At 39.3% G+C, this 140,132-nt stretch overlaps 10 protein-coding genes and 1 non-coding gene across 13 annotated transcripts; 6 read left to right on the top strand and 5 right to left on the bottom strand.

Annotated features, from left to right (window-relative positions):
• Positions 1-47,615: 47,615 nt before the first annotated feature.
• Positions 47,616-47,701, bottom strand: Trnay-gua. Its single transcript is given in 2 exon segments — positions 47,616-47,651; positions 47,665-47,701. It is a non-coding gene; the product is annotated as a tRNA-Tyr (tRNA).
• A 72-nt stretch (positions 47,702-47,773) lies between these two features.
• Positions 47,774-51,668, top strand: LOC112564904. 2 transcript variants are annotated; one of them, XM_025240012.1, is made up of 5 exons: positions 47,774-47,984; positions 48,683-49,010; positions 49,311-49,511; positions 49,884-50,281; positions 50,625-51,668. In XM_025240012.1, the coding sequence occupies exons 1-5, from the start codon at positions 47,890-47,892 to the stop codon at positions 50,821-50,823; spliced, it is 1,221 nt and encodes a 406-aa protein (XP_025095797.1). In that variant the 5' UTR covers positions 47,774-47,889; the 3' UTR covers positions 50,824-51,668. The 2 variants fall into 2 exon arrangements, with proteins under 2 accessions (XP_025095797.1, XP_025095796.1); XM_025240011.1 differs by having other exon boundaries at positions 50,622-51,668.
• Positions 51,366-58,118, bottom strand: LOC112564903 (WD repeat-containing protein 34-like). Its single transcript, XM_025240010.1, has 12 exons — positions 57,941-58,118; positions 57,673-57,757; positions 57,041-57,179; positions 56,713-56,792; positions 56,360-56,412; positions 55,842-56,023; positions 55,125-55,261; positions 54,763-54,842; positions 54,195-54,376; positions 53,820-53,977; positions 52,207-52,415; positions 51,366-51,976 (listed from the first exon to the last, which is right to left on the bottom strand). The coding sequence occupies exons 1-12, from the start codon at positions 57,997-57,999 to the stop codon at positions 51,847-51,849; spliced, it is 1,494 nt and encodes a 497-aa protein (XP_025095795.1). The 5' UTR covers positions 58,000-58,118; the 3' UTR covers positions 51,366-51,846.
• Positions 58,119-58,218: 100 nt separating this feature from the next.
• On the top strand, positions 58,219-61,615 carry LOC112564907 (protein FAM136A-like). Its single transcript, XM_025240014.1, has 3 exons — positions 58,219-58,317; positions 59,556-59,696; positions 60,454-61,615. Exons 1-3 carry the CDS (start codon positions 58,222-58,224, stop codon positions 60,649-60,651), a joined length of 435 nt encoding a protein of 144 aa, XP_025095799.1. The 5' UTR covers positions 58,219-58,221; the 3' UTR covers positions 60,652-61,615.
• Positions 61,616-62,222: 607 nt separating this feature from the next.
• On the bottom strand, positions 62,223-92,645 carry LOC112564900 (integrin alpha-PS1-like). The gene is made up of 24 exons (XM_025240008.1): positions 92,419-92,645; positions 87,182-87,309; positions 85,562-85,647; positions 85,148-85,318; positions 84,506-84,551; positions 84,111-84,248; positions 83,565-83,778; positions 83,173-83,260; positions 81,751-81,889; positions 80,884-80,972; positions 80,418-80,713; positions 79,966-80,143; positions 79,537-79,707; positions 77,844-78,077; positions 76,772-76,950; positions 75,704-75,787; positions 75,161-75,266; positions 73,151-73,273; positions 72,206-72,271; positions 70,632-70,766; positions 69,743-69,865; positions 69,406-69,507; positions 68,655-68,780; positions 62,223-68,290 (listed from the first exon to the last, which is right to left on the bottom strand). Exons 1-24 carry the CDS (start codon positions 92,604-92,606, stop codon positions 68,186-68,188), a joined length of 3,315 nt encoding a protein of 1,104 aa, XP_025095793.1. The 5' UTR covers positions 92,607-92,645; the 3' UTR covers positions 62,223-68,185.
• Positions 92,646-92,745: 100 nt separating this feature from the next.
• Positions 92,746-99,136, top strand: LOC112564908 (biogenesis of lysosome-related organelles complex 1 subunit 1-like). Of its 2 annotated transcripts, none has more exons than XM_025240015.1 (5): positions 92,746-92,884; positions 97,057-97,129; positions 97,745-97,877; positions 98,305-98,392; positions 98,562-99,136. In XM_025240015.1, the coding sequence occupies exons 1-5, from the start codon at positions 92,824-92,826 to the stop codon at positions 98,567-98,569; spliced, it is 363 nt and encodes a 120-aa protein (XP_025095800.1). In that variant the 5' UTR covers positions 92,746-92,823; the 3' UTR covers positions 98,570-99,136. The 2 variants fall into 2 exon arrangements, with proteins under 2 accessions (XP_025095800.1, XP_025095802.1); XM_025240017.1 differs by having other exon boundaries at positions 98,305-98,396.
• A 1,279-nt stretch (positions 99,137-100,415) lies between these two features.
• Positions 100,416-105,006, bottom strand: LOC112564906 (partner of Y14 and mago-like). Its single transcript, XM_025240013.1, has 3 exons — positions 104,414-105,006; positions 103,913-104,009; positions 100,416-101,742 (listed from the first exon to the last, which is right to left on the bottom strand). The coding sequence occupies exons 1-3, from the start codon at positions 104,460-104,462 to the stop codon at positions 101,283-101,285; spliced, it is 606 nt and encodes a 201-aa protein (XP_025095798.1). The 5' UTR covers positions 104,463-105,006; the 3' UTR covers positions 100,416-101,282.
• A 1,732-nt stretch (positions 105,007-106,738) lies between these two features.
• On the bottom strand, positions 106,739-108,461 carry LOC112564909 (10 kDa heat shock protein, mitochondrial-like). The gene is made up of 4 exons (XM_025240018.1): positions 108,339-108,461; positions 107,663-107,824; positions 107,395-107,484; positions 106,739-106,963 (listed from the first exon to the last, which is right to left on the bottom strand). Exons 1-4 carry the CDS (start codon positions 108,339-108,341, stop codon positions 106,910-106,912), a joined length of 309 nt encoding a protein of 102 aa, XP_025095803.1. The 5' UTR covers positions 108,342-108,461; the 3' UTR covers positions 106,739-106,909.
• Positions 108,462-108,616: 155 nt separating this feature from the next.
• Positions 108,617-119,549, top strand: LOC112564902 (60 kDa heat shock protein, mitochondrial-like). The gene is given in 14 exon segments (XM_025240009.1): positions 108,617-108,709; positions 110,011-110,191; positions 110,618-110,870; positions 111,316-111,398; positions 111,656-111,751; positions 112,325-112,418; positions 113,692-113,860; positions 116,246-116,345; positions 117,212-117,319; positions 117,771-117,908; positions 118,349-118,523; positions 118,787-118,884; positions 118,886-118,999; positions 119,121-119,549. Coding segments are annotated over 13 exon segments (1,758 nt in total). The 5' UTR covers positions 108,617-108,709; positions 110,011-110,023; the 3' UTR covers positions 119,283-119,549.
• A 4,461-nt stretch (positions 119,550-124,010) lies between these two features.
• Positions 124,011-130,566, top strand: LOC112564581 (lanC-like protein 1). Its single transcript, XM_025239501.1, has 10 exons — positions 124,011-124,080; positions 124,829-124,974; positions 125,356-125,485; positions 125,610-125,838; positions 126,603-126,747; positions 127,250-127,390; positions 127,695-127,880; positions 128,091-128,267; positions 128,485-128,557; positions 129,059-130,566. Exons 1-10 carry the CDS (start codon positions 124,026-124,028, stop codon positions 129,133-129,135), a joined length of 1,359 nt encoding a protein of 452 aa, XP_025095286.1. The 5' UTR covers positions 124,011-124,025; the 3' UTR covers positions 129,136-130,566.
• Positions 130,567-131,232: 666 nt separating this feature from the next.
• Positions 131,233-138,078, top strand: LOC112564580 (lanC-like protein 1). Its single transcript, XM_025239500.1, has 9 exons — positions 131,233-131,588; positions 131,813-131,933; positions 133,190-133,409; positions 133,680-133,824; positions 134,769-134,909; positions 135,209-135,391; positions 136,482-136,658; positions 137,007-137,079; positions 137,639-138,078. The coding sequence occupies exons 1-9, from the start codon at positions 131,319-131,321 to the stop codon at positions 137,713-137,715; spliced, it is 1,407 nt and encodes a 468-aa protein (XP_025095285.1). The 5' UTR covers positions 131,233-131,318; the 3' UTR covers positions 137,716-138,078.
• The last annotated feature ends 2,054 nt before the right edge of the window (positions 138,079-140,132 follow it).

Here is a 140,132-nt window from a genome sequence, read left to right as displayed (position 1 = left end):
CGACAGTGTCTGTGGTGTGATACAAAGTGGGTGTTGGGGGGATCCGAGCTCAAAAATAAATAAATACTCTACATATATAGCTTCAGAGTCCACAGACTCATTTGTGAATTATTATATATAATTGATTATGTGCAGATTGCGCTTGAGAACGGGAAGGGTGGCTTTTACATGGAGTTAAATGACTGCAGTATTGGGAATTATTTTCATGAGGTCACATTCCGAGTTTCGTGTTCCTGATGAAGTAGGCAGTTAGGTGTGTGTTGCATAAATATGAGTGCAGCATTTTCAGTTCGGCTTAAGTGATAAATGAAGGGTTTCTTTAGTTTGCTAGGTATGGTGGGGTGGGGATATCTAGGACTGGTAAATCACTCCACAAAGACCATACCGCTGATCACGCACCCTGCGATACATCACATCAGGATGATGAACGTCGCTGTAATTATCAAGAGCTGCTGCGATCTGTCTATGCCTGCTCTTTAGAAAGAAACCCATCTGTCACGACTGTCTGGCCAACCTGTCATTTCAAGTAATTTATCTTGGATGGCGTCTGCACCCACCTACCAGATACAGTCTCTCTCTTTCTCCCTCCTTCGTCTGTGTGTGTGTTGTGCACCCTCTCTCCTTCATTTTGCCTATGACATTTCTTCACTCTCTCTCTCTTCCCCCCACTATCAATCTGTCTCGCTCCTCCCATTCGCTGGGTATGAGTGAGTACCCGTCTTTCACTAGCTCGTCTTCCCCGAAAACATCAGGTAAAAATGGAGACGAAGGAGGAGACCGAGTCATGTATGCGCCATCTTCATGACTCATTCTCTAAGTGTTTACATCTCTCCGCCATGTTCGTGGTGTTTACGCCATTTTCTTCCATGAACTTTTCTTGTGTTTCCCATGCTTAGCTCCTAAAGACATTCTAAATAAGACACACATTATCGTCTTGGGTATCTTAGGATCGTGTAAAAGAAACTTTGTCAACATGTCCGGTTAATAAAAGAAACGCATTGCAAGGTTTCCTAGGTAAATTGTTTTTTCGTTCTTGTTGTTACCGAAAATGCAAAGTAAAAAGCAGAACTACACAATTTTTATCTCTAATAATTAGCACTGGGTACAAGCAATTCAGAGATATGGCTGTGACAAGAAAAACTTGTGTTAAATGATTATGTGACTATACTACTAGTCATCTGTGACGTTGGTGTCCAAGCTTTGATATTCAGCTACCTACCTTCCTTGTCTTCCTTTGTGCTTCTGTAATATTATCAAGTAATATGATACAGTGATGCTATAACTTTTAGTGAATAACATTTATTTCTTTACGTTATGTGTTACAAAAATTGACACCGTTGTGGTCATAACAAGTGTTTTCATCCTTTTAAAACACGGAAAATTTGAGAGACAAACCGAGTTGGGAAGTACTATTAATTGAGAAATTCCATCGACAAAGGTGGATTTCCGATGTGAGGCGAGACCACACTTTCATCCGCGCATATGAACGCACACTGACACGCCTGAGCGTTCACTTTCTCTCTGGAAGAGAGGTTGTCCGGCCCAACCGGATCCGGAAGCTGGTCCTGACGCCATCTTCAGACGGGCAACCACGCAACAATGGTTGTCAGCATCAATTATTCATCGTGATGGCGAGACGGCGGCAGTATTGATGGTCCAAGCTGTCTCTGATCACCTGGGCATTGCAGTACAGCTCTGGCACGTGAGGTACATCACGTGATTAGCGCGCAGGCGCACACCGAGCGCACGCCATCTCGCTCTTCCGTTGCTGGCAGTCTAGAACTGCTCATCTTTGATCCTGGGTTTCAAGCGGAGTTTAAAAGGGAGACGATGCAGGCTCCTTGGCGCCGATTGTCTGCGCATCTCTTATTGGGTCGTGTGCACAAGAAAAAAAAGACATGAAAAAAGCGAACCGTGGCGCCATCGAGCATGACGTATAGTGAAGGGTGGGGGCGTGGAGGGCGGGACAACTCTCTCCGTCTCTGCTGCTGCTGAAGCTGAACGATCTGTGTAAAAGGCAATCTAATCAAACAGACATGAAATCTTGTAATGCAAGACCTCGCCTGAGACAACGAAATTAGTCAATCCGATTGTAAGGGCGCCGCTTTTCATCTGCAGGGTGCTGCAGGGGCCGTGTTGATCGCCCACTGAAACATGGGGAGGGTTGACAGACAAGACAGGGATTCCAGAGTTATAATTATTTTGTATGATGCTTTGATAAAACGAAGAATTTATCTGGGGATGGTGTGTGTGTCAAATAATTCGTTTGAGAACGACAGGAACGATGAAGAGGTAGAAGAGGTGTGACTAGTGTTTGTTGACGAGAAGCAGGTGTGATACTTCAATATTTTCAATGTACATCGTATGCTGCTGCTGCTGTAGACACATGCGCGAGAAGAGGAAGACAGTTTGAAAGGCAAAGTGAGAGAGGGTGGGGGCGCTTGCTGACGTCACTCTTGTCATTTATTTGAGAGAGAGGGCACGGCACAGATTTCCAAACCCTCGTCATACAAATTGCACATCGACTGCAGCCATGTCTCCCGCTACAGTAATTAATTAAAACAGCAAAGACCGCTGCGCCTACTTTGTCTGGCCCTCTCTGTAGTTTTTTAACATCTATATGCCATGTGTTCATGTCATCTACTGTAACACAGTCATTCCTCTTTTTTTTTCTTCTACTCATTCACTGTTTCCTCTCTCCTGAATGCTTGGTCTGTTTGTCCGCCTTTCTCTCTCCGCTTTTCTGTCAGTCTCACTTTCCTCAGGTGTCTGTATTACTGTCGTCCCCTTTCTGTCTGCTCGCCTCCGCTTCCTTGTCTTTATGTCTGTCCGTCCGTCCATCATTCCTGTCTCCATTTCCTGTCTGTACTTGCTTTTTTGTCTGTCTGTACCTGTTTCAACATTCTCCTCTCTCTCTTGCCTGTCGTTGACACCTGGAAACGAGCTTACCTTCTATGTGCGTTGCATCAACGATGGTCTCAAGGAACCGAACGAGTCACCAGCTGCTTGCTTTCTCGTTCCCATAATGCTTTGTCGTCTGACGGAGAAATTTATTACAGCGTCAGATGGAGAAGTTATAGGAGGCCTTGTCTAGCTACATGGCGACTTGCGCATAATTATACCGTAATTCATTCACTACAAGGAACGTTTGTTCCATGCATCTGTTCAACTAAGCAAGTATAACTTTGTTTGCACACTTTGGTAAGAATGTATTTCTGCATCAGGCATGTGTAACTAAACGAACTTACACGTTACCTTTGCTCTGCAATCGCGGGATGTGTTTAGGAGCAGTTCCTCTGCAGCATCTGATAATCTCTCTAAGTGCTCATCTTTCGCCACATCGTTGAGCGCGGGGTTCCCCCACCAACACATCCCTCCCCTCCCCTGCCCTTCACTTTTGCTTCCCCGCTGTTTAGCTTCGCCAGGCACAATGTTATCTTTCTCCATTGTCTTCCTGACGTCGAGGGCATCTCTCGTCTTTGTGATGCTCTTTTACGACCAGTTATTGCGCGCAGCTCGCCCAAGTCTCGTCAGTCTTTAGTTTCTAGCACTTATCAGCGGCTCGTCAGGGAGACAATACCCGCAGACAAGCGATACTCCCCGGGATTAGTGTCATGGCGGAGCAGGACCCAAGCGCCGCCTGCACTTCATGTCATCGACGTCATTTCCGCGCTTAAGGGAGATTAGCGTGTAGTCTGAATCCTACGTCCGCAGGAAACAGAGCCTCTAGACAAGGGGACACAATGGTGTCCAATGTTTCACTTTGCGTGCTTGTGTATCTGTCTGCGTGCCTGGCTGTCTCTCCGTTGGGCAATTAGTCATTCATTGTTCGTATGCCATCTTCTGATTTTAATCCCACTCACCCAAACATTCATGTAATGCATGCATGTGCATGCAGCATCTCTCTCTCTCTCTGTTGTTTGTTTGTGTGTGAAAACAGAGATTAGCCTGAATCAGAATGATCAATAAATATAATAAAATACAAATTTCCCTAAATAACGAACATGATTAATTTATATCCTCTACTAATTAGATTGCATAGCTTGATGGAAACATTTCATTTTCCATAAGCTGTACGACCTCATAGCGCTTTAATAATTAAAAAAAAATTAATCGGTCGTCCAATTAATCAACCAACAAATTCTCGGCGACAAACTCGTGTTCAAGACTCGGTAGCTCGTACGTCTAATTGTGTCCGAGTGAAAGCGGCTGTAAGTGATCAAGGGGAACAACTCTCTGATCTTGTCATACAAAACAGTTCAATCACCTCTCGCAGCAGACGGCACGGTGTCTGGAATAATATTGACCTGATTGTGTAAACACTGGCGACTGTCCGCATTGATAAGCCGGCTCGATGATAGAGTACTCACAGACCGGGGTAGCCCCGCTTGTTTCCTAAACACCCGACTACCCCCGCACGGTCAGGCTGGGGAGGAGAGTGGAGGTGAAGGTGGAGGTAGCACTCCCCCCCACAACCTCACAACCATCAGTGGAGACGTGCACAGTGTGCTAACATCAGTAAATTCTTGCATTCACCATGATGTGGGCAAAGAAAGATGTTGCTTGTTTACGTGTGACTGGTTGTCTCATTATGATTACTGTAGGACAGGGGTGGGCAAATTAATTTTCTCAAGGGGCCGCATGAGAAATTGGGATGGTTTTAGAGCGCCGGACTGATATAGTTACCTCAGTTTTACCCAATACTGTCTATATAGTATATATACTGGCGGGCGGGGATGCGGCCCGCGGGCCGCCCCTTCCCCAGGTCTGCTCTAGGAAGATGCCACACTATGTCGTCAGAAATATTTACAGTACACATAATGAGCATGCGGTCCCAGCTCCCTTATTTACTGTTGCTTTGTACATTGGTAAGTTAGTTTGGCGATTTTATAATTTCATACACAGCGTCTGGAATTTTCGAAACTTCTCTCTCTCTTTCTCTTTCTCTCTCACACACACACTTCCCCCGGTATGTCTGTCGTGTGTCTGATCGCTGGGAACATTAATACTTCGTGAAGCTGGCAGTAGTTGACACTGGAGAACTCTCAGCATGTAGCACTGCGAGCTCTCATAAATACACACATGGCGTAAGCACTCATTATTAGTTCCAAGTCAAGCATTCCGCTCATCCATTACCTGACAACCAAACCTTTCTGCGGATGGTGGAGGGCAGCTCTCCACACCCACCCCCTTTCAACCCCTATCCCCTTTTCACCTTGAGTGCCTCGGCTGCTGTGTGTATGCGTAATTACAGTGGTCACAGGGGACTTTGCTTGATGGAAACCGCGTATCATTTCCACAACTCACAGACATCTGCCCAGCCGTGGCGCCATCGCGGAGTCCAAACCCGTTGCGCAGGGACGGGACGAAATTAACTTCGCAATTCCCTTGTCGTAACTTGTTCCTCCCATGACCTATCCCTCTACTGCAGACTCCGACGTAGCAGGGGCAATCCGCACACCCCATCCCCCTCCCAGATCTCCCCTACACCCCTCACCCCTTCTCCTCCCCCACATTTTTTTCAAACTCCCTGGCACCCACCTCCGGCGCTTTGCCGACTGCTTGTCTACTGTCGGACTTAGTTTCTGCGGCCTGGCCCGTTGCTTATACGCTCCACTGGCACCGTCAGGAGTCACTTTTCTGGTCACGTGACACCGGCTGCCGGTGTCGCTGACACGCGGCCTGAAGATAATACGTTTAATGCAGGCGGGCGACGGCAACTACCAACATCAAAATCCACTTGTCACACAAGCCAAGAAGAGTAGATTGACGGAACGGTTTGTTCGTTAGAGTTTCAAGTATGAGCTCTGTGTGTGTGTGTGTGTTTGAGTGCGTGTGTTCGTGAGCTCAGCTCAGTCAGAACGAATACCGTAGTCATTCTCGTACACAGAGTCCATGGTCATTTGTTTAGGGATGACGGTTTGGATGCTACCTTTTATCATATCTTGACATAAATGAGTAACTAAGGTTTCCTGCAGCTGAAATGGGGGTTAAATACTTATTCCTTATTGAGACAGGAATAATCCACTCCCCAACCCTGTCACCGTCTTTTTTTTTTCTCTCCATCCCTGCGACTTGATCTTCTGAACACCGTCGCTGTGAAGAAGTGGCAAGGACTTGAAATTTGTATGTTGTTGCTGTTATTATTTATCTGAATGTGTTAATGTTTGGCAGAGCACTGTCTGTCAAGTCAAATGTTCCGTCATCAAATTAACTGACACGAAATTTGAAAAAAATTCTAAACTTCATTGTAGAATTAAAATAGTTTCTAGCCGTTTACCCAACTAAAAATTCTAGGTAAGATTAATTTAAAATGTTGTCTTCACGATGATTACAAAGACAAGAAATTCGTCCTCTCGTCACTAAAATGCTCTTCGAGATGAAGACACCTAGGAAATCTGAACTGTCGAGAAATGAAATAAATTGGTTTAAAAACCTTTCACTTTCCTTTCTATCATTTTTTTCTCCATCTTTTATCTTCTCAGATGTTGCTGGCTTAAGTAAGCAAGCGGTAGAAGATATTAAAACGCTTTTAAGTGCATTTAAGCAATATTCCCTTGCACTTTATCGATGAAAAATATTTTGGATGCTTTCAGTTTAAAAGACGGGATGTCGTATGGACTAACCGCAGTCTTGAATATCGTACATGTAGTTGGCACATTGAGTTCTTTCTCATCATTCCGAAAAGCATATTCTGACCCACTTTGCGGGTTCACGTGAAGCAGATGTCGCCAGGCGTCCATTTTTTTTTTATTGGAGTTCACGCCCAATATGCAGAGTTTTGATTGGCTGGGCTGCTCAAGCGACATTACTCTGGGGACTTTTCAACGCTACTCTTATCCCTTTCATTTCCACAATACCGATAACAGACGAAAGCGAAGCAACTGTTGGTGACAGTCAAACCCTGATCAGCTGTTTCGGCGCTAGTCATCTGGAACAGAGTCAGGCGGTAGGTTGTTTTGTTTTTTTTTTTTAAATTCCAGCCGTGGTTGCAAGAGTGAATATCTTTTTGAGTTCATCAAAGACTCGTGAGACCTTCACACTTTTTTGAAGCATGTTTTAAACATTTACAATAAAGAGAAGCAAAGGAGCCGTTAAAAACAGCAAATAAATAAGTAAATAAACCAGTATGGGGAACAGCACGCTTTCTTCTTCCTCCGCAAGGTGTTCCACAAGCACAAAGAGCGATAAGGGAGCAGCCCATGGGGAGTAGCTCGGCCCGCTTTTGATGGCCAAAGGAGGCGAGTGCAGGCGGCCCGCAGGCTCTCCCCCCGCTTGGCGCCGGCCGTCGTCTGCTCCGTGAGTCGTGGAAGGGAGGGCCGCTGCTATAAAAGACTGCGCCCATAAAACAGACAATACTCGCTGCCTGCCTGCTGCAAGCCCCTGCCGGTACCGCGCCGCCACGCGCTGCCTCCTGGACGACTTGGCCCTTCCTGCCCTGCTTCCTTCCCACCCGACTCTCCCTCACACCAAGTTTTACTGAAGACGATGAGAGAAGAACTGATGACTCTCTCTCACTTGGTGTATGTGTGTAGGTGCGTGCTCTTTCCTTTGACTGTCCTTACTTTGTTGTTGTTGTTGTTGTTGTTGTTGTTAGCGACTGTCTTAGAGCAGAGTCTGACAGAATTCCTGCGTAGAGATGTTACCGTTTCATCCCACCCCCAGCTTCTAGTGGGAGGCTTGAGCGAGGATGCTCAGTGTGCGGGATGCAGGATGCAGAAACAGGGCGGCACCGCTACCGGAGCCGTCTGCCCGCCTGTCAGAACAGACGCTCGCTGAGCCTCAGACTTTGCCAGCCTCCGCCTCGGCAGTGAGTGCGGATACAGAAGCGAAAGTTTCAGACAAACACCTAGTGAAAAGTGCACCTAACTGTTTTGTTTTCTTTTCGTTTTTTTTAAATCTCTTTCCTTCATTCGGTCTGAACTTACAATCATCTTGCTTTGTATGAATGGATAGATGACGCCACTGGTTGCTACAGCCGGTGGTGGCGGTAGTGTAGGGGCGTGGTGTGGTGGAGAAAGAAAGGGAGTAATAAATGAAATGTGAAGGTGGAATTAAAACTAGAATGTAATGAAAGCCTAATTAAAATATTGCTTTTTTCCCTTCTTTTTTGAACTTTAGTCTGGAAGACCGACGCTTAGTTATCGACACTTTTATCTGTCGTGAGGAGACAACCACCACCACCTCAACCTGAGAAACTTTCTGCTGTAACAATAGCGACCTGTCTAGTGTGTAAATGTGTGTGTGTGAGAGAGGGTGACTGTGTGTTTGTGTGAGAGTGAGACAGAAGAAGAGAAGGAGAGAGTTTGAGAGAGAGTCAATAAGGGTTGAAAGCAAGGAATCAACGCTTAATATGAGTTCACGTGGGACCAGTTTAGTAAAGACAATTTTCTCCTAAGTTGTTACATCACTTACAAAATTCTAATAATCCTTCACAAATTATTTGTTAACTAAATAATGAGCGTGGTGTAAGGAATGATATATATATTAAATCTTTCTCATTTCTTCTTTTCCTCCTTTCACTCGTTTATAGTTGCTCAGCGAACCCGACTAGAACTCTAACTTGTAATTTCTGTAGGTGTTTGTGTGGGGCTACTTACTCAGATTATTGGCTGGATACCTTAATCTGGAGACTACCTGCGAACTTCTTCATCTACCCTTCCTTCACTTCAACATCTCTTCTCTTCGCGGCGCCCAGGGTGCAGCGCGCGGCGCCATTGCTGGTGTCCTCCCAGTCAGCTGCAGGCCAGTGGCACCACCCGAGAATGCCATGTGTTGCCCCCAGTTTTACTGAGTTATGTTGGATTCCAGACTACATCGTCAACGTGTGTTACGGCAGATTAACATTTTCAACATCTGACAACAGCTTTGTACGGGTTTCGAGTTTGCTTTTTATCGTTTGGGAAAAGATTGTTTTCAACATAATTCGTTCCGTCTCCTTGAAATGTCTTTCTTGTATTTTTAAGTCAGTCGTTTTGTCACGGTAGATGTTGTCTAGCTTTAAAAAATAAATGAACAAAATCTCTTGAAAGCAGCGGGATCCAGTTTCGCGAACTTGTGAAGATTGTGCGCCAGATTATCGCCCTTCTGGTAGTGAGGTACAGCACGCCGATGTCTCTGGGTCCACACAGAATAAACAATACAACTTGACACAGAATAAACAATGCAACTGTTTCCTTTTGACTGCACAAGTCAGATGTAGCTGAAGAAGGTTTGTTAATTGTCTGCTAAGTGGTGCTGCGAAGTTCTGTATGTAAAAGCAAAGGTTAAAGGTCCCATACGTGACAGTGTAAGTGGTTCCCTGTGTCTAGGGCAAGGCATGCAGAAGACGGAGGCCAACGTTTCCTTCTCTATTTACTTCCCTTGATAAATCAGGTACCCATTCATATAAAGCTGCTGGTGCTTGGGCAGGGGTGGAGGGTTAACCAGAACGGATCCCAGTTGGTCTCGAAGCACACAAAGATAACTAAGAGGCGGGGGGAGGGTATTATCGTGCTTGATTTTAATTTAGTTCTGGATTGGCTTGCTTTTCTTTTATTGTGTTTTATTTAGCTGTTTTAGCTTTTGTTTTGCTTTTGACTCGGTTTTCTTTTACTTTGATTCGATGTTGTTTAATTTGTTTGTTTGTTTGTTTGTTTGTTTGTTTGTTTGTTTGTTTGTTTGTTTGTTTTGAGGCTTTAGCATTCCAGTGTTCGTCTACTTCAGCTGATTCATTTCTCAGCCCCACAACACCTCATCCATCCTCCTCCCGGTGGACAAGCTTATATACCTACTAAAAATAAAAACTCGTTGTCAGATTTCTTGCCATTTCTGTTTTGCTAGTAATTTCTGTCGAGTCTATAAGGCTGCACTTCCTCTTAGGTGGTGTGCTGGGACTTTTTTCCTTTAAAATTAATTCGATTATATTTCTTCATTCTTGTTCTTTCAGGGTATAGGGGAGGGATGGTGCTATGTGAAAACTCAAAAATAAAACTTGGATAGTTTTGACAAATAAGAAACATTTATCGATCATTTTTAACTAGAATCGTCTGTTTTGTGTACCCGCTTCCCACAGATGTCAACGCAAAATGAAGCCAAACATCTGTTTCTCGAAGAGGATATCATCTCACACTGGCTGCCATTCTTTGAAGGAAAACTAGGTCTGTTTGATTCCAGACCCCCAATGGACACGTTATCGGTAACAAAGAGGGTAAAAAAGTTGCAGTCTAACAAGATCAAGCATCGACGAAAATCAGTTAGAAATGAAAGGCTGCCGTTCTCACTTTTCCAGCCGCCGACATCGACACGGAGAAGCAACCCTGGCAGAGCTCCATTCTCTTTGTTATAAGACTTTTATATCGCCGAGATGGCAAGAGGTCGCACGCACATTCTAATCTTTTTTTCGTTTTTTGCCCGCTCACCCAAGGGCGGTGTCCTTGTATCAGCGCACTCCGCAGGTTACCTTTCCTTGCCGCATCGCGCTTATCTCCCTTTGAGATGAAGCCGTCAGAGCGAAGGCGAGGCCCTTCATCATCTGAAAAGCTACTGTTGGTGTAATGTTCCTCCGGCCTTCAAATCTCTGGGATTATTCCAGATAGCCTTCTGTGTTTCTCCCCTGTAGTTTCCAAACTTTTTTTTCAGTACTGTGATACAGAAGAATGAGACCAGGAGTTTCATTAAATTTAAAAAAAATATTCTGGGATGGATTTTAAGTATCTGTGATGATGTTTATCCTGTTGGGATAATCGGATGTGGCCTTCGTGAATGATGTAGACAAACACGCCCAGTCACGTGACTTCTTTTTCGGTTTGTTTCTTGAGAATAGAATCCGCGTCGGCCGTGTGCGACACAAAACAGTTACTCTAAGTAGGACTCCCTTCCTCTTACTCTCCTCTCTCGCATTCTCTCTTCTTCGCTCTCTCCTTTGTTCATCTCTTTTCTATCATTGTCCCTTTCTACCTCTCCACACTCTTCTTTTTTTCCTGTAATCGCGTTTGCGGTGCTTCTGTCCATCTATCTGCCTGTGTGTACGCAGGATAATAAAACGGTTTGAACATAACTCCGCTAAACGAATTTCTACTCCGTTCTTCTCTTACTGCTTTGCCCACATTTGTCTGGCTTTAATATGAAATGAGTTATCTGCCTTGGGAAACGTGCAGACAGCAGCAAGCTGAATCAGGTGGCCGGGATGCGCACGCAACACGATGATAGATATGTTCTGTCCTTTCCACCCAGAGTAGGTTATGCTTCTTACAAGACAGACCTGCAAGTCGCTCTGTCTCTGGTCGACCGTTGTTGCTGGCTATAGAATATACAGACCATCCTGTTTAATGAGATTCAGGATGGATTTTAAGAAGATAAAACGTATTATTACGAATCTCATACAGGTAAGAGTATGTGTTATCGTCTCTTTTGTAGTTTGGGAGAGAGGGACGGGAGGGGGAGAAAGAGAGAGGGGAAAGTTAGAGGGAGAGAAGAGGGCAAGACAGCTTGCAAGGTTTTGACTGGATGGATTCTTGACATCAACATCATCTATCAATTTCCCTGTGGGAAAGCTTAACAGTTTAATGTTCTGTTATCTTGTTGGATTAACAGTTGTTTTTGACATTTTGAAATCCATTGGCACAATAGCCTTAAACAGGGGACCGTCAGGTTTCCCTATCAATCCGGTGGAGGACAACACACACTGCTCGGTTTTCAACAGATTTACAGGCTGCAACACAATTTAGAACTCAGGAACAGTACAAGAATGGTATTATGTGTTCTCTGTATACTGCCATAACACTTTTGTACTCTTGGTGTCTGTAGAACTCGGTGCCAGAACACGTGAACGAAATTCTTTGTTGTTTTTAAGTGTTCTAAACTGTTAACGAAACTGCAGAAAGCGAACTTGAAGAAATAGAATCTAACAAAAAGAAATAAAACAGATAAAAGAAAAAGCGAACGCTAGAAAATTTTAATCAGTGAGCGTTGGGCTACTTGTCCAGAACCGTAGGAGCAGTCTGCAAGAGAAGCCTCACGTCTCATTCGTCTATCTATTAAATATCTACCATATATACTATGTCTACGTACCAACTACCGACCAACCTTTCACGAACAAAATAACGCATTTTGTGAAATTTATTAGACAAAGTTCGGATGAACAAAATCCTAGGAGGGAGGGCAAATGATAACTCAAAAAAAGTTCGTGGTAGTGTGGGTGGTGAGATGGGAAACATCAGTTGCTCTAGCACGTGCAGGCAGAACAGCAGGAAGGGACACCGCACCTGGAGGTCAGGCTGACCAGGTTCAAAGGTCACAGCCAGCTGCCATCTCTGGGCTCCGATCTCTTGTCGGCGACACAGGGCGCTCGTAGAGATACTAAACTCTAACTTGTTCTTGTTGGAACCACGGGCAGTCCAGATCGCACCTGCAGATAACCTGTCTCTGTGAAAATCTCCTCACCCCACCAACCCCCCACCACACACACACCCCCACACCCCACCTCTCACACACTCAAGACGGTCCTTACAGACGGCGGGGGTTTTCAGGTTTGAAATAAATGAATAAATATATCCCTTCGGAGGATGAATGAGTATTGCGAACTGCGATAGTGAAAGTCGGCTGTAAGAAGTTCTGATGAGACTGGCGATAACCCTCATACCCTACCCTTTTGCTCCTCTGTGGACGCATCATTTCCTGGAAAGGTGAGGAGTCGGAAAGTACTTCAAACGAAATATTTATTGTTGTTCAGTGTATGTATGATAGTCACAATGCTTTGCCCCACAGAAAGGTATGTCGAATATCGAAATATTATCAGATCTTCAAAAGAGTCATACAGCATGCACACAGGATAATTCTATGGGGTGGGAAGTAGGTGGGCGAAGAACGGAGGTCACCTACCTTAACAGCCACCACCACCCACCACCACCACCACCACCACCACCACCACACACCACCACCACCACCACCACCACCACCACCTCCTTTCCTATTCCCAACTCCTGTGATTAAAACTTATTTCAGCCTGCACCGGTGTCTGGTTCTGGTCGGCGAACCTCCTCGCCTCAAAAGCTGTCATCAATATCCGTCATCCGCAACAAGACCAAGCGAAGAGCACAGCGCGAGCCCAAACCACGAGAGTGATAATTATCGAGAGATCTTAAGTTTTTCGCAGGGGACACGACGCCGACGACTTGATAACAGTCTCTGCTCGCCAAGACAAGACGAGAAAAGCGAGTGAACACGATCTGCCTGAGGGGCTCCACCTCGTGGCCACGTCGCCGAGTTAATCCCTGTGGAGGGGAAAGCACAAAGGGCAGGGAGGAGAGGTACACAGAGATAAGATCTGGAGACTTGCCGCCTCACAGGCTGCCCGCTCGCATGAGCAAGGGTGAGCACGATTTGACAAGCATAAGCTTTTCTGCTTCTTAAAGTACTTTGGTAGTTTTATGGGGGTTTTTCGGGAGTAATTATTGTAGTGCACGAAGTCAGATGTAGGTGTACAGTCAGTCAACTCAGTATCACATATCTTGTGTGTGTGGGTTGAGGGGGAGGCGCCCGCCATCAACCCCGCAAAAAATATGGAAAAAATTCTTTGTGGATTATTAAGGTCGATCCCTGGTGATTTAATGCGTGGTTACACCAAGTATGTTTTCTGTTGCCTTGAAGATGTCTGTGGTCGCTACAAGTCCCATGATGCCCGAGTGGAGGACAATTTGCTCAAAGAAGCGCAGCTGTTGCTTACATTGCTGTTGTGAGCGGCGTCTGCGACCAGACGACTGGAGGGCCTGTGACGCAAGCAGCACCGCTGCCAGCCTGGGTGTCTGAGGATGGTGGGTACCTGCTGGTAGGCAGTGCAGCCGTCTTCTCATGGCCCGCTAATAACTACCTGTGCAGCCTCCCAACCAGCCCCCCACGAGCTAACAACAGGCTCATGACAGGTGGGTGGGGTTCAGTCGCGGTGCGCTAAGCCTGTCGGGCTCTACCGTCTGTCATCGAGTGTCCTTCCCCCCACTTCTCCCCACTTCACCACCACCACCATCCCCGCCTCCATATATACATACACTTCGCCGCTACAGAAGTCGCCTCAGAAGATACGGAGGGGGACTTAGAGAGAGAGAGGGAGCAAGATTGTAAGGGGAGTGACAAGATAATAGAAGATGAAAAAGAGACGGTAGTTCTTGCCGGCCGCTTTAAAAACAGTGACTCCAGTTAATTAGCATCTCTGCTTCAGCCAAGTCATTCTCTCTCTCACACACACAAGGGTCTGGGAAGGGTGGGACGTGGGTGTATGGCGAAAGACAACGACCACACACACATATACACAATCTAACCCAGGGTGAGCCACGTCCGGCCAGCGGGTCCTATCATTTGATCCGGCTCGCCAAGGCAACTACAGATTTCAGTAACTCTATAAACTTTTTCACATCAACATAAATGTATATTAAATCAATACTAATAACATAAAATGTGAAGGACAAGCAAGGATTTCTTCATGGGATATACATAAGAGTACATGGCGGGCTATACACGTATACTTCTCTTCTGCTGACCGTTGCACGATTTTGAAGATTAATGCATGTTTGTGACCTTTACCCCTATCCGAGGGTAGACGTCTTCCGGTTTGATGTTAGCTGTTATACAAACTCAAACTTAGGCCATGTCGGCTAATACAGAAAAAAGTAATTCATGTTTCCAAATGTCTAAAATTATCCTTTCCTGTATTTCCAAAGGATGAGCAAATGAAAAAGCTTTGTCTGGTAAAATTTCTTTTGGGTTTTTGAGTTAATTATAGCATGTGTGTGTGTGAAGCATGTCCTTTATTGCACGACACACACACACAAACAAACAAACCGTTTAACTAACAATTACATAATGTGACAAGACGGCATTACTGATTAATTCCGAAAAATAATCGAAACTTATCTGAAATTGTCAAGAGAGAGAGAGAAGGGGGGAGAGGGAGAAAGAGGGAAAATGAATAATTTTTGGCGTTTCTAACAATGCCCGATGTGATCCTGTGGCTCAGTCGCTAAGCTCTCGCCGTGAAACACAAGCCAGGAGACACTACAGAGGGCGCTGCTCTCTCTGGCACGGAAAGGACGCCACGTCCGCACCCGTATAATTTCAGCGCTAATGTACGCATATATGCAACGCAATCTTCGCAACCCAAAGACAGTCATTTTTCTACGAGTGGCCCACCCACAAAGGCCCGACAACTAAGGGGAGATAAAAACTCAAACATGAGAAAACAAAAAATTATGGGTTTCCCTCCAAGCCCCCGCCCACATTCGCGACGAGTGTCTTTTAAAGTTGCTCTCTCGATCCTTCAGCCCCCATGAGATAATATTTTACCAAGATCCGAAAATGATGCGTTGTCTAGAAGTTTCGCGTGATTTTCCCGTTGAGAAAGAATTATGATGTATTTGCTGAAAATGTAGGCCGTGAGAAGACACGACTTTTCAACGTGACGTGCAGTCCTCCTCATTGCAAGTGAAGGGAATGGACGAGCGCCACACTAATAGCCGAGCGCGAGTAGTCGAGTGCGCATGTGTGCGTGAGTGCGTGCGCTCCTGCATTCCTCCATTTACATGTGTGTGTATTTTTTTGTTTTGTTTTTGTTTTTGTTTTTTGTTTTTGTTTTTTTTTTTGCTTATGTCTGTCTGTGAATTTGTGTTTCAGGCTAAACTTTCTTAAACACATCCATATGCATTGCTTGCTGATGTATGAACATGACCTGCTGCTTGCAGTGATGGACTGACCCTATTGAAACCTGACGACAGTTACGATGAGAAAATACTTACCTGCCCTACCTGACTGTCCTTGTTTGTTGTTAAAAATTTATTTTCCTATACAGAGAAAGCAATCATCCTTCTTGTTTTAGCATGACAGCATCACGGCACAAAACAGAGACAACACCTGTATATACATACACTCGGCAACAATTTTGATTGTGCTGTGAGCAGATTATCACCTGTACATGCAACACCAGGTTAGCAAAATGAAAGCAAATCTTGCTGGCACCTAACAAGTCCTAGAAAACGCAACGAGGTTTGTGTGAATTGGCTAATGGTGAAAACACTTTTAAAAAAATCAGCACCAGGAGTTATCAAGCTGGAAAGTTACATTGTTTTTTTTAAAAAATAATTTCATAACTCATTTTTGTAGATTACAGATTATATTTTGATAATATCCAAGATAATACCATCGAAAATCCTAAAACGCCAGCCATCCGGTCACACATAAAGATTGTACTTGACGACCTAAAAGAGAGAAATGCTATTTATTGGTTGAAAGAATAAACACGATTAATTCTAATTTTCTCAGAGCGACTCACAAGTGTATATCTGATGTCAATACAGTAGTACAAAAATTCTCAGAGAGCATAAATAAAACAAACGAAAATACTTGGTGATGCAGTTTATTCTTTTTTTATGTTTTTAAATTATGGGATTTTCAGATTTCATGTTCTGAAGACCTGTTGCCAAATAAGCAGCTACTGCACGCAGTTTGTGTTATAATGGACGATTAGCAAAAATATAATACAACTATCATCTTCTAAGATATAAAAACTATTTTTCAGCAAATAGAAGAAAACCATAGCCAGCAAAAGGTGCACCCTCTGAGCAAGCTGAGCGGTTTTCAGTCTGCAAAACCATCTTAAGCCGTTTGTATCAGTAATTTGTGTGCGGGTTCCACAATATGTCTGCCCAGGATAAGTAAAGTTTGATCAGTATTGTCAGAATATGTTCTAAGGTAATTAATTGGTGTCAAGCAGAAAGTCACTGACATTATTTTTAGCTTAAACAATGTTGCAATTCTTCTTTAATTAGCATTAGTAGCTCCAGACACTGTATATTTAATTGAGAATGTTAAACACTATGTTGCTGGTCAATAAATAATTAATTTTATAATAAATAATTATTATTTTAAAATAGTTTGCCCCAATATTTCCTGGCAGAACGACAAACATTTCTAAACTTTGTGTTTCACTTAAACACACGAAAGGATATATATATATCTCTTCACAAACAGATTTACAGCAACAGAAACTAATTTCCGTCTTAAGGTTTTAATATGGTTCACCTGAGACCCCCCATCCTAAAGCCCACGAAATACAGTGTCAACATAGCATTAAAATCAACATTTTCTTACTTTTTTCAAATGCCTGAGTACCTTTGACTTTTTTGTTTATGCCCTCACACTAGCATATCAGTGTTTAACTCGTATTTAAGTCTGACTCTCTTGCGCCCTAAAGACAAGCTGCTATGACCAAGACGAAGTAAGCGATCGTCATGCAAGCTCGTCATGAGAGCGAAGGAGAAAAGTGGATTTCTTTTCTCGGTCCGGCAGAAGAGGAGGACTGTACATCAGCAGCGCGGGTCAGCAGGGTCAGCAGGGTCAGCAGGGTCACCGCAATCAAGCCGCCAGAGACGTGGGCAGCGCAGAAGACAATGAGTAGAGTCGGCGACGCGGTCGTCTGTCACAGTCTCAAGTGCCTCCCACTGTCTCCACGAGGACTGTCTAGCTGGCGGCAAGTGCTCTTCTCTTGGTGAGGAGGATCACACGTCTAGGAGGACTTCCATATCGGCTGTGCCAAGGCCCTTGTTGAGATGCAAGCAGAAGGCAAGTCGTCTGCAAGACGTCTTGGAGTTCCCCTACCCACTCCACCCACCCTTATTGTACACAGTGCTTTTTGTTTTGATGTAAATAATGTCAGTGCAGTTGTTCTCCCCGAATATTTGTCCCCACCAGTTTACTGTTCGTATCACCTCTAGAGTATGAAACATTTTACCTTTAATTTGAACTTTCACAATGAAGAAGTCGCCATGCAGCTGTTGCCGGTCACACAAACTTACAACAACATTCTTGATTGTATTTTCTTCTATTTTTTTGCAACTAAAACTATACAAGTTTGTGTTTAGACATATTCATTAAATTTATACATATATCTCTCTCGTTCTCACATATCTATTTCAAAACAATATTAGACGATCAACCGTAACCATCTCTGGCAACCACATCCAGCCAACCATCCAGTCAGCCGCCTCAGAATCCAGATCGTGTGAGGGAAGTGAATCTTCTTAGTGAGAATATAGCCTACGTTTCTTGGCTTGTGACAAGAATAATCTTGACTTTGTCTGTGGCTGTATATTATAGCTGGAGGAATCAAAGGTCAAAGCCAGAAGCACAGTAGGGGGACAGGCTACGCGTGCCGACATGCGCCCAGCGAGCCCGGAGAGGGCCGAGTGGCAGGCCGTGAGTTATGAGCACGAGTCGTAGTGGCGTCGCCTGGACCCAACTGCCGGCAAGGCCTGTCGCCCTCGAGGGTTTTCGTGGGTCGTGGCGGGGTGGGAGGGGCAAGGGGACGGGTGCAGGAGATATATGGTTGTCCCTTGGTCGTCTTGGACGCAACAACATCTTCACCAGGGATGAACACAAAGTTGTTATGTTCCGAACACACACAAAGGAATATGCCTACAGATGGCAGTGGCTCATATCAACACAAAATCATTTAGAGAAAAGTGCGAACTAGCTTTTCCTACTGGACTTACTCTTTCTTTTGTCTCTTTTCTATCCTTTATTCCTCTTGATCGTTTTTTTTTCCTGTATGAGTGTAGCGGGATGGGAGAAAGAAAGAGAGTGCGAGTGAGAGAGATTTGGGGAAAATCTATTTCTAGAAAACTTTTCGCAGACACTAAGTCTGTTTTATCAAAAGCATGACTTCTACAAGCAGTTTCCTCTCAGATGCAGACTTTCTGAGCCCTTATTTTTTCCCCTCTTCCAACTTCAAAGAAACCCCGTAAACTGACTGCATGGCCACCCACTGCCTCCCCGAGAAATCTCTCCCCACAAGCCTTGCCTCGCCCGTACCTTTCCCTGGAGGTTGGAGGAGGTGAAATTCCTGGCTTTCCGGCCCCTCCTATGCACCACGTCCCACCCACCCGATCCTCCCGTTCCCTCATTTCATTGCCGTGGAAGTTCCTGTCAACGCGACTGCTGAAGTACTACTCGGAAACGGAAAAGGCCTGTTGAAATTTCGCCGCAGATGAATTAAGTCGCTTCCTTGTCTTGACAGTCAGTAGAAGAGGGAGGCAGGACAGGTCTGTCAAGAAAAGCAAGATACAGAAAAGTGCCAGGGATGGCAGGTTTATCTTCACCGATTACTGCGAGAAGCAGGGAGGCGATCTAAACGCCCTGGTGGAAGGTCGACTGGTCGATGGATGTCCACCAGACTCCACCTTTCAGGAACCTCTGCTATCTTGGCAAATCTGGGCTGGCTATCTGCACCCTGGTGTAGTATAGTACTTATCCTTTAACCCGGTCTGCCATTTCTGGAGAGCATGACAAAGCGAATAAGAGCGAGGAAATGGCAAAGCTGAAGAGTCAGAACTGGAGGCGACAAGGCGAAGAAGACTAACTGGGAAGTTGTAGCCATCTTAAGGATTTTTGGCACCAAGGATGCAGTCTACATGCTGCTTTGGATAAACTGCAGTATAGACGCAATGCAGAGAGATTAGCACCTTGAGGAAGTGGGAATGGGTGGGAGAGGAGGGTGTCGGAGGATCCATCTTACCGACGTACACCCGGAATAAGGTTCTGAGGCAGGTGGGGGGAAGGAGTAAAGCAGGCAGTCTACAACGACGATTGTAGGAAAAGGAGAAGCAGATAAATGAGCATGGCAAACGAGCGATGACCGTGGTCACTTAGCTGGTGGGGATGGGAGTGGAGGGACAGGGTGGCAGGTCCCATGGTATCTTAGAGACGTGCACGTGAAGCAGGTGGCAAGTGATATGGAGGGTAGCGGGCGGAAGGAAGTGGGCGGACAAACTCACATCGGTTGACGGCGGATAGTGCCTGACGTAGACTGCAACCTTGGAATGCTGAAGCTCGCTCTACTTTCTTGTCTGTGGATACTGATGACTCATTTAGACGAGCACTGGAATGTCACAGCTGGCTGATGGAGTCATGGCGATGACACGGACAGGACTGTCACTGCTGGTATCAGACATTCCTACGCCTCTTGAACCTGAGATTTCCTCTCCTTCCTGGAAAATACCATGATGTTTATCAAAACATTGTCTTCACCGCCAACGAAGGTGGGCTCAAGGCGTTTTTCGTTCACGCGTGAAGACGCACGTGCACACACCGCCAAAAGATATCATATATCTATATATCTTGCAAAGTCATCCTGACCTCTCGACCTTTTCGTGAGAGTGAGACAGCTGATGACTTGTCGCTATCAGCCATGGTGCTCAGGTAGGGCCAGTAACTGACCATCTGTTACGATCCACGCAGGTACTGCAATACTAAAATTATACCAAGGTAATACAATACTAATATTGTACTTCTGCTGTTAATTAAAATCTGTACAGTGGAACCTCGGTTAGCGAACGCCTCGGATAGCGAATATTTCGGTTAACGAACAAAAATTTCGTTGAAAGTTTGTCTCGGATAACGAACAAAATTTCGGATAACGAACAGCCACGTGAACCCCACGTGACCGACCAGCAGGTCATCATTCGCGCTCGAGACACAGTTACGATCAGTCGTTCCTTATCTATGCGCATCCTTCTTATTTAGTGATTGTTGTGCTTTATTTTAATAAGATAATCCTCAATCATGGCTCCAAAGAAGATTAAGAGCAATTAACAGTAGTTAGGTAATGACAAGGAAGCGGCCAACAAATGAATTGAAAAAGGAAATGATTTCAAAGTATGAAGGTGGCATGCGTCTGTCGGATATGTGATGTCGTATTACCCAAGAGTTTTACAAAAAAAAGACAGAAGGAACAGACACTGGACAAGTTTTGTCCTTTAACCTCAAAGCTACAGAAAAAGGAAGTTACCCCCGATTTTATAATGTCACGTGTTCATGGAGGGGGAATCAAAGCAGTAATTCCACCCCTTCCTCCCCACACCCGCTTCCAACCACGCTGTCAAAACGGCAAGTTTTCTGATGTTTAAATGCTTTCGTTAATGTTTTTATGTTTTATTTAACTCCATTTATATTGTATTATAACTGTTCTCATTAAAACAAATACTATATAGCCTAACTTTCAAATATTAGCAAGTCAACAGGGGCTGGGAACCATTTCTTTATTTCTTATGGAAAAAAAATGTTTCGGATAACGAACATTTCGGATAACGAACAACTCTCCAGAACGGATTAAGTTCGTTAACCGAGGTTCCACTGTATTAACGAAAACCTGAGATGAAATGAAAACCTTTGCTGAAAAGAGCTCAACAAGCTGACTCCATCGATATTTCTAATTAAAACCCGAGTGACATCCCTTTAAAACTTTTTTTTGTTGTTTTTTGTTTGTTTCGTTTTTGTTTTTGTTTCGTTTTGTTTGCGTTTGCGTTTGCGTAGACAAGTGTTGATTCAGAGCTGTGGCATTTGCAATTTTGAAGTGATACTGTGAATGTTTTTCAGCACCTGTCTGCCAAAAAAAGATTCAAGCAGTTCACTGTTATGTAGTGTTGTCAGATAATGGTTATTTTGACTGTTTAGTGCTTAACTGTTGGTGTTCTCGGCTTTAAAATCAGCATTTTATTAATTTTAGTTTCGCACATAAAATTACCCATGACAGTTAGGGTTAGGGATAGCTTGAAAACGATAGCTATAGAAAAAGGCACCAATATAAACTTAGGATTTAAAAAAATCTATTTGTCTAATATATTATTTAAAAAATCAGCTCGGAGAATCTAATGTTAAATTTTTCTTCTTATATGCTAACAAAGATTTACAGACTAGGGAGAGACTAAGCAAGACAATAAACTGAGTGAGAGAGAGAGTACAAAGCTAAAGGTCGTCCCCTAACTTTTTTTGTCACTGGGGAGTGAGGTGTTAGAGACCTCACTTTCTGAAGGCCAGTTTTTTGTTTTCTTTTGTTAGGGCGGTGCATATTTTATTTCACTTACCTTCCCCAACACTTTATAGAGTCAAGTACACAAGTATCTCGACAGATGGGAAATTGGGGTATCACCCGGGTATCGAACCCAAAGCCACCGAATTCGTACGCCAGTGCTCCAATCGCTCGGAAGTGGGGTGGGTGGGAGGGTCGGAAAAAATATGACCACGGTCAGGTAAATATGGATAAACAGGACACAAGTGAACATAAAGCAGGAAGAAAGACAGATAATAGCAGAGATGTCAAATCCAGTCTAAGTAAAGTTGGCACGGGAATGTGGCTGAGCGATGCAGTTTTATAAAAAAACAAACACTGGTCTAAACAAAAATGGCGTCAGACGTTGCCATGCCGTCAGCCACCTCCCTCCAAAGAAGTAATCCTCCCACAGCTCCAGCCTGACCCCTCCCACCAAACTCCCACCCACACCCCCCTGGTTCGAGCAAAAGCCAAGATGAAAAAAACACCGCAAAACGACTTTTATCAACGGTATCCCCCTCGCATTCACAAAATCTTGTTTGGCGTAACCGTCGCTTGTGTCGGACGGAGGAGTGCACCAGCTTGGAGCCCTGCCGCCATAGATTTCGCTGCGCATGCGTTAAAGGATTTTCCAAATTAAAGGCATAAGGGGAAGCACTCCAAGTCACCGTCGTGTAATTTCGGGAACAAGGAGGATGTGGTGCCGCGATAAGGGGCAGACAAGCTGCGTTCCTCCTTATGACGAGATAAGATTGCAAGATTGATGTACGTAAGTAAGGAGAGAGAAAAAAACGGGGAGTGGATAGAGAGAATGTTGAAATCAATACGCATGTAGATGGTGATATGATTTTAAAAGCGTTCAGCCGGGAGTTGTTGTCGACCTATATTTACTGTAGCAGTTTTTTTGTTTGTTTGTTTTTTTGTTTTGTTTTTGCTTTTCTAAAGTCTTTACATCCCTTCTCGTTCTTCTTGATGTAAGTCTTTTATTGTTCATACACTTGAATTCCTTCTTTGTTTCAAAAGAGAAATAAACGATTGATACTGCTATTTTCTGTAAACAAATAACTAAATCTGTTTACTTGTCACTAATGTGCTTAAGGTTGTCCTAAATCATTTATCGCATTATCGTTGTTTACATATAGTATTGTCTATCTTTATTTGTAGGAATCATTCAAATTTTACTCGTGTAACACATCTCTGGTTGCAGAAGCAGTCAAGTGAATCCTGGCAGATTTTGAATTTTAAACCTGACTTCATTGTTCCTGAATTCGCAAATGTTGTTACTGAACTTTAACCCTGGATTTGTTGCTAATATTATTACGGGTAATTTCATTACTTATTATATACATGCAGGTAGGCAATGACGTAGAGTAAAAGATAATGTTAGGAATCAAATAGATGTCAGAAAGGTTACCGCGATTCTCAAAGGAAGAAAAGGTCTTTTTCGAAATTTAATAAGTAGATACCATGACTAACACTGAAAGAATTTCAGAATTATTGCGGCGGTGTTCAAGGGTAGGGATGTAAGTCACCTGTGAATTTTGTGATAGCACTCACAGTTAGGAGTGTGACAGCTGTCACGTGGGCTGCTCTGTTGCAATATAAAGTCGGAATAGTCTAGTGAACAAGACAAAAAAGAGAAGGAAAGACAGATGGAAGGGACCGTGACTCCAGTTAGTTGCTACAAATAAATAAATTGTTATATTCCATTCCTATTACTATTGTTGCTACCTTGTTGAGAGAATGAATTTGGAAAATTGGAATTACGACTTGACTTTCTGCTACCGTAAACCGTAAATTCAGATTTGTTGCGCTTGGAGATGGTGGAAAAAAAATAGTTTGTGAAAACATCGTAATAGTGGAGAAAAACAAGCAAGCTTTTTTTAAAAAAAAAATCTGTAATATTTGTGGAAACTCTGTAATGTTACACTTTGCACAGACCTTGTGAGATTGAACTGTTTGACAAAAACATCAACTTTCAGGCATCACATGTAAGGACGATGTCCATGCATCCTTTAATCCTGTTCATTTCCTTCTGGACAGTTCCGTGGTGAGATCACATTTCTCTTGTAAGTTTAATCTGGAAGACATTTTTTCTTAGGCATCAAAGAGGTCCAGATTCATTTGCTCACCTGGCTCCAGGTGAACTTGTCAGTGCTGCAGTGTGAGCAGAAAACCACTTAGTGGTTTGTCTTTGTCCGTCCGTCCGTCCGTCCGTCCGTCTGTCTATATCGTCATCCTTTGTGCTACAATTACGGGTGTATAGTCACAAGCATCGCGCATACACAAGTACTTACATACTTATAGGAAGAGACGAGTGTGTGAACACACTATCTCAAAGATCGGTAAAAATAACAAACAAACAAATGTCTAACTGCCCTGCATCCAAGGCTGACCTGCAATTTGCACGCAACATGCAGGCAGTCTTCGCAGACGAGGTCGGAGGCTGGAGCTGTATTCTCGTTTCGCGAGGCAGAATCGCCGGGCGATGATGGCTGAAGCTAGACGAAGGATGACTGTGCGATAAGACACTTAATGGTTGGCGTCTAGGGAGAGACGGAGGAATCCCTGCAAATGATTTGCTTAATGTGCACCGCAGGGTCTCCCCATCTCCTTAACCAGGGCCAAAGCTATCTCTCCCTAGAAGATGGGGTGGGAGGTAGGACCTCGGCTGGAGGGTTGGTGGATGAAGGGAGGAGAAGGTGGGAAGGGGGTGAATTCCGTTCTCGGATACCTGCGTATATTTTTGTCCCTGAGCTTCACTTTTATCGGGAAGATAGATAGGCTCTACGTGAGGATTTTTTTTATTATTTATTTAGTTTGCGAGTCGAAAATGTTTCCTTTTGATGATTCTAGTCTATGGTAGTGGCAAACGCGAGCTTGCAGATATGGTCGCAAGAGAATGATTTAAATATCGTTTTAAATTTCTTAAGAACTCTGGCTGCTCGCCCCCTCCCCCGTTTTCCCTTCCACCATATCTCTCATGAATTTCCAACCCCTCCAATTCTTACTTCTCTGCCTTTTTTTCCTTTCTTCTTCCTTCTTTCCTTTCTTTATTTCTTTCTTTTCTATCTATTATCTCTGACACCATATCATTCTCCAACTTTTGTGATGACATTTCTGCAACGTTTTGTTTGTTTGTAAGCGCAGACAAAGTGTAAAAAATAAAGTACTGACAGTTTATTACTCCCATACCTCATTGCTGTTAAATGTCATCAGTGATAGCTGCAGACCTCAGCCGGCAACAAACGCTGAACCTCGAGAAACACACAGGGCAGTGTTTGTGTTGTGCAGTTGTCGTTTGAGTGTTCTAGCCAGACACAGGGTTGTTTATCTATCACTGCACGTGCCTTCTGCCCACCTTACTTTTGACGAGACACAGACTTTATTTTCAAGGTCTTCGTATTTGTTTGTCTCACTCACTCACTCACTCACTCACTCACTCACTCACTCACTCACTCACTCACTCACTCACTCACTCACTCAGTTATCGCAACATTAGACTAAAACCAATTTATCTCATAAAATTTTAGTCTTTAAAAAAACTAGTCCACAAGGAAGAACAAAAGCCTGTAAACAATTTTTTTAAATTGTCAATTGACTCCAAGTGAGCAAGCCGAGAGTAACGATCGTGCTCAGTTGATAATTGATTTCCAGTCTTAATGACAGCAATCAAAATGAGCGGTAACGGTCCTCGTTCTTGCCTTCAATCCGTTGTGAAGACACGAAATGATCAGAAGCATTGGCAGTGTTCTATACCTTGATGATCACCATAGATACGGTTCTTGGAGATGCATCCGGGACATCAAGGAATTCATTAGGGACCCGAACCTGGCGGAGCACTTCAGGCATGATGATGATGATGATGAGGAGGAGGAGAGGAGATGATGATGAGTCTCGCTACCGGACAAAATAAGCATCACAGTAGGTTGGAGAAAGGCTACCACCAGGCGGGTGGCCACCTAGGTAGGTGTCAGTGCGCTATGGATAATTAGCAAGCACGTAGCCGACTTGTTTAAATTTGTGAAACGCCAGTCTGTCTGGGTTGAAGTGCGCGGGGCTGTGACGGGAGTGCGTGCAGAATTAAACCGCCTGCAGCTGAGAGTGGAGCGCCATCTTGCCAAGGGCCGCTTGGTGTGGTGACTCGGGATCGCACGCACGCGCACCACACGATGCCGACAGCTCGGCTCTGCCTGTTACCAGGACCAGACCGCTTGTCTGTCCGTCTGTCTATTTTTCTTCCTTCTTTACTTCCGTTTTCCTTTCCTTTCTTCTTCCTTTCGACCTCTTTCTTCTCTTCTTTTTCCCTGGATCGTGGGTTTCAGTTCGTGTCCCATGTCTAGGTGGGGCTCGGATCTGTTTGATGGATCTGAAGCAACGACTCACTTCCTGTTTACCCTCACCCACAGCTCTTTGTCTCTGTCTCTCTCTTTCTCCTTGAACTCGTTGTCAACTACTTATGACTTCCTGAAAAGGACAGCAAAACTCAACCTGCTCCTACCTTGTCTTTTATCTGATTACCTTAAAGTCATTAGCTGTAAAGGACCAGAGGAGACCTGTTCGTCAGAGTCATCAATTCAGTTTGCAGATGATAGCATTTGGGTCCAACAGCATCATCGGTGTTTTATCATGTCAAAGATGGTCTTCAAACTTCGTTAAAAATGGAATATAAATGTGTGTGCTTTTGGGTGAGGGTGTGTGTTGATGGCGGGTATACAAGTGTCGACATGGAAACTGAAAATCTCTGAGGATACTATTCACATTTAATCTGCTGAAATTTGTAGCTGACGTGCGTTGGAAATCAAAGTGAAACACGAGAACCAACTGACAAAATAGTCAGGTGCTCATACTCGTGAAGCAGGGTAAACCAGCCTGCTACCCTACTCCAAACGGGTATATCTGCTAGCTGCGAAAATCCCGTATTCATATATTCAAGGTAGACCTAAAAATCATTTTACCACCCGAAGTTGCTAGGTAAAAATGATGGAGATCGTAATTAATTTAGTTCAACAGAAACGAACACAGAATTTTTCTTGACCGAACGGACATACTGGTACAAAACTGTTTGGAACATCTTGTTGTTATTGACGCCATCAAGAAACCTAGCTGAATTTCGCAATCGGCATGGTATTATTTACATTGATGGTCATTGTGTTTCAAAACTAAAAAAGTTTATTCGTTGTCTAAGAAAGAAGTAAAGAAAGAAAGGAAAGAAATAATCTCAGGACAATCAGTAAACTGTCAGGTGTAAATAAAAACGTCAAACACAAACCCCATTGGATGCAAGCATGCAGTCTGTCAACAACATATTTATTCAACTATAAAGTGTTGACCAAAAAAATTATGCAAGAAGAGCGGGTTAGTTTGTACCGAACCGCACTCTGAGAGATCGCTCTCGAGACGATGACACTGTGGCCAGCAGTAAATCCTCCAGCTCCTCGAGGGCTGTTGTGTCGTCTTTAATGGAGAAGTACTCGTGTCCATCGCCGTGTAGAGCCCTAGTCGTGACAGTTGTCTCCCTTGACAGAGCTCCAAGTGGCTGCACTGTATTATTAGTCAATGAGTAAGGTGCACGGGAGATGGGCTTTCCAGTAATAAGGGAATCAGCTCTCCACTCGCCGTGACCATAGAAACAAAACAGGATATACAAGCAGTTTCTTAACAGCTTCCGTTAGACATATTTCTGAAATCCCTGGCAGTTCAAGAGCTTAGAAATCTCATTTTGGCATCTTTATTTCATCTTTGAGATCAGTATTGCACATTTATGTCAAACGATTGGTAACGATACTACGATGCTGTCCGTTGAGGTATCTGTGCTACAATTGAAAAGGTAAATGATGATAGCTGCAGAACTAATAATGAATGAGGTGGCTTGATAGTCCTGCAGCAAAAGGTAGAGAGAGAAGTAGTCATCGTGGGTCATGGACAGTGCATGATGTACAGACCAGATTTGAGCAAGGAGATAAAAAAAAGTCCTATTCCGTAGCTGCTGTGACAAGTTCACGCACTGACATTATATGAAAAAAAAAATCCAGGCCAAGAAAGTTTACCAGCGGTCCAAAAGGTGCTTCCATACCTGCTTTAATAATTTAGCTTAGGAACGAGAGAGAGAGAGCTTACTGGCAAGATGGCGTTGATTAATGTCAAACCAAGAATAAGCGCTATAAATGTCGAGCGCTCAGGACTACGGTGTGTAGGTGGGGGGGCCCAAGATAAACCTGTTTACACCAAAGGAAGAATTTAAAAAAAAAATAATAAAAAAACCGCTTCACACAGACATCTATCAAATATTCAGAATGTATTGACGTGTCGAAGGACATGCGCGCATTAATACATAAGTCGTAAAGTAGTGCACGGCGCCGCACAGCAAGCCGGCGCACAAAGGGAGATCACTATCAATGCATTAGATCTTGCCATCATCTCGTAAAAGCCTGAAAAACGAGAACTGACGACAAACACGGCTTTGGGATCGTCTAACCGAGCTCACCTTGAGTGGTATCAGGCAAGACCAAAAAAAAAAAAAAAAAAAAAAAAGAACAAGAAAGAAAAAAAGGAAAAGAAAAAGGTCCCCCGCCCACCCTAGAAGATCCTATGACATGCGATTCTGAAGAATGACATACAACCTCTACTGCCGTCCTCAGAATCCTTCAATTGCAAAGATAGCGCCTCTTCAAACTCCCATCGACTGCACAATAAATAACACAAAAGGGCTCTCAGGGTTTCGATACGGCCGCGAGATGGCTCCACTGTACGTCGTGGGTCAGCATGGTGACCCGCCTCGTTCCCGCTTGTCAACGTGCAGCGCCGTATTTATCGCGTCGTCCGATCTTGTTCACACGCACGCACGCACGCACGCACGCACACAGGCACACGCACACACGACTGTCCTTTGAGCGTTAAGTACTAGTGACCCGGGGTGGGGGTGAAATGAGGGGTGTGCAGGCCGAGTTGTCTGGACATGGTTCATCTGACAAAATGCACATACTAAGTATTTACTGTAGGCGATACGGCGGTAAATAACAGCAAAGCGAAACCAGTAGACAGGTTGGTTGGTTGTTCGTTGACAACAGCCCACAGAGGTGCAGCTACACATCCAGACCGGTCTGTTAGAAAAAGGGAGGGGTGTGTGTGTGCGTGTGTGTGCGTGTGTGTGTGTGAGAGAGAGAGAGCATGGTCGAGCCGATGCCACATTAAATCTGGCGCCACTCACAGACCTCAGCTGGAAGCACGAGTCGCCGCCTGGACCGTGGCCCTGTAAACAGGTTTTACTCCGAATGCAATTGGCGCTTAAATAATAGCCGATGTCAGGTTAACGAGATTAGCTTCCAGAGAGTTATTGTTCCTGATGGAGGTTTTAATCAAAATGGAGGGCACTGAGTGAACGACGATTTTTCCCTTACTTAAAATTTGTTTTCGTTTATTTATTTATTGTTGGAAAAACCATTCTAGGAAAAGTGTTTTGCTAGCACATAAAGCAAATGTCAAATTTCGTGTTGCTGTTTTACAGATATTTTACAGTTAGAGAGAGAGAGAAATTAGGAGAGGAGAGTAAGAGAAATAAGCAAAATAGAAAAATGCTCAGGGACAAATGGATGGACAGACAAAAATATAGAAGCTTTGCGCTTTCTCTAAAGCTTTCTTTCAGTCTCTCCCCCTCCCTCCCGCCACTACCCTTCCTCCTGCTGTGCTAGCCAGGTTTTTTGTGAAATTCAATTAAGAAGGAAGTTGCCGCTGAGCAGACTTCTGGAGCCAGCTTTCAAGAGTATCGCTGCAGACAAAGGACTGCTCTTCGATGTGCAGCCCGGAATGTCACGTGAAGCAGGTGCCTGTCAGGTAATAGAATACACCTGAAAGGCTCCAGGTAAAATGAACCTCTCGACCAGCTGTGACTGCGCAGGACAGACACCTTGTCTCCTCCAATATCGACCGTCCTTTGTTTTCCTCCATTTCATATGCGCCGGTGTAAAGGGAACTTGGGCACCCACATCTAAGCTCACACCTGTGAAGGTGCCTGCCTGTGTGTGTGAGTGTGAGCCTGGTCAAGCTGCTTCTTAAGCTGGTGCCAGTGATGGGACCACTGTTTTAATTTTATTAAAGCTTAAAAATGTTACGAACTCTTTTGTCGATGACTCCGAGGGAAAAAAATGGACATAAAAACGAGGAGAGAACGGGATTAGTGCGCTCGCGCGTTCGTGTTTGTGCTTTGCATGCGGATTTCCACTGTTACCAAGTTTTCGGATAGCAAAGTTTCCTCTTTCGAATCTCTAAAGTGGTGTGTAAACCGAAAAATCCCTTTCGATTTGAACTTGGTTCAGGCAATCAAAGTATAGTTCTTTGGATTTGATTAGCAGGGTTTTGGCCAGACCTATGGATGATGCATCGAAGAATGCTCCTTCCAGGTGATGCAAATAATTTTTCTATGAATTTAAACCAAGCTTTATTTCTGTTTTAGCGGTTAAAGGAGTGGCAGTGTAAATCCTCACTGTCGATCGTCCGTCCGTAGGTCTGAGCATTGGACTTTCCATATGCTCGTTCATGGCTACTTAATGTACTTACAAAGTAGTCTATTACTCTGTGTAATCTGTCAGATACTTACGACTGACAATATTTCAACAAATATGTTTATTTTGTTACATACATACGATGACATTAATGTTTTTTTACACTCGTGAAGCACACCTGCACGTCCAGGTAATGTTACTATTATTTAACACACTTTCGATACGAGAGATCAGTCAGTCAGTTGCGAAGATCGACTTGCAGACGAAAGGTTTCCATGGAAACTTGTGGAAACACTTTTTTCCACCCTAAACATTGTTGGCGATCCGAGTTCAAACCGTAGATAGCTGAAATTCAGGCTGGGAAAGGCGGTTCGGTTAAAGACACGGATTAACTGCCGGTCATCGGTTTGTACTGTTTGAACATACATTTGCATTAAATGTATTCAAAAATCTTCTCTTCTAAAATCTGAAACTTGGGGCAAAACCAGTTCATTTTCCCGTGACACCGCCACCCAAGGCTGACAAACAATTGCAGTGGCAAACATCCACTGCTGCGGATCTAATTGGCATATCCAGTCCCACACTGCGGACCCTCCACCACTATTAGCACCATCACTTCCACCTTCATACCTCCCTCCCCTCGTGCCCCATTCCCTACCCGACCCCGACCCCTCACTCGCCTTGGCTAAGTATTACCTGCTTCCATGCCACCTTTAAGGTACCCAAACCTTCCCATATCTCCCTCCTCCTACCCACCTCCATACTTCAAGCCTGCATCGATGGTCTTCGACGATGACGATGTTTTTAAGGAGGAAAAAAGTCGTTGGGGTCTACAGTCCTCGTACACGTGACGTTAATACCAGTAATTAGTCCCAAGACCCGGTAATCAGCATTAAGGCAATAGGGCTGGCGCCGCTCTTTTCTTCCTTCTTGCAACCTCTACCTCATTACATGTGTTCTTTCTTTCTGTTCGTCTGTCTGTCTGTCTGGAAGGCTTCCTGTTTGTTACCTACCTGTCTCCGTCTGTCGATTAGTCAGGTGACTTTTCTTCTATCCATCTATTGTTATGTGTGAATCACTAAACTTTAATGGAATCGATCACACTCGTTGTATTTTTACATAGAATTCGCGAGGGCGATCTATTATAATATATGATATATGTTACTGCCACTGTGGCTGTAGTTAGTACTGCAGAGAGAGGGAGAGAGAGAAGAAAAAGAAAAGAGAAAGACAGAGCGAGACATTAAGTCTGCGAAGGAACTGTTTCATGTGTGCTCCACCTTTTCCAGCATGATTTTGCTGCCAATAAGCTCTTTCATTTTTCTGCATTCGCGACTCCTACACTCTTTAGCCTCCTCCCATGGGGTGCCAATCACAGCATTGCTGGCGCTCTCATTTTTTCTCCAGCGGGTAATAGGCAGGGGAGAGGTAGGGGTAGAAAAAAGGTATGAGTGGGGGCAGCCTCTCCAGACAAACACATTGCAGACAGATTTCGAAGGAAAATGAGGAATAATTGACTGTATATGTAAATATCAGGTCTATCTCCTCTCATCGGCCTGAGCGTTTGGAGATGAAGTGATTAACAGGCGACCGAGTGACGCCAAGCTCTCGCGGCGCTGGCGAGAGTCTCGCAGATAGGCCCAACAGGAAATGCGAGTGGAGTCGAAAGACAAACTCGGTTGTTGTATTTGCTGTAAACAAGGGAACGGCATCCGACAACGAAAGCCTGTTTGGTCTTCAAAAGCAAGTGCTCTGTGCTCTCGAACAGGGCGCCTGTTGAGGCTGTGAGCATTCCTTGTGTCGTAACTGCTCGCGAGGTAGGACGGCAACGGGTTATGAACACTTTCTAAAGACCCTTGAATAATCCCAGCAGAGCTGAAGATTTATCTTTCAGATATTGAAAAAGAGGGAGGAGGGACCAGAAAAAGTGTCGAACATGTCGAGATTAGCCAGGTTTGAAATTTGCAGATGTGGCTTCACAGCATCTGCGATGAATTAGAGGTTACAAGTAATATAAGTTGATTCTCAGTGGACAACAACGCTGTCTCCATGTAGGATCTGGGATAATAAATCACAGGCCCCTTCGTGAGTCAGCAAATGCCAGTCGTATAGCTACTTCCCATTACTAACATGCGATTGTGGCTTCCATGGCTAGTGAAGTCGACATAAATGTAGTCTCGTAGTTTACTAACGGGAACTCAGTCTGCGTGGTGGCGTGACAGCCCTCACCCAGCGTTCACATGGTACTCAGTCACGAGGCCGGACTGTGGTCCCGACTGAGCTTCGAAAACACACACAGACACGACTTCTTTGGTTTATTCATTCGTCCCTTTCTCTTATGCATAGTGACCAGATCTTGATAATAGTCTCTCCCTTTCTTTCACCCCTTCTTTCCCTCCCTTTCCTACCCTACCCCACCTCCTACTTCTACAAGCGTTTGGGGCCCACCTCGTTAATCTCGTCATTTTTTCGGAGGTCCACGTAGTGGTCATCTGAAAGGCACAAATATCAGACGGAGACACTAAATGCGTGAAAGCCGTTTCCTTCTCATGCCAGCCCTCGCATTCTAGACAAGCCGCTGTCATGGAAGAGACATCTTTGTCCAGATTCGGATCAGTGGTCTCGAGGATAGTGAGAGCGTGACCTTTGAACACCCGGACTGACATCAATTGTCAGTTACCTGCTCCTGTCTGAGCGGTCAAGCGTTGTTGGCCGTAAAGTCTGAGCTTTATCCTATCTTGTAGCTAAAAACGATGCAAACTTACTAACCCCCCCTTCCCCCCCAAAGCTTTACTTTTGACCTTTGCATTTACTGGGGATGGGTTGGTTGATCGGATGCTTTGTTGGCTGGTTGACTGGTTCATGGTATGTAATAGAGGTGCAACTGTACGCACCTAACCCTAACCAGTTCCTACTCGAGAGTTAGGTCTGACCATAAATTTTCTTCGCGCATGCGTCAGGTGAGCAGCACGATCCGTCACTGCCTCATCAAAGAGCACGATGACACAGTAGCTGCCCCTGGCCGTGGGTGACAGGCTTCTTTAAGTCGCGCAACACGCTGGAGGGCCAGATCCCTTCTGGGGCCGAGTCCTGGCAGGTCGCTCCATCAAGGTCGCGCCACGAGAAATCACTCCGCCCTCCCTGCGGGACTACTTTGATCGTCTGCCACCTTGATCTGGCTTGCCACTTGCGTTTACCCGTTGGTGAACCGCAGTGGTTTGTGGGAATGAGGCGCGAAGAGGGGGTGGAAGAGGATGTTGCTTGACTTCTAGAGCGAGAACATCACTAAATCCCACACCCACACCCGCACCCGCCAAAACCAAAAAGTAATAAAGTTGTGTCACGTGGTAGAACTGACTTACTGTGGATTCTCTCGATTGAACGGACTTCGTACATTTTTTGTTTTCATCTTGAAAGCAAAATATTTCGTTTCTCATTTTTTTAATGCCCCTTCCTGACTGCAGACTTACATCACGGCTTTCCCAGAAGCGGGTGTAATGACAACATGCTACTGCTAAATACAAAATTTGTAAAGATCATACTCCTAAGGATCATGCATGCTCTTAGCGCCTAAGAACAAGAACGAAACATGGACATCATTCAAGGGACAGGAAACAAATAAATAACAAATGAACTATGAAAGAATAAACAACAGTACTAGTAATGAATAAAACAAATAAAGAAAACGCAAAGATGAACCAAATAACAAGAACTGAAATTATCATGATACTACAAAAGTAAGACGAGCTGGGAAGGGTGTGAAAAAGGACTAGCATGGTGGGAAAGGGTGTATGGAAGAGGTGGGTTTTCAGTGAACGTTTAAAGGATTCAGTAGTGGGTAGGTGGCGGGTATGGAAAGGGAAACAGTTCCATTGTTTCGATGCACAATAACTAAAATCCTGTGGCCACGTGTTGTTGTTCCGTGCGATATCACCAAATCTTTACAGAAATAAAGAACATTTTTTCTCCCCGAAACTACACACGTGGGTACCTCCAGTACGGATGAAGCAAATGGTGATGAGACCTCCCTCCATGCGAGCGACAGCGTGCTGCTGCGAACATGCACGTGCATGGGGCGGGTTCTGTGTTCAAGGATGGGTGGGCGAGAGAGAAAGAGGTCTTCACGGCGCCACCAGCAGCTGAAATTTGGAAATAGCTGTCCCGTTATGAATCATTAAAACCGCAACAAGGCGCAGGCTGGCGTGTCCCGCCGAATGGTCTCCCCTGCTCTCCCACCAGGTGGCACCGGCTTGGTGGCGCGTGTTTGACAACAGCTGACGGGGCGAGCTCGTCCTGAGCATCCAAACAAATGGCGGTCGCATCTCGAGGCACAAGAAGACAAAATGTCATTTCAGGGTGCAGTGCGACCTTGCGACCTCTTGCAGTCACGTGTCTTTACCTGTCGTGCTGACGTCTGCTTCTTCCAAAGGGTTCTAGAAGTTCTGCCGCCTACCTCCTGTGGCAAGCATTTCCCAGGCAAACCAGGCAGACACCCACAGCAAGCAGCTACGACAAATATAAGTGTCCTTGTTTGTTCAGTTAAAATAAAAACTCACCCGAGAACCTTCCGCCATTCATGTCATTCTTATATTGAAAGACAGAGTTAATCGTCTTAACGGCCATTGTACACTCGGTACGATATATCAGTTACAAAACACAGTTCATGCTCCTACATACAATGAGACCTTTTATGATCGGTAAGAAAAAGAAAATACGAGGGAAATTATCTCTTATTAGGACGGAGGCTACAAGGAAGAAGACAAGAAAGAAAGAACAAGAATACTCTCTAAGTAACAGAATTTATATCAATAAACCGATTTTCTCATAGAGGCATACACCCGGAGGAAATGCGCCATTTTATTTTCAGAGACTTTTTTGATTTTCTCTTTCGTCGCATGGAAACAGTTTAAAAGTGGAAGTAAAATATTTACAGCAGTAAATACGAAAAAGCCAGCGGCGATGTTCATGGGAGAGCACTAAGCTGTGCGGAAAGCGAGGCCGACATAGTCACCTCATTACGGAGCCAGTCTCTGAGTGCACAAGACTCACATTATTAAGGCCAAGCATTAAAACATCATCCCCTTTAATGTTCGCTGTTTTGACATAATTTATTCACATTCATTGCGGAAACTCCCTAGTTGGCGCCATGCGCCGTCTGCCTTCTCAACGCACACGAGGGCCAGGGAGGGAAGGCGTGGCCAATTACCCGCCACTCAAAGATTGACTGGCAGGATGGGCGTGGCAACCGAGAACTAACATTTTTTTAAATGAAGGAAATCTTGTGTTTGTGTGTGAGAGAGAGAGAACCACTGAATATAGAATAGAACCGTTTCAGAAGAAAGGGAGGGGGAATCAAGTATGTTTAAAAGTTATGCCGGGACATTATTTACATCAGTATCAGTATATTTGTTTGTCTGAAGCAAAACAAAATAATCAGAGGCAAGTTGTGTGTGTGTGACAGAGACAGAAAATTCTTGGTTTCAGCAATCGACCAGAATTACACTCAACTAATTACAATGCAGGAATAAAAGCAATTATATTTTCATGGTGAACGTCGAACAACTTTGCCCCACGAACATCCAAGGAATCTGTAGTTACCTATGTGAGCATCACTGTTGTGACATCTTAGTCACTCCTAGTGTCTTTGTGTTCTAGACTGTGTGACAAGTAGTCTGTCGCGCTGACTGAGACACAAGAAATGTGTATGTGCGTGCGCAGGTCAGTCGAGTGTGTCAGGGGCCCAGCTGGCGTGTGATTGTCGTGCATGTGCTCAGCAACGGTGACCGAACTGCACCCTGCACTCACACTTGCCTGCCACTGCCAGGTGTCACAATCACCAGGTGTCACCGAAGCACAGAGCATGGCGACTGTTCTGCTTCAGTGACTGCATGCAACTATAGTCGAGTCCCCGCCACTAACCTCTGTGTGTGTGTCCGTTAGTCAGCCCTGGGTTTGGTCGAATATTCTCGATAAAAAAAAATTTCCATGAGAAATTTTGCTGCTATTTCTGTTGTTTATATATATAGAGAGAGGGAGGGAAGTAGAGTAGTGTTGTGTGGCTGTGTTACCTGTTTGTATAGCTTTGTTGCATGCGCTTCTGCTATTATACGAATGTAAACAAAGGGACGAGATGGCAGGAAGTGTGACTCTAAGACTAAATTCACTAGGTAGCATTGTTTAGACTTCCAAATGAAGCGAAGTCACATCTTTCTTGTCAAAATCCACGCCAGCCTTGAAGTCTACAAAATTCTCCCGAAGGCAGTGAACTGCGTCTGTTTGTACTAAAAAGGTGAAAACTTTTGTGATCTTGACAGCCATCATTATCCACCAACCCCTACTGACACAAAACAAAGCAAAAATATCAAATATATGTGAGGTTGGGGACAGAACAGTACCAGCCACTTTCGCTGCTGTCCGAGTGAGTGGCTGGGATCACTGGTGTGTGGCTGGGATCACTCTGAGTGGCTGGGATCGCTGTGAGTGGCTGGGATCACTGTGAGTGGCTGGGATCACTGTGAGTGGCTGGGATCACTGGTGAGTGGCTGGGATCACTCTGAGTGGCTGGGATCGCTGTGAGTGGCTGGGATCACTGTGAGTGGCTGGGATCACTGGTGTGTGGCTGGGATCACTGGTGAGTGGCTGGGATCACTGTGAATGTGGGGGTTGCATGCCTTTCTCCCTGCAACCGGCGCTCTCTTGAGAGTGGCTGAAAACACTGGACGAGGATTGTTGATGAGTGGGCTACACTTGATTGGTGGGGTGGTTACATTTCCCTTGATTGAAGCTCCTTTTCGGCACAGGTTTCTCCCGTTTGTACTTTTTAAGGGGATACATTCAGTTCGCCTCTCGGTAAATCACAAAGCACACGTATTGAAAACAAGACCACTTTCATTTCCATGACAATTTTGCAATTTGACTATTCTTTCTCTTTCTCTTTCTCTTTCTCTTTCTCTTTCTCTTTCTCTTTCTCTTTCTCTCTCTCTCTCTCACACACACACACACCTGCCTACACTTCATATGCACGCGAACTTCAAACGAGGGTTTCATTCTCCGCGCGTAATCCCAGCACTGACCGCGTCTCCTGCTCGAGTCCTCCTCCTCCTCCTGCTGTCTGGGTTCTGGCTCCGTCTTTAGAAACACAGACGTGTTTATGAGTGGGATAAGAGGATTTCTTCTTTAAGCTTACAGACGAGAAGACTGTGGGTCCCGCCTGACTGGAAACACTTAATGTCGCCTTCTATGAGTCAGTATGAAGGCACTTGAATTTTTTTTGTAAGCCTTCAGTTCCCTTCCAGCGTTGCTGTTTGCAAGTCGCCCACTTTAATGATGGAATTTTCTGGAAAAAAAGAGATCGGCGTTTATTTTGGTTTTGACGTTTGTGCTGGAGCACATGGTCTGACAGATAGGCAGGGAGAGTGGAGGTGGAGTAGGAGTCTGGTTAAAAGAAGGGAAGAGGGATGCAAGAGGAAGGTTTAGCTGAATTTTTGACAGTTTCATTTCTCATTAAGCTGAAACGGGTGGCGGTGTCTTGATAGTCTTGATTTATTTTTTACAAGTATTACAAATCATAACTACCGAAATCTGCCTGCCTCTGTTTGCCTGTCTGTCTGCGTGTCTATGGTTTTTTGGTGTTTATGACTTAACTAACTCCGAAAAATATTTGTCAAAAAAAGAAGACGATGCTATCATGATTCGGCTACTTCAGTTGATGAGAAATATTCCCCTAGCCTTTCCCAGTCATTTGAAATAGCTGCGCCATGAAATGGAAATGACTTGTCCAAAATTATTCCTATTTGCAAAGTCAGAAGCAGCGCTCATCGACGTTGACGTTAACTGTGAATGTCATTAGATAATATCAGTATATTGAGCCTCATATTGAGACTTCTCCCCAAAGCAAGTTCAAACACACACACACAGACAGAACAAAAACAGTCGAGCAGGTAGAGAGCGTCGGACGCCAGGGAACAGCGGTGGTGCACGGTGATGGTGTGGTACCAAACATTAAAACACCGTTAAGAATATTCTACATCGTTTTTGACTCACCGGCAGATAGGAGCAACAAGGCCCCGGTGTTCATTTTCTTGTTGGCCCAGGAGCCGGCAATGCCCACGGCCGCTTCGGAAGCCTGGCAACGCAAGCCCGATAGAGTGCTCATACCTGAGTATCATTGACACGGCCCCTTCCCATCAGCCCCCTAGAGTAGCCCCTCTGTAGCAGCTTTCTCCTCCCCCCGACCCCCGTGGGGTTAAGAGTCAGTTTAGAACGGGAAAATATCATTTTAAAATCATATTGACATTCGTGGGTTTCTAGGCTGAACCACCGAGTTGCAACTTCGCAAGTTCTCGGCTGAAAGGGGCAGATACTTTATTACAGACGAAGCTGGGTTTGGTCACGTGGGGACCAGATTTAATGGCCTTGTTTCCTCTCTTTCTTTGGAATGTTGCTGCTACCAGCGCATCTCTTCGAATGAGGACGCCTTAACATATGTTCTATAACTGCTGACACAAGAATTCAGTTGGCTTGTTTCTTTAAACATTATCTCACGAATACCTCTTTGCCGAGAAACATATAGAAAGACCGCAGGGCTGTCAGGCTCGACCTCATGTGAACCATGCGATGTCAGTGTCAAAATGCTGTGAACCTCCGTAATGTTAGTGACATGATCCTGATGACACTAGTACCACAGACCTCGGTACATGACCCTGATTAATATGAGATGACAACGGAAACCAAAAGCCTGGATATGTTTTGGTGTAAATATATTCCCTCGCATTGAACAGATTGAAAAGAAAGGAATGTGTCACGGGACTTAAGCTGGATTGCTGATGAAGTGTGTGTTGGGGGGGGAGAGGGAAAGAAAAATCTCACGCAAACTATTTCTGAAAGTTGTTAGTGCTGCTTTTGTTACTGTTTTGTTATTGGTGTGCATGTGAGTGTGTGGATGGGGTGTGGGCAGAGAGCATAGATATATCTATACTCTATGGTGGGATGCTTAAGAATGAGAGAAAGATAGTGTGTGTGTGTGAGTGAGAGAGAGTGAGTTTGGTTCATCTCTTCCTCATTCCTTTTCTCTTCCTTCTCCTCGTATCGTTTTGTGAATAACGGCCTCAGCGTACGCCCATGTGTATAGTCTGGTGTACACATGAAGAATATATAGAGTGAGTAATGATAATAATATATCTGTGTTAAGAATATATGCAAACCTACAATCGTCTAGCTAGAGAAAGGCGGTAGACAGGTCGACAAACAGGTCTGGCATTTTCGATCTCGACTTACAGCCTGAGCTCACGACAACTGATCTTCTCCTGAGGAAACGAACCGCCTCGCCCCGAAAACTGTAAACTGAAGCTGAATCATTTAAAGCGACAGCTCCCCGATTACAAGAACAGAAGGTCTCACGTCTGCGGACGAGCGCGGGGCTGTTCTGTGCGCGCTTAAAGTGAATTTAGCGTCGGGAGGATTTTCCAGACACGTCGCATGGTTCTCACATGGTGCAATTCTCACTTGGCATCATTCATCGTTTGCGTCGCGTGCAGTTAACGTCCCCACGGACAAGCTCTGGCGAGCTAATGATTTCAGGCTGTCACGTGAGAGGTCCTAAATCAAATCACCGTTACAGGAAATTCCAGCAAATGTTCGAAACAATTTAGTGGCTAGATTTTTCATTGTCTTAGTTTCTTTCTCTGTTTCTCTCTTTCTTAAACTCTAACCTTAACGTTAAACTGCAAACCTAACCCCAAAACTAACGATCAGAGATGTCGAGTTAATGTGTTAAGCATGCTTGCAGTCAAAATTTCTCCAAGAATGAAAGTGCATACGAAATATAAATAAGAGATACATTGAAAACAAAAACCTGCAGCATATCCACTGGAAACCATTACTGTAACGAAAACAGTCTCCAGTTAAGCTACTGAAAGTACTGAACTGGTTGAAAGGTCAATTAACAGGAAGGTGCATCAACCTAAAGGTGATTTCACCTTACTACCTTGAAAAAAGATTTCATGGTCAGAACTGCGAACAGGTGCCCTGAAACGAGATCTGAACCCAGTTCTCACTACACTGGCTGTTCGAGCCACAACGTTATCCGGTTCCCCGATCTCTAACAGTTCTGCATTTTCATTGGACACCATAAAAAGACGAGGCAGAAGTCAGTACTGAAAACATCAACCCCCAAAACAGTCGTGTTGTGACAGAACCCAGAACCTCAAAATCCTTGGTTCGAAACTTTGACCACGGTTCAGCAATGTAGATACGAGACGAGTGTCTCGAAGACAGGTCTTGCTGTGTGTGACGTGGATTCGTCTGCCGGCTGTTTGAAGGGGTGGGGTGGGGGACACAGAGGTCTAAACCGTGTGTCACATACCTCGTCACCCGGCAAGCCGACCGTGTATGATGGATGGATGAACAAGAGTGGTTTCGCCCATTATTTGGGAACGCTTTTATAGAAAGGGAACATTGTGAGAACATCATTCTGATCGCACGGATTGACTCAAGGTGGTGGGTGGTTGGGGAGTGTCGTCAGGTGTGAGAGAGAGAGAAAGGGAAAAACTTATATTCAGTCCTTTTCCTCTTTTTCTTCTCTCTTTCTTCTTTTTTTAAAAAATAAAATACACACACTGACACACACACGCACGCGCACGTGCAGCTAACAGCCTCTGTACGTTTGATGTACCGACCGACTGTAGTCAAGAGCTGCAGCACACGTAGCAACCGTTATCAGGGCTCCATCGCAGCCTGCAGACGCCGCCCCCGCCATCAGACGGCAGATACTGCAGGAACTGCAGGCGACAACGCAAACCTGCGTGGGGCAGACGCATCACCACCGACAACGGACTGCATTGTCAGCGAGCAGACGTCTCCCATGCCAAGGGCGGGCTATCGGCAGCGGCATCATGAGGCAGTCGCCAGAGTGATGGTTCCTGAGAGACCGTCTTCGAGTGCGAGTGGGTTTATCGTTGCACAGCCAGCGTACAAAAATAAATACATAAATCAAAATAAAACGGTTAAAACGAGTTGAAACGAAAATTAAGCACTTGGAGACCCTTTTCCTCGCATCCTCAAAAAATATTCTGTGGATAACAGAATAAAGTTGTGGGGATAACAGCTCGTTGTTCTTTCCTTGCGTGCGTGCATACATGCATGTGAGTGGGGAGTACACTCACTTAGGGAAGCACACACACAGAGTAGTGAGTACCTGTTCTTGTTTACACAGGGCATCTTATACCTGAATGTGGTAGTGCTCTGTGTAGATATGGAAACGCTGCGTGCAAGACGAAATTCAGTATGGAGATTACAAGCACTTATATGCCCTACATTTGGGATAGATGGTCGGATGCTGTCTGTACATTCAGATATTCACTTAAACGGGAAATTAAAAGACACTGTAGTAAGGTGCCACCAGATACCAAACACTTTCCTTCGCCTGAAATATCCCCATATCGTAGGGGTTTTTTTTTCCTCCTCTCACCCACAGGTCTTTAGGCTTTGCTGCATGCGCTGCAACTGGCGATGAGATAAGGTGGTGGTGGCGGCGGCGGCGACGGAGGCGAGACACCCTCTCTGTTGTCGTCGTCGTGGCAGAGAGCGACTCGCTTTGCCGTCGGCCGTAAACATGTTGCAGACGACGGCATCAACAGCCTGCAGGCGTTATCTCCCTTGACGGTGGTCTGATGGCGGGGGTCCAGTTTTTCATAATGCCAGCTTTTGTGTCGGAGCTGGTGTTGCGTCCTTCGTCGTCGGGAGTCCGTCTCGCTAATTCGGCGAAGGGGAGGTGGAAGGGGAGGCAGGCGGGCCTTATCTAATGGCTCAAGCCTTGCCGGCAGACTCGCTGGCTCGGTCCGGGCGTCGCCGGCCCCAGCAAGGGCACTCTGGCAGACGACGGCATAATGCAGGGCAGATAAACTCCCAGCAGCAAATGAATAAATCCGACGTTGATTCAGCGCCGTAGACCTCATCTATCACTCGTATTCGCTGTGAATAATGAAAGGAAACAAACCTTCAAAAAACTTTCCTTGCGCCTTGCTTCTTCTGACGGGTCTCGGGTCGCTCTATCGTGGTTTTTGAGATACTATGTTCTGTGTGTGTGTGTTAGTGAGAGAGAGAGTGGGTGAACGAGAACTGTTCGCAGCCTCGTCGAGCTCTTTACTAAGGAAACTACTTGATTTGTTTCAAGAGGGTTCAAAGAATACACCAAAAGTGTATAGTTATTAACAAGACAAATAATAAAAACGTAAAATTCCACATGAACAGTTTAGACCATCAGGACTAGCTATCATATATTACACGTGTATTATTTAGTTGTATCTTACAGGTAAACTATTTTTATCGTTCTCCTAGAGTTGTGTGTAAATACACTCATGACACCATCAATGCCGCACTCGTCTTGTGAGAAGCTGAGAGGAAACAGAGATGTCACGGAGGGGTCTCGCACTTTTCTCGCAGGTTCAGCCATAGTATAATTAATGTCCCTGATCCTTCATCCTTATCTGCTGTGCTGACTTCAGCTTTTCGCTGGTGATAGGTGAAGATTCAATGTGAGGTTCGTAAGTGTTAAGGCATCTGGTGTACAGATGTAACGACGTTCGACTGAAGCCCAAACATCAAGCAGTTTCTAGCAAGGGACTTTTGGCATCCTTATCTTTTTTAGAATTTGCTTGTTGCACTCACTCACAGAGAGAGAGAGACAGAGGGGATGAGAAACAAGGAGAAACACTCATCCGACTGGGGCATCTTACACTGAACATATATGCGCGAGCTCTGTACAAGCAACACTAGTGAAAATCTAACACTACTCCTCCACCACCACCGATCTTCACAACTAAAATTTAAAAAAAATTGTATAAGCACATGATCTGCAACAACCTAGATTGTGTTCATGTTCACGCGTGAACAAAAATCTCCTCTGATTTTTTAAAATTATTTTTAACACTGCAAACACACCACTAAAACAAAGACAAGAAGCAAAAGCGGGAGAAATATTTGACGAGGCCTGGACCGACTGAAAATAACCCTGGGATAAACACCGGCGGACTATGGGGTCGACTGACGGCAAATCTGAGATACACATTTGCCAAGCCAGAGGTCGAGCGCTAGTATACACAACCAGAAAGCACCTACAAGTTGCAGCAGTTTAGGAGTCGGCCCATCATGATAAAGACAGGGGGTGCTGTGTCTGTCGAGACACTCCTCCCGCCCCCTCCCCTTCCTTGCCGTACGCAGTATATAGTCTTGAATACATATGTGGCACGAATGCTACAAGTGTTAACGGATGTTTACGAATTTATTTCCCTGCAGAAGCAATGAACGGGAATTTTTTTTTTTTTTCGAAAGAAAGATTGCACGCAGCAAACCAATTGTTTACTCGTGCGCAAACTGCCTATTGAAACTACTTACCGTATGAACGAAGGATTTCGATATTTCCCATTCGATATTAACCATTCAACATTAAACTCTTTTTCTGGGGAAGGGGAGAGGTAGGGGGTAAGCATTTACTTGGAGAGGGAATAATACTGCTCATCCTGGTAGTTCTTCAATCCTGCAACACCTCTTTTTTTAAAGGTAAGGTTCCTGCCATTTCCACAAACCATTTTCACTATCCATTGTTTTCATTTCACCGCTCAAGAAATATTACATATGCTTCTTTTTCTTCTTTTCTTTTCCATTTTCTTTATCATTAATGGCAACATCAAGCCCTCTCCACGACATTTTCTACCTTTTACATTTTGCAGCGCGAACACCAGACGAATAAACTTACTTTCTTTTTCGCTAAGGAAGTTTGGCACCATGTCGGCCCGACCGGCTAACCCGATGCCGATAGCGTCGTCCCCCCCGGGTGCTATCTGCGCGCCTGCTTTTGAGGTCCATAAACTGCAGGGAAATTTTGTTCTATCTTCGCTTGTTGACAGCGCGTTTCGTTGTGATGGACGGCTTGAATATTAAGTTTAACTGATGTGGAAATGCCGAGAAAACTCCCGCTTTTTGCAGATTTTTTTTTTTTTTTTTTTTAAACGTCGAGTTTTATTTTATATTCCCGAGTACATGCTAGAGCCATGAGTGTTCCAGCCCTGGTGCGCCAGTGTATTTTGTGTTGGAAAACTGGGACTAAAAGGTGGGAGATGGGGTGGAAGAGGAATGCCTCCCTCTCCACTGACCTTCTGAACTTCTGGGAAAATCAGGTTTGGCCTCAGCACGAATTTATTCAGTTTGGTGTTTCCAGTAGCTCTGTATTTTTAAGTACAACGGAAAAATGGTCCTTACTTTAACGGTTTAGGTTTCCGGGCTCTCATTTCCCCCATCCCTCACCAGCCGTCACATCGTGGCAAAAAAAAAAAAAAAAAAAAAGAAAGAAAAAAAAAAAGAAAAAAGAAAGTGCAACCATATACTTGGTGGCATTGGTGATTTTATCCTTTACATGAATGATCTGATCTCTTAGGCGAAACCTGGGAAACAAAAACCTGTTGCACCTCATGTTACCTGACAAATCCTAAAAAAGCGTAATTTTATACCGAGAAAGCCAACATCTGGTAAAGAAAAAGAAAAAGGAATCAAATAAACAAAAACAAGTTTATGAAACTGCAAAGACATGTGCCACATACAAAATGTTCATCAGTGAAGTGCAGCTGTGACGAAGGAAAACCGAGAAGGAAGAGCAATAATAATAGCACTGCACACACAAAAAGAACAAGATCAACAACAACAACAACAAAAGACGATGTACGGAATAATACTTTGATCACCCCGTGTTTGCAGTCTTTGTTCTGTCCAATGTTCCTCTAACTAGTTAACTGACCCCCTATCAAGAGGTGAAAGGGAAAGTATACGGGCAATCGGAGGACAAAGGCCAGTTTGAACCTTCCATTGTCCAGACGGCCCGGGGGACTCCAGCGTGTGGTTAAGATGAATACCAAGGTATCACAGCACCTACAGACGTAGCCTTGTGTTGTCTGACATTTTATAAATTGCCTCTCTTTTTGCCTTCCTCCTCCGCAGTTAGAGAGCGCTATCTGGCCACTTAGGCTGAAGCTTATTGGACACGATGTTCCACGATGCCTGTGTCTGCTTTCCAGAAGCTCTCCAGTCTCTGTTGCACCTTGCTCTTTCATTACAAATTTAAAAAAAAAATCGTCCGGACAGTACGTCTTGCGGAAATAAGCTTTGGGGAAAATGCTGCATCCTTCACAAGAGTCGAGCTTATTCGCCGAGGTTTCTAACACTGCGGCAGAGTATAATGCGAAGACGAAAGCCTGAGAATTTTTGTGGATTTGGTGCTCGCCTTCCTTCCAACGGCGACGGCACTGGCTTCACTTTTCTTATCAAATGTAATTCCAGACAACAGCATCCGTCTTTAACGTAACGTCCGCGCTTTTAGAGGAGGCCACAGAAAGTGTTCGTTAAATTTCAGGATCGGGGAAGATTTATTCAAACAATATTAGTCATCTGTTCGAGCCACATAGGTTGGACTTCGATGCTAAATTTATTTCCAGTGATATTTCTTAACAATGCTCTTTCTTTCTTTCTTTCTTTCTTTCTTTTTTTCTTTCTTTCTTTCTTTTAGTAAATAAAGATATCCGTATGACTGTGCAGAGGTCTTACGAGAGTGCACAAGTGAAGTCCGCAGAGTAGTCTGTGCCTTGTAAAGGCGAATGCCAAAGAGTTGTCTGCCTTTGAGGCTGACTCCCATGGGTCGCCGTTCCTGGCTAGCGCGGCGCCCCAACGATAACGAAAGGTCTGCAAGTCTTCAAGAACTTAGAACGGCCCAGGAACAATGAAGTTCGTCTTCAGTTCTAATTTCCAAGCTGCAGCTGTGACCAGTCTTCTTTCTACGGTAGCTTCAAACTGTAATGCGCTGCTTCCTCTGATAAAATTCAACTTAATCGACTACACCCTGCTTCCTTTGATCTCTGTCACTCATTCTTAAATGCGATTTTTAAAAATCTTTCTTTCGACACAGTCTTAACCCCATGTTTTAAAGTTAATATTTTTGCGTTCTTTATTTAATTTATTTTTCCTACTTTTAGTTCTTCCGGAAAATGACATGTAGATCTTTGCATGGTGCAAAATTGGATACAGAATGAACGCAAAAAGGAAACAAAGCACAAAGGAAGTCATTACTTCTTTCACACTCTCTCTCTTACATCTTGATGTTTAGAGGAGATGGATGTCACCAAGTCAGAGACGGGACAATGTAACTATTGCCTTTGTCCTTTCCTCTTCTCCCTCGGAGCAGCAAATACCGCTCGAGAAGTAAGCAAAGTAATGAGTGAATTAACATTTTCAGTCTCTCATTCACTCCCTAACACACACACACATAAATAATACCACACAAGTTGTTTATAACGCTTCGAGTAAAATGTCTGTGGGAAAAAAAACACACGTGCAATTTTTTAAAAAATACATCAGAACCCCTATTATTATTGTTATACGAATAAGCAAGCATTCCCTTGTTTAGTGCAGGCTCATCCTTACTCACACGCGATCGTGCTCACGCACGCACGTGAGTCATTCCAGTAATTTTTGATAACTGATAACGCATTAAGCACAAACTTTTCTCCGATCATCAAATTTAAATGTAAAATCTTTTAGGCATTTGCACCGCCACTGTAATACAGCACTAGGCAGCTAAATTTTCTCATTTTTCCTATATCTGCCCTCTCCCCTTAGTATACTGTTTTTTTCGTTTAATGGCAGAACCAGTCTTCATCGGTCATTCTGTTTCTCTTTATCTTTGTCTATCGATGCATTTATTTCTCGTCTGGTTTGAAGGTTTTGTTTGCCCCCACGCGTCGAGGAACAGGTTCGTTAGACGGTGAAGGGGAGACAAACAAATACTCTGATTCAAGTCCTAACTTTGCTGTAGCTTCCCTTGTGCTCGATAGTTCAATCCAAAGACGGGGATATTAGTTCGTGGTTCAATCATAGAGGTATGCTACAAGCAATCGCTAGAATTGATTTATCGACGAAACTTAAGATGAGCGTATGTTATGAAAACTATATAATAATATATACTCGTTTAATTTTCGCATGGAGCTGGTACCATAATGCCATCTTAATTTCTAACTCTGAAGTTCTATAGGTGCGTGATGTGCGAATGCTGAGGGGAAAAAAAACCAGGTATGTGTACGACAGTGAGAGTGATTTAAAAAAAGTGAGAGTTATTTAAACAATCATAGAGTGCGATAATCTTTAGATGCAAATGAATTGAAAAATAATAGAAGTTCCTGCGAGGTGGATTCGAAGATGCAAATGAGTTTTAAAAAAATGGAAGTTCCCGCGAGGCGGATTCGAACCACCGACCTAAGGATTGCTTTCTGACCACTACAGTCCTCCGCTCTACCAACTGAGCTATCACGGGATCTGTCCAATCAAAGCAAAAGTTATTATATGAACTTGTTTTGTTGTATGTTTACACCATTGTTTCAGATAATGTTTAAGGGGAAGTCATTCCACGCAACTTGGGCGTAGCGAGGACTATTTAGAGGCGAAATATACATTTCACAAACGAAAGCGATATACATTTCATGTTTACCGACATCTTTTGAGATGACTGAATATTGTACAGTTTTCTTTACGTGGGAAATAGACAGCGACCCCAACAAGATTATCGAGTATGTCGTCCGCACAGAGGAAGAGTGCAGGTTTGTGAAATGATATATATGTTATAATGCATGCATGCGCAAAATAATGTGATCAAACCATTAATGAGATCAGCTTCACTACTTTTCTAGTATTATTATTAATTGCATAAGAAATGAAGACGCTGCGGCATTTACGCAGTTATATTACTTAAGTCTGATAAAAACACACGCAACTGTGCTTGTAATGCAATTTAAAAGAAAATCGTCGAGATACAGTAGCAGGGATGCTATTCGGATAATTAATGCGGCTTTGGATGTATGTGTGGCCCATAAATAAAAGTTTTTTTCCTGATGTGGCCTAAGACTGAAATCACTGTCACTGTTAAAAAAAAAAATACATATCAACATAGTACTTATCATAAAATATTTAATTAATTTTTCTTATTTAAAATATGTAAAAATATGTAGATGCACAGCTATAATTATAATTTTTACAGATAACATTGCATGGTTTTCATTTACAGCATATATTGTTTATATGTATGGCTGTAAGTGCACTTTGAGCTTTTTTTATTTTTTAAACAACATGTTCACATTTAGAAATTATGCTGGAATCTGCTGCTGTTACACGACTGCATTATTATTTAGGTGATGTCTACTGAATTGGTACCATAAATGTTTATTGAGTTATATACCTGTATTACTTTCAAACTGGTACAATTCCCAAATACTGAAAAGAAATAATCTGAATGTTTCAGTGAACCATCAAGCCCTGGTATCCTTGAGCTAGGAAGACACAGACTTCAGGTGTCTAGAGAATCAATCCCAGGAGAAAATGATGACAGCAATTTGAGTGACAATCGATGTTTGATGACACTGCATTGTAAGCCTGCTTATGCTGTGAAAATAATTGGTTTCACAATTGCTAGCGAGGCACGCATTGTAGAAGTGTATGACCAAAATAACTGTTATCTTCAGACTGTCAGAGGTTTGCGGGATATTGAGGATTCAGAAGCAGATGGTAGCAGAGTCCACTTTTCATGTCACTGCAATCTGCAAGAGCCTTTGAGTGCAATGAAAGTAAAGGTAAGCACTCTGTAATCCCTGGGCAATACTAGTTGGCAACTTTAACTTTAAAAAAAAAAAGAGTTGGATGGGTGAACTCTTTTTTTAACCGCTGTAAATTTAGTTTGTGAAAGTGTTATAAAATGAATATTAGGTGACTATATTTACAACTAATATAAAGTACTGTAAGATACTTTAAAGTCTACATTTGAGAGGCAAAGAACTATTTCATTTATAAAAATTTTCAGAAATATCAAAATTGTCATTCCTTTAACAGAGCTAAGGCTTTTGTTTTTGAAAGATGCCTCTGTTTGTTGTCAGTTTTTGTCACTTGGCCCAAGAGAAAACTTTGAGATTGCACATCTTAGATTAGGGCTTCAAGCATGTTCAGAGCTGAAAGAAGACAGGACTGCTGGTCAAGGCATTGACATGGCAAGACTTCGTCGAGACATAGACAGCATGGGTGACTCTGTGTCTGAAAGAGCAAAGGCATTTCTGGAAACTTTAGAAAGCTTTCAAAAGGTGAGATATTACCTAGAAAACTGCTAATTAAACTGCTTCTGTAAATATTGCATTTTGATATTTTACCGTATGTTTGAGCAATATAGTTTTCTGAACATCAGATTACTTTTTTCTGTTTCTAGACAGCGGTATTATCTTACAGTTTTTTCTAAATAATGCTACAAGTTATGTCAACATTAATGAAAAATGCTTCTCTTCCTTTTACATTTCACTAAAACATGCCAAGCCATTAGAGACAGGAGAGTTGGAAAAAAACCCGTTTTTTTTTTTTTTTCAGTCTTACATATGGATGTTGGAATCAACTAACTAGAGAAAATTTGAGATCATTCTATTTTCAGTTTTTATGCTTTTCTTTTTTTCTACATTTGGCAGAGCAGCCAAGGATCCATAGATGATATCAGACAGCTTCTGTTGAATAGGAGCACAGCAGAATCAGTGAAACACAGTGAACCAGGCATGGCAGCACTGATGGCCATGTTTTCCAGTGTCCCCTTTTCTACACCACCTAGAATACCTATGAACTTCACACAGAATCAAAATGTAATGCCTTCCTATAGTGCATCACATGCCTCATGCTATAGTGCACACGAACAGGCAGATTCTCAGGTGAACTCTGTGTTGCTGCAGATGATGTCATCAATGGCAGCATCCCAGGGGCAGAATGCCGATTCAGGGAAACTGTATAGCATTTTGCAGTCAGTCTGTAGCCAAGTCTCTAGCATGAGGGACAAAGAGGAAGCAGAGCAGAAGCATACACAGAAACAAGAGAGGTACGACATGTCCAGCAAAATTTTATTTGTCGACCTGTTTCTTTGAGAGCTTAGAAACTAGTGCTCATGATTACCTAGATCATCATTCTTACCCTTGCTATATATCTCTGAACCTTGTGTAACACTTTTAGTAAATTCAGGGTTTTTTTGTGTATTTGCCTTCCTCATAATCATATTACGTGGCTATTTATCTGTTGATTGAGGTCCTTTGCATATATATTTAAATTATAAACTAACCAAATATAATCACAGGTACACATTTCCAACCATGAAATTTATAAGCAGTCTATGGATTAACAACCCCTAAAGCCATCATTACAATCTTCTTCTTTATTGTCAGCAGTGAAACAGCAAAGGTGGATGAACTTCCCCCACAAATGGTAGCTGAACTAGACAGTTTAGTTGAATCTCGAATGGAAGCAGTGGAGCAACGTCTGGTCACTCGTCTGGACACTCAACTGGCAGAACTTGAGTCTAGAGTGAGCAGCAAACTGGATGCAGTGCTTGCTTTGCTGCAGAATACAGCTTTAGGTGCCAAGTGAGATATTTCAGATTCTGCTGAAGACTAAGTTTTTGCCAGCCCAGTTGCAGTGCACAAGAATGATCTGATTTATATCAAGCAGATGGTACGTTGGCTCCATAGTGGAAGGTTTTCATAAGCTGCTTTCCAGGGAGTGAGCTAATGTGAATTTAAGACCCACCAACAGTACCCACTTTCAAACAAACTCCTTAGCTTGAACATTACTGCTGAGAAAAGAAGTCATTCACCTATTTTAATAAGGAGATTCTTAGGTGACAGTAGTGAGTTACGTCTGTTGTCCATGACCTTTACTGACAGCGTGGTTAGGATTGCCTGTGAATGAGTGTAACTTCTGAAGTTCTGTGTACTGTTTGCTTTTTTTTTCTTCATGAGTTCGGCAAGAGTACACGGAATAAGGAAAGAGAAATGAGGGGATTCAGTATACATCTCAGGCTAGTACTTAAAAGCTGTGCATCAGACAGGTGCAATATATTCTCCCAACAATCTTCCACAAACTCAAGTTTTTCATTCTGAAAAAAATCACTTGGTTAAAATTAAATGACATCATTGTTGAGAATCATCTTTACTACTTAACAAAAGTTATCACAGGTTATATTAAGTTATATTACAATTTTTAACTTACATTTTAAATCTGTAGCATTGGCAGCTGAATTCAATGATTTAAGTACACCATTGTATCTTTAAGCTGCAAAACTATCAATACTTCAATTTTCATATTTTCTGTCATCTCTTAAAACCATAGGATACATGCCTGTTTGCAGTAATATACATGCTGTTAGTTTATGCTTAATGGAATTGCTGATCATGTAAACATTCCTCAAATGCTATCATAAATCTTGGTCATATCAAGCCCTTTTTCACTTTCTTTATTAACATATGGTGTAGTGTTGAGTGTTTTTTTTTTTGTACTAATATCTTATCAGTAAATTGCCAAATGTAATTATCACTTAAATGATTTTGAAGGAAATTTCCAGAAGCAGCACTGGGATGAGGTGTGATAGCTTGATATTTTGCAGCAGTCTTCTCATTCTGCTCCCATAGTGATCAGGTTTGCCAGCTGTTCAACCTTTTGACTTGTGGAGGACAGTAGATCTTTGCTCAAGGTAAACACACGAATGAAGCCCACTCCATCCCCAGTTGCCAACAGCTGACTTCTGCCATTCAAGAGCAGCAAGAAAAAAAAAACATGTGTCAGAAAGGTCCTTTGTAATATTTGATCCATAAATCTTGTTATATGGCTTACAGATTTTAGGCTTTTCTACACATTTTATCCTGAAAATTTTCTCATTTATTATTGTTTCACTTGTACATGACTGTTTCACTTTTAAAAGCAAGATTTTAAGGCAGATTATTATTGTAAATGTCTATGATAGAAAAGACTCACTGTTTAGAATTGAACTGCAGTGTAAAGACTGGCTGTTTGGAGGGACTGGCCTCAATGCGGTGGATAGGCACTAACTTTCCAGAACCAAGGTCATACAGCAGCAGATAACCACTCTCTGTTGTGGTGGCCAGAAGAGTAGGGCTAGCAGGTGACCAGGCACATGAGAAAAGATAGCCTTCTCCGGGTTCGATAATTAGAACTGGGTGAGCCTGGAGTATAAATGAAACGCTTGAACATTTGACTATGACCCAAAACAGCATTTATGTGTTTTAAAAGCAAAGTCATAGTCAAAGCCTCTAAAGTAAGAAAGCAGAGTGATGTCCCTTTGCTTTACTGTCTGGAGGGGACTAGTTCTCCCTGTTCTTCTTCTTTGGATGCCTTTGTGTTTTCATCTTGTTTGGTGTCTGCTGACTAATCTGTGCTTTTCACTTTGTTTTGCCTCTCACTGTTTTGGACTGTTTCCCGAGCCTGTGCCCCATTTTTTTGACTTCTTCATCATCTAACAGTCTCAAATGCCATATCTACATCATCTCAACTCCAGGATTTTCATTTGCTGATTTAAATCACTGCTAGCCTGCAAATGTTCAACACTTTCTGCTATATGTATGGTCCATTTTCTGATAACATTCTTCCTGCTGCTTTAAATTCTGGATCTATGTGAGTCAACTATGGTCTCGTGTCTATAATCCTGCTTCCTGCTTCATATATTGTCTTCACTGCCACTGTGTTGATGTGATTTCCATGACGGTCACATGTGTGCAAATAATGAACAACTTTATCAGGGCTTCTGCTAAGGCTAAATTCTTTGGGGTCCCAGGGACCCCTTCTTCAGATTTTTAAGGGGTCCCTGTTCTTCGCCCAAATTTGAAGTGGACCCCATTGACGAAAATTGAAGGGGTCCTCCGAACTTTTAATGCGTACTGTACGCATTTTTTTGCGTAAGCAGAAGCCCTGACTTTATGTTAGTGCTGTCACCACCTCCAACACTTCTATTCCACTAATACTACTACTACAAATCACAGCTGCTGCTGGTAGTATAACTGAGCTGTAGTGACTGCATCTGTGCTGACGGCATTCACCTTAAAAACACAATAAACTACCATTTTTATTATTAGTGTCTGTGTGATTATATTTTAAGTGCCTTTAGTTTGGCTGATGCTGGTGCCTTGCCGTAATATAGCCTCAGTTGCTGGCACAGTATAAAACACCAATTCCCCCCTCTGGCTGATGCTGGAAAAAAGGTGCTATACAAATGTCCCCTTTATTATTTATAATTATTATAAATAGACAACAATGTAAGCAGTCAACAGGCAAAGGCAGATATGCACATCAATATTGCAACAGTGACAGCAGCAATGTCCAGGCTGAACAGGCTTTGACACAGTAACGCCATCAACTTGCATCTCGGATGCAAGGGAACCCAATAACATACCTTAAACTCAACGTCACACAGAAACATGGTTTCCTTGCCTAGAAAAATGTGATGCAGATAGAACCTGCTTACTTTCAATAAGTGAACAGTAAATCATTGGCCTGCAGGCAGCAACTCTTTTTTTCTATGTATAAACGCCCACGTTTTTCAGAGCATTAGTAGATAAACAGTTGGCACATACCTGCAGCATGTTGTACACCCTAAGGCACTGGTCCATGCTTGAGGTTAGGAAAGCATGTCGATTATAGTGAGAGCAGTCTACTGACTGAACTGGACCATGGTGAGGGTGGTAAGTGAAAGTTACTGGTGATCGAAGTGGCACTGATGATGCAACATGACCTTAAAAACCATAAAGTCAGCAACAAATGAAGGCACAGGCTGTTAGTAGTTGGACTGAGTGTATGTATACTGTACAATCTAGCCTTCAAAGACCTAAATAAGAGATCACCTATATCAACAGAAAACATTTTTTTTCAAAACACTGTTTTTTAAAAAAACATTAAAAGGTATCTACTACCACTAGAGTACAGGCATCCATAGAAAGCAGACTACTTACTGCCTGCAGGGTTGCCTTTAGCATGAATGTTGCACTTAAAAATGCAGCCACTCTCAGATCCAACCAGAAATGTGTCTGAATCTTCATGACTGAACACAATGCTTGTGAGGCTAATCTCTTTGTCACCACGGACACCTCGCACCTTCATGCTGGGTGGCAAACTCTGAGCCATCACAACAAATCTAAGATCAATAAACAACATGAAAAAATAGTGTTTTACATCCCTTAGGTATGTATCACATCACCTGAAACACATAAAAGGTACGCAAAAGAACCGTGCAATTCCTAAAATAGGGCATAGACTGCTTCTGTAGTCTTCTCACATTCTGGGAGGCAGGGACGACTTCCTTTGCATTATTTTACATTTTCACCAAATGTGTTTTGTTGATGCTCATAGGCATTAAAATGACTGCATTTTTTTTACTTAATATCCTGTTGAAAGATTTAATGAACAATACATTTATTCAGATATGTAACACTGAGTACACATATAAGGCCAATGTTGTCAATGGCCGTTTCGCCACAAGCTGTTACGTTCCTGTATATTTGTACATTTGTTGATTCTTACCCATCAATCAGTCTCAGTTTTCTTTTCTTCTGATCAACTTTCCAGATCAGAATTTTCCCATCACCTCCAATGCTTATAATCTGAAAGTTAAATAGATTAATGACATTGTGAATAAAGTGTTAAACCATTTACATTTTTGATAAGATGACTTTGTGTCCCACACTGCAAAAGACTTGACATATACTGTAGAATAAGACCCAGGCTGGAAAAATCAGGTCAAGCTCACAAATGTGTTTACACGTGCACACACATTTACACACATTGCACTAAACAGGAAGAAAAAGAGGAATATGTAACTATGATTTCATTAAAAGAAAAAGGGTACTTTAGAATCCCCTTCAGTAAGCCTAAACTCTGCTTACATTAAGTTGTGTCTTTTTAGTTGTGTCTGTGATCCAGAGAACACGAACAACAGGTTCTCGATGAGCATCATCTCCAATACCAGATGTGGCTAAGAGCAAATCATCTTCCTGGCTAAGATCCCACAACAGCACTTCTCCTAAATATAGAGAGATATTTTGTTGGAATTGTAGAAACAAATCTAAATTTTGTTCCAGTAAAATAGAGTTTGGAGTGATTATATTTTTTAAGGTATCGACAAATTCAAATTTTTGTGAAGATAAGTTTCTGAACATAAATTTGATATGTTTTTGTGGATACACTGACTTAGGAACATTACATAGCCTTTATACAACAAGAGTCAAAGGTTATTTTGAGTGCATAATTATTTTCAAATGATAGGGTTTCATACATAATAAATCTGTGCCAATGATGCTGATCCCATCTCATAGCCAACCATTACAAGAAAATGATGACAATGATGATTGCAGGAAACATATCCATGTTGGTTTAAGGAAAAATAAAGCAAGAACATCATTCTAATAAATAGCTCTGGGATATAAAAATAATTGTAGCAATGAGCATATTATACATGATGAGTATTGCTCATGATTAAGAAAATTAATTGAACTGTCAACTGAGAAACAGACCGAGTAATGTCGAGTTAATTGCTGCTGTTTCTATGGCAACACTCTATATCCAGAACTCACCAGTAATAATGCAGACTGTTATTTACTTACCATTAAAACTTCCCCCTGCTAGCCATGCCGGATTCTCTGGGTGGAACTGCAGGCACATCACACAACAAGAGGAGTCAATGACTGAGTCAGGTCTGTCTTCCTTTACGCCATGTCGATCCAAGTTCCAAGTGCCCACAGCTGCTTTGTGAGTGCACCAGTCCTCATGGTCAAACCGTCCAAATGTGCTTAAGTCAAGGAACTTATCATTTCCTGCTAACACTACTAGCTGAACCAAACATATGAAGTAAAATTTCTTCATTTTCCTTTCAGGAAGGTCCAGGTTTAGGCATGTATAAAAAAGAGAAATGTATGTCTCTAATTTCTTCTAAATGCTTGCATAAGAAATGTATTTCATTCTGGTTTGCAATTACTGTGGTGCATAAGTCTGCATTGTAGTTTTGGAATTTCTATCCAACAAAATTTGTTATATATATATTCATTTCTTCAGCTGACTTAATTCTCCAAAGACTTTGAATGAAGAGCAGCTTCTGCATGCTCTCAACCACAAAAAAGGATATGAAGCAGCTAGAGTGCTACCAGTGGCATTCCACGATAGTCCTGTTACCTGCAACTGTGTTAAATGTTAGACTGGAAATCATTTTGTTATTGTTAGTGTGAACTTTAAAAGGCATATTCATTCAGGCTTGCTAATTAAGTTTCTGACGGGTTTCTTATGAAAAAAAGGTCATCATTGTTAGAAACATTTTGAAAAACCCATTTGCATATTGTCCATAGTTTGAGCTTGCTTTTTCACTGATATTCATGGAGGCTGTTTGTAACACACCTATAAAATACTTATTCTAAATGTCATCTACTTATTTTTTTTCATAAATTCAGACAGAGAAATACAGCATGACCTAGCAATACATACCTCTCCATTGAGTTCGCTGTAGGACAACGTATGTGTACATGTGACTGAAGCAGCTTCATTTTCAGGGTGTTTCTCTAAACCTGCAGATCACCAGTTAAGTACAAAATAGAGACAATAAGTGATATCTTATACATGTGCCATCAAAGAAAAACTAGAAAAGATTTCTGCAGAACTCCTATCCTGTACAATCTCTCAAAGCTTAAGTCCCTCCTCATCTAACTAATTATACACCTATAATCTCCTGTACTGTTCTTTAAACAAAGTATACCAAATTATCATGTTCAATAATATAAACAAAAGCAGACCAAGAAAGAGTACATAAAGTTACCTTCAAAAGCTCTGCTTTTGTTGTTGCTTTTAATGCATTTGGTAAAAAGAGGTTCTACAGAGCGCAAGAATGCAGCTAGACTTTCATCATCAACTTTGGCCAAAGTCAGCTTTATTTGACTGTCCCTCTCTGTCTGTGTCTTTAAAAAATGGAACATATCATAAAAGTTAATGCATCTGCCATAATATAAACATATGTTTATAGATGGTACATGAATTTTATGAAGTGTAAATTTACACTTATCATTAATGATATTGCTACATGGGCTAAATGAATGGCAATTTTAGCAGATCACATTTTCTCACATTGTATGTGTAACGAGAAGATGATTTAATACTTTCATATCAAGTGTGTATTTAGATATTGTTTTGATTTAGTTTTTTCTTCTTTGTTGTTACTTTCCTGAAACATATATATATAGTTGTGATGTTTGGTCACATTAAACGATCGAATCTCAAAAGAGTTAAGGAATTAAAGATATGTCCTTAAAGTATAAAATGTAATCACAAGTAAAACTATGCGCTGGCTGAAGACAACCTACTTGCACAACCCATTAGAATAATAATTGCTAAGAAAAATTCGCTCACAACACGTATATATATAATCTTGTCAATCTTCTTTTCGTTACTTACCCCCACCTCGTTGGCATAAAAAGATTGGCAAACAGCATCCTTCACTTGTAGATCTTGTGTTTGAGCGCCAGCATCAGACACGTATCTGTAATATTACACATAAAGAAACTGATATAGTTAATAAGTGAGGTTTGTTACAATCATAATAATGTTTCTCAGTCACCTCGTATTGCGGTTGTCAATGTAAATAATTTTCTTCCGCGACCCAGTTTTGTATTTGATAATTTAAAAAACAGAACAATTATTCTAATTCCAAAAAAAGAATTACATCTCTTTTTTCCAACATGATTTGAATTCTACAGGTTCTAGTCTTTCGTCTGTAAACATAATGAAAAATATGAATCCGTCTTTTTTCCTCCCTTGGCGAGTACAATAAAGTTTGTCGTCTTCTATACCGCACTACTTGTGTTTCTTAATCACTTAACTTAATAAATAAATAATATAATAATTAAGTTTATAATAAAATATGGCTAAACTTCTTTCCTTGGGTTGTTATTATGACAAATAAGTTTTATATCAATGAAACAGCAGCAATTGTTGTGGCTCCCTATGAGATTCAAAATGGATGGTGCTCAAGCACGTGTGCAGAAGGCTGTCTCAACGATGGTTACAAATTTAGACAAGGATTGCTTAAGAAAGCTTCAGGTGTGTTTGTGACAAGACTAAATAGTGCTTTATTTATACGTATTATTGTGTTTACATTTCATCATATCGGTACCGGTGTTTCTTCCATTGACATTCACGTCTGAAGGGTATCCTTCACAATTAGTAAACACTGTTTTTATACATATATACTGTGCAGCGCACGTAGACGCATCCTTTAAATTTACGTCATTTTCTGACTCTATAAGAGGGATTTATAGTTTATAAAATGTATTCATTATTTATTTATCCTTCAGGGCTTTTGCTAAGGCTAAATTCTTTGGGGTCCCAAGGACCCCTTCAGATTTTTAAGGGGTCCCTGTTCTTCGCCCAGATTTGAAGCGGACCCCATTGACGAAAATTGAAGGGGTCCTCCGAACTTTTAATGCGTACCGTACGCAATTTTTTGCGTAAGCAGAAGCCCTGTCCTTTAAATCAACTGACTGGTACCAGTTGATAAATGGTTATATTGGTCCACTGTTGCAAGAAGGGGTTCCTGGTGTCCCACGAGGGTTGTTGATTTTGGAAAGGAAAGTGCTTTCACCTGTAGCGTATGGGGATCTCGGGGAAATGTGGATATGGAGGAGGGAGTGTGGGTTGGAGAGATGTGGGAGGAGGGGAAGAATCGCTGTTTTGTGGCGCCGCAGGTGTTGTCAACTCTTGCTTGTGAGATCTTTTCCTGTTGCTGTCTAGGTTTGCCAGGTTCGCATTGATGGTGAACTGTTTAGTTTAGTTTTTTTCCCTCTTTCTCTTTTCCTTTTGTTAATCTGCGAGGCCTGCCAAGCCTGCTTTGGTGGTATACTGTACTGGTACCCTCTTTTTCTGCTACTGTCGTTAAATTGCTATCGATGGCTATGAGGCCTGTCAAGTCCGTCGTGGTGGTGAACTCTATTGGTTACCGAATCCCTAATGTTGCTTTAGTCTAGTTTATGTAGCTTTGTGTTATAATTTTAAGTTTCTACTTTTTAACTTGGATTTTAGATGATTTGATACAGATATAGATTTAGAGGTAGCCTACATGTTTTCTGTGTGTATTCTACATTGATGCCGCATTTCAGACCCTAATTATTATTCTATGCTGGGGTAAGGGTCTTTGTTGGATGGCTTGTATCTGGGAGGAATTTGGTTGATTAAAATCTTCTAATCTGCACTCCAGTAAGTCCTTAGAAAGGAAATTCTAAAGTTCTGGTGTAGCACATTCGTATCTGCTTATATTTTCATGTTGCTTGATATCTGTTCAGGCTGACATGTACCGATGCAGCACCAAATGCTGTGAAAACAGCAGTTACAGCCTAGAGGAAGTACAGCATTGCATTGATCAGTGTTCCAACAGAGTCAACAAAGCTCAAAACTATATTCAAAATGAACTACAGGTTTATCAGGTATGTGTGATCTGTGCTTTTCTTTCTTACCTATTTGTTTCAAATAAACATTTAATCTTAAGGGATATATGTGGGTTTTGTTTACTATTACATATAATTACCCAATGAACAAAAAATAGTAAGTCCCTTTAATGGCTGTAAAGGGAAACAAAAGTGGCAAGGCAGAGTCCAATCCTCTGCTCCAAACACCTTTACAGTTTTCAATAAATTGAGTAACTGTTCACTGACTTTTCTGGTCACTAGCCCAAACAAACCAAAAACTGTGGCCTTGAAGTTAAGTGCACTATCATTATGGCTACAGAGCCTCCCTATTAAAGACTGCAAAGAAGGAGACCATACAGCATGCTTTGTTTTGGTGGATGATGATTCACTAAAAGTTTCACTACCAGAGATTTGATAAAAAAGAACATCTATAATAGAGACACTCCTCCAAATACAGACATGTTTTGCAGTTTTATTCATAAATTGCATCACTCCAATTTTTAAAAAAAGATGTCAGTGGAAATATCTTGCATACACAAATTTTCATACATACATATGGATGCAGCTTCATTTGATTTTTTCCCAAGACCATAATTTTAATATTTTAAGTCTTCTTTTGAAGCAGAGAACAACGGAAATAGTCTTAATTATCATCCTTTAAGTCATTAGCTTACATCCTGTATAGCTAATTATACACTTGAATATTTGTATATAACAAAATTTTGCACATTAAGATTGTGCCACCCAATGTAAATGTTAGCTTTGCTTTTTGCAGGACAGGCTGCATCGATGTGTGATGAGCTGTGAGGATAAAGTTCGAGACAGGATTTCATCAACAACCACAGAAAATGACATGGCAAAATTCCGTGCAGAAGTTGAAGCTTGTGCTGTGAAATGTGCTGATGAGCATGTAGGACTTGTGCCAGGCTTGACAAAGAAGCTTATAGAAAACCTATCACGTGATAAACTATAGAAAATTAAAAGTGAAGATTTTATTTTGTTGGCATGAAACAGGAATGCATCTAGATGCAGCAGGTTCTTTTGCTGCCAAAGTATTTAGAAATCTTGTTTGCTTATGAATCTTGTATGATAGTTGCAGTATAGTGTGGTGATAAACACTTCAAAGACATTATATTTCAAATATTTAGAAAATCACAACTACTGAAAGTAAAATGTTGTCATTCATTATCTTTAACATGATTTAATTCCTTAAGAACGGGCTCTAGAAAGATGCAGAATGGCTGGACCAGAGCATTGTTCAGTATAGTTGTGTTACTGTTTGGTCATCGCTCATACTTCAGTTTTGATAAATACCTTTTTTGTTTAAATCCACTTTTGCATTTCATTAAGTGTAAAAAACAAAGGTTTCTTGTGATCGTGGTTGCATGTCATTTCACATAAGAGGCACTGATGTTCATTAGGAAATCTAAAAACATTCAAAAAATAATATTCAGATCAACACCAAGTTTCCCCAAAAGACTAATTTAAAACAGGCATGTTTTATTGTCAGCACTCTATGAACTTAAACATAGTTTATTCAGAGTGACAAATGCTTGTCACAAAAGTAACATGGCTAGAGAGACTGCTGTGAAAATGTAAATTCCATATATTTAGCTGAACCTAGGAAGTACTCCCAAGTGCCTTAGATTTAGAATGAACAGTGTGATGACAGCATGAACAAAACTATTAAAGTTAAATTCGACCATACGTTTTTTAATAGAATAGCTTGTTGGTATAAATGACCCATTTTGATAGATTCATTGCAAGCTAATCAACGATTTTTGTTATCCGGGATGGCTATACTAGAAATGTTCATCTGTGCAAGATTTAGTCTAGGTAAACTATGGGTGATGTGAATATGGTCAGTTGTGTACATTGTGTTATTGCTTATCACCATATACATTGTTAGACTATTAAAACAAATTATATATGTTTTTCCTTCTTCTGCTTCATGACTCATGAATCTAAAAGCATTGGATTGTAAAAGTGCGTCACCCCAAGTTTTAAAATCACAATATATCAGTAAGTCTTCAGCACTTGCTTTCCTCAAATCATAACAGCATAAAACTGGTAAAGTGAACTTGATATCTGGCTGGATGAGAAGTTTTTCCTGTATTACTGGTGCAGTTCCTGTAGATTAGCATTAGCAGTGTCAGTAGGTATAAAACAATTGCTAAGGTGCTCAATGCATGTTTGTGTCATTTTTAGAAGAAACCCCATGATGTTAGAATTGTATGACATGACGGTGCACATCTCCCTCCTCCCCAACTCCAAAACAAATCTTGGCATGGTTTGGTGGCACAAGGGTTAGTGCCTGTGTGTACAGTGAGGATTGGCTGTCCTGGGTTCAGCTTACATCTTGGACACGCAGTTCTTTTTCTGTATGTGGCATTTGTTTACTGGGCTGGCTGCTTTGCTGTGATATAGCTTTAGTTGGTGGCTTGGCATAAAACCAATAACTTCCTACTTCTGTTGATCAAATATGAAATCCCAGGCATACTTGCATGCATATTGCTGCACATTTTTTCACAAAAACACAACTGCTTAAAGCATTTTAACTTTTATTAATGCCAGTACAAGCATATAATTACCCTTTCATCTTTGACACCTTGTACATTTATGAGGCATAAGTCTAGTCAAAGACTAACAGTGTAAGGGAGATGAAAATCTGCACTCACTGCAGCAAAGTTAGCACTTCATGCCTGCTACCAGTAAAGCTACAAAGTATAATTGCCATTAAAATATGGACAGTACAAAAACTAGACTTTAGCATGACACTGATGATTTTAAAGATACCATCATTAAATGTCAGATCAAAGTAAAAATGAATACCTGACAATTATAATAAGCAAAGGTCAATGTATAATGCTATTTAAGTGATGGAATGCTAGAAGCCATGTAAATATACTACCATGGAAAATAAAAAAAAATGTATACTGCTTTTAATCAAAGTTGATAAACATGGTCTAAATACATGTAATCGCACTTTCTGGCTTGAACCTGAAAAGTTCAGGCATTTTGTCAGTCCAAACAAAAACCCAAAGGACTTATTTTTCTGCATAATGGTGGCGTTTCCATCCATAGTTTGTCATTTAAATAGGCTTTGACTGCAAGGCAGTAGAATTGCCTTTTTAAGCAGATTGGACTTCGAACATTAAAAACTCCCTGCTCTTTTCACCAGTCAGCATTTTATATGGAATGGCAAAGACAACGATGTTTTTGAACTCAAAAACAAAGGCACTCCACAAGTCTCATCTGGAATCACCCATGGAAATAAATATATGCCTCATGGATTCACCATAAAGCAAATAAGTTAAGAGTTTTAAGGGGGTGGGGGAAATAAGGTGGTGCAAATGCACAGCTGGCAGAACATGACTAATGATTCTCAAAAACCACAAGAATAAAGGCATTGTTCATTGCAGAATGCAGCTGGGTGAAGGCAGAATATTTCTATTCCTGAAAACAAGAGTAGTGTCATGACATGTCTTGACATGTGAATGTATAAACATTCTATGCAATAATGACCATTCGTGGCTATTCAAAATGCATGAACACTCTCATGCATACAATGTATGTGTGCACACATACGCACACTACTTTCACTCACTGCAATTATTTAAATGCAGCATAGATATGGAAAAGTATTTGTAAATTTTGAAAAGGTTTGGTCATTTCAATAATAAATGTTTTCAAAAAGTAAAAACAGCTGCTGACCAAAATGTACTTCTCATCTTAGCAAGATCACAAATTTAGGAAGTGCTGAAATCAGACACAATTATTTTTTTTCCTTTAAATCTTGGAAATCTGCAAATGAGCTACACACCCCACATCCCCAAAACAGTTTTATTTAAAGGTGTTCAAAATCTGTTGCCAGGACCTCAAATAAATATATTTCAAAGTGGAATGTCATATACTGACCAAATAAAATTCTGCAGAAATGAAATCCTTTTTTAGTGGAAAATTCTGTACAGATTTGTTATGGATACAAGGACCATTCTTTACTAGCAAATATGTTTATCACCTATGGGACATTGTCCAAGGATAGCAAAGCATTCCCAGCAAAGACATTAAATGCAGTCCAAGGGAAGGAAAATATAATTTTACAAAAGTGAAACACTCTATTTCAGCGCACAACACAAAACATTAGACTTGGTCAGCAGCTAAGCTATATGTACATGTGGAGAGGTTATCTCAAATGATGCCTCTTCATGGCGGAAGCACATAAAATAATAAACTTAATCATCAAACACGTACAGATGATCTTGAACATCCTGTTGCACAAAATGACAGCCTGCCAGTTGGCTAAAGTCATTTAATCAACAATTTCTATACAAAGAAGGGTAGTGGTGAAAGTAGGATCCGCTGGTCCAAAGAATAGGTGATCACAGTGGGTGGAAGACTATTCAACCTTCTAAATTCATCTTTTGCCTTCCATTGATACCTGGACAAAGGGACCTCTTACAAGCTGCTGGACCAAATAAGCTTCAAATATGCCATTGCTGATTTCTCCTCCCACCCTCCACCAAAAAACATCACTTTTTTCCTTACAAGTAAGAATTCTAACCAAGACCTACAATGGGAATGTGAAGACATAAATAGAGTTTAACTTTTATTAATGCCAGTACAAGCATATAATTACCCTTTCATCTTTGACACCTTGTACATTTATGAGGCATAAGTCTAGTCTATATGTTTTAATACATATGTTGACCCACTTCATGTTTATCTTTACTTGGTTTAAACAGTCTAAATAGTATCCTTGAGGTTTTCAGCATGACAGCTCTCATCAGTTCTCTTAAAGTAGGAACATTTACACTATCTTGTTATGTTCAAGATGCCACAGAGAAAATAAATTCACATCTAGAGTAGCTATAGTCTGAAAATAATAAATGAAGGATAATTTAATGTAGGGAACAAACAAAAATAAAATACAAAATAAAATTACAACATGCAGGAAACACAACATATTTGCATGAGATAACAGTACATTTAAAAAAGCAAATCCGTAGCAAAGAATAAAGTTACTAGATGAAATACTATGAACAAAATCTTTATATACATATTTGCTACACATTCCTGCCAAGATAAATGTGCAAAATATACCATAATTTGAGCCTATGTAACAATCAAAATCTCATTTTTTAATGTTCACTCCATTTTTTTCCACAATCCTTTCAACCTCTTCCCTTTAACAGTTTAAACTGATTTTGTAAACATTTACTCTCTAGAAGAGAGACCTATCTAGTGTGTGATGTGAAGGTTTGAAGTTGAGGCATATTCTTACAATGTGCTGCTACAGAAGTCTCCCAACAGGATAATTTAAATTTATTCCATACACATAATACAAAGATATACAGATCAGAGATTTTATAAAAAATCCAGAAGGCTGTGCCAATTGCACAAAACCAGATGTGAGAATGGGTGTATGGAAACTGTAATAAAAGAATAGCTACATTTTAAAAATAGATTGATAAAAGATGATGACTTAAATGAAATGCTACTTTTTAACACTGACATACATGCACGCACACATCATACATCTTGAAAAAGCATCTGCGTACCTATCCTAAAGGAGAAAAATACAAAAAATTATATCACTAACCTTACATACACTGAAGTAACTCAAAAATACATATCATGGGGGATAGAGAAATCCAGTCTAGCAGGACCACAAGATCCTTACTAATTTATGTATTGAGCATAAGGTTTCAAGGTTCAGAATAAATACAGTAAATGACATGAGAACTTAAATACACTTTGCTAACTCCAGTCTGCAAAATCTGAAAAAAAGCATTAAAACTTAAAAATATGCAAGCTATAATGGTTGTACAAAAGAAAAAACACCAGTCACTCCATATATACAGATTAATGATTTTCAATTGCATGCGAAATGTGCAAGAAATGGGGATATATAAAAATTTATTTACTTCTGTTACAAATGCAGAGGTGGGTACATAATGCAGTGGAATGCTTTTATAAGATTAGATGAAGACTGTATCAAATCACTAAATTTTAGTTATTTGAAAAAGTGTCATCTTCTAGTTTTTTTCATGTTCTTTTAAACACTAGATTGTCAAAAGAAATGAAAAAAAAAGACAAAACTCCTATCCAAAGAAATCTTATCCACTACCCACTTTTCATGCTCGATTGAAGGACAATGCTCAGAGATTATTAGGATAACTTGAGGGACTTCAATCTCTCTTTAAGCTGATATGAAAAGTCACATTTTTACAGAATGACAGTCATGTCATAACAGATTATGTTACAAGCTCAAAACCTATTTTAGCTGAACAAAGTAGATCCTATCACACTGTATAGCTGAATAACAGAACTAATTTGACATTTGATACTCGTTTACAGTTCAAGATAATTCATCTTGAGGATAGTCGTTTACTGGGACCCCCCCACCTCCCCCACAAAAAAGAACCATAAAACTGTTTTAAAAAGCATACAAAATTCACACAGATCAACAATTCTTAATCTCATAAAGGTACCCAAAGAAAACTTTTCAAATTTAGACATTATCTCATGCCACTTCTATTGATGAATGGTATGAGAAAATGGAGTAAACAAGATCAATCTCGCAAAATGTGGCAAGAATAAGATGCTAGTCTTCATGCAATGCATGGCACATTCACATCCAGTCATGCATGCACACAAGTTACTCCCCTACAATATTTTCTGCTGATGCAGGTAGTTACATGTTAAATAGCACCAAACTAACAAAGCAACCATGTTAGTTTATATCTTTGGCGGCTTTATCATAATGTGGCAGTTTGGGTAAACGTGAGGACTGAGAAGACAACATAGCATAGCCTGCCAGTTCAAACAGAACCTGACCTTGCAAACACCAACAAAAATAAATAAAATTGAAAAAAGCCTCACATTTCATCCACAGATTAAACAAATTTCCTAGCACAAATATTTTGTTCACTGCTATTTTGAAAAACATAGTGCTGATGCAGCTTTAGAAAGAAAATATCATATATGGACAGCAGCAACACTTAGGAAAAGATATCATTGAAGTCTGAGCTTATTTTAAAACCTCACTTCAGTTACTAACATCAGCATCTTTGAGCTGTGTTTTTTAACTTGCACAAATGTGTGTTCAAAACAGCACACACATCACAGATCACATGTTATTCCTGAAACTAAAAGCCACCTCAAACCTAGCTCACTTGGCACCAAATTCCGTCAAAGCTTTGTTTTCAAACGAACAAAAAGAGACTTTAAAATTGACAAATTTTAAATTCTTGATTAAAATTGAAACACAAACTCCTGTCACTTCTGTGTGCACATGGTCCAAAACAAGCAATCCCATCCTGTATCATTTAGGCAACTTATGCATCATCCCTGATGAGTAGTAAACATGAGATCGTCACAAATCTGATCCAGTGCTCCAAAATTCACAAGCAGCCACAACAAATCAGTCACAAAATTTTAGCAGAATGAATTAAATACACCTTCTTTTAAAATCTGCATGAGTTTAAGCAAATTTCTTAGCTGCTTATATATAAGCAAAATGGACACAATGAAATTATATGCAGTGAGCAAAACAAGTGAAGAATCTATAACCAAAATTGTAAGAAATTTACATCAGCAAAGATCAGAGGACTTGAAGCATAAAAAAATAACTGGTCCATACTAAATGCTACCTGAAGCTTCAAAAAAAAAGTTACAAATGAGTTCATATCGTGTACACTCTCAACTACACTACAGTGTGGGAGAAACAGATAATATTTTAATTTTCATCAAAATGGACTTGTTTTTCAGAGGAGTCTTTAATACTTTATTAAACTGTTACATTTGGTGAAGGTAAAACATGACAAAAATAAGTCAGAAAAATTAGTAGTAATAAAATTATTGCTTGATTGTGTCTTTTTGTAAGAAACCATGGTCATAGTGGTGACAGCTATAATTAAAATGTGACATGGCAACCCACAATGTATACAAAAAAGACATCCCTCCACACATCCATACACATCCACATGCTTTCTCCCGTGAAAACCGAACTGACAGTTCATCAACCCTTTTACACTCTTACCTTACCCCTTTTATATTTATTCTAGTTTTCAAGAGTAAGGCACAAGTAAACAATCTGGATGCCTTAAAATTAAAACATCTGGTGGCAAGTTTATAAATCAACAGATAACAGAAATAATTTATCTCAGAAACTAAAAATGTTTAAATGCAGGTTGTGCAGATACAAGAAAGCTAATGCTACATGAACAATTTTCTAACTTTGATCAGAAACACCTTATGTATTCATGATAGACTTTCACTTAAATTAGTCTCAGACACACTCATTTTGCAAAGAGACAACTTTAAAGATGACACTGTGAGGAAACATAAGCAATTTGAATAAAAACTGGTCAGTAGCGCTAACAACTATCCCTTTTCTATTTCCAACATAATGAATATATTTTAGATAAACTTCTTCATTTCTACCTGATAGAAAAGATTTAAATTAAAGGTATGATATTACTAAAACTCCAGCAACATTCTCTTCACTTCTCATCGTCGTCATCATTTTCAACAAGCATCTTCTGCTCTTTCTTCTCTGCCTGGTACATCTGCATTTCCTCTGGCCTTTTTCGCCTGAAGAATCCAATCTGCAATGATAAAGTACACAGTATGTAATCAATGGCAATACATACACAACAACATAGGAACTTAAATAGCCTCCACAAATCCTAATGTGCTAATGTTGACTGACAGATGGAAAAAAAAAATAATCAGAAGTATTTTGAAGCGACATGCAAACTGAAAGCAACTTCAGTAAAATAACCAGGAAAAATTATAAGCATTTGTTTGAGTTAAAATGCTGTATTCCTAAATTTAGCTTTCAACTAGCAGTACCCACACTTCAGCTAAACCTCACTGGCTATGGTGTCGCCACTGGGAAAAGCTGAGGGACATTAGATCACTTTAAAGAAAAACAATGTGGAAGCATTTTGTTTATAATGTTTCACTGACCTTGTATAGGATGAAAATAATGATGGCCAGTACAATGATGCCACCTAACACAGCAAGGAGAATAACCCACCACATCACTTGCTGGGCTCCAGAATCTTTGAAGTCTGGCACTGCATAAGTTACAGCCTGCATTCACAGCACAAACACAATAGTAAGCAAAAACTTCATCAGCCTCTCCATGAATCAAGAATTGCAAGATGTTCTACAAAGCAGGTGACTACACTGGTGATACAAGTTCTTTCTTAAATTACTTTGATGTCTGACCTAGCCACATTTGCAAAATACTGGCAGCATAGAAGCTTAAAACATATGCCTGTCATTAGATCAATCAATAATAAACAGTATATTCTACAGTAAGTGCATTTGGCACAAGCTGGCATTAAGCTGTGTTGCTAAAGTCAATCTGTATATGGTAAAGAATGGCCGAAGAACAATAAAAGAATTTGTAAAGTACATTTTCCTGTGTGAATGTGAGCTCAACTTAGAGCACACAAAAGAATATAAATGAGCTACACAAGAAACATAAGCATCAGCATACTGATAACACAATGGCAAACATGAACTAAGTGCAGAATAAAGATGAATAACATGCCAAAGCAGCAATCTTATGTAGCCAAAGAAAACAGTGGACAATCATGCTATCTTCATATTAGTGTCCAGCAGACTGAAATTTATATTTCTGCTGTAGTGAATCAGTTTAATTGCAGCAATTAAACACTGCTGAAACTCAGAACAATGAGAAATTACTCACTTCAGCTTCATTATCACTCTTATCTTCTTTTATACCAAGGGCAGAGTCAATCTCCAATTTAGCATAAGAGCTGATCTTCACATCTCCTGCTCTCTTGTAGTCCTTAAAAGGTAGAAAATTTCATGTCTTAAAAACATTAAATAATATTACACTATTCAATCACTTTCCAAAAATGCTGCATGCATTACTCTTCACTTCAGACACCTAAGAGATTTTATCTGAAGACTGAATTTTGAAAGTACTTTCTACAACACTAATACTTCTTTCTAAACAAAATGAGTTCTGTAATGGGTTAAATATCCAAATAAAAACTCTCATTAGAGAGATGAAACTGTACCTGCAAAAGTGTGCTCTCCCACAGCCGTGCTCTTAGGGTAATCTGTACATAACCCACTTTCTCCTCCAGATTTTCAAGTTCACAGGATATTACGTGACACCTGGCAGTGTTTTGTTTGCACCCCTGCAAAAGATGTTGTTTAAATCTAATATTTCATATGTCATTTTACATTCAGAATTTAACTCCACCATTCCTTTCTGTAATTTATGTAAAATAAAGCAAATAAACTATACTTCATTTGTTTTATCATGTTTTCAAGTATTCTGTCAGCGCAAGAGGACAAACTGAAAGGTTTTGCCACACTGAAAAATGAATCGACCACAAATCATTTTATTAAGAAGCAAGGAAAGCAGTGAGATGCACTCTTGGAAAATATGCTACAATTACCTATGACCTTTTTGTGTTCCGAAAGACCTATGTGTCTAAATATGTTAGAAGTGCAGCTTAATATCTTAAACAGTGAAAAGTCTCAATGCTGATTAAGAATATGTGGTGAAACCACCATAGAGATTCCTAAAATCCAATTAAAATAATGTGACTACAGATAATGAAGTAGAAAAAACATGATAGAAAGCAAACATGTGAAAACATAAATATCAGCATCCAAAGACAGAAGACTATGCTTAAGTAAGAAGGCAACTAAATATTTTTTTGGTTGGCTTCCTTTGGGTGATGACCAACAAAGAACTTTCAGCCCTTGCACTTAAACCTAAGCAAGGTGTCTCTCACAAGATCATGTCAAAAGAAATGTTTGAAGAAAAGAAAATTGCTTCATAGCAATAACAGAACATGATCATCACTTACATTATTTTGGAATTAAGTAATCATGTCATTAACTTGAGATATCTACCTAGGCAATCAGCAAATCTAATCATACTCATATACTGACCAGTTCTACCAAAGATCCTTGTGATCGTTTGACTCTACTCTCACTTTCAGTTGCACGCTTTTTACGTCCTGCAGGTGCACCATCTAATGGCTGTACTCTGTCCACTGTGACTGGAGCAGCCTGAGGTTCTACAGCCTGAAAACATTAACTCAAGTTACATGCACTACTCATTAACCACATGCTATGAAAACTGACAAATGGTGGAATAGCACTGCACTTATCTGTAATATTAATTCAAGTTCATTTATTCAAATGTTGAATAAAGCTCTTAAAAATCATATCAAAGCTTTTCTTTATAGCTTTAGATCATGCTTACTATGTGCCAGTTATGAGATTTTAACCAAACGCCTCTATATACATTCAGTACCTTACCCCCCAAAAAAACTAAAGACTAATGATAATAAAGGCTTTTTATTTCTAAAATCCCAATGATTTAAGAAAAAAATCATGTTTATGCACCATTGTGAGATCTCTGAATGCATATTGCCTAGGGCCAGTAAGGCAGCTTAATAAGATGGTGGCCAAACTTATTTGAACAGCAATGGCTATGTTGGTAATATTTGACGTTAATAGCTACTTGTATCATTGGTGCTCAATTTGTCTTTTGAATCGATTTGAATTTTGGTGTTGCGACAATGTATACTTATGGCAGTCAATTTGACCCCGTGGGTGGTAGATGTGACTGAAACAATATGGTTTGGGTCGAAATAATTGGTGACTCAATAAAAATGCAATCTCTTTTCAAAATGTGCTGAATTTAGTTTACATTATTTTTGCAGAAAGTCGTAACATAGGGAAATAGTCGGCCAGAAAGTGCCTATTTAAAAAAAGTACTTTATACTTTTGAACACACAAAAAAGGTTGTAACTGAACCCCAAAAGTGGGTCATTAAGTCAAATAGAGTAGATATGTCATTATAGAAATGATATCTATATAGCAAAATACATCAGGAACATTTTGAGTTGTATCTATGAGGGGGTTTGAATTACAAGATGGAAGGTCTTAACAGTGAGGTCTTACTGTATTACTTCAACTTTCACTCTTTATCCAGTACCTTTTTAAAAAATAATTATGAAAATTCCTCCTCATAAATCAGTAAATGAATTTGCATCTGATAAAGTAATTTTTTTTTCTTTAACCTGTTTAAATTGCAGTGACTGTACCTATAGTTTCTCCTAAAGAATAAATACATAATCATAGATTTTAGATGATTGTCGGAAACCTATTTTAAAAATCAAATTCTTAATTCACACAAATTCCAAGATAATGTCTGCAAGATTCTGAAACAATTTTATCACCATGTGAAGTTCTTTTTTTTTAAATGTAGTAAATCTGTTTCAAAGAGGGTCTACAAACAGATTTAAAGACATGATATTCATCTCATTTATAGTGGTCTCAAATACTTTTTTTGCATCAACCAGCTAAAATGTGCCATATAAAATGGAAACTTGTTACAAGAGAGAATTCATATTTTTAATAATTAAAAAAAGGTTTTCTAAAAACTGATAGCAGCATCTTTCTTTTTTGTGTAACCCCACTTCCCCAGCACAAAATATCTGAACAGGTAATCTTACCTTAATCTGTAAAGGATTCACCGTGTCGGCATTTTCAAGGACGCAAGTTGCCTTTCCTTTTTCTATCTGGTATTGTACAAATCGAACAACAGATTACTCCTTGATCCATAGTCCTAAGTAAGCTGCATTTAAGGTCAACTCTGATTATCACCATGATTAAAAGGTGTTCCCCTCCCAATAAATAGATCAATGTTTTAAATACAAACAGAAATACCAATGCCGCTAAATACAACAGGACAGTTTTCAAGGCAATGGGTCTACAACCAAAGCTGTAGGTCAAATACAAAAGCCCTTAGGAAGCACAAAACAAGACAAGAAAGTCCACAAAAAAATTCTGCACATAAAAAGACTAAACATTTATATGATATGGTGCAAAAGACAGGCACAAAAAAGAAATCAGAAAAGATGTAAAAAAAATAGTGCCAGGGAACTATGAGACCAACTAGTTTTTATTGCAAAGTCACTTTGCTGGAAGTCAGAGTTAAAAAGAAAAGAAATCATGTCAATTCAGATATCAACCACCATGTTTATGCATATCATAATCTCTAAGATTTTATTGCCCTGTCTTGAAATAATGTAATGTTTTTTAATTTATTCTACTAAGACAGAAGGCTAGATGTAAAGAGCATAACTTTTACTTATTCTGTTACCTTGTAAATAAAGATTTGTCATTTGTCAATACTTCTTGTACCTCTTCAGCCACTATAGCATTTGTAAGTGTATATAAACAAACTGAAGAGAAGCAGCTTGCATAAGTTTAAACAGATCACCAGGTAAATGCTATGTCAGCTTAAAAATACAACAATAAAACAAAACATCCCCCAATCAAAAAAAGCATCTCTAAGTATCAAACTTTTTTTCATTTGTGAATATAAAAGAACTAGCTCAACAAGTGTAAGATCCATTGTCACTCCAAGCTCATGACCACCAAAAACCTCAACTCACAATAGGTTTCTCCATAAGGTAGAGAAGATATTTTCCTTGTCCACTGTCGCCACTCCCTGCTTCATAGGGCCACATAATGGTCAGTCTTGACTTTGTCACATTGTTATTGCCACGGTTGGATACCTGCAAAAATAGAAAAGCATGACTATATCAGCAAAAATGCATAAAAACGTAAACACATACCAATAATTAATACAACATCATACAAAAAGTACTTTATTGAAAATACTTAATCACATAATAGACTTTTCAATAAACTTTACTTTAAAGCAGTGCTTTAAAAATCCCCAATAATAGTCCCTAATAAAATACTGATGAGAGATTAAGGTTTATGACAGGAGCTCTCACAGTATTATCCAGTATTGAAAGCTTTTCTGATCTCTGCCTGCGGTCCCTTGGTCATCTTATCCCCAACTTGACCTTTTTTTTATAAAATTTTTATCTAACAATACATTTGGGCCAAGTTCATGTACAGGTAAGTACATACAGTGCAAAGTAATAATAATTATCTACCAAATGATACTGCACAAGGAGTGTATCTTAATGATTGTCACCACTTTCTGGACAAACACCAGTTGCATGTTTGCAGAAGCTTTTACATGCACTACCATATGTAAACCTATATAAAAAGAAACTAAAAAAAATTTCTTTCCTGTCACCCACTCCTCCACACATACACATGCAAATACATGGACACACACATATATAATATACAATACACTCTTTCATACACTTTATACTGCCTACACATTTCAGCTCTACCAATGACTGCATGCAAATCCAAACCTAAACATACATGCATGAATGCACACACACAACTGGCCTGCACACAGTGCACACAAAGTTTAAGCAGACACATTCAACGTCCAATCCTAACTTATGATGCAATATGATCCCAACTGGTTCTGTTCTGAAACTGTATAATCCTTTCGTAGTCAATAACACTGTTTACAACGTTTTTTCAATTCAAATTGATTTTTTAAAGTCAATGAACATAAAGAACCTGTTTGGTATTTTGTTCTCACAAAATGACTGTTATATTGTCTAACGTGACACTTAGAAAGTTTTAGTCCAATATTGTTTTTATTTGAAGGATAGCAGGTCAAACAAGGCTATGTGTATATAAAGTATGTCAGAGGGGTGTGAAAAAAATAAACTAAGGAGCCCAAGCATGAGAACAGGATTAGCTTAATGTTACTCATAGACAGAGTACAGGAAAGTGTGTGTGTGTGGCTTAATCTCCAATAAACTTCAAACCCCACTACCCACAAAATCTGGCAGGAACATCTTTTTTTAATTATGGGACAGTCCTAGGCCACATTTGGTTGGTATACTTTGCTCAAGATCAAGTTTATTTTTTGATGCCACACAAAAGAAACTGTTACCTGCGAACGGAACATGGGCAACACTGTAATTTAAGAGAGTACCCTATGACAGTGAAACTTAGTCTGTGTGGAGGAAGGTGGGAGGAGCAGTGGCAGGGAAAAATGAGGAGAGAAAGCAAGAAAATGATAATTAAAGTTGCACTGTGTGAGAGAGGTGGGGGAATGGCAATGATCATGGCATTTTTGGAGGGATCAGCTTTTAATGTCTTTTTATTTGCATCAGGAGCATTTATGTGAGGCGTCAGGGTAGCGCATAGAGTGATCATTACATTTTTGGAGGGTTCGGCTTTTAATCTGTCTTTTTATTTGCATCAAGAGCATTTATGTCAGGCATCAGTGTAGTAAAACAGTGAAATGCTTGTACCCTTGATAAGCTCATGTTTGAGAACAGGTGGTCTAGGTTTAGAGTTTTGTCAGCAAGTTTTTTGTTTGTTTTTTAAATTTCCAGCAACCATCTTACCCCTCCCCCTCCCTCTCTCTATAGACTTAAATGAAAAGACAGATCAAAATGTTTAAACAACAATAATAAATCACTCCTGGTAGACTTAGTAGCAGAAATCAACCCAGGCAAGCTAACAGGTTTACAAGATACATTAAAAAATGATGTCAAATGTTGCATGCTCACAATGTAGGTGTGGTTGACAGCTGCACCAATATCCTTCTCAGACTTCATGGCACTTGCTCCTCGTGGCTCTCCAGCACACAGGATCTGGTCATCAGGACGAACATTTCTGGGAGTGGAGGTGGATAATGGGGGTTATTTTATCAAACAATAAATTCAGCATCTTTAACTTTTATATTTATCCCAACCCCTATAAAACGGGGGTTTATCTCATTACAGTCATTAAATATAAGATTCTAGATCCATAAAGAAGGGAAAACCCACTATTTTCATGTCATACTCCATCAAACCTAGTTCTCACATGAACTATAATAAATTATTTCTGTTTCTTTGACAAGCTTGAAAATATGCTATACATAAGTATAAGAGAAATACTTCCTATTGACATGGTTAGGCTTTTTTGTGTTGGCTAAGTGTTGAACATCTTTTCATACAGAACTTTTTTTGTGTTAAAATAAATGAACAAACAAAGGAACAAACAAATGAATGAACAAAAGAATGGATTTTGACACTGACATCACTGAAGAAAATTACACATAAACTTACGAGCTGAGAACAAGCTTCGCTTCCAAAATGACATTGAACATAAAAACTTTTTGGTCATTCTCTGGCGTCTGTTCTGTGCTTGACCTGGATGTGAAGAATCATTAAAAATACAAAATACCATGAGGAAGCAATCATGAAAATCCAGCGACTGAATTCTAAGGAATATAAATTTCTCCAAAAAAGATCTAAAGATTAAAATTATGTGGAAAAACAAATTATGCAGATTTTTTTTTAATGAGTATGAATTATGAAATGTTTGCATACAAATTTTCATATTTTCACATAACATAAAATTAAGTCAAACAAGCCACATTGATAGTTTTAATAAATTACCACTTCTATCAAATATTTCTATTCGCTTTTAATAATATGATGATGAATATTCATGACACACATATTTTCTCCACCAATGGAGCTCATGGCAATCGTTAAAAAAAAACACCTCTAAGTCTTTACACACACAAACTCATTACATCCAAACACTATAACTTCTGTGAAGACGATCAACCAAATAATCTCATGCTGTCAAATGTATAAAAGCACAAAATATAAAAGTGTGTCACTGTTAGAACTGAGCGGTATACAAATGAAAAATTTTGTTTTAAAGACTTTTTGAAACAATCAGCAGTCTTTTAATGTAGGAGAGTTTACTTTAAACTGTGTTATGGTGTTCTGATCTTGATCTGCAAATAAAGTGAGATGCTGATAAAGCAAGATGCAGTTATCGATGTTTGTAGTCATTCTGACTTTATATTCACCATAAGACCTGGGTGAGCTTATATCTAATCAAACACCCTACGTTGGATGTAAATATTTTGGTACACTTTACTTTGAGAACAAAGTATTTTATGCAAGAATCTACAAAAGGTTAAGATACAAAACTGTGTGAGAGATGCTTAAAAAGTAAAAAAGATGAAAACAAAAATTGTAAATTTCAGCAATCCCAAACATTAGCTATGGTCTCGTGTACTTAAAAGTTTCAACAGGAAATTTTAACACAGAAGGAACCACCATAAAAGCAAACATATAATCAAGATATCAAATTATAGCAGAAGTCTGTATGCTTACGTATTCACCCAAACTGTAATGTTGAGAATTTTATCTGTGGCCTGCAAACGATGAGTGCTGAGTCTTACTGAAAACATCACAGAGGATTGCTGTTTCAGTGGGTTTCCAATATCATCACAGATAATGAGTGTATCATCATCCACTCCACCTGGGTTTGGGTTGCACTTGACAACTGAGTCCTGAAAACACATTTTGCACTTATTATTTTTTTTAATAATCAAAAGAATGTGAATATCACAGAATTGAAAAAATTTTTTTATGCAGCTGCAAACAGTAAAACTTACTTGGTGTTAAACACCATCTGCAAGCACTTTGTACAAATTTCATACTAACAAACCATTTCAAAGAAAAGAATCTTGTCTTCTTCTTTTTACTATAGTTAGCTATACTTTCAGATCAGCTTTCAAGATAAATGACCTTCAAGTCCCTGCTGCTGACTTTAGAGTGGGATGTTCACTGGTCATGTTTGTGTCTCTGCCTTCAGTAAGGGGCATTCCTGGAGGATGTTCTCAAGCATTTAGTCTTCTTGGCTGCAGACACTAGTTGGTGTGGGTGCCAGCTTTATTTTTTTTTTTTAATCGTGTGAATTCTGTCAGTGGAACCTAATTATTCACAGGATTAGTACCCACTGCCTACTGGCATTTCCTAGTGGGCTGGTATTTATTGAAGTACTACTTGCTGCTTTTTGGAGTTTTTTCATTATATGAAGAAGTTATTTCTTTGAAAGGGCCACTCAGGTATGTGAAAGAAATGTCTAAGGTATAGGTGATGTGTGCACGTCTGATGTTATTATACCAGCATCCTCATCTACAGTGGTGTCAGGTACGAAGAATATAGTGACTAAAGGACTTGTCAATATTTCTCAAAGTTTTCTGAGGACATTTAAGATACAAGTATAGACTATACACATACATCAACCAGTAAACTGCTTTTTACACTGAGATCCATGGCATTTGACCAGTAACTGGTCAGATAATTACTACATTTGGGAAACCTGCTTCACTACTGTTGCACCACCACCACTAACAGGTTTGACATACTTTCCACATCCATTTTCCCTTCAACTGCTTACCTGTCCATCACCCCCCACACCCTGGTAATCCATAAGAGGAGGTTTCTGGATGAAAACACGTGTCAAATATGCTGCTTCCCCAAGGTTGGTTATACTGATGTTTAGTGAAGTGCTGACTCTGTCCCCAACCTGAATAAGGTATTTTTCTCCTTCCTTAGGCTGCGCCAGTTTGACATCAAACTGAAGGTTGCTTTTACAGAGGTTGTCATCTCCACATTCTTTCACAAAGTCCACCTGAACAAAAGATAAAATGGTGCTAAAGTAGTCTACAAGTAGAATCAAACACCTTTCTATATGCAACATTTTATAATAAATGAACCTGTTGAGGACATTTTTCTGTATGGATGCAAGCTCAATGTGCTGTGCACAGAGGACAATGAATATACTGCCAATCAACCACAGCAAACAATCACAAGCTTCAGTAAATGGAAGATGCCATCAAAACATGAACAAAGATGGATACTGATGAAGAACCAAAGAGTGAGTAGAAGAGTCTGCTTGATGATGAAAGATATTTTATAAAAAGCTGGTTTTGAGGCCAGACTTGAACGTAAATACAGCCTGAAAGAGAAATGGGCAGAGAATTCCAAATGGTGAGTCCAGAAAAGAAGATGGAGGATCTGCAGAATTTATATGGGTTGAAGCAGGACACAGAAAGGAGGGCAACACAAGGTCACAAAGACGACGGTAGCACAGTGTGGCAATCTTGTAATCAGTGCAAGCTCAAAGTGGTAGCCAGTAGAGTTTATTGCAAAACTGTGTAGCATGATCTGTTTGTCACCTATGTGCAGAAATCCATTTGGAACACCACAAAAGCCAACACAAGTTAAGAGACCCAAGAACTGATCCCATGAAACCAGTTCAAAATGAATTTTAAGTAGCTTCGTGAAACTACTGAAAGAAGCAGCCTGGTAGAACAAAATTTCAAGCAGACAGACCAGTGTATGCAAAGACTTGCTGGCCAGCAAAGTACAGTTAAGGGAGTGTATGAAAGACGTGGAAGGAATGGAGTCCAGAGGATGAGGCAAGAAGAAAGGTAATCAGGAGCACAAATTGGAGACATTTATCACAAAGACATCCAGTCCAATGTGTGATATAGTCGGTAATACAAAGCCATTGAAGTAAGCTAAGAAGGGGGTGACATAATCAGTCTTATTTAGAGAAGTATTTATTTGTCATTAACAAGCAATATCTGTGATGTGATGAAAAGTTCAAGTCCATAGCTGAATTTTTGTATATGCCAGAGATTACTTAACTGAAAATGGTAGTGTAACAGCATGGAGAAAAAAGTCATACAGCAGTAGATTAAAAACCTAAATTAGGCCTTATTACTTAAGTGTCACTGTGCTCTTCATAAAACATAGCAACAGACAACAAAGCCATATCAATAGCACACATAAATGAAAAATCACACCTGCAAATGAGAGGGGAAAACCTAATAAGATGTTGAAAAATGCAATGTGAAGCAAACATAAAACTGACAACAAATGTAAAACAATTTTTATTATAGAGCTTAACGGAATGACAGATAAGGAGGTAATTATTTAGGCATGAAGAAATCTTGTCATGAATATTTATTTTCAATGAAATAAAAAAGAGAAATATACATGTCCACTTTTTCTGCAATATTTATGTGTAGGTGCTGTTCACAGTATAAAAAAATGGATGTTGACAAAAATGAAAAAGTATATACCAGTGTTGAAACAGTGTTTGGCTCAGCTTCCATAGCACCTGTTGTTGACAAAACAGGGTAGGTATTTATATTTGGAAGAGGGTCTCCAGAGCGAGGGCGTGCATATGGTGGCTCACTTTGAGAGAAGGTTACTGCAAGTTCCATAGGATTGAGTTTGTCTGTTAACACATCCTGCAAAACAAGACAATAAGAAAGCCTTTCAAAGACCATTTATGAAAATTTTCTTTTAAGTGCAGTGAAGGATTACAAAAAAAGCTTGCTAATTATGCACTTTCATGGTGAATACAGGTGACAACTACCAAGTATGATGGTACTATTTTCTGGACATTTAAGAAAGTTGATTTAAACGTTTTCAGAAAGATAGCAGTACTTTAAAAATAATTCAGTATCATGCATCAACAGTTCATTCAACAAATCTTACTGCAGTACCTTTAGATAAGCCAGTTGTACAACACAAGCCACTTGGTCTAGTGCCTGAGGACGTAGCTGCACAACATCTTCAACAAACTTTTTGCTGGCATCAGCTGACTGTTTAAATTCTAGGCGAGAAATACTTCGGCTTCTCTCTGCTTCCACTCTGTACTTTATCTCTGGTCCTGTTGTAAAGCTAATAAAAGAAAAATTCAACAAATTCAACAAAGGTTTTTTTCACCTCCATTAAGAATCATTTTGTGTTCTGCATCCAAAAGGACAAAGTTATTTTTGAAAATGAGATAAACACTTATGCACTCTTTATCCAGTGCTAAAAGTTGAATTTTTCACAACTTAAAATGCAACATGCTATATCTAGTCTCCTTTACCTAATCTATTCAGTGCCCTTTAAACTACCAAATATTTGATTGTCAAAGTGAGGTCTTTTACTGCATTATCCAGAGACTCACCTTTCAGAAGGTTCTGCTTTAAATTTTAAGCATATCCTCAGTTGCACACAATGCCTTGCAGTTGAATCAAAGCTACAATGTGCTACTGCACTCAGATTCACCATCTTTGGGGATACCGTAATTTCCGGCAGCAAGTGGATGATAGCTCTGGCACGGAGAAGTACCACGCGGGAACTCTCATATGATCCCACTAAAAGATCTGGATAGCCATTGGAGTCCAGATCTAAACCCCCAGACAAGGAGCTGCCAAATGACTGAAACTGATTACTGCCAGGCATATCACTAGCAGCAATCCGCTGTTGATACAAAAACAAACCATAGGAACATGCATTAAGAATAACATATTTCAAAATAATCTATGAATGAAAAATGAAAATGCACTCACGGTTTATTTATTCTGATGTAAAAGTAATGTTAAAAGAGAAAGTTGTTCTCAAGAAAATAGAAAGAACATGAAACAACATACTTGTGCATAACTTTTCACCACACCAGACTTAGACCCATGATAGATATAAACTGTTCCATTGCCTTCATATGGTGCACCCACAGCAAAATCTAAAGAATACAGAAAACACAGATATGTAATACAATTCCTCTTTAAAATGCCAAAAATATTGGGTGTTTTAAAAAATTTGCCTTTACACTTTGAGATTTCATTCTGAATTCAGGAGGTAGGTACCAAAGCCTGGATTCTAAGTTAGGCCCACATTCTGTAGTTCAATGAGGATTGTGTGACTGATCTCATGCCCAACTAGTAGCTACATAACTTCTTAGGAAGGGAACAAATAACATAGAGAGAGAGTGCTGGCATCTGACAGTCTTAAAAACCAGGCTAGGTTATGGGACCTTTACAATTATCAATTTCAAATTTATGAAAATTTCCTAACATTTGAAAAAAGATGCCCTGAATAGTAAATAGAATACTAACTGAGATATGTCTTAATTAACTATTCTGCATTCCAAAAGTGCATTTAAGATTCTTCATACATACATGAGATCTACATCTGCTTTTTTATTCCCTATATGCCACTGTACAGTATCCATGCATACACAAATTATTACACCTTCATTTTATCAGCATTGCTTCTGAGTTGCTGAAAAAGCATTACTTATTTTAAACTAAAAAAAAAACTGCAATATAAATCTGAGGTTATAATACTTTACAACACTTCATTACACAAAGTTCATATGAGGCACACTGTATTTTTTCTTTGTGAAAATTGATCTACCAGCATCTATTACACTATTTGTCATATGATCTATGTTTAGGGAAAATCTCCAAAAGCTAAGTATGTTTTATATATCATTTATAGGCGCAGAAATGTTTTCAGACCTTGATATCCATCATGATTTACATCTCCCAGCTTGGCCAAACTTATCCCAAAGCGAGCATGCTCACAGCCAAGTTTGATGCATTCAGCATCACTCATCTTTCTGCTCAAAATGACTGTAGGTATTGTTGATTTGCTTATCTGTGAATAAACAAAGCAAAAATATGAAAGTCATTTTGAAATCTGTTGTGCTGCAACCTTCATTTCATTTCATCAAAACAGTGAAGAGTACCATCCAGGGAAGACTGCGAAGTGTAACTGCCAAAAGGTTTCAAGACTGATCATATGCTTTCTTTTTAATTAGATTTTAGCTAGACCTCAGATTGTCGAGTGTCGCTTGCTCCTTGGGTGGTCAAGGTGTCGGGGGTCATGAGAGGGTGCCCAGGAGGTTGGTGTGGCCTGCATCCTAATCCTATATATTGAAGGCCGGGGTCGGATTGAGAGAGACAGAAGAGCTTTGATACAGGGAGACACTTGTGTTTGGGACTGGCTGTGGTGCATTCCCTGATTTAGTGCGTGGGACTGGTTCTAGCAAACAGTCACATTTCTCCAGCTTTTTCTGAATGGGGCAGAATCAACGCATGATGAGCCGAATTGGGTGAGTACTTAGAACTTTTCCTGTCGCCTTTTTGCGGGCCAATAAATAGCTGACCTGTGCGCAGATATGCAGGGTGCGTAAGCAACTGTGGTTGCGAGATCTCTGTATTGGTGTAAGTGGGGCAGGGGAAGACTTATGTGCTGAGTTTATATGAGTTTATTATGTGCTGAGTGCTGTTGACCACCAGAGGGTGGCCAAACCTGTGAGGAATAGTCGGTGGACTACCGACCAGTCGCCGAAATTCAAGTCGTCGAGAGGACGGACTGTGTGATCGCCAGGCCACAGGGCAAAAAGGAAGAGCATAACGCAGTCACTGGACCTGGTGACGTCAGCATTGCATTGCTTCAGGCGGTGGCCTGGGAGGCGGATAAGCTTTGTTGTTGTAGTGAACACTCAGTGTGACGCCGGACAACGCGGACCCTATTAGTTTGTCTGGGGGGGGGGGGGGGGGGCCGATCTAAATGTTTGTGTATGTAATGTAAATGCTTTCTCATCGGTGGAGGAGCTCTCCTCTGTTTACTTTGTGTTTTGATGTAATGATTGTTTTCTTTTCCTTTTTCTTTTCAGTTGGCGAGTCATACTTTGGGACCACCAATAAACTTGTCCCTACACTATTGTCCCTTCGTGTGCGTGTTTTGTGTCCACTAAGGAGTCATTGGCTTTGTTGCTCGCGGCGGGCACGTGGGAGTCTGTCTGTGTGATTGCGAGTGTGCCTGCAAGAGAGCAAGTCCTGTGACACCCGACTGCATTATGCGATACAGATCATAAACACCAAACTATAAAAAAAAAAAAGGGGGGGGGGAATAACCCAAGAATATTATCTTACCATTGTTTTACCACCAAGGTAAACATAGACTGCACCACCATAGCCATTCTCGTAGTAATATGGAGCCCCAACAATCAAGTCATCATACCTGCATTGAATTAAGAAACAAAACAATTAGGAGAAGTCATCATGACAGCCCATGCAAGGTGAAAGTTTTATTTATGAGCACACAGGTTTGATTACTTTGGCAGTTTGAATTTATGATAGCATTATGTGGACCAAAATTCGGCAACAAGCATATAGTTTGCATTTAAGGTGCAGATCATCCAGACAGACATACAGACATTACACAAAACTAACCAAACTTTTCATCATTTCTGCATCTGACCTGATATAGCAAAAATATCATTCATTCTTGAAATCATAGTCATGGAATATTTGCACAGACCTACCCATCATTATTAAGATCCAAAGCAAGCAGACTTGATCCAAATCCTGCAAAGTCTCGTTCACCTTCCAGCTTCTGCTCTGTTGTATAATGCAGAACTTCTTGGTGATCAATCCTTCGAAAAAATATCACCTCCCCTCTTTCATTAGAGCGTGGAGCACCAGACACATAATAGAGCTGACGTGTTGCATCAAACTTCCCAATTGCGGCTGAATATCCTGAAAATAAAAAGCACGACTGAGCAGGTGGGCCAACAAAAGAAATGAGCATGTGGATGGGTAGGTGACCAAATATGAAGGCAAAAAAATTAATTACATGTTTGCATATGCACATCAATGGTGGCATACCATATATGATAAGCAATGAATAAACAGACTTCTGATAAGTTTCACATGATATGTATGCACACATGTGCATACACATTAAAGACCATTGTAACACATTTACTCGCAAAAAAAAATTCAGTTGTAGGAAGTTGTGTCTCAGCAATGTATTTACTCATCAATACTTGTCAGTTGGGGGAGGTAGTGCCTTCGTAACATTTACTCACCAAGGTAAGAATACTTGTCAGTTGGAGGAGGCAGTGCCTTAGAAGCTCCTACCTCATTTTGACTGACAGGAACAGGTGTATTAAAAGTCGTTAAAATTCTGTCCATGGAATCGCTTGTGTTTACCATAAACATCACACCTGAAAATCAGCAAAACAGATTACAGTCCTAGTATTACAACAGTAACAAACTGTAGCATACAACCTTTTAATGCATAAAACAACTCTTTTGAATGATTAATAATTTATGAAGTCTTGTTTTTCAACAGAAAATTCATCTTAGTGAGTGAAATCTATATCTATCATCTTCAAGCATTTCAGTTACTAAGCATATAAGAAACCATCCTGTAAAGATAACAAAAGCTAAAAATACAATATTCTTTCCTGACAGAACCTACCTCGCCAGATGTTTGATCCTGGAGCACCAATGACCAAGCTATCCTCCTGCAAAGCGAAGGCCAATGTTGTGTAAATAAATATCCCACTTCTTTACAACAGTCAAAATAACACAAAACATTCCTCACATAATCATCGATCACTATGACGGGCAGCATAACTTTCAATGAGAGTTTTATAATTTTCTTAATAATAAATACATGATATTTTTTCAAATATAATAATAATAATAATGATTTATATAGCGCTTTTCCAATGATTTGCTTAGTGTGCTGATAAATCTAACAACTCTAGAAATAAATAAACATCGGCTGGCATCAGTGTGCATTAGCTGAATTGCAAATATTTTCTAAGAAAGCACCTTTAATTTTATAGGCACTGACCTACTATTGTAGTTTGTAAGTTCTTCTTACTGTGCATAAATGTGCATGTGTGTGTGTTTTCATACAGTTTGTATTATTTGCTTCATTCTACAATTGTCTTTTCTTGTTTTCACATTTATTTGCTCAATTTTTCATACCAGTCTCCAAACATTTTGAAGATAAAATTACCTTTCTGTTGTACACAGTGTGTATTTATTGCACAATTACCAGTGTAAAAATAAAACTTAAAACATTAAATAGATTTCTATGGAACATTCATACCTGTCCAAAGGCTGCACTTATACCAGCTTGGCAAAGGCCAAAATCTTCCAGAAAATTGACATGAGACTTGCCCAGGCATGGAATCCATACTGTGTGATAATCCAATGTCTGCTCCAGTGTGTAACACAAACCCAGAGCTGCATTTTCTTTGATATGGCGATGGGCACATGTCTGGGTAAAAACCGATCTTTGGTTAATTAAGTCACAGAATGACTCCTAAAAAGTTTCATTTCCCAGCATAAAATTTGTAAAACTATGCTTCAAAACTGTACTATGCATTTATTCCAAGCAAATTCATGAACTTTCACATCATACAAAAATACATGATCTTACTTGTAAATCAAATACTTTCACCAAATTAATTGATTTTTACAGTTTCATTCATATACTTGTTTTGAAGGACCTTTTACTTACCACAATTTTTTCTCCTTTGCCAAAGCTATGCAAGACTACACCAAGCCACCGATCTGTAACGTCATCTGATGACGCAACAGGGAGATCTGTAATCATAGTGATTGGATAAAGAACAATCCAACAATCTTTATTTCAAATGCTGGGTCAATACCATCCATCTATTCTTGAACCACTTGCCTACAGAAATCCCCATGCACAGAAAGAGGCCAAACTGTGACATCACATTTGTCAAAAGATAACATTGATTAATAGCTACAGCTCTCCCAATGCCCTGATGTTTGTAGGTATACATCTTCAAAGATTCCCAGAAACAATAATAGAGATAAAGAGCACAGATTTAGGGAAATAATAACTAGCCAAGAGAAAAAAAAAATGGTTCCCACAAAACATTTAATAGTAAAATTATCTTTAAGCATTGCACAGCTTAAGTCAAATGCAAATGTAAAATTTATAACATGGCATTATGTTTCACTTATTTATGAAAACTATGCTAATGACATGAAATTATGACTGCATTCAATTCATTTAATTCAATAAAATACTAATTGAGAGTTTCTATCACATATAAACATGAATGAATCACATGACAAAACTACTAATCACACAAAGAAAATATGGCACCAGGATCTAAAAACACAAATGTTTTGGTTAGAGGTTTCACTGTTCAAAATTTTAGGACATTTTATGATAACCAAGAAGAGATGTGATGTTTCACCATTACATGCTATCAATCATCTATGACATACTTTTATATGCATACAAATATTACCAGGAATAAAGGTTATGATCATATCAACAAACATACATTGTGGAGTATTTTTTCTACTACTAATCGATAATACCTACAATATTTTTATCAAGGCAAAGGTGGAGATGGGGCTAAAACCCCAACAACTATAACTCATAACTGATGGTCTAAAAACTCCCTTTATTTTATGGATAGGATTTTATTTTATTTTTTATTTTATGGATAGGAAACCCTGCTAGTTTGCCAGATGTGAAAAGAACCCCCTTCTTTTCATCCAGATGCAACTCTTCAAAAGTGACATGCACAGAAAACAGTCAACTCCATGACCCCATCTTACAACATAAATACATTTATAGAAAATATATTAAATAGCTATATACACATTTCAACTATCTAGATAACGACTTAACTTTCAAGAATGATGATTTTTAAGGCTTCTTTCTTGTGATTTAAGGAATTATTCATGTTCTAATTAACTTAATCCAGTGGTTCTCAAAGTATTTCGGACCGCGGTCCATTTTACTTAAGTAAGTGGCGGACCACCAAGGCCTAAAAATCACTATGTACTGTACTATGAATTTCAAATTTAAATTGCCGCATTTGTTTCATTACAATTCAAAACTAAATGTACTTCTGTGACAGTAGTATAGTAATAAGTTGACATAAAACTATGCATACCTCGTTCTTTGTAATTAAAATGTTAATGCGAGGAATGCATCACTTTAAACATCACTTTGCTAACATATGACGACTGTCAGCCGCGGACCACCTGACTTATGCCCGTGGACCACACTTTGAGAACCACTGACTTAATCCGTTATCCTTTTACCACTATATACTGCTACATTTCCAGCATCAACCAATGAACTTACTAAATGGCTCAGTGTTCAACTGATGACAGTCACTCTCATTTGTGGATACTGCATTACATTTGAAGATAGCACCACCTGACAAAGTAGATCCTATTCGTATCTGCTGTTTTGGAGCTCCTACCAAAATTCTGCACACAAATAGTAAGCAAAAGTGTACATAACAGATGAATTGATATCCAGAAAACACACACATATCTTCTCCTTATTCCTTTGCATCCCCAGTGGAGTATAGGGCTGCAACTACACCACACCATCGGATTTGGTTATGGAACCATGTCATGCCAGCTGCCTCCGACTGGCTTTAAACTGATCTCCTCCATGTCTGTCTGGGTCTCCCAACCCTGCGATGCCCCTGTAGGTTCCAGCCCACAGCTTGTCTGTTAAATTGTCAGCCAGCTTTTGCATGGTGTGACCGATCCAGCCCCACTTCCACTTCTTGATATCTTAGCTGGCAGAATATTGGTTGGTTCTCTCCCACAGGTCTGTATGGGAGATCTTCTCGGGCCTCTGATGTTGAGGATGTGGTGCAAACATCTGTTGACGAATGCCTAAATCTTGTTGGTGATGGTGTTTGTTGCACGCCATGTTTCAGATTCACATAGGACTGACTTAACGTTTGCATACACACACATGCATACACACAAATAAAATTAGATTTGGGTTAATGCCTACAAAATAAAAGGCACTTTTATTAAAAAGGATTGACAAATCAGATAATGCATCTGATGCCAACAAAAAAATCTAGTACCAGGGATAGAATTCATGCAACTAAATGCATTCTGTTCAAAGTTTATTTTTCATTTATCCTTGTGCTTTACGGAGACAATGAGACAAGAGAAGATAGACTTCAGCTTCAACTTTTTAGCATAGGCTTGCATCCATGACTGAAGGAATGCAAACAATGGAAACAGCACAAAGATATGCCTAGCAATGGGCTTGCTCTTATATGACAGGACATGCAAGATACATGCAAACAGTCATATGTTGCACAGCCAGGCTAACAAAAATAACCAAAGAGTGTACATAGTAATATCTATTCATTCACATACAGAAACTAGGATGGTTATAAAATCAGCTTCCACTTAAAAATAAGAACAATAAGTGGGAATTTATAAAGTGCAATATCTCAAACAAAGGCGGAGTCACTGCCTGCGCTGACTCATTTGCACAAATGCACTGAAAACCATGTAACCCGAATATCACATTTTCATACTCCTTGTATACATTTGTTCATACATGAACATTCACTTAGGCAGTGTGAAGTATCTTGTGCATGCACTTAAGAAGTTAAGTATTCTGAAGTTTCTTTTAAACAAATTTTTTTTCTCTAAAATCTAATGTTCTATAGATATACGTCACTAGGCAGGGGGTTATCTGGGTATGGCTGTCTGACATTGAAAGAGTGAATGTAAGTCCTGAAATTACACCTGCAATATTTCTTGCGAATGTATTCTTCTCGTAAATCAGAATATTTGGGGTAAAAGCGCATTTCTGCTTTTTCTTTTCCACAAAGAGCATTCATTTTATAAGTGCATTTCTTATAGTTCTACATATTATGTTTTATGTAAGCAAGAACAAAAGACTGTAAAAGGGAAGAGAGAGTGGGGACTGCACCACAAGAAACTGAAAAAAATACATCACAGATGTTAATCATATGCTTGTCATCAGATGGCATTTCCTAGGGAGTTCGAGTGCAAGGGGGACTAGGGAGATGGCACAAGAAAACATCTTAAGAAAAATTTTCAATGATGGATAATTTCACATGGGAGCAATATCTTAGCCCATGTGTTTGTTTTAGGGTATGAAAATTATGCCTTCTCTTTATGACCCAGGGACTATCAACGAGTAATTTGCTGGCCGTTGCTGCAGATATCAGAATTTTGTTTATATAAAGGTGAACTGATCAAGTTTTACTACAGGATACAACTTAACGCCTATAACATGTGGTCATGTCCAGATGGTACACCAGGTTTATCTGTCGTCTGGTCCTTGGCTTGCTTCCTGTCGAGGATCGTATTTTCGGTTCAGGTCATTGTGACTACTACCGATCTCTCATCCTTTCACCTGCCCATCTCAGCCGGCATGTATCTTCTAGGCTGGAGGGGATGGTGTTTTACGCCGAGCCAGGCTATATCACGGCAAGTAGTCTTCTAAGCTGCGCGTGAAGTGGGAAATATATACGGGTTTAGGGTATAGTAGGTCAAGCATGACACTGACAGAGCTAGTAGACAGGGTGGCACTTCAGGACAAAGGTCAGCTGAACAATAACATAGAGAGGATGGGGTGGAAGCACAGATCGAGCAGGATACAGTCGAGAACTTTGGGGGGTAGTAGGGGGAGTTTAGCGGCGCACAGTTCAGGCTTAATGCACTATAACGTTTAATGTTTATGCCGATAAGCCGATTACATCACATTTACTGACGCAAATGAATTCAACAAAATTCAGAAGAACTGTGATGTTCCGAGCATTCTCCATTCCAAGCGACTTATTTTGTGTGTGTGTGTGCACTGAAATAGTAGGCGATTAATCATAACAGAATGTGTAAAACTGAATTTCCGCGTGTGGCAGTAAGCACAATGCGCCGTGCACGACAGACCAGCAGTTAACCATGCATAAAGAAACAAGGGTCAGCAAAAGGATGACACATTCTACACATTCCGAGCGGATCAAGAAATTAAATGACACATGCGAACTTGGCGTCTGAATGCTATCTTTAGAAGCAGCCACAGCTACCCTAATAAGTTGAACTTGAAGTTTCCCGTCACTACACGCCCATCGCAACACTGTCTTGAGCATCACCAACGCGCTTCCCTGCTAATTTCCGTCCTCCCTATGACGATTTCTATCCGAAACAAAATCCTTTTATGAGCGACAGAAAGTAATTTATTGCGGAACTCTTTCATTTGATGATGGATGAACGGCTCTTTCCAATGGCGAATACTGCGTTTACGCCGATTTGGCTTGAATTACCCCCTCCTCAACATTTAGTCTTTTGTCACTGTCAGTAAATACTGCCTTATTCCCATCAAAACTTCTATGTTCTGCCCACAAACCGACTCTAGTCGTAGAACGATTAAGAACCATGAAAGAACGCTTAAAAGCCATGGCAGAGAAATCTCCACTGGACAGGAAAACTAGGAATACGAAAGAAGCAGTTTTCTGGATAAGAACAATGGAAAGTTCAAGCGCTGTCGAAAAGAAGAAAGGATGACACATTCCCAGCCACCCACGTACCTAATTCATTCCCCACCCACCCTCAGGGAGCGTATGAACTCCTCCCCTACAGTTGGCACCGGCGAATGCAAATGTCTTCATAGCTATAACTCAAGTGCGTTGACACACCCGTATTGAGTGAAAGTTTTTCTCTGGCCACAAAGAGAGTATTCTGCAGACAATGGCATTAGGATGCGCCAGACAGGCTGCGCGGGGCGGACACCTTTTTTTTAACGATTGAACTCGACTTTCACAATAAGCTCAGCAATATCACCTAAAGCACCAATAAACATATCCCAGAGTTTGATACTACGCCACATCTCCACAGTTAAGTGCCGCTAAGCGCAGTTGTATTATTCTCCCTTTTTGAGTGCAATGAGTCAAAGAGATGAGAACACATTGTTTTGGCAAAGGTAAGTACACACACCCTCCAGATGAGTAAGCACTGTGCCATGGGTTTTTTAAGTTTCATTCTAACCCAAGGTAAATAAACTTCCAATGAGAGAAAAATACACAAAGATTCATGAGGCACTGCTAAATGTATACTTTGATAAATTATTTTGTTATTTGACAGCATGCATTATTTGCTTTAATTCCATAAATCATAAACTGATAATTTATTATCCCATGGAATAATGGAAATAACACTTACAAATATCATCAAAATAAATTAATATTTTATTAATTACCCCACTTCAACATTAAACATTTTCTCTGTCTTGAGCCACTCAGAATTTTACAACTGACATTTTTCACAAGCATCAACAAGATACTAATGAAAGGACCTATTTAACTAGTATTCTATCAACAATGTCATAATTACAAATACATGATAATGAACTTATTTACTCAACTGGCAAAAGGCTGAATTCAGAATATTATTTTAGCATTTTAAAATGCTATGATATTATTTTGTATCATTTATATTGGAGTAATGTTAAATTATATTTTTCTCAAATAAAGATTTTGTTAGTGAGGTATGAATGGGGTCTACCCATTTACCATGAAAAATCACAAAAAAGTATCGGTGCTAATCATTCTTCCATATGCCATTTTTTAAATCAATTTTACTGGCCATGATTTTGTATTAGCCTGAGGTTACTTAAGGTCACTAACTGTATCTTACTGTTGCTACATTCATATCATGCTTGTGAGAGCGAATTATTTCAACATGTATATGTATGTACTTATCTGCATATTGTTACCATATGAGCACTATCTGGAACTGCCCTTGTGGATTAATAAACTTGTAATCTTTCAGGTTAGCAGGTCAACAACAGCTAAGAATTTGTAACCAAATGAACCCTCATACCCTTCAAAATGTTTGAATTTAGTGTAACTGAATCTCACCAATACTCCTAATACATGTATACACTAACAATTATAACCGCACCTCTTTCGCTTATTTATGCCTGGTTGTTTGAATGTGGAACAATCCCATTTTGGCATTAGTGGACGCTGAATGCTGTGGAGCCTATAGGGACTATGCACTGTACATCGGAAAGTACACAAAAGACCGGCCCTGACAGAATTATAATGCAAACATATCTGTGGGATGTGGGAATTAAGGGGAAAGAAGGAGGAGGGTGTAGACAAGATAGCGATTTTTTTACAAATTATTTTTCGGTGAATGTGGCCTTATCTATGAGCAGGACAGTGCGCAAACATGACAAGCCAACCCTCCCACTCACAGCTGAAAGGGCGAAGACATGGTTGACTGCCTAATGACCGATATGTGACTGCACTTAGTAGAGGCCATACAGAAACATGGATTAGCACATTAGTTCTCTTCATCGGTGAACTTATGTGATATTCAAGTGATAAAAGAAAACCATGATTCATCTATACTAAACGCTTCAGTGCACGCAGTGAAAAATGTACACGATAATAATAATAAAAGATCAAAAATTAAAATTTTCTTTCATGATCTGCTTTTTACTTTTATGTACAATGCTTTTGATAAAACCAATAAAGCAAAAACACATGTCAAAAACACAGATACAGGTGCGGCATGTTTACTCACAAGTTCTCGATTATCTTGCCCTCATTGACAATTTGGTGCTCAGTTACAGAATATCCAAAGTAGCTGTTTTCGGGTCCATTCTTTATAACAGAAAATCTGGGATCCAAATTAAATCCTTTGCTGACAGCAACAAGAAAAGAGACGGTAAAAGACAAGACACCCCAGCTGCACACTCGCTTGTCCGCCATTCTCTTGCGGGTCGGTACCCTGACGCTGATAATAGACGTTGAGCGCAAGTCTCGAAGATGCGCGTGGGATTAACGTGAGGTAACTTCCGGAAAACATGGCTAGTGGTCCAACGTAAACACAGAAACATCGACGTGAGATATTTAGTGTTTAGTTAAAAGACAGCATCTGGAACGTGGAGATTTTCAATTTTACGTTTAGTCTAGAAACTTCAGCACGATGCTGTCTAGTCTCGTAAAGCAGCACCAGACCCGTCAGCAAGCACGCAAAGAATTGCAGGGTGAGCCGATTATCGAAGGGATTAACTAGTTCTGGTGTAACAGGATGAAACTTCCTAGCAGTACTAAACGTCTCGGTTCAAACTTCCGATGGATTAGTAAACATTTTCTTGGGTTTATTTATCAAAACCAGCTCAAAGCATATTGTGCATAATTTTGCTTTTGCAATGTTATTTTATTTCGTATGTCCTGTAATGTTTCGTCCTTTACTTTTATTTCAAGTAAACTGCCAATCAAAGATTCACGTGACCGATAAGCTTTATTTTTCTTCGCTTCATGACGAGACGTTTGGTTTCACTGCTGTGCGCCTTCGAATAGTACGCTATTTTCAAAATATGCTTGTATAATTTTGCTTTTACAATGTTATTTTATTTCTAGCAAGAGCCAAGTGGAAAGTATTTGATGTGGTGCCCTTATTTACCCAGATTCAGCAATAAAGCCATATTTCAGATGGAATTCCAAATTCTTAGTTTACTTTCCCATTGTCAAGCAGCTCTAGCATGTAGCATGAGTTATCATTAGGCATTATATGCGTTTTACAATTTCATTCACTATCAGTAACATATGCGCAGACTATACCAAGACGTTTAGTACTGCTGTTTCATCCCGTTACACTGGCATTGCATAACGCTATATGTTTAATTTGAGCAGGTAAAAACAAAAGTTGCATGTATATGCATATATTATTTTATTATTCGTCGCATTGTGCCTCTGTGTGTATGTGTTTTCTAGTAAAGGGTTCCTTGATAACTATCACTTCTTTCCGAACCCTAAATGGCGGCGTCATCACATATAAATGTTGATGGCTGCTCGTCAATCGATGATCAGTAGTTTATATAGCTGACATTATAAGCATTGCATAACGCATAATTAAAAGTAAACCTAGTTTTTCCCTTATTTTTTTGGTATTGTCATTGTTATTATCGTCTATTGTGTAAGTTTAAAGTTTCTTTTGTGGCAGTGAGTAACAATATGTTATGTTTGTGTCAAACCTGCCGGAGAAAACTAAACCTCGCGCGCACACCCACAGATGGTATGCAGTGACATTAAAGTGTGAATAGCACATTTACTTTAGAGATCAGAAACTTCTATCTAGGTTAGTGAAACCCCTTGAATTATGTTTTAAAATATCGAGTAGCTATATTATACAAATATGTTAATCATTTATTTGTAGTAAATTAATGTTGAAGATATGTATAGAGATTGCAAGTAGAGTGAGACTAACATGGTCATGGTGCAAACAATGCAGATAAAGAGCCTTTAACAACAGGAAAGAAAGAAAATCATGGGAATTTCGATTTATTGAGCACTACTGTATATAAACCACATCCACTAAATTTTTTTAAAATCTTTTTTTCACAAATAAGCTGGACTGGTTTATAAGCCACAAATAATTATGCACAACATGAAAGTTGCATCGTAATCATTTAGTTTTGTTTTCAGCATGATAGGGGTGTGTGCTTCAGCAACTGATCTGAATGCTTCAATTGTATGTGGCTTTGATTTAATATTGTGAACAGTTAACATTATAACATGTTAATTATAACATTATAACAGTTTACACTTTAACATGGAGCTCATCGAAAAATTAATTGAAATCCACAAACTGCTTTGCTGTTTAAGCTGCATGGTTTCAAGCTTTGGAAAAAAGTCGGCTTTTAGTCTGAACTTTATGATAATTAGAATGCAACAACAAAATTATGCTTTCTTGCATGTTGTCTTCTGCTGGGTTTGTTGTGTAAATATGTAATGAAATCTGTAACCTCGCACAACCATGTTTCTTCAGTTGTACTTACAAACTTTTGAACTTTTGAAGATAACAGTGTCTGATGATGTGATGTCTGACCTTTAGTTCCTCAGTGTAATACAGAGATTACTAACTTTGTTTAAAGTAAATATGCATATCAAACAAATAGGTTCAAGGTCTTCAGCATCAGAAAAATGCAAAAAATATTTGATTATTGTTAATTTAATGTATATAATTTTGAGTCAAGACAAATATGTTGCAGTAGAAGACATCCCTAAAGCAGATAATGGCCATGTTTGTGTGTTTGGGATGGCAATTAATAATTATGCAAAAATATACCATACAGCTGATGTTGCTGTTGGCTCAAATGAACAAAATCTGCTGCTCATGAAAAGCTGTTCATCATAAACATTTGCATGCACACAGATGTGCATGTAAGAAATTTATGTATAAGGTTTTCTTTCCCTTCCTTTGTAAGATAGACATAACAAATTATGTACATTTTATTTCTGATTTTAGCTAGTGTTAGCTAGATTAAATAGTGTTATATAATCTCATACTACATGAAATATTTGGTACCAGTTTACATTTATATAACTTTTTTTAACAATTCTAACTAGTTTTTTTTTTTAAAATCAGATTTCTGCTAACAGAGGGAAATATACAACAATATTCAGGAAAGCTGTCATGCTAAAATAGAAAAAATATTTTTCTAAGTTTGGCCCATGGTTTTGAAATCATTGGATTTTTCTTATTTATTTCTGTTTTGTGCTAGTTAAAAATGATGATAAGTTGACAGACTTCAGGTTATGTTGTTTTAGTGATAGATGATAATGATGATTAATTGGTTTTTGAAGATATTTTTACAGTACTTATCAGTCACTTCTTGCCTACAAATAAAAAAAAGATAAAGTATAGAAAACACTCTATATCATCGTATTTTTGAGAAAAAACTTAAAAAATTTAAGAGTTTAAAAGCAAACTAGAAGATGTCATCTTAAAAATGAAACTTGTTCATTCCCAGTAATGCAAACTTTGTATTTCCACCATGTCTTTGTTGTTAGGGCAAGTGCATTGCACTTCTGCTCCCTACCTCACCTTACAGTAGTTTTTTCTTTCTTCAGGAATTTAGCCTTTGTGGTCAGTTCACTAACCACAAAATGTCAGAGTGCTGCTTTAATGTCAGATGGTGAAAGACAAAGAAATGCTTTTGTAATGAGAAAGTATCAAAACAAAATACCAGCAAAAACCCAAGAAAACAAACAAAAAGGCAGAAAAGTAAGAGTGTTGCTATCCTATTATTTTAATACCAGTGTTTGTGTTAAACATTTTAAATTTATAAGCAGGGCATCTGCTTACGCAAACAATTTCATACAGTACGCATTAAAAGTTCGGAGGACCCCTTCAATTTTCGTCAATGGGGTCCCCTTCAAATTTGGGCGAAGAACAGGGACCCCTTAAAAATCTGAAGAAGGGGTCCCTGGGACCCCAAAGAATTTAGCCTTAGCAGAAGCCCTGTATAAGTAGTTTTAATACAATGAAAATTGAGACCATAGTAGAATAAGACTAAGAGTATTAGATTTTAAATCTGGTGCAGTTGATAAACATTTAAGGAAATTATCATTGTGATACCATTTAAATAAGCTCTTCCCATATTTAATAAACCTGTTGCAACAGGCTTTAATTTCTTGCAATTCCTTGTCATAGAATTTGCTCAGTGTTAAAGCCTGAATATTTGAATGGAAGCTCATTCTGCTCTGTTAAGATGAGGAAGGAAGAGGTTTTGTAAGGGATGAAGGAGGCTATATGAAATTGATAAAGGGGGTCAAAATTGAAAGAAAAGGCTCTTTGTTTCTTGACACAGCAGGATAGGGATACTGGTGGAATGTCAGGAATGACACAAGGAGACTACAATGTGTCTCTAGCCATACTTGACCAGAGCTTTTACTGCACATTTGATTGCTTTTTTGTCATAAAAAATTACTTATTCTTTGTGATAGTGTCCAAAACGGTTTTTGGCATAGTAGAGGTTTCTTGTGATAAGTTTAATCTGCAATAAGAATTTCCATTTGCAACTGGTAGGCAAATATTTTTACTTCAGGGAGAAACCTAGATGAGGAAATGTTTTCTAAAGATAACTAGTAGTGGGTAAATTTAAGAAGATGGTTCAGAGAATTGAAGGCTAGGGTGAACATCTGGATTAAGTTGACGCTGTCACTGAATATAAGAATTAAATGAAAAAAAGTGAGGACTGAGAATTAAAAGAAATGTCTGAGGTCATCTAATAAGACAATAAAATGAATAATTGAGCAAACATGAACAATTTAACAACTTATGAATGGTTAATTCAGTTTGTTGTGTCAAAAAACAACTTTTAATGTGTGGATTAATTGAGAACAACAATTGCATATTTTATGTTTGTTTTAGAAAAGCGGAAGCGTGATGCCATTGTGGCTGCAACAGCACTTTCTCATGTTCTTGTAGATCATCTTAATGCTGGGCAAGTATTTATCTATTAAGAACAAAATATCACATGCTTTTATGCATTTCCAGATATTTTTGTTCAGCCATTTATTTATTTTTGCATTAAAAGATGTGTTTTCCTGGAAGAATAGTTTATTGTCTAACAGTTTTCTGTAACTAAAACTTTGCTCCTGCTCTAGCATCTCACTGCCAATAACCAAAGATGATTAGACCGGTTGATGCATCCTTCTATCAAGGGCTTATTCCATAGTTATTGATACATTGAGCACCAGAAAGCTTTCTTCAGACCATGAATGTAGTTTCTTAACATGAAGGAAATAGCTTATCAGGGAGTCTTTGTCCCTGAGCCGAGCAATCAACACCATATCATCTTCAAATTCCTAAGTCATATGTGAAGCACATTCAAAGTCTCTGCATGGATAAATATAAAATGATTAAATTATGTCATCATCATTAGTAGTATTATATTTGCTTCACCCACCAGTTACAGGTTAGAAAGCTGTTGTTGTCATTGTCTTTACTGAGTCCCTATCATACACATGTATATAAACACAAAACAAGAAAGTAGAACTGAAAACAGATTTTTTTTTTTTTCACTTCCTAATCTGATTACAATTTTAATCATTCACAGTGTTGCTCAGGCCTATGTAAACCAAAAAAAGCTGGATACTGAAACACGCATTCTTCAGGCCAATGCTGCACAGTTCTCCAAGCAGACGATGCAGTGGCTGAAGTTGGTGGAGGACTTCAATACTGCTCTTAAGGTTAGATAAAGATATTCTTTGCTGTTATGCAGCATTTCTTGTTGCAAGCTTAATTTGATGAAAAAAAAATGCTTGTAACTTATTCACAAGGAGTCACTTTGCTGATTATAACTTCTTTTTCTTTTGCTTAAAACATTTACTTACATGGCTTACTACCAAATCAAGAAGTTTCCTACAAGCATAATTGAAAGCAACTATATAATATCAGTAGGTATACAAGAGGCATTTAGCAGTGGCATACAAATTGAAAAGTGCACACTTTTTTCTTACATACACTCACATTGCCACACTGTGGCTTATTTATAAATATATCAGTTAAGAAATCAAACATTAAAATTTAAAAAAAATTATAGCACACTAAAATGTGCATTTACTGTTTTAAAAATACTCATTACATTTTGTTAATTTTTATTTCTTTTTGCAACAGGAAATTGGAGATGTAGAAAATTGGGCGAAGAGTATTGAAACCGACATGAGGACAATTTCGTCAGCCCTGGAATATGCCTATAGGAAAAGTGTGTGGGTTTTTTTTTTTGTTGTTGTTTACTTTATCATCAGATTTAGCAATTTCTGAATTTTTTTCCCAAATACATACTATTATTAGTTCTGCACAGATCAGGTTATAAATACATCATATATTTTCCATCTTTATAATTTATATTTGTATGTGTTGACTTTTTTCAGATGACTGATTCAAGTGGAATGAATAAGGCATCTTTAACAAAGAACATACTCGAGCTGTGAAAGTGCAATAGGTCATCTCCCTTTGACTACTTTTTGTATCTACTAAATGGTGATTAAAGTTTATAAAATGAAACATGATTTTGCATATTATAATTTATATAATTATTTATAATTTATAAAATGAATCCTGATAAAGATCTTTAACAAAATCAACATCAGACTGGGAATAATAAAGTGTTCTTAACCATCTTAAGCTGACCCTACAGATAACTCTTTTAACGTACTCCCTAATCCATTATGTTCTTATTTTACCTCTTTTTATTTATTTACTTGTTTGAAACCAGATCTTGATTGTAACAGGTTTAAGTAGCCTGCCTCCTATAATACTGTGAGAGTAAGAACAACAGAGGTAGGCTACTTTTAAGTGTACAAAAGAGAATTATTAGGTGGCCATCATCTTGAGTTTCCATATGCACTAAGTCCAATCCACATGTTTAGACATGGTGATACCAAGTACCAATCAAAGTATGTTCAGACATGATCATACTTAAAAGAATTAAACCCTACCAATTATATATAATTTATAATCTTATTTGTAAAAGTGTGAATGTTATTGGCAGCACATGAATTATATTAAAAGTAAAATTTTTGTGGGTGAGCAATAACCAGACCCAAGGGTTTTGTGTGTTATCTTAAGGATTTTGGTGTTCGATGTATGAAATGGTATTATGACAATAAGGACAATTGACATGTTGCACAGTTCTGACTGCTCTTGCATTAAGAGCAGTGACCAAAAGCTACTTGATGATTACAGTTGCAAACAAGGCCCAGAGTGTTTAAAGGAGGCAGGGCACAACTTGATGGAGAATTTTCAGTCAAATTACTTTAGTTGCTGCATCTGCTTGGGCTAACAGAGTTTGTGTTGAGAATTTTGTGTAAATTATTTCCTAAGTGATTTTGCAGAACAAAATAAAATAACATTTAAACATAGATGGGGAAAACACCTGATGACAAGCTGACATTTACAGTGTTTGTGATGGCAGGAAGTAAAATTCTAAATACTCAAAAAGAAATTTTGTGGAAACTGGGTCTAACAAGTAAGTTGTTGGCTCAGCTTTCAGAATAATCATCTTTACATCAGCTTCTGAGATTGGTCGAAATTTGGTCAGAGAGCAACCCAGGACAACATGAGAGATGTCAGGCAGGCAAGAATGATTGTCTGATGCAGTCAGACCTCGATAAGTCAAACTCAAAGGGACCCGAAAAAAAATTCGACTTACAGAGTTTTCGAGTTAAGGAAAATGGCATAAAGGCGCAGGTATTTGGCTGGGAACTAACAATTAATTCGATATAGGGAGGTTTTCGACTAAGGGAAGGTCAACTTATTGAGGTCCGACTGTATCTTGCTAACGAAATAATCACAAAACGCTTGTGGCAGGTGTGAAGTAGGGTTGGCAGTGACTGTGCCTTGCTGATTCCAGTCATCTTCATCCATGCACTTGGTTCATGTTGTCATCCATTTGCTGATGCTCGCTACTTGTATGGTTGATTAAAGTGTGCAGCGTATTGAGCTTGCATCCAATGGTAAAATGTGCTTAACAATAATTGTAGGAAAAAGTTTTGTTCAGATTTCAGAAAAAAGTACCTTTCCTTGAACAATGCCTGAAAAGAGTGCACCGAATACTTCTTTTTATCTCTTCCTCCGATTACAAAACTGTGCACAAAAATCATATACATGCAGGGTAGGGTGTGGAAGCAAGAATGCAACCACACGTCAAAAAGACATCTGTACCTTTTCATTCCTTTCATGAAAGGTGACGCAACAAAATTCCAGTGCAACGAGGACAAAATATCTGTTGAAATCTATTTTATATAACTGCACATAATAATGGAAAGCATGCATACTTATTAAAAATCTGCAAGAAGTATGTGTAATACCTTTATTTTAAAACATGATGCTCTCACCTTTTCATTCTTAATAACCACCTTGTCAAAGTGAGGCACATTCTGTTTCAAAAACAAAACATTTTAAGATGTATGATAACACAACCTCTCTTGAGTTCAAACCCTCTCTCTCGCCCACACACACACAGGCACATACAGAAATATGCATAAATAGAAATACTTGTTTCTAGCTTCTAACTGCAGATATTAGGTTAACGTGGCACTGAACAGCATGAAGATCAAAAGGCATGCCACGTAAGTATCAATTAGTTTTTTTGTTCATTGCTGTCACCAAATTTACCACCAAGTAAACATTAGTAGTAGCATTAAGATCACATCAATGACTCGTGCATGGATTTTGTTTCCTCTAAACAAATCTTAGTTGTAAATCAGATCTTTATTTTGGTCATGATGCCTCAACATCTCTCTTTTGGCTATTTCCCTTGATGTCAGCAAATGAGATGCTAGGACTTTATGTCATTGTCTTTACATTTGCTGATTCTGGGAAACACATAGATATTTTGTTCCACCTGTGGTATGAAGGTTAAAATGCCATTACATCAATGACTTCACAAATCAACAATTAAACTTTGATTTAATAGTATGACACAGGGGAACATCAATAATGGAAACATTTTTTATCACAATGAAAGCTACATGCACCGACATAGCAGAAATGTTAATGCTATGAGATATAATTCACCCTGTTCATGCTTATTTGACCTTGAATAACAGCATGGATGGTTATGAAATTAGCTTATTAGTGCATTAAAACTGTCATGATGATTCTTCCAGCTCTAATTCAAGATCCTCAATTTCTTCCAAAATTGCTTTCTTTCTGCTGATTTTTTCTAATTGGTCTTTCTCAGGATTTTTTAGTTCCCCAGATTTTATCTTATTTTCTAGTTCTTCTATCTGTTTTAACTTCTTTTTTAAATTTTTCAGTTTTTTGGCTAAGTCTGGTTTTAAATCTTCTGATTCAGGGTTGGATGAGCAAGATTTGGCAGTTATCGTCACTTGCTCAATGCATTTTGTGACTGAAGATTTTGCGTCTTGTCTTTTTTTCTCTTTCCTCTTCGCATTTTTCTTTGCAGCTTTTGATGTGTGCATCGGTTGGGCAGGTTTTGGATCTGCTAGCATCTTCTTTGTTTGCTCCATTTTCTCTACATCCTCTGGACTCAGTCCTATGGGATGGGTTGGGCGACTCTTCAGCCACTGTGTTCCTTTGCTTTCAAAGCTGAAAGAAGAAAAGATAGCAATCACTACATTATTTAACATTGAAAGAAAAACAAGTGATGATTCTTGGAATATGTGGTCACAGCAAAAATAATTTCAAAAATGATTTCACAAGTAGACTAAATTAACTCAATATAAAGCCAAAAAAAAACTTAAACTGCTTCAAAAAATGGAAAGGCCAGTTGTTTAGCCAATCACTGTTTTGTGCCAATAAACAGGCAATAATATTGAATTAAAGCATTTCTTTATTTATTAAACGAAACATCAGAAAATTTCAGTGAAACAAATAATTTAACAAGAATTTGAGCTTGGCTTGACATAACCCATGTTTTCAAAATTCAGAAAAGTGATAGAGAAAACAAGAAATATGTGTGTCCACCATTGGCCTCAATAAAGGCAAGGTATTCAGTCTTGTGGAATGAGCCAATGTTGTCAGAGTCCTTTGAATAATTGCCCACTACTCTTGCTGAAGAAACTGGTCCAGCTGGTTGGCTCTAAGCTGCTGCAAGAAGTTGCGGACAACCCTTACTCTATGCAGTCTGGCATTGTTGACTTGAAAAATGGCGGCTAGATCAATAGCCTACTGCATTGACAGTACTAGAGGCTGAAAAATGATGCTATTTCTGCATGCCACACCTGCCACATGTCCTTGCACCATGTAGTGAGTTTTTTTAGGCTACCCCACACCATAAGGGATCCACCACCACAGCGATCATGATCCACCATAGTGAGATTGTGGTAACTCTCTCCCTATCATCTCCAGACACGGATTCCGCCACTGTGGAAAAGCAAAGACCAAGGATCTGGCGAACCAAGATTAATAAGTGAAGAGAATTGCAACCCACTGCTGCCTAGTTCATGCCAGATGGTGCTGTGCCAATACAAGATAGTAGTATGGTGTTGACCATAGTTGACTATGGGTGTCTTCGCTCTGCAACATTTCCCATTGCATTGTTGCAGTTTTGTACAGCTTGAATGACAGAGCGATCAACTCCCAATCAGAGGACCATTTCTTGAACACCTATGCCCTCCTGCAAACATGTAATAACCCTCCCATGGTCGACAGTACTGATTTACATCTCTGAGGCATGATAAAAAGGTGCATAGAAACTGGAAATAAACCCTCCCAGGGCTCTAAAATTAATGAGTTGTGCTGACAATGGACAGGGCTTGCACGGGCATTGCATGTTTTAATCTAGTTCAAGTCTTCCTTGTCATATGGATATGTTGCAATTGCACACATTTGACCTTATTTGCATGACTGCTGTACTGAGCACGCACAAGAATAAACTGGATTTCATTCCACAAAACAAGTTCACTAAAAATGATTTAGAAGGAATAGCTCACTGTTGGTACAATCATGATCTATAAAAATTTAGAAAATATGAAGGTGGCCTTTCCATTGTTTAGGACAGTATACATAACAAAAATGGCATCACCATTCACAAAAGGAAGATTTTGACTAGATTACTCCTTTCAGTATTGCAGCCCTATGCTCCACTGGGGGTGAATAGGACCAAGAAGAAGAACTCCTTTCAGTATACTAATTTTGGAAAGTCATATTATAGATTTCAAGTCTATGCTACTTATGTTCTTACAATTCATCTGGGATTTTAGAGAAATGAAGCTAATTGCTATTACAACATGCATTATGATATTTTAAAAAGTCAAACTGCACTGAAATTTTGAATAGTCATACACAAATGATTTGAGATTACTTGTTATCGTGTGTGGAGAGACAAAGCTTTGGCCCTTGGCAAGACATTCAAACTTCCTGAGAGCATTATGCGAACTGTTTCTAGTCATATAGAGGTACCAACTTAATTGATTCTCGTTGTGCATACGAACCATAATTGTGCTCATAAACTGGGTAAGATATCCACTGAAAAAATTATTTCTTCTTCAGACCATTATTTTTGACTATCAGTTACAAAAAGAAGTCATATATCTAGTACCTGTTTTCAACAATAAAACAAGACAAACATGCTGATTGGACAGAAAATTATAAGGCCTGTTTTAAAATACATATTATAGATAACTGCATCCTCTGAGGGGTCACTGAAAAGAATTCCATAAATATACCTTTTTAAATGGTTGTCTACAACTGTAATAAGGTAAAACTGATAGTGAAAATCCCTAGACGACTTTAGAATTAAAACTGCAAAACTTACATTGGAACTTCTTCTTGCGGTATGTAGCCATCTTTGACACGCCGTGCTTTTCTCCAAGTTCCATCTGGTCTTTGGCTTGCTGGGATTATCAATTCGCCTGATATGATATGAAATGCAAATATCTAAACACCAACAAAAAAAAATCTAGAAACCGTGATAGAATATTGTGCCGCAGCATTGTATGCAAAATTGTTACAACCGTGGTGGTACTTCTTAGTGTTTTTAAGTCCATTAAATTTACTTAAGAGCGCGCATTACCTCTCTCACTGTATTATTTTCCTCCTATATACTATTAATAACAGATGTATTCAATCAATGACCACTTTTAACTTTCTTTAGACTTCACTGACAAAAAGCGATTTCTTAAAAGGGTGCAAAAATGCCATATTCTTCCAAGGAATAGTGTCTACGTGAGACAGAATAATCTAATTTTACAAAATAACATTAGTATGTTTAATTCCAACTAATACAAAACAAACCACAGTGATTAAGTATTTCTACCGGTTTTCTCGTCGCGAACAACTCCCTCTCGTTCAATTTGTGACGCCATGCTGCTGCTTTTTTTTTCTACCCGAAGGGAGGCTACTATTCAAAAAATCCATTTTGGTTAAGTTTCCTGTCTCGAAATTGTCCGCGTCCAACGCACTGTTTCACTTAGAGTCTTAGAAGAATTATGATTCTTTCTTGATCGAAGCACCGCTGAAGTATTGTCTCAGCTGACTGTTGGTGATTGGTTCTACATGCGCATCTGCCTAATTGAGCCTATACTCCCGACACACAGCCCCACTTCAAATTTCATGTTTTTAGAACATCAGAGGATTTGTGGGAGAAAAGCTTCACTTCGGATCAGTGTCTTGTTCAGCAAATAGTTGAGTACTGAAAAACGGGGGCACACGATCTTATCTGTACATCCCACTAAAACTGTAGTTTATACCGTTGCACGTGAAAAAAAAAATGTAATGCAGATTTTAACAAAATTAGAACAGTTTAAGATTTTTATGTGAAAGAATTACGAAAAGTGAGAAACTTAGGTAATACAATATTGATCACTCAAATTTGTATCACTTGTATCTGTAGAAAACGTATTTTCTACTTTTAACAATGTTTTGATTAGAGTTAATTAGATTAGGGACAATCAACCGTGAACGGGGCACCACATCTGCTGCGACTGTTGCGACACCCGTCTACCTACCTCATTCAGCACCCCAGTCGGTGGCAACGAAAACACGCCACCCTTACGTGGGCGGCCGCGATTCCCAGGTTCACTTACTGCCAGGGAAGTCAACAGTTTTGTCCAGCTATAAGCCGGGTATCGCCCCAGGCGACCACCGTCCCTCTCTAAGGTCTATATTACCAACTTCGGCCCTGTTTACATGGCCGAAGTCAAAGGGGGACCAGAGACGCCCCACAGGAAGACGATCCAGTCTCGTACAGCAAGAGAAAATTTCACTCTTGCGGGTGGCAAACTAGCTGTCAGAGGTCCGTCTTGAAGAGAGGTAGGAAGTCCGCGGGACTTAGTCGATGTATGGCGAATGTATAGTGTACTAGAAGTCTGCATCAGCACGAGTTAGATTCTTGCAGTATTGGTAAACGTGAAGTGACTTGTGAACACTGGATTGTTAGTGGTGAACTGTGATTATTGTATAACCATCATGAACGTGTAATTACTACCTGTATGAACATAAACAAGGATAGACAGCAAGAGAACTAAGTTTTTGAGATTACATTTGGACATACTTATGAACTATTCCTATATATACATATGTACTCTTTTGTTATTATTTTCTTTTAATTCATAGAGGTCTTTCTAGTGTGATTGTGTTGTAAGGAGGTGTGGGCGAATGCAATTAGAAAGTATTCATTGCGTGACAGCCCACAAACAAGACCTTTACGGTATCTTATGTGCATTTTTGAATTTTTAAAAAAGCCAGACCTGCGTCTAGGATTTCAACAAGCTACATGTCCATTATTGCTATCAGGTGGAAAAGGCCACAACCACAACAAAAATTCAAACCTCCTCTACACTGATCATTCAGTTAAACAGGTCTTGAAGGACACACACATGCCCTATTAGAACTATGAAATGCTGGTGGTACCAAGCTGTACTGTCTCCATCCTTGTACTTGTAGGGGTGGCTTGATTGTCTTCCATCTCATCCTTTGATGAGAGGTGACTGCAACCTAATCACCTAAAAGCCTGTGTATCACTTTGCCTTAGTCTGCATGATGAAGATCAGCTTTTTGAGTCGTCAGTGGCCACATTTCAGGAACCTTTGCATGCAAATAGCCTACCATTAAAAGGGCAAGTTTTTTGTCCTCAATAACAACATATGTTAATTAAACGAGGCACTTACTGTCTTGTTATTTAGATTTCACTTCAGGAATATGATAAAAGTGAAGTCTTTATTTTCTGTAAGACCAGAAGAAATGAAATATGATTTTGAGCATCTTCTTCACACAGACTATGTCACCCTCTGAAGGTCTATTACTGCTATTTAGTCATAAATCAATTAGAGATACATGAATGTTACTCCTGGTGATAAAAAAAAAATCAGCGTTAGCATTTAATACTAAACATCATTTCCTTCTTTGGTATAATGTAGATGTGTAGCAGCTACTACTTTTTTTCAATGTTCATATTTAAGATATTTCTCTTGTGCATGCATATGTTATGTGTCAAATATGCAGCCACAAAGTTTAGGCGATATAGAGACAAAATGAGTCAAGTATTTAATTTTGAAACTTGGTTCATGAAGCAATAAAATACTGCATTCTAAATTGCTGTTCACACAACTGCCATTGCAAGTACCCAAGGAATATTGACAACTGTTGGTACTAACTTCTCTGTTTATTAAACTAATAAATGTACACACACAAAAATGGCAATGATCCACAAGTAGATTTATGTTTCATGATTTTTGATAGCTATATATTTTTTACACAATGGTTTCTGTCACAACTCCTGGCATCCAAGAAAAAACACAAACTGGGCATACAATCATTGTGATTCAAATTTTCCAAGAATATCACCATCCCTGAAAAGAAAATATTCCTGCAACAGAAGGATAGATTTGATTGCAACTTTTAGACAGAAAGTGGTGTTATCAAGTAAAAACATGAATGGGTGAAAAATGTATTAATTGTTTTTCATGTCCAAATGTCAGTAAGGAAGAAAAAAATAATACTAACTTTTAACTGTTGCAATTTTCTAGCTCATTCTCTGAGCATATACAATATTAGTCAGCTATGCCTGAGTGAGTGCATTATAATTTCTGCAGCACACACCAAAAGCATATCACAATATTATTTTTTTGGAGTGGCATATCTCATGGGATTCCTCAAAGGGTGCACCCAAGCAAGGTTCATCTACTCAAATGTTAAGGATGACCTTTATGAGTAAGGACATAAAAAAATTAAAATGGTGAAAACCAGTGTCAAAATGTTTTTAAAGCATCCAAAATCAAAGCTAATTGCATAATGTACCTTTTCCTCCAAGACCAGCTTTGTTCCACCATACTCTGGAAGCAATACCTTATCACCAACTTGGACACTGACTGGAATGGTGTCCCCCTTCTGAAAATTACAGTTTTTTCCTTAGAATATTGTGGGCAATCAACTTGTTAGTTTGGGTTACTAAAATCAGCATGTTTGATCTTCACTTACATACTTCAAATGAAATGCTTTGGTGTGCCTGCAAGCACATCACATTATGAATGACATTAAAAATTAAAGAGACGAAAGCATGGTGAACCTCAGTAACTGTTCCTTTCCCAATAGCAACAACAGTAGCCTGCTGTACTTTCCCTTGTGCCTTTTCAGGAATCATGATGCCGCCTTTTGTTTGAACTTCTGGCATATTTCTTTCCACTAGGATGCGGTCGAACAGGGGGAGGAATCTTTTAAATGCTCGTGCCTTTAATGAACACAAAAAATAGACATAAAATTGCTATTTATGCCTATAAAAAAAGAAATGCTGGCAGAAATCATAACAGTTTAGCGACTATGCATATATCTTCTTCATTAAGTGAAACGTGGATAATAGCAATGGTCACTTCAGAAGCTGAAAAAAACAATAGTGGGAAAGTCGATGCACCATACTATGCGCCAGGATCTTTCCCACTAAGAATAGCATTTCAGAAGTTTTGTCAGATTATGTAAGAGTCCATGAATATAAAAACTATGACAGTAATATCTGGCCAAAACTAGTATTCAGATGATAAATAGTATAGTGGATTTACTGCTGTATGTGAACTGAAAGCTAACACTTCGCCGATGTGATGAAATTCGAAAGGTCACTTTCTACATCTCGTAACAGGAATCATGATGCACTCTCAGTATTATTGGAAATAACAAATAACTAATATACTGATCTGAAATTACGTTAGGATTTCAGTGAATCACTCTGGTGGCAATATTTATTTACTTACCATGTTAAATGACTTGGTCGAAAAAAAGATCAGGATCTGCAAGTCAAAACAGCCAGAATCTTCTACCACGTGGTTCTAATGCGCCTGTCCGATGACCTTGATCAAGGGGAGAAGGCATTATTTTCAAACTAATGAGCCGCAGCCCTTCATTTCATATACAACAGAAGGGCTTTAATTGCACTCAAAAATAATTTTTTTGCACTAATTTTATTGTATAATTGTTTTAGAATTGAGAAATGAGTAGGTCTGACTGTTTAGATCGTCAATATTTAAAAACGTTTGTGTTAGGTAATAGCGTCAGATTTTTCTAAATAACTGCTCCCTCAGTTGGTGATTGGGTAAAGGTTGTTTCAGACGGCGAGGAAGGAGAGGTACGGAGTAGATTTGTAGTCAAAGTCCACCTTTTTTGTCACTTAATGTGCTGATTTGTTTTGTGCATGTTAAGGAATCAGTAACATATGTAACAGAATTACATTTTTATAAAGGTTTTTGTAAAGCAATTATTCAAATTACTCAAGCTTTTTAGCCAGGTTTGAAATGTTACCCACGTGGTAGTTTCTGGAAGGCATCGAGTCCGAGAGAAACCACGTGGAAAAATTAATGCTTTATGAGATTGTTATTCGTCACGAGCAACTGCTGTGTATAAATAATATTAATGGTAGAGGTGTAGTAACATTTATCTAATATCTTCTACTTTTGTCTAATTTGTAAGTATGATGAAATATTAAGGCAAATTTCATATGCATACAATATATACTGTCAAGCTGACAAGAAACCTATGGGAGGGAGGTGAAGTGTTTGACACTATCTCGAGTGTACCATTTCATAGAAACAGTGTGCAACACCTTAGAGCTGATGCAAGTGCAAAATCGCTCTAGGCGTGTAAAAAAAAGTACCACTTAACCTAAAGATTGAAAATATCGCTAAGATTTTATTAAAGGTGCCAGCATCATGTGAGTTGTATGCTTTCACATGCTTGCGCGGTTATGTTAGTTTTTTTAAAATATCAAAAGGGATTTTTATAGGTACTGTATAAGGTGACCTGCACTTTGTCCAAACGTTTTATGGACTCTCTTTAAGATGGCATGTTCTTTGGTAGTCTCTAAAACTGAGTACTCTTCAATACTGATGTTTCCGCAGTAGTGTATTTTAGAAAAACCCGATTTCCTCATTAACACAGATGTAGACAGACCTCTGGAAGAAGGATGGGGAGATGATTTTCATTAGCTGGTTTATACCTTTATTCTCAAGACATGGAGGTCAAGGAAGGTCATGTTAAAAAGTGAAAGCTTTTCCACATATTAGGGTTTTACTTTTTGAGTTGGCTTTTTAGAATATGATTAATATTTAGTGTACTTGTTTTAAGCATTATATCTGGTGTCACCATGTAGTTTCACTGAAAAATCTTTGTGACATATTATGTAGTTGGTAACTTTATGTGTCATGGTAGTGCCCTTAATGTGACAAAATCAGCTAAATACTTTCATGTACAAGTGTCAATAGCTAAACGATCTGATAGCTGGATTAGTCTTTTGAACCTCAGTTCTGGCCTTTCTATAATGTCCTATTTGATTATGGGGTCATCACCTTGGCTCGGTCAGTTGTGAAAACACTAATAGTACACAGCACCTCAACCTTGGTGATTCTAATTCTTTAATTTAATTTTGTGCAGAAACTAATTCATCATGTACCGACTTCCAAACATCCTACGATCGGCAGTTGCCAGGAAGTTTGCCCCATCACTAGCTAGATGCTATGCCAAAGATCTTAAATTTGGTGCAGATGCTAGAGCTCTTATGCTTCAGGGGGTTGATTTGTTAGCAGATGCTGTAGCTGTTACCATGGGACCAAAGGTTTCGTAAAAATTTGTTGATTTTGATATTGAAATCTGATGTGCTTTGATAGTCACTTTTTATTCCTTTGAGCGGGTTGGTGTGACCAGTTTGTTTAGAGAATTGTAATTGTGTAAGCACTCTTATAGCAATTTACATTGGTAGTCATTTTGAAAGATAGTTGATTGGATGATGTGTTATGAAAAGCAAGCTTTAATTCTGCCAAAACAGTTTGCTTAAGTTCTGGTTCTGTTTTGAATGCCATAACTACTGCAATGGCTAGGGAGCTACTAGGCCAACTTTGGCGGGGAGATAGAACTTCTTTTGCTAATTTAACTTGTTCATTGATCCTAAAGTGAAATTTCAACTTAACCAAAAGGAACAGCATATGGATAAACTTGAAAAGCAGCCTATTTTTATTTATTTATTTTTTTTTTTTTTTTAAAGGGAAGAAATGTTATCTTGGAACAAAGCTGGGGAAGTCCGAAGATCACAAAAGATGGTGTGACAGTTGCAAAAGGCATTGAACTTAAGGACAAGTATCAGAACATTGGTGCAAAACTCGTTCAAGATGTTGCTAATAATACAAATGAAGAAGCTGGAGATGGAACAACAACAGCAACAGTGCTTGCCCGAGCTATTGCAAAAGAAGGCTTTGCCAGGATAAGTGATGGGGCAAATCCCATTGAAATACGGAAAGGTAATTGTCTCTTAGAGCAGTACTTGCTTACATTTTTCCCATCTTGTTTTGGCAAGTATAACAAAAAAAGATAGCACTGTGAACTAGCATCAGTTTCTATAGTGTTATTAAGGTAATGTGCTTTAATGCTTTCACTAACATCGAGCCCGCGTGGTTACTAGTCAAACCTGGAGAAGCAACAAATGAAAATTTCGACCAGTATTTTAAAAAAATTTATCTATTAAATACATTAACAAGAACTATCGGTGATACTGCGTTTTAAAGAGCACTTTTTTTAAATACACTGACGTGAATTTTAAGAATATAGTTTTTGTTTTGTAGTTAATTCAAATCAAAGATTGTAACTGTATGGGGCTGAGAGAAATAAGCTTGTTTGAAGATCTGGCACAGCATATGCAGCTATGAAGTGCATCAATTTGTTATCGATATTTTTCTGTTCTCTCAGGTGTTATGATGGCTGTTGATGCAGTTGTTGAACAGTTGAAGCAGATGTCCAAACCTGTTACCACGCCAGAAGAGATAGCACAGGTATGCCTAAGCAGGTTTAAGTATGCAGTTCACGGATTTGGTTTTATTTGATATGTTTTTAATATCAATATTTTTTTCTTTTGGTAATTGATCAAAATTTTGTTGAAAGTGACTTATCTTTGAATTGTTTGATTATTCTGACCCTCTCTTGTGTTTAGCATAACTGGTGGATCTTATTTTTTTTTTTTCATTGGGAAATCATTTTGAGAATGGCATAAGATAAATGATTGTAATGGAAATATTTTTTTTTATTCTAGGTGGCTACCATATCAGCAAATGGTGATCGAGCTGTTGGAGACTTAATATCTGGAGCCATGAAAAAAATTGGAAGAGATGGTGTCATCACTGTTAAGGTAATAAATCTTGGTAATTTTTGTGGCAAAAGGATGGATACAATTTATACATTTACCAATTCTCTTTAAACTGCTATATAGTTATTGACCTAATTTTGATCCAACATTCAAAAATAGCTGTAGTGCTAGCATTAGCACCTAATTTGCTCTGGTAATGACATCTTGTGTCCTTACTAGATCTCTAAGGTGCAACACGAAGGCCTGTTTCCATTTCAGATTGTAGTGTACAAAAGTTGCAATTCTGAAAGTTGACAGTGCAACATGTTATGTTTTGGCTTTTAATATTAAAGAGTTGCACATGCTTTTTGTAAATCAATTTATAAAACTTTAGTAGAATCAAGCAGATTCTAGGCCTTCTGCCAAAAAAAAAAAACAAACATGTGTGGGTGTTTACTTAGTTTTTAAGACCAGTTTGTTTTGTCAATGGTGTCTTCATAAACTTTGTTCATACTGAAATACCACGGGTACATGATTGACATTAAACCCTTTTTTCCAGACAATTAGCATGAGTGTCTTGGTCAATCATAGGTATAAATGTTTTTTATCATTAATCGGAGAATGTTTTTGATTCAGGATGGAAAAACTTTGAAAGATGAGTTGGAAGTGATTGAGGGAATGAAGTTTGACCGAGGATACATCTCTCCATACTTCATCAACACAGCAAAAGGTTGGTAAGGATCCAGAAAAGCGTTTGCACACATTTTTATTATATTAAAGCTGTATATTAATTAAGAAAATTCCCATGTGCTGCATACAGGGTTCCCAGGTCCTTGCAAGGTCCTTTTAAGTCCTTTTATATTGAATTTTCGCCGAAAGGCCTTTTAAGTCCTTTTATTTGCCATGCGGTCCTTTCAAATTCTCACACAGGTCCTTACATTTTCTCTGTGACCCTTTTAAGTCCTTTTATCGATAAAATATTACCACAAATTTATTTCCGGAGTCGACTTTGGCGCAAAATACCGACGATTTTTCGCCGCATGTTTGGTCTACACATCTGTACAACACTAGTTGCCCTTCCGTATTCGCAAAAAACACTCTTTTTTCAAAAGGCCTTTAGAAACTTACTCTTTCTTGAACTTTGATCAGCTAGTACTACTGTGCATAGCTCTATTTCTCTCTCTCTTCCCGTTAGAGTGTGTGTGCGAGAGAGAGAGACATGAACTGACTTTTGTATTACACCAAAGAATGGCTTTCATGTTTTGCAATTATTATTACTTAGATTTCTAGAAAACTTGGAACATTAACGGTGTGTTATCAGCACGCTAAGGACACTTTTTAAGTTATCTAATCTAAATATGGCAGACAGGCATCAAAATTAACTCTTTGATTATTTATTACTAGAAATACATGTATTTGAGAACATAGAGAAGACCACAGATTCATAAATAATACATCTTTCCGACCACACAAGAGAAAAACTTAAGCATTGATGACTGTCACTTAGGTCCTTACGAATGCATGAAAGGTACTTTTAAGGTCCTTTTTTGGCACCATCCCTGATCCCTGGGAACCCTGTCAGCATAGTTCTATAGTGTTAAATATATTTTTCTGTTTTCTTTGTTACCAATGCAAATTTAAAACGTTTGGGATCAATTTTTTTGTTCTTGCTATTTCTGAATTAAAAATGAATTTTTCATGACTAAAATTGTGTCAAAATAACTGTAATGAGCTTAGTTTAGATTTTATAATATAATAATGGTAAGCGTTAAGATGTGCATTTGACCGGATTCCTGTTGTTTGTTATGACGAACAGGGTCATACTGACAAATGCCATAAAAATAAACACATCATCCAGTACAGTGCTTTAGTTTGTGGTTCTAAAACATTGGATGATGGTTGCACAACTACACTATTCAACAAAGTTTCTTTTACATTAGGATTAATTGTTTTTTGTTTTGTTTTTTTTTTAGTTATTTTTTTTCTCTGATGGTCTTGATCAGGTGCCAAATGTGAGTTTCAAGATGCCTTAGTACTGTTGTCGGAGAAGAAAATCTCCTCTGTCCAGAGCATAATTCCTGCTCTTGAGCTTGCAAATACTGCTCGAAGGCCTCTCCTGATAATTGCGGAAGATGTGGACGGTGAAGCACTCAGTACGCTTGTTCTCAACAGGTATGCTTATATCCATATGTAATATTTTTTGTCTTGTGCTTCTTTATTGTGATTGTTGATCGCATTCATATTGTGATTATTGCTTTCTGTATGAAAGCAAAATATATTTCAGAGATTAACTGTTGAACAGCTAAGATGATACATGCATATGAAATTGAAAACATGAAGAAGTTGAACAACATACTCCCACCTACCTCTTCTTTTGTAAGTAGTACCTACGATCGTCTGGAAAGTAAATAAGTTTCTCAAAGAATGGTGCATGGTTGAAGTGAAGAAGGCACCATGTTCTCCCAAGCAGTGCTCTGCTGTGCATGCTAGGGTGGAAAGGGGTGCTAGAGCAACAGTCCATGCTGTGAGACCCCATCTTTTAACAGTTATACAATGAAGGTGGTCTGTTTTGCATGGTACATGATAATGCCGACTCTTTTGCGAGACATTTTAGCTGGTCGTTGCACTCTAATATGGACTTTACCCCTCCTATCCTTCCCTCAATCTCATGAGGTTCAGACGTTTCAGGCGTGCTTTTCTGTATCTGTAGCAGCTATTTACATTGATGGCTGTTTAGTTTTTGCTATTTAGATGCTTTGTGACATAAAATTCTCTTCCATTTTGCATTGTCACCCATGAAGAAAGGTCACCATTTTAGTTGCTTGGATTATGTGTCTGCTGTCAGTTTCAGAGAGATTTTTTCACAGGAAGAACGTTTTACACTTTTTATAAGTTTGCCAATAAATTTAATAAATGTAGTTGTGCAATTAACAGCTAAGGTGATGGAGACAGTGGCATTTTTTCGGGTATTTGCAAGCATTGAGGAAATTAATGCCTGGCAAAAGTTTGTGTGACTTAGTTGTCAGATAGGGCTCATTTTTTAATTGTAAGCCTTTGACATTTCTTCCTTTTGCTTGACTAAATAGATGTACTCTTTTGATATAAGGCTGTAACTAGTTTAAAAACTTGACAGATGATGGCCTGCAACTTATCTCTGTTGACCAAGTGTCACAGTTTTAAAAAGTACTTCTCAAAAGTTCTTGCAAAATATTCTTACAGATATGTAGACTGATGTTGCTCTTGTTTTCTTAGTATGTTTACTATTAAGCATATATATATATACGTGTCAGCAGATAGAGGCATTCAGTCTTCCCCATGCAGCAGGACAATTGTTGTATGGGACGTAGAAGAATGCAAAAGTAAGTTCTTTCTGTCCAGCCTAGGCCAGCAGCTTTCAGCTGGCCTGGTATACAGGGTGATACATTGAGAACTAACAGTAAGTGATGTGCTAAGAAAATTTAAGATCCTACTTATAAAGTTGTAAAGAGGATTTTTTTTCTTTTTCTAAGATTTTTTCCTTTAGATGTGTATGAGTATTTATGCATCTGCTCTTCCCTTTGTCTTTTCATGAAGCAGAGGATGTAAAAAGGTGCTACATGAATTATCATTCTGTTTTACATGGACCATGACATACATGGTACATTAACCAGGATGTTAACATTGGGTGGATATTTGTTTAAAAACTTAAAATATTCATGGACTTTCAGTTATGATTTTCCAAGAACCAGGCAGTCTTAAGATAAACAAAATTTGTCATAAACATTAAAATTTGCTGTTAATGATAAAAGAAATCTCAAATATACCTGCTTTTTGCCAGGTTTATCTGGGTTGACTGTTTAATCAACACCCTTAACAATCCAATCCTCAAGCATCCATTACTATGCTGTCTGTAGCCAAGTGTGAGAGAAACTTTTTTTTATCTGATAGCATCTGCCTATGTTTTCACTAACATTGAACAAGAGCAAGGCATAGTTGGCTACAATATGAAGGTAGCTGGAAAGGCTTGGACAACAAGTCAAAAACCGGTAAACAGGGTATAACATTGCATATGTCGTGCATCTGCTTTTCCCTCTGTCCAATATTATTTAGGGCAGAGTATGCAAACAGGTGCTACATGAATTAAACATTTCAACTTTCTGGCCATTTTGCATAAAATTGAATGGTACAGTATACAGAATGTTACATTCTCCATCCATCCAGTGGTAGTAAAAGAACAAAAAATAAGGCAAATAGTTTCTTGCCCAGGTTATAACAACATGAGCTGTATAATTGTGAATTCCGTTGAATTTAAATACTGTCAATGTGGGGCATAAGCACCAGAAACCTCTGCTAGTCTGCTGTGACAGTGCAGGTTGTCAGTGGTGCAACATTATTAACCTGGGTCCACAGTCATAGACTTTGAACTGGGCTCAAATAGAGCCATATTTGTTCTTGTGTTTTCAGGAAACATAGTGGTTTACGTGCTTAAAATGAAAAACATTTAAGATTCTTTTGAGTGAGAATCTTTCACTACCACCTTCCTTTCACATAAAAATGGATTTAAATATTTTTTTCCAGAATCAAAGTTGGGTTGCAAGTATGCGCTGTGAAGGCTCCAGGGTTTGGTGACAATCGAAAAAACACACTTCAGGACATGGCAGTTGCAACAGGAGCTGTGGTGAGATTTTATTCTATATTGCATTTGTATTTGCGGTAGAAGTTAACATTGCTTCCATACATGTAAAAACAGAATAATGAGGTGAAGTGTTTTTATGTTGTTTGTCTTTTAAGTTGTGAATGAACAGAGGTGAATTGAAAGTCTTTGCACTGACTCCCCCACAGTAAGGTTCTCCTTGCTTGTGGATTAACAGGGGTGCAATATAGATATTCAGTTGATACCTTTTCCAGAGAGTCTTATCCAAGATCTTTGGCTGAACAACTGACACATATTGTAAGTTTGCTTCTTAGAAGAATTTAATATTACATGGTGGTTCCAAGTTGTAAAGTTTTACCACTCTCATTTAACCAAAATCATTGCTAATGTCAGCATAGAATGTATGATTACATGTGTCTTGTGGATTTTCTTTGTTTTTTATTCACTTTTTAAAAAAAAGATCATGTTCACAGAAATGCATCACAAAAGAATGGGAACTTTTTTATAGTTAAAAGTGTGGGGTTTTCATTTTTTAAATAAATGTATTCACATCCATACTGATCTTTAGCACAGATCAAGCTTTCTAAGTGTTTAGAATAGAAATTACACTTCATAATGCATCAACTGTTTTGAAAGCTTAAGCAAATATTTTGTAGTTTTAGTATAGCACCTACTCCTCCATAACAGGCCTTCAATCTTGTCAGTGGATGTCAGTTGGTGCTTTATTAAATATCAGTGTCACTTTCCAAGTCATCTTTGCTGTGATGCACCTGGCATAAAAACTGGTACAAAGTTTTGTGGATTTTTATTTGTGCCTGGAAATGATTTAGAGCCTGATCTAATGTTTTAACCAGTAATGAATTATGATTGTTTCACATTGTATGCTACAGGTTTTTGGTGATGAGGGTAACTTGTATAAGCTTGAAGACATTCAAATGCAAGATTTTGGCCAGGTTGGAGAGGTTTCAGTGACAAAGGATGACAGTCTTCTTATGAGGGTGTGTAAGTTCTTAGTTTTGAAATTTCATTAATGCTTTTTCACAAACAAAACTACAGTGTCATAAAGATCTGCTGCATCACTTATTTTATAATAGTGGATCCTAATTAGATTTGATTGCTTCTATTTTTTTTTTTTTTTTTTCTCTTTATCTTGCTTTACTCATAAGCAGGAAGAATGAAATTCAACATTTTCAGTTTAATACCCTTGTGGCTGACATCTGGGGTTGGGTGCAATGTTGGTACTTAGGCAAATGGGCAATAATTCACAACTGTAACACAGTGTCCAGTCACCATCTGCAAAAGTGGCCTACACAGTCCTTATCAGTAATTTTGACAGTAATTGGCAAAGAGTTTTGCATTAATGAAAGATTCTATTTTTCAATACATTTATGGATCATGCAGGCACATAAATGTTTTGGTCCAGAGTCAACAGAAATTTTCTTTTTTCAGGGTAAGGGGGATAAAAATCAAATTGAGAAGCGTATAAATCAGATTAAGGAGGAGATCGCTTTAAGTACTTCGGAGTATGAAAAAGAGAAGATGGGAGAAAGGCTTGCCAAGCTGTCCAATGGAGTTGCTGTGTTGAAGGTAAGACATTCTGTGGATGCTGTTTTAAATTCAGCTTTGTGTGTTTCTCCTGTCATCAGTTTTTATGCAGAGGGGCCCAGTGGCGCAACGGTTAGCGCCTGTCACCAATACAGTGAAGGTTGGCTGCCCAGAGTTCATTTCTCGTATCGGGCACGCTGTTCTCTCTCTGCACGTGGCATCTGTTTACAGGGCTGGCTGCCTTGCCGTCATATAGCCTCAGTTGCTGGCACGGCGTAAAACACCAATCCCACACCCCTCACTTTTTTATGCATAAACAGTTATTAGACTATGATATAAAGATGTGTTGTTGTTTTTTGTTTGTTTTTTTTTTTTTTTTGGTTTTTTTTTTGGGAATAATCTAGGGTCAAGATCCATCTTTAATGTAGCATTTTTTTATTTGTCCTTTGGCAGTTTCAAAATTTGTTGTTACCACTTTTCAGGTTGGTGGCACAAGTGAAGTAGAAGTCAATGAGAAAAAGGATCGTATAAATGATGCATTAAATGCAACACGTGCTGCAGTTGAAGAAGGAATTGTGGCTGGCGGTGGCACCGCATTGTTAAGATGTATTGCAAAGTTGGACAGCATTAAGACGGAAAATAGTGATCAAACCATAGGTGAGTGTAAAATCCTAAGTTTTTGTTTGGGATTTGGTTTTTTTTTTTTTTTTTTTTTTTTGGGTTTGGAGATAACAGAAATAGACACATGATTTTGCTCTTAGAGCTTTAAATTATTTTTTTCTGCAATGCATATTTAATATACTTGTTTTTAATCAAATAATCAGACCGACAAATTTGTGCATAAGTGATGCAAGCATCTGCTTGTTTATCGTGTTATTAGACTGTGTCCAATGTGTTCAGAAATGTAACTTCTGTTGCAGGAGTGGAGATAGTAAGAAAATCACTTCGTGTGCCAGCACTGATATTGTGGGCCAAGAAGTTGTGTCATGGTGTGCCGATGGCAAAATTTGTTGTGGAGAAAGCTGCTTCGTGAAATCGATGAATAAGATGGGTTTACTGATGCACTACCTCACTCAGACGGACGTAGACTATGCCAAAATCTCATTGAGCGTGGCATCATTGATCCTACAAAGGTATAGAAAAAAGCCTTAGAATATTTATATTCTTACAATGTCGAAGTTTTGTTTCGTTGAGTTTCTTTTTTTTTTAAAGATTTGCAAGTCTAATGGATTTTCTCTTCCTTATTTTGAACAGGTTGTTAGAACAGCATTAGTGGATGCAGCTGGTGTTGCATCTCTGCTAACAACTGCAGAAGCTGTTGTCACAGAACTGCCAAAAGAAGAAAAAGAAGGGGCCATGGCTGGAATGGGCGGTGGCATGGGTGGAATGGGCGGTATGGGTGGAATGGGTTTCTAAACAGCTTTCATCATACATCCTGATTGTGTGTTAACAAAAGACTATTTAGCTTGCTTAAAGAAAAGACCGAGAGGGACATTTGGCATCACTTTGTAAATTAAGCCTCCTGTGACTCAAAATGTGATGGCTGTGAGATCTATATTTTCACATGGCTGACTGCCAGTTTTTTGTGATTTAGCCCTTTCAGCAGCAGAACTGAGCTTGTACATTTTCAAATCAAGCTCTCAGCAGCTGTGGTTTGGTCTTTTATATTGGATGGATTTGGATTTGTTAATCACTTCTCCTTGGTGTCTTTGCAACTGTGACTTGCTTAGGAATCAGATTAGGTAGTAGGTGAAGCGCATGTGGGGTCTCCATTAAACGATAGTTTGAAAGCACGAGGTAAGAAGGGTGCTGCGTAAGACATAGTTCGCATAAACTCCTTATATGCAGGGTTTAAGCCGGATATATCTTAAGTATTATCTGTTGCGACCGGCCTTATGTAGAGATTTATGATCGGATGGATGCACCAAGTGGTAGTTGGTCGTCATGAGTTGTAACTGTGGATTATACGCATGAAGGAGTGTAGACATACAAATAATAGGATAAATTGTTGGAAGTGACAAGGAAGGATAAAATAGTATTAGAATAAGAGATGACTCAATCAACAATGCGATTAATAATTGATAGGCTCGATAATTGGAATAGAGCGGCCAGTTCAACATTAGTACAGAGTTTCCATACATTCCAGTATTAGGTATACAAGTTTGTTTTGGAGTACATTACCATATGTTCATTTCACGTAATCATGAAAAAGTGACTGTGCTGCTAGACATGAAATGTGTAAGGCAAGGGATTAGAACCTTGCCTTGTGTGCTTATCCATTGGCAGTATCCTATAGAAAGTTTTTATGCGGAACTTTTTTTTCAAATAAATGATGTTTGAAAAATACTATAGTGTTATAGATTGTTGGTGCGAGATGGGAAGGTAACGTTCATTTATTGTTCTAGGGAGTGCACTATTTTATTTGTAACACACTGTTAGCTTTGAACATCAAGGCAAAACCACCATATTCTGGCCCGCAAGTTTTTATATCATGTCCAGAGCAAGAAAAGGTTGGACGCCACTGTTAAGACCAGAGGAAATCCTCAGTTGTATGCCCTGTTCCTACTGAACAATAACCACTTCAGCTGTGTCTTGCTGTCAGCCTTCATAAATCAAATGTCTTGATTTTTCGAAATGGTGGTTTTAGATCTTGTAGGAAAAAATGGTTCTTTTCCAATTCTATTTTAAAAATTTAATGCATAGAAATATTTGTGTTTTCTCCACAAGATGCATTGGAACATACAGCCAAAAATGCAAAGATGGGAGTTAAAGGTATTCTTAAACTGTTTTGGTACATTGGTGATGCTCAAATCCAGCCAATACTTTTATATGGGGTCTGCATTAAATTTTTGTATAAATACGGTTTTGGCATGGTATAGGAAAGTCAAGGTATTGATACGATAAACTTTTTTTTTTTTAATAGAGACTGATAGACTGCCATCTCTTAAAAAGAGATGGAAAAACCATTCCTACAAATACGTACTTTCTAACCTCTCTTCCAAACCCCCCAAATTGGATATCTTCGGATAAAAGTGGCTCTTTTTTCATCCCGTCACCATTACATTGGTTCAATTGCCAAAAGTTTAGACACAGGTCGGCTGCATGCTGTGTAAAGTGCAGCGATTCACACTCCCTTGGCGAATGTCACAGAACACCCAAAATGGGCAAACTGCGCAGGACGTGCCTCACTGACAAGCTGTACTCCCTTCCGGTTGGTTTGGTCATTAAAAAAAAATAAGGAAAGGATAGCAATAGAGCGAATGAATTTACTTTATCAAGAAATTGTGAATCAGCTTTTGAAATTACATCTACATCACAATATTCTGCGGGTTTTCAACGTGGCTTTTTCCTAGTGCACTTGTCCTAATGTTTGTATTACGTTACTGAATTGAATGACAATTGAATTGTAAACAATAATTATATTTAACATGATATTTTACTGATTTACATAATTTACATATTTAATATTTAATAATATTTACATATTATATTTACAAGGGGCTAGGAAAGTCTGACCCTTCGCCAACTGAATTTCAACGTCAAGTTACAGTGCGAACTACTTAAAACATTAAATACCGTTAAACATTCTGACCCAGTCTCCGGCAAAATTTTGGTCCTGAAAAGGACCTTGAAGAAATATTTTTGGGGCTATTTTAGAAAATTTTTTCACGAAGCGAGATTTTTTTTTTTTTTACCTAATCGCCTATCGCCTTCGCCTTCTCCTTCTCCGGCGGCGTCTTCGTCTGCGTCGTCCTCGTCTTCTTCTTCGTCGTCGCCGACGACGACGACTACGACGTCGACGACGACTACGACTACGCCGACGCCGTCTCCTGCAACGCCGTTGATGCCGCCGATCAAGGCTGCCGTTTTTAGTTACGGTGCGCTCGAACTGCTTCGCAAAGACCGCGAGTTGCGATTTTAATCTCTTGGTCAGCACGCAAAGCGCCGAAGAAAGCGAATCGTCGCTATTTCTGCTTTTGATGACTCCTTTCTTTATGCCTCGGAATAAGAGCGCCTTCAACTCGAAGGGACGGGGCTCCACGCCTGTCTCTTCAAAGATGGCATTCTTGATGTCCGTGTAGCGGGATCCACCGCGGTCTCGCAGCCGTGTAAGGACTGAAGTGACCTGCTTCACTGTCAACTTGTTGGACTCCTCTGCCGTGGACTTCTGATTTCGAACACAGCTGGTCCGAGTTGCCTTGCCGCTCCGCATCTCCGCTTTTGGTTTTGGAAACGACCAGCTGCACTCGGACGAGGTACCAGAAGCATATGCTGCGACCGGCGCTGGTGCATCGTTTTTATAACGCGGAGACAACCGACGACCGTGCAACCATCCCCTAGGCAACGTCAGACTTCGTTGCTACGGCTTTACGTTACCATCACACGACTTCCTTTTGTAAGAAAAGTAAAAAAGTAAAAAAGTATTTGACTGCTCAAATCAGCGACAATTTTTTTTTCGATTATTTCAGCCTTAATGCGCCCCGTGAAGCTACTGAAAATAGCAGGCCGACCTCGAAGATATCAATTTAAAACTCGCTTTAATGTAGCAATGCCACAGTTCTTTGCGAATTGTCCCTACAACAACAGTAACCATAGTTTCTCGATGACTGCGTAGAACCAATCGAAAGAGAGAGAACAGAACTAAGTTTATAGTTATATTAAGTTTATATACTTCTATTATTATATGAGGGAGGAAGGAGGTAGTAGGTTAAGGTGGATGAGGCAGTAGGGATCTGAAAACATATAAATATGTATAAATGTTTATTTTATTGAAGAAGATAATTATCGTCACCATTGTCACTTTTTACGCTTATGTTGACATCACTGAATGGGAAGAATCTGTGGCATGACGTAAATGTTAACATTCTGATGACGTGATTTTAAGACTCGGACTATGTTTAACGGCTTTCAGTATGAGTCTATCCATGGACTTATATAGTTCGTGGTCTAACAGCGCCGTCCTGCTACATTTTATGTAGAATTCCCGACGACGACGATGATGATTATGACGACAACGTCAACGACAACGAAGACTTATTTATTCATTCTACAGCACTAGCATACTATCATAAGCTATGCAGAGCGTGATGGAGCAAGCTGGCTTTGTTTTTGTCGTTCTGAGTCGGACCCCAAGCAAATCCTATACTACTTGTCCAATCTGCATTGAATTTAGCAGAAATATTATTTTCATTCGTAGGCTACGTTTGCTCCGGAGCATATTTTACTAATGATGTTAGTATTGTTCTAAGATGTCTGTGGCTCCATATAAAAGAAAAAAAAATTGTGCTGATCATAGTCCTTGAGATATTCAACGACGATCGAGCAGCTAAAAGTCAATATCACTAAACCGACGACAGCAGTTGTGGTGTGTAAGAAAGAGAGGTGCGGGGAATGAGAGAAAGAGTGAGCGAGTGAAATGCGTAACAACTTTCCACTTCACTAGAAGTTGGAATGGAGCCCGTCTACAACCTTCCTAAGTGAAGTGCTGGGGATGACGAGATATGCGCTGAACACTTTAGTGTAGATCAAAGGACTTGTAATTAGCAGGCCAGTGGCACCAGACAGACCAACTGTTGACTGAAGGAAGTGTGAGCGCGAAGTACAAAACAGTGGTACAGGAGAGACGTATATTACAAGCCACATGTACTCTACATCTCTACACAATTTGCAGAAAACGAGGTTAAAAAAAAAAAATTGGGTGGCGGGGATGAGAAGATGGAAGTCATTTTCCTCTGCGCATTTCTCGGAAATTGCGATTCCATCAAAAACACAACAAAAGGTCTGCGTTTTCTTGAAACTCACATCTTTTATCAAGAAAATAAAAATTGATTCCTGTTCGTCCCAATCAAAAATCTCTGGCCCAAGTAAGCTTGTACGCACGCACACATGATCGATAGTCTGGAGACGATTTTGCAATCTTAAATAAGCTTCTGAAGGAATTCTCGCACATCATCAGAACGAACAAGTGACTGACCTCAAGAGAAAATTTTTTAGGAGGTGCATACATGACCACTTTTAGCGAAGAACACATTTTGATTCAGATTAAACATAACCGGAATACACTTACGTGATTTCAATGGCGAACATTACAGGGATCGAAGAACAGCTACTGATGGAAGGGCTCTAGCTTGGTTTCTATCCCGTATTCGATTATTGATAATGTGCTTTGCTGAGTATGCAGTCTCATCGAACACATCCCACCCACCACTTTCAGGTGACGCAATAAATTCGTATGTGTTTAGAGTTAGACGGATGCGCGAGTCTGTAAGGTGGTTCGGCAGCCAATGTGTCGGCCCGATGGCGTAACGGTTAGACCGTTAGAGCCTGTCACCAATACAGTGAGAGTTGGCTGTCCTGAGTTCGGGTCTCGGGCACACTACTTTTTTCTTTGCATGTGGTATCCGTTTACAGGACTGACTGCCTTGCTGTGATATAGCCTTAGCTGCTGGCTCTGCATAAAATGCCATTCCCCCCAGGCTCCACCCTCGGTAGCCAATGCAAGATAATGAGCACCGGGTATCGTGGGCTATCACTTTGGACGCTCAATTCGTTTTCATCATGTGGTGCAAGTTAAAAACGGGCTAATTTGCTTTACTCACTAATTGGGCATAAGACACTAGATACATCCACCTTATAACTGCCTCCAAGGATTCTTTTATGCTGTACTAAATGTATTGTAAATGCACACTTCTATAATGTATTAAACAGTGTGCCATTTAAATAAGCGATGCTACCCCCTTTGACCACTCAAAGCGAACAAGTAAGCAGAGAACGAAATTAGAACTAAGACAAGAAAGTGCTCTGACAAGGCGTAAAGTTACTTAGAGAATGTTGTAGCTTGTTTTGTCTTTTTTTTAAAAATAATACCTTGGGAAGTATACATGTATATGTTTTGTACAGAATACATTCTCCGCTGCACCGGAAAGACATCCTGCAAATCTAACGTACTTCCGGTTTTCCAGAGATTCTCGTCTGCTATTGCCGGTTAGCTGATTGTAGACGGTTGTGTAACGAAGGTTTTATTGCAATGGCTGTAGACGAATCCCGTTATCACACGAACAGCTTTAAAGATTACAACGGAGAAAAGCTCCTTGGAGAAGATAAAAAGGTGTTAATCGTATTTTAATCTCGTACTATATTGATCGCATGCAGACTCAGTCTTTACTCTTTGTTCGAGTGAAACCGTGAAATGATCATTGCATCAACATAGCAGTATAATATTCACCAGTCTTATATTTTTGTCGTAAAACATTTAAATCGACCTTTGATCATTAATGAAGGTGTAGAGGGGTTATAGTCCTCCCCCTCCCAGCAATTAAAATGAAAGCACTATAGTCGTGAAAATCGGATATCAATAGTGTTATCAGAAACCATGTTTTGAGTTTCACAGCAAGGTTATAAATAAAATTTTTATTTCATTTTAGTTAAGAACACTTTAGTGTCTTTAAATGATTCCTGTCATTAAGGTGTTTCATTTCTTTTCTACAAGCTTATAGGCAGTGTTGCAGAACGATTAAAGGAAACAATTGGGAGACTATTACTACATTTTGAAGGAGTAGGGTTGTGCCAGGAGAATACCTCAGGTCGCCCAAACTTTTCAGTATATACTGGAACTAGTGGTAAGTATATGTAAGTTATTGATGTAGGCTTATGTGCAAATAGGAATTTAGATTTTGTCTTCTAGTGTTATTATAAATTAATGTCTAAATTTCATTTACATAGAAGAAAACATTTTTTTTCTAGGTTATGCATTTTTGTTTGTCCACCTGCATAATTCCAAAAGATGGGGAGACAGCAGTGATACAGAGGATACATACTTACAGAAAGCCTTGGAACACCTCAGAGAACCACTTGCACACCCACAGGGTCGCAAGCACACATTTCTCTGTGGTGATGCTGGACCTTTGGCACTAGGGGCTTATGTTTATAGCAAACTTGGTGATGAGCGAAGTGCTGCACAGTGCATATCAAGGTAATTAACCTTCTGATATTGCAATCCATGTTTAAGAGCAGCTTAAGGCAGAGAAAAGGTATGTGTGTGTATGTTTGCCTGGTTTCCATGGGTTTAGAAGAAATATAGTAAAATGCAATGTACCGATTCTTATTTTACATTTGTTGTATTTATCAACAGCTATAATTTTATCTACAGTAATGGAGTCATTGCTACTTATCCTTGCAATGATTATTATTCACTGGAGTTTGATGCAGCTTTCAGGACTATACAAGCTGGCACATACACATACATGCTGGCACATACACATGAAAACATACACAAACATAGGCTGTGAGATTAAAAGCTGTCAGTATTATCACAGATCTGTCTTGCCTGCTACCTCACCATTTCTAAATGCTAGCCTCTAGCTGAAGATTAGCAAGAAAAGTGTTTTAATTAAGTCCCTCTTATCAAGTGCAATAGAACTTTTGAACAGACCTGGCAAATAAACCTTCAGTTTTCTTATCTGTAACACAAAACACTAATTATGGTGTGCCTCTGATAATTATGGGTGAATAGTTTTGTTATAGTTTATTAGTTATTGGAGCTCCCAATAGAGAAAAAGATGTACTGTAATACCAATTCTAGAATGAAAAATAGTCTGGAATATTAACTACCTGGTTCTGTTCCATACCCCAGATGAATGTGAAATGTAGCTTTCACTACCTGTAAACTCCTCAGTAAGTCTTGCCAATTTTATTAAAGAATTTTCTCATTCTTCTTTTTCTTCACTTTGAATTTAGACTGGAGTCAATGCACATCAATGTTATTCGAGATCAGACTCTTCCAGATGAGCATCTGTATGGACGGGCAGGTTACCTGTCAGCCTTACTTTTTGTTCAGCATCATCTTGGTATGGACAAAGTAGACAGGGAAGTCATTATTAAGGTACTGGTTGCTTGTTAAAAATGATTATATTTGACAGCTTCAAGACTGATCATAAGCAATATGTTATATTAGTTTTTAAAAAACCTCAATGTTAAGAGTATACTTCCTAGGGTTTGCTTTGTTTCAAAATGGTTTAGAATCATAAGCAAATTTTTGGATTCACTGTAAAGCTTCCTGTTATAATCTTACGCATTCTGAAAATAATGCTTCTCTTTTTTCTCACTCACCCCTCCGCTCTGCAACTCTTTCTCCTGATGCTATTTATGGCAAAAATAAAAAAAGGCCCCTTCCCCTTTAAACTATTGTAAAACTGCTGAATAAGTAAATGGACCCAATTTTCCAACATGATACTTCATTATTTAACTCCTATGAATAGATATATGAAAGCATTCTGGTATTTGTCCTTATCCTGATAAGTCTAAACATTTTCAAGAATTGTTTGCTTAACTGTTGATGAAAATACCAGCATGAAAGAATTTTCAAACTGTATTTTTTGTTGAAGGTGACAAAAGCTTTACTCGATTCTGGTCAGTCTATGGCAGCACAGCAGCGGGGCTGTCCACCACTCATGTATGAATGGCATGAAAAAAAGTACCTTGGTGCAGCACATGGACTTGCTGGCATCTTGTATACACTTCTTCTAGTAAGGCAGATCATCACATTTGGCTCTATATGTTCGTCCAGATTTATGTTGAATGCATTAAGTTCTAAATATGTTTATTTTATGTATGGTTTTCCCTTCAGACATTTTCTGAAAAGAATTTATTAAAAATTGTTATGATGTACAATCCTGTTGCTGATTGATGCAGTTTATATAGAAAAATTTATATTGGCTTGGCCTTGGGTGTTTTATTTTTTTTTCCTGCTTCTTGATGTTGAGAGATTGTGACAATTTCAGAGAGAGAGAAATGATATTGGCAGTCGAGATGTCTTATTTGACAAAACAGGTAAAGTACCCAGAGGTCCGGCCTCAGATAGAGAATACCGTGAAGGCTTGTGTAGACTACATGCTGACTCTTCAGTATCCGTCAGGAAACTTTCCATCTTCAGTTGGCAGTATTGTTCATGATCGACTTGTTCAGTGGTGCCATGGTGCTCCAGGGTGGGTCTACATGTTTGTTACTGCTTACAAGGTAAGCATCACAAGGGTCATGTTGGTGGGTACAAAAGACTTATTTTAATTTCTTAGCTCCTTAAATTAAATGCAGGCATTGAAAAGTGTGAAGCTCTTAGTCATTGAAACCAGTAATCCACATTTAACAAAAAAAACAAACCAAAAACCAAAATGGTAAAAGTATATTTCTATTGTTATAAATATTGGTGTTGGTGTGTGTATTCTGTAGACATATAATGACAAGAAGTACCTCCAAGCAGCAGAGCAGTGCTGTGATGTGGTATGGCAACGTGGTTTGCTGAAGAAGGGCTTAGGTCTTTGTCATGGGGCAGCAGGCAATGCCTATTCTTTTCTTGCACTGTTCCGCCTCACACAGAACCAGAAACACTTGTACCGGGCATGCAAGGTGAGCATTTTCTGGTATATGATATCAAAAGGGAAATAATGATGTGAAAAATGAAACAGTTAAGAAAATCAAACCGATTTGCGCCTCTGACTCTAAGTCAGGATATAATTTTACACACATTTTCCTGGACCAGTTATGAAACAAGATGGTTTTCCAAAATAGCCCCTAGAGGTTCATATCTATTTAATTTGTATAGTTATATGTGTTCTCATTTCAGTTTGCAGAATGGTGTTGTGATTATGGAAGGCATCAGTCCTTTACACCCGACCATCCATTTTCATTGTTTGAAGGTAATTATATTATTTTTACTGTTTGTAAGTAATGATTGTCAGCTGCTTACACCTGAGCATTTCACAGCAAGTCTTCAATGGGAAAACAGATAGCCATATGGTTAAAGCATTGGCATCCAAACCCAGAGGTGTGCCTGTTTAATACCCTTGCAGCGCAGCAAACTTACCACAATCATCCTAGCTGTTGGGAGTGACTCCACCACAGAGGGTTGGTAAAGGTAAGGCACTGAGAGAGAGATGTACACCACCCTCACACAAAACTGGCCCTGAGAATATTCTGCAGTTTTGTTACTTTTGTATTTAATGGATTATAAAGTAATAAATTTAATAAAATGTAAAACTAAATTTATCAGTTAAGATCAGTTGCTTTAAAAACATTTTATGCACAAACTGTTTACGTTTATTGTGGGGTAGGGGAGGAAGGAAGGAAGAGAAAGAGAATGTCAAAATTTTATGCCAGTATACAGCCAAATCAAACTATCTCTTCTGATCTCATACTAGGGATTGCTGGGACTATCTACTTTCTTGTGGACATGCTGGATCCTCTAAATGCAAGATTTCCTGCTTATGAATACTGAATATCAGAAGAAATATTTTTCATAAATATGCAACAAGATATTCCAAAATTGTTCATTTAATATATTTTATCATTACAACTTTTAATTTACATCTGCCCAGGTTTATGTACCATCTAAGGACAATTATCTTTGAAAGCATCTTTTACTGCAAAATGTCTGTGTAATTCAAGACAAAGGCAATGATTGTAAGTCTATTGGAAATGGCTTTGTGTACACATATGTATGTGTGCATGCATGAATCTTGCTCATTAAGTTTCACCTTTTGAGGTTATTGCTGAAGTTCAACTGTTATTGTATTTTGAGGCTTTTGTGAAATTGTTATAAAGTTATTTTAGTACCAGGTAAGAACCATGTGAACTAAACATTTTGAAAGCAAATGGTATGCCTTTATTATTCAGTATATATGTTAGGTAGAAAGTTCTCATCAGCTGTGGGGATGGTCCAGTGGTACAACGGTTAGTGCCTCTTACCAATAAAGGTTGGCTGTCATGGGTTCAGCTCTCATCTCAGGCATACTGTTCTTTCTCTGCATGTGGTGCCTATTTACAGGGATGGCTGCTTTGGTTGGATATGGCCTAAGTTGCTGGCTCCATGTAAAACACCAATTCTCTCCCCACCCCAAACTCATCAGCTGTAGTGTACTTAATATGATGATCAAGTTTAAAAAAAAATATTTGTTATACATAAGATAATCTTTGCACAGTATTTGTGACTTTGTATTTCAAACACACATTGTGCTTTTATTTAATAGTAGTTGTGCACAATTTATGTGGTGTCATGCTTAATTTGCATATAATGCACTAGATTCTGAATAGATCATTTTTGTTTTTGTGGCCTGACTATTCTTAAACTAATATTAACAATTTATCAACAGTTTTCAAAGAAACTACTTAGCAAAACGGAATTCGTATTTATAAAAAACTGCACCTTGTCAATAAAATTGTAATATGGATAGGTGTTACTATGTTTTCTTGATCTGCACAGATTGTGATCTGTAGAGCACCCTCCTCCGTCCCACTGCTGATCGCAGCTATTCATAAAAAATGTATTTCTGCTTTTGGCTTCGTCATCTATATGTCAAGAGATCAGTGCAAACAGTGTGACCGACATATCTTCTCCGGCTTATTTCAGAATCTCTAGTCATTCTTTTGCAGCTAAATGTTCATAAGCCATATGTTCCAGAATGTGTTTAGTGATACAAGATAGTGCTGAAGAGGTAGCTATATCTGATTTTTCAGTTTCCTTATTTGTACAAAGGATGCTTAAAGAAATCTCTATTGTCATAGCATTCACTGGATTCAGTATCTTGACTAATAATCAAATTGTCTTTTGCAAAAGCTCTTCTGTTAACATTTTTTACCATGAACATATATGCATTTTAGGTGCATTGTTTATTGTGTTTATGAAATAAATGTCAGTATGTGTGAAATATTTCAGAGTTCATTGCTGTTTTAAGATTTAGGTGTGATTTTCAAATTATGATTGCATGTACAACAAACATCTTAATATTGGGTAATGTTTGTGTGTTTTTCTTAATGGTTTGCATGCTACTTGAAAATGTAGCCTTAGGACCACTTTGATATCGCGGTGGTTCCCTCTCACAATGGGTGTGAACATAAATTCTAAAGGATCGTGTGTAAGACCAAAGTAAAAAAAAAAAAAAATTATAGGTTTAGAACATTCGCTGTTAAAATGCGCAACGTATACCCCCCACCCCAACCCCCAAAAAAAGAAAAAAAATGTATTCTTCTTAGATCACAAAGTAGCCTGAGATGCAGTGACGCCAAAATCAAAAGGCATGAACCTGACTCCTAAAGGACCTCCAGGTGTAAGAATCTGCATGGAAGAGCGATGACTAAAGGTAGAGGGTGGAAGTGGGGCACCCTGAGAAGGAGGGAGGGGGTGAATCGGTGTTTTACGCCGAGCCAGCAACGTAGGATATATCATGGCATGGCAGCCAACCGTGTAAACTGAGGCCACATGGAGAAAGAACAGCGTCCCCGAGACGAGAGCTGAACCCAGGATGATACAAGATGGGTGTATTGGTGACAAGCGCTAACCTTTGCGCCACCGGGTACCCTGAGAAGATGTGTCCGCCATAGTCATAGTGTTTTCGTCTTGTTTGCAAATAGTTACCAACAAAATTTGAAAAGCAGCTTGTGTCATCGTGTTAAAGTCGACTCATGGCTATAGCTGAATTGATTCTTGTACGTGGTCGGATCCACTCCTGGTCACGGATAAACGGACTAACGCGCGGAGTGACCGCGTACTGCTGGCGATTTCCCGAACGACGCCGTGCAACAGTTAAAGGGAAGCTACTTGTCGAAAGGGAAACAATCGGCATAGAACATGAAAGTCGTTGTTTTGCTGGTGAAACGATGAGCAACCGACGCGAATTTTCTAACCCATATCCAGATTATCATGGCGAAAAATTGCTGGACGATGCTGGCAAGGTAACTTTCCGAGTTGAAGTTTGCATTTTTTTTTCTTTCAGCATTAACCACGATTTTGCTTCGCCATCCGTTGTGCAGATACGGCAGTTGGCACAGTCCTGCGCATTTGTATTTATCGGTGTGTAATTGCAAAAATAAAATTTAAATTTGCAGAAGTTACAAAAGGCACAAATATTAATATCTTCGATCAGAGTAAAGACATGTTTAGTCCTATTTTCTTTCAGATGGATGAAGCCTTTGCGGAGAAAGTGCGTTGTAGCATCCAGGATCTGATGACTAGACTACAAGGGGGCATTCGGCAAACAATTAAGAAAGATGATTACTCAATATATACTGGCCAGACTGGTGAGAAAACATTGTAATGGTTGTAATATTTTTAACCCTCTAAATCTCTATAAAGATTCAAAGCGCATACAACTACAATAAGTACTAAGCACAGAATATATGATACAAACACCAGTCCTCTAGTAAATTAAACTTTATCCAAAGCTTTGCAGAAAGTTCGTCTGAAACTTATAATTAAGATTGAAAAATTCCTAAATGCACATAATTTATGTATGCACACTTCACATTTACTTTAAAGAGTTGAAGATTTAAAAGAATTTTCTGGGAGCATATCTAAGTTGAAACCCAAGTCATAAAAAGTTTACCAAATTTTCATCATAATGCAGTTTTTGTTTTGCAGTTTCTTGTTTGCATGAGTTAAGAAAGTGTGTAATGTGTTCAGATTTGTTCTTGCGGATCCTAAGCAACTTCCACTTAATTGCAGGAAGAGTACATGCCTTCAGTCTTGTTAGGATAGCTGATATGCATTGATCTCGTGCCAAGCATCATATGCCCTAATAAAAATGATAAGCACAAATCTTGTCTGAAATAATACACCTAGAAATAGTAATAGAAATAACACAGTTAGTTTTGCTGACTTAAAGTGCATTTTGATTGACTTATTTTTCTCAGTTGTTTTCACTCAAATGTTAAAAATATTCTATTTCCAAAATGTTTACCTTTCAATTTATTCTTCTTACATTCCTTCTGCATTTTTCTTCCTTGCATCAAAGAACACTAAAAGTAATTTTTTAAAGTCTGTTATTCTTGATCTTTAATAAAAGCGATTTTTTTTATTTAGTTATATTTGTAATCTACCATTTGTAAAAAAGCAAAATGCATGTGAATTAAAACTGATGTGCATGCAAAGACACTAATTCACTAAGCATGAGGTGATGGCCTCATCTAAACTGCATAGAAGTCTATTATAATCCAGTTATGGATTTCCTGTACTGAAGTAGTCCTGTAACCTTTTTATTGTTGGCTGTGAGGTGTTACAGACATTACTTTTGGGCCAACTCTTTTGTGAGGGTGGTGTCCTTCTATTTTTTCTTTCCTCACTGCCTTATCTTGCCTAACCCTTCACAGAGTCATATACCCATTCCACAGCTGTGTTTCACATGTCTTGAAAGAGCTGTTTTATGTGTATCTGGGTTTAGCTGTTGTTGTTATCCACTTCCAAACCAAGAATAATTTTAAAAAGTCAAGATTGAAAAAAATATTTAGAATGGCTTATGTGAAAAGCTGCAAAACTGGTGATATTTATTCTTCTTCAGGGTTTGCATTGTTGTTCCTACAACTTTATGAAAAGTTTGGCCATGCAGAGGAACGTCAGCACTTTCTTGAAACAGCAGCTGTATATTTGAAACCAGCTTTGAAGCATTTGAAATCTGGTGTACATTCCTTCTTGTGTGGAGATGCTGGTGTGCTGGCTGTGGCAGCTGTAGTTCATGCAAAGCTTGGTGATTCCAAAACAAGCAAAGAATGTGTAGAGAGGTAGGATGTAAAGAAATTTGGTTGTTAATGTGTCCATGTGTAAAGATTTGTTGTTCTTTTCTAATGGAATCGTTTGCAATATATGTTCATCAATACATCAGAAACGCTTGTGCAAGTATCTGGAAAGGAGCTGAAAAATGCTGACAAAGATAAAGTAGTGCTTACAAACAAAAGCCTTATTTAGGGACATATTCTCATCTACACTATCCAATTTTACGAGAACATTCTGATCTTGAGCAGATTTGAAAATGGCATTCATTTTATTTGCAGACTGGAGTCATTGCAGGAACATGTCTGCAAGGATCGAAAAATGCCTAATGAACACTTGTATGGGCGAGCTGGCTACCTTGCAGCTGTAATGTTTGTGCAGAAACATCTTGGTGCTGACAGTATCAAGAAAGAAGTCATCGTCAGTGTAGGTTGTGGGATGGGGTTCTCTTCACAACAGTGGCATATGTGGGGGCAACATTCTTGTCTAGAGGAAGAGCTTAGGAAAAAGCTCAGATTAAATTTAGCACACTTAACTTATTAGTCAACATGCAAAGAAATCGTGATAGCAATATAGCCACATTTTTTTTTTTTTTTGCTCTGGGCTTCTTCAGTTTTGCGTTTGTTTTTGGTGGATGGGTTGAGCTGTTGATGACTTGTTTAGTTTGTGATATTGAATGTGGATGACTGGGTGCTGAGGAGAAGGTGTTGTATTTATAGAAATTATTATTAAAATTTGTGTTTTGTAAGTGTTAAATATGTCAACGGTGTTATTTTCACAAGCCCCAAATCTTTGCTCTTTCTTAACATGTTAATTGATTTGCTGTAAGCATAAGCAAATATTTTAACTGACATTGGTGACTGGGCAACATGAGGGGATAAGTTACTTGGTACGCCACTGCTTAACACTTTCTCATGAAATAATTTAGCTCTCTGATCTTAAAAGAGACGTTCCTCATGTTTTAGCCATTTGTTTTCTTTTCATATGAATTTCTGTTAAGGATTTTGGAGAATAATCATTAGTGTTAACTGGCACCATTTCACGATTTCATTGTCTGTTGTTATTTAGTATTTTTGGAGGGGGGCTGGGGGAGGGAGTGTGGGGTAAGGAGATAAGAATATGCAGAGAAAGGTATTGGCTACCCTTAATCCTATCATTTACATTTTTGAAAAAGTGGATGTTTGAAGTCTAGTCTGTTTCTCTAAGAGTTTCATGGTATTTGTTTTTGCTTTTAGGCATATGAAATATGGAAGTGCATGGCTGCAATCACTGTGCTAGTTTATTTTTATTTTTAACTTACTTTTCTTTGTAATCAGAAAATACAGTTACGGACCAAGCATTCATGAAGGAGGCCATTTGAATTTTTTTAGGTGACGAAAGCAATACTCTATTCTGGCAAGACATTGTCACAAAAGGAGAAATGGCAGCATCCACTGATGTACTCATGGTATGACCAGTACTATTTGGGAGCAGCACATGGCTTGGCTGGCATTTTCTACACACTGCTTTTGGTAAGCTTACAATTGCATTGCAATAACATTTACATTAATTGGAACTGCACAAAAGATGGCCTTTGCAGATAGTTAATAAATTTCACTTTAGAACTACATCAAAGAAAGTGTAAACATTGTTTTGGAAGTTTTGATTTAAAAATGTAGATGATCTACAAGAAATAAAGGGGGAGACAATGGATGAATCAGGAAACAATGGGCTTGTGGATGGAACTTTCAGTATAGAATGAACTGATGGACTGAGAGAAACAGCATATTTTATTCAGAGATGTCTTACCATTTCTGATTCATTTCAAAAGGTTAAAGAACCAGAAGTTCGGCCGCACATTGAATCACTGGTGCAGCCATGCATAGACTTCATGCTTTCTCTTCGATTCCCGTCAGGCAACTATCCAGCTGTTGTAGGTGACAGCGATGATCGCCTGGTGCACTGGTGCCATGGGGCGCCAGGCTGGGTAGCCATGTTTGCTCTAGCCTACCAGGCAAGGATGTTTTCATTTGTTACAAAGCCAAAGTCACATATTTATTTAATTATTTTAAATAAAGGTTTTCAAGAAGAAAGTTTGCTAGTACAGAGTATGCTTTTTCATACTTATCATGCTGTAGACTCTATTGGATGATTTTGCTAAGTTGCGCTTAGCATGTTCATTTTATATTTATTTTAGAATTGCTGAAGATCTAAACTGATACATAGAAACTCCCTTTCTTGTATGGTTATATAAATGGTTGTACAGCTTCCTCTGGTTCTAAAAAACTGCTACTATAGCATGATAAATGCAGACTTTCAGTATCTGAATAATCCAAAATGTTGTTCTCTGTTTGGTGTTTATTGCTGGCAGTGTTGTGATTGGTGTACTAGCATGATGTATCACACTGTTCATGGCGTTCATTGATCACAGGTGCTAATCACATACTTTGTTACCGGAGAAATAATGAATAGATGGGCCGAATGGAGAGGATGAAATTTACATATTTTTCTTAATCACCTTGCTTCTGTTTTTTGAGGTGGTGTGAAATATTTGATAGTGGTGGTGGTGGGCATTTTGATGATGGGAAAGGGATTATTTGACTATATCGTCACATAGATTTTAGCTGTTCATTAAATATTTGGCTTAATTGCTTTATGTCTTCATTTATTTGATTTTACTTCTGGCAGTGTCATTCTGTAAGCGGCCCGGTGGCGCAACGGTTAGCGCTGTTAGCGCCTGTCACCAATACAGTGAAGGTTGGCTGCCCTGAGTTCATTTCTCGTCTCGGGCATGCTGTTCTTTCTCTGCACGTGGCACCTGTTTATAGGGCTGGCTGCTCTCCGCCAATGACGGTCCCAAGCCCGGCTGAAAAAGTAGGAGGGTTGGGCGTGGGGCCAGCACCCCCACCCCGTAAAAACATATCCTTGCTACTAAAACATCGACAACAGTAAACTGGCGTCGATGGCCTATGCACCAGGAGGTGCGAAGGGCAATAATAATAATAATATAAGTGTCATTCTGTGTCAGAAAGTTGTGTGTGTATGTTTTCTTTTTAATAAGTGCAAACTGCATGCTGTAAAAATTGGCATAAATATGTTTTCAGACTTACAAGAAAAAGGAGTACCTAGATGCAGCAGAGGAATGTGGTAATGTAGTATGGAAACGTGGTTTGCTGAAGAAAGGTTATGGCCTTTGTCATGGAGCAGCAGGCAATGCCTATGCCTTCCTTACACTGTTCCATCTCACACATGACAAGAAATACTTGTATAGGGCCTGCAAGGTCTGTAAGAATACGTAAAGTATGGTTCTTTGGGGGGTGTGATGTCAGTAATTTTCAAATAATTCCACAACCATTGGTTAGTGAGAGAGTATTCATCATCAGTACTTGGCACTCTTGAGGGGCCTTTACTATCATTTACTGCTTTGTTCTGTTAGCATTTATAACTTCCTTCTGAGATTCAAACATTTTCTTTGTGTGCATTTAAAATAACTTTTTATAGTTTCATCAAACAAGGGCTTCTGTATGATACTTTACTGTTATTTTTGAAGTTGAAGAATAGTACTGTTTATTGTTAGAATTCGTTGATTGCACGGAACATGACTGTATCTTTTGACATTCTGCTGGTAGTTTGCAGAGTGGTGTTTTGATTATGGAAAACATGGCTGTAGAATACCAGATACTCCCTTCTCAATGTTTGAAGGTAAGATAGCTTCTTGGAAGTAGCTGTGCATTTCATCTTCATTTTGAAAGGACTATTCTTAATGACAAAAAGACCAAATATAAAAGCAAATTACTTCTTATGCTTCTCCTGCTTAAATAGACATTTGTCCAGCTCAGAAGAACACAAACCTTTCTGGTTGTTAAATGCCAAGCTCTGACATTTCTGACATTCAAACTGGTTATAAACGTTGGAGCATTTTTATTTTTTTCATTTCTTTTTAATAAAATATGTGATTTAACCAGCGAAAATGAGCTGCCTAAATGTGATATCGACATATAAAGTGCATTAATCTGTGTGAAAAAATTATAGTTAGCACTACATCCAGTAGCCAGAGCTATTAATACTGGCATTTAATTGTTCATTGTGTTAATGATATTTAACAGTAAAACTAACAAGCTTATAATTACTTTCACTGTAGTGACTGTGAAAGGGAAGGACACAAAGAGCAAGAGATAGTGTGGGTATTAGAGTGAGTACTGCTAAGTTACTAATAGTGTCTTAAGGAATATGAATAAATTTCACTTTGTTTTTTGTACAGGCATGGCTGGGACAATTTACTTCTTGGTAGATCTGCTAGACCCAATGAGTGCCCGGTTCCCTTGTTTTGAGTACTGAAACAAAGGGCTGAATTTTTGTTTTATTTTGACTGTCTCGTAAAATTTACGGTTACTCTTACACTGTGAGAGAGAGAGTAATGTGTCCGTGTCAATGTTTCTCTGTTTTGTGTAAGTAATAATTGAATTTATATGTAAAGGGCATTATCCCATATGGATAAAAGTACAAAAGACTACAAACAGACAGCTAACAATATAAGAATTATAAGCATATTTTGTGTATGGGTCATGGAGATGCTGGATGAGTATTGCCATCAGAATAACTTGGTTGCACTTAATGTTTGCACATCCCTAGATGCATTCATTTGCCATCGCGATGTTTTTAATTATAACATGAATTACAAATAAAAGTTTTAGAGATGAATTTGGTGTTCACTGTATACTTCATCAAGCACTTGGAGTACAATCTCTCTGCAATGCTTTTGTTAATCTTTCAACATCTCCATCTGTCTCGTTTCTTTCTTGTCATCACATCAGGAGAAGCAAGGTGACGATATGGCAGATTGTTTTTCACAAAAATTACACCAATCCGTGCAATACTTTCACTTATCAGCTCCAACATCATCTTCCTTTGGTGTGTAGAAGATTTGGACACTTATGGAATTACAACAGTTACAATTTGTTTTACTAGTAAAACCGTTCACTGTAACATTTTATTTTCAAGCGTCTTATAATGCTTTACACTGCTGACGATACAGCGGCTAACGCTCACCGCAAGCATAAAATTAGAACAAGACACTTTTATTCAGCTATGTGTGTACCAATAGGAAATCATCTTTTCTGAGGTAATTTACTAAAACTAACATCAGAGGGAGATGCACGTCCGCAAGCATCTACATACCTAGTATGATGAGAATTTTAGGTCAGATACCAACAGCTTCTAGCAGCGAGAGTGAAGGGCTGATAAGCTTGGACAAACGTACGACAGACAGGTTCTGTGTGTTAAAACGCTTTTGGCTTATTGACTCTGAACGATGAACGTTTGCATTGCAAAAGCAGATGAAGAACTGGCGTACTTTGCCAAAATGTCTTTTTCCATTAAGCTGATACACTCACTCGCCCATTCTTCGCACCCACAGAGCCGTATACCCAGCTGCAGCATCTAAGCCAGATCCCCAGTCCTTCCTCCTCCTCCTCATACTCTCTCACTTGGCTCTTTCTCGCACTGCTGTCACTATCTCGCTTTATACAAGTGCGTGGACCATCTCTCTAACACACCCACTCAGTGGCATAGGTGGATGGCCGGCTTTGGGAATGAAGAGAGCAACCTCCATGCTGACAGTGAACAACGTTCACATTCTTGCCTCTGTAATTTTTTTGAGGGGGCGGCTGCCCGCATGCCCCCACCCCTGGTTCCCATGCCACCACCTCTCAGCCCTCCCAGACACACACTTTTATACAGAGTGGAGTAATACAGCTAGTCGGGGTTTCGTTTCTTTTTTTCTTTTCGCTTCTTCCCTTCTCGTCCTCTGCAAAATGGCGATATCCACAGTTCTTGTTGCTCGATTCCTCTTTACGGTTTCTATACTTGTCTTTTATTAGTCATCATTACTGTTATTTATCTTTGCGTCCTTCGTGTGTTGTCCATGTCTTGTTCTTATCTCAAGCGCTAAGAGCGCACCCCTTACGAGCTGTATAAATCATACCTTATTAGTGTGTTCAGCTATCTCACTTTTTGTTATTTGACACACCCACCCCCTTAAGACACCCATTCGTACATACAAGCAAGCAACATACTATTACAGTGGAACCTCGGTTAACGAACATAATCCGTTCTGGAAAGTTGTTCGTTATCCGAAATGTTCGTTATCCGAAACAGTTTTTCCCATAAGAAATAAAGGAAATAGATTTAATTGGTTCCCAGCCCCTGTTGATTCGCTATGTACAACTCTGACGTCTGTGCGAGTGGCCTTGACCGGTACATGCTGATGTTTGTTGGTGTGTATCTTGAGAATGGAAAGGGTGGATTACTTTGAATTCGGCAAGTCTTATCTTGAACGTATCATTATCTGGTATCATTAGACATTATTCCATCATTAGTTTTTTACTGTCATGTAAATCTTTCCAAAGTTAACGTACAAACAAATAACTGAAGAATTTACAGAAGATCTTCGTAAGGATGTTTTCTAAATCTTAAAAATAGTCTTTTTACGGGTAAGACTTTCCGACTCCGGTAGCCTCTGTGTTTATTTTCTTCTGTCTGTGAATATTTTTACTGTTAATGTTATTTGCGTAGCTATGATATACTTTAATGTGAAATCTGTATGAAAGACCCCTACAGTCATTCAAACGTTAAACAGCTCTCCGGGTATGAAATATTTCTCAACGTGCGAGAGACATAAACTGAACCTGCAATGCCAACAACTATACTGAAATCATTAAATTCCACACACTCCTCTATATTAACATCAATAAATG

The sequence above is a fragment of the Pomacea canaliculata genome, linkage group LG5 (genome assembly GCF_003073045.1).
Source record: "Pomacea canaliculata isolate SZHN2017 linkage group LG5, ASM307304v1, whole genome shotgun sequence".
In the NCBI taxonomy this organism is placed as follows: domain Eukaryota; kingdom Metazoa; phylum Mollusca; class Gastropoda; order Architaenioglossa; family Ampullariidae; genus Pomacea; species Pomacea canaliculata.
The sequence above is the reverse complement of the archived record's forward strand: the minus strand, read 5'-3'. Positions and strand labels throughout refer to the sequence as shown.

Coding starts and splice junctions, on each gene's coding strand:
- LOC112564904 (XM_025240011.1), top strand. CDS start 47,890: ATGACTGAATATTGTACAGTTTTCTTTACGTGGGAAATAGACAGCGAC. Junction 49,011..49,310: donor TGAGTGCAATGAAAGTAAAG/GTAAGCACTCTG, acceptor GTTTGTTGTCAG/TTTTTGTCACTTGGCCCAAG. Junction 49,512..49,883: donor CTTTAGAAAGCTTTCAAAAG/GTGAGATATTAC, acceptor TACATTTGGCAG/AGCAGCCAAGGATCCATAGA.
- LOC112564903 (XM_025240010.1), bottom strand. CDS start 57,999: ATGTTTACAGACGAAAGACTAGAACCTGTAGAATTCAAATCATGTTGG. Junction 55,262..55,841: donor AGCAGGGGGAAGTTTTAATG/GTAAGTAAATAA, acceptor CTCTATATTTAG/GAGAAGTGCTGTTGTGGGAT. Junction 51,977..52,206: donor CTGCAGTTCAATTCTAAACA/GTGAGTCTTTTC, acceptor CTTGAATGGCAG/AAGTCAGCTGTTGGCAACTG.
- LOC112564907 (XM_025240014.1), top strand. CDS start 58,222: ATGAGATTCAAAATGGATGGTGCTCAAGCACGTGTGCAGAAGGCTGTC. Junction 58,318..59,555: donor ATTGCTTAAGAAAGCTTCAG/GTGTGTTTGTGA, acceptor ATATCTGTTCAG/GCTGACATGTACCGATGCAG. Junction 59,697..60,453: donor ATGAACTACAGGTTTATCAG/GTATGTGTGATC, acceptor TGCTTTTTGCAG/GACAGGCTGCATCGATGTGT.
- LOC112564900 (XM_025240008.1), bottom strand. CDS start 92,606: ATGGCGGACAAGCGAGTGTGCAGCTGGGGTGTCTTGTCTTTTACCGTC. Junction 83,779..84,110: donor TGACAAGTATTCTTACCTTG/GTGAGTAAATGT, acceptor TTTTATTTTCAG/GATATTCAGCCGCAATTGGG. Junction 78,078..79,536: donor CAAACACTGTTTCAACACTG/GTATATACTTTT, acceptor TCTTTTGTTCAG/GTGGACTTTGTGAAAGAATG.
- LOC112564908 (XM_025240015.1), top strand. CDS start 92,824: ATGCTGTCTAGTCTCGTAAAGCAGCACCAGACCCGTCAGCAAGCACGC. Junction 92,885..97,056: donor AGCACGCAAAGAATTGCAGG/GTGAGCCGATTA, acceptor TGTTTGTTTTAG/AAAAGCGGAAGCGTGATGCC. Junction 97,878..98,304: donor ACTTCAATACTGCTCTTAAG/GTTAGATAAAGA, acceptor TTTTTGCAACAG/GAAATTGGAGATGTAGAAAA.
- LOC112564906 (XM_025240013.1), bottom strand. CDS start 104,462: ATGGCGTCACAAATTGAACGAGAGGGAGTTGTTCGCGACGAGAAAACC. Junction 104,010..104,413: donor TGTTCGCGACGAGAAAACCG/GTAGAAATACTT, acceptor ATATCATATCAG/GCGAATTGATAATCCCAGCA. Junction 101,743..103,912: donor CCGCAAGAAGAAGTTCCAAT/GTAAGTTTTGCA, acceptor TTCTTCTTTCAG/CTTTGAAAGCAAAGGAACAC.
- LOC112564909 (XM_025240018.1), bottom strand. Junction 107,485..107,662: donor GGAAAGGAACAGTTACTGAG/GTTCACCATGCT, acceptor TGTAATTTTCAG/AAGGGGGACACCATTCCAGT. Junction 106,964..107,394: donor AGCTGGTCTTGGAGGAAAAG/GTACATTATGCA, acceptor CTTCTGTTGCAG/GAATATTTTCTTTTCAGGGA.
- LOC112564581 (XM_025239501.1), top strand. CDS start 124,026: ATGTGCTTTGCTGAGTATGCAGTCTCATCGAACACATCCCACCCACCA. Junction 128,268..128,484: donor ACTTGTACCGGGCATGCAAG/GTGAGCATTTTC, acceptor TTCTCATTTCAG/TTTGCAGAATGGTGTTGTGA. Junction 128,558..129,058: donor TCCATTTTCATTGTTTGAAG/GTAATTATATTA, acceptor ATCTCATACTAG/GGATTGCTGGGACTATCTAC.
- LOC112564580 (XM_025239500.1), top strand. CDS start 131,319: ATGGCTATAGCTGAATTGATTCTTGTACGTGGTCGGATCCACTCCTGG. Junction 131,589..131,812: donor TGCTGGACGATGCTGGCAAG/GTAACTTTCCGA, acceptor ATTTTCTTTCAG/ATGGATGAAGCCTTTGCGGA. Junction 136,659..137,006: donor ACTTGTATAGGGCCTGCAAG/GTCTGTAAGAAT, acceptor TTCTGCTGGTAG/TTTGCAGAGTGGTGTTTTGA.